This window comes from Phalacrocorax carbo, unplaced genomic scaffold (genome assembly GCF_963921805.1).
Source record: "Phalacrocorax carbo unplaced genomic scaffold, bPhaCar2.1 SCAFFOLD_129, whole genome shotgun sequence".
In the NCBI taxonomy this organism is placed as follows: domain Eukaryota; kingdom Metazoa; phylum Chordata; class Aves; order Suliformes; family Phalacrocoracidae; genus Phalacrocorax; species Phalacrocorax carbo.
The window spans coordinates 3,161-147,339 of record NW_026990425.1 but is presented as its reverse complement, the minus strand read 5'-3'; the positions used below and the strand labels follow the sequence as shown (position 1 = coordinate 147,339).

The 144,179-nt window shown below is 44.3% G+C and overlaps 1 protein-coding gene across 1 annotated transcript; it reads right to left on the bottom strand.

The window, feature by feature from the left end:
- Positions 1 to 30,655: 30,655 nt before the first annotated feature.
- Positions 30,656 to 133,741, bottom strand: UHRF2 (ubiquitin like with PHD and ring finger domains 2). Its single transcript, XM_064440330.1, has 13 exons — positions 133,523 to 133,741; positions 114,313 to 114,422; positions 112,110 to 112,296; positions 108,906 to 109,029; positions 108,452 to 108,559; positions 103,618 to 103,722; positions 44,340 to 44,446; positions 41,606 to 41,768; positions 36,947 to 37,084; positions 35,996 to 36,119; positions 35,453 to 35,613; positions 33,116 to 33,214; positions 30,656 to 31,776 (listed from the first exon to the last, which is right to left on the bottom strand). The coding sequence occupies exons 1-13, from the start codon at positions 133,714 to 133,716 to the stop codon at positions 31,630 to 31,632; spliced, it is 1,767 nt and encodes a 588-aa protein (XP_064296400.1). The 5' UTR covers positions 133,717 to 133,741; the 3' UTR covers positions 30,656 to 31,629.
- Positions 133,742 to 144,179: the final 10,438 nt, after the last annotated feature.

Here is a 144,179-nt window from a genome sequence, read left to right as displayed (position 1 = left end):
AGCAACAGCCTAAACATCTGTGTGTTATCTCAACAGGTTTTTTCCATGCTAATTTCAAAGCACAGCACTATACCAGCTAGAGTGAAGAATATTAACTCTATCGCAGCTGAAACCATGACAGTATCCACCCCTTATTCCATATCATTGACATCATGCTCAGGTCCCATACTATTCAGTACAACTTCAATAATCCTTATCCATCTTCTTATCCTTTAACAATATATATATATACAGATTTTTCATTTATCATTCCACTAGTTTATGGAACACCCCTGTAGAATGCCTGTGAAATGTCCATTGAGTTCATTTAGTCCATGACTTTGGATTTCATCTCTTGTAAGGGTCCTTCGGTGCGGCGGTGTGCGTGGGGTCAGGTTGTTGCATGTCAGTCCTTGTTCCATCACCGCTGCACTGGTAGTTTGTGTTCTCTCACTGCTGCACTTTGCTCGGTTCCATTGAAAGTTCATTTGCTATTATCATTAATTGGGAGATTCCCACCATGATAACATTCCACTGATGCAACCATAGTAGTGATGACATACAACATCATATTACAATTAACAGCATATTATTCAGTTCATTGGCTGTTTTCACCCAGAATTAAATCCCCCTGGGGTACACACCGAACTCCTCCATCCTCCCGCATCACCCACCAAGTGCACCCAGGTCCTCGAGCAAACGCAATCCCACGAGTGGGTTTGCCTCTGCTGGAAGCAGGAATAACCCAGACTGTCTTGCCCAGCATATTTTTTATGTGCACTACAGGGACTCTATCCCCTTCCACAGTACGTAAGGATTCTGATTGGGCCGGGCCAGCTCGCCTGGCAGATCCCCTTGTGTTGACTAACCAGGTGGCTTTTGCTAAATGTGTATCCCAGTGTTTAAATGTTCCACCCCCCATTGCTCTCAGTGTCATCTTTAATAGTCCATTGTATCTTTCGATTTTCCCAGAGGCTGGTGCGTGATAGGGGATGTGATACACCCATTCAATGCCGTGCTCTTTGGCCCAGGTGTCTATAAGGTTGTTTCGGAAATGAGTCCCATTATCTGACTCAATTCTCTCTGGGGTGCCATGTCGCCACAGGACTTGTTTTTCGAGACCCAGGATAGTGTTCCGGGCAGTGGCGTGGGGGACAGGATATGTTTCCAGCCAGCCGGTGGTTGCTTCTACCATGGTGAGAACATGGCGCTTGCCTTGGCGGGTCTGTGGGAGTGTGATATAGTCAATTTGCCAGGCCTCCCCATATTTATATTTCAGCCATCGTCCCCCATACCACAGAGGCTTTACCCGCTTCGCTTGCTTGATTGCAGCACATGTTTCACATTCGTGGATAACCTGCGCAATAACGTCCATGGTCAAGTCCACCCCTCGATCACGAGCCCACCTGTATGTTGCATCTCTCCCTTGATGGCCTGAGGTGTCATGGGCCCACCGAGCTAGAAATAGTTCACCCTTATGCTGCCAGTCCAGATCCACCTCAGCCACTTCAATCTTGGCAGCCTGATCCACCTGCTGGTTGTTTCGATGTTCTTCAGTGGCCCGACTCTTGGGGACGTGAGCATCCACATGACGTACCTTTACAACCAGGTTCTCTACCCGGGCAGCAATATCTTGCCACAGTGCGGCAGCCCAGATGGGTTTGCCTCTGCGCTGCCAGTTGCTTTGCTTCCACTGCTGTAGCCAGCCCCACAGGGCATTTGCCACCATCCAGGAATCAGTATAGAGATAGAGCACTGGCCACTTTTCCCGTTCAGCGATGTCTAAGGCCAGCTGGATGGCCTTTACTTCTGCAAACTGGCTCGATTCACCTTCTCCTTCAGCAGTTTCTGCTACTTGTCGTGTAGGACTCCATACAGCAGCCTTCCATCTCCGGTGCTTTCCCACAAGGCGACAGGACCCATCAGTAAACAGGGCATATTGCTTCTCATCTTCTGGCAGTGTGTTATACAGTGGGGCTTCTTCAGCACGTGCCACCTCCTCCTCTGGTGATATTCCAAAATCTTTGCCTTCTGGCCAGTCCATAATCACTTCCAAGATTCCTGGGCGACTGGGGTTTCCTACTCGAGCCCGCTGGGTGATCAGTGCAACCCATTTACTCCACGTAGCATCAGTTGCATGGTGTGTAGAGGGGACATTTCCTTTGAACATCCAGCCCAGCACTGGCAGTCGGGGTGCCAGGAGCAACTGTGCTTCAGTACCAACCACTTCTGAAGCAGCTCGAACCCCTTCATATGCTGCCAATATCTCTTTTTCAGTTGGAGTATAGCGGGCTTCGGACCCTCTGTATCCCCGACTCCAAAACCCTAGGGGTCGACCTCGGGTCTCCCCTGGTGCTTTCTGCCAGAGGCTCCAGGTAGGGCCATTCTCCCCGGCTGCGGTGTAGAGCACATTTTTAATATCTTGTCCTGCCCGGACTGGCCCAAGAGCTACTGCATGAACTATTTCCCGTTTAATCTGTTCAAAGGCTTGTTGTTGTTCAGGGCCCCATTTGAAATCATTCTTTTTCCGGGTCACTTGATGGAGGGGGCTTACGATCAGGCTGTAGTGTGGAATATGCATTCTCCAAAAACCCACAACGCCCAAGAAAGCTTGTGTTTCCTTTTTGCTGGTTGGTGGAGACATGGCTGTTATTTTGTTGATCACATCCATGGGGATCTGACGACGACCATCTTGCCATTTGATTCCTAAGAACTGGATTTCTCGTGCAGGTCCCTTAACTTTACTTTGTTTTATGGCGAAACCAGCTTTCAGGAGGATTTGAACTATTTCCTTCCCTTTCTCAAAAACTTCTTCTGCTGTATTGCCCCACACGATGATGTCATCAATGTATTGTAGGTGTTCGGGAGCTCCACCTTGTTCCAAAGCATTATGGATCAGTCCATGGCAAATGGTAGGGCTGTGTTTCCACCCCTGGGGCAGTCGATTCCAGGTGTACTGGACCCCCCTCCAAGTAAAAGCAAACTGTGGCCTGCACTCTGCTGCCAGAGGGATTGAGAAGAATGCATTAGCGATATCGATTGTGGCATACCACTTGGCTGCCTTGGACTCCAGTTCATATTGAAGTTCTAGCATGTCTGGCACAGCAGCACTCAACGGTGGAGTGACTTCATTCAGGCCACGATAGTCTACCGTTAGCCTCCACTCTCCATTAGACTTCCGGACTGGCCATATGGGACTGTTAAAGGGTGAGTGGGTTTTACTGATGACTCCTTGGCTCTCCAGTCGACGAATGAGCCCGTGGATAGGGATCAGAGAGTCTCTGTTGGTGCGATATTGCCGTCGGTGCACTGTTGTGGTGGCGATCGGCACCTGTTGTTCTTTGACCTTCAGCAACCCCACCACAGAAGGGTCCTTCGAGAGGCCAGGCAAAGTAGACAGCTGTTTAATTTCCGCCGTCTCCAAGGCAGCTACACCAAAAGCCCACTTGTAACCTTTTGGGTCCTTGAAATACCCTCTCCTGAGATAGTCTATGCCAAGGATGCACGGAGCCTCGGGGCCAGTCACAATGGGGTGCTTCTGCCACTCATTGCCAGTTAGGCTCACTTCGGCCTCCAATACAGTTAGCTCTTGGGATCCCCCTGTCACTCCAGCAATGCTGATGGGTTCCGCCCCTATATAGTTTGATGGCATTAAGGTACACTGTGCACCGGTGTCCACTAAAGCTCTATATTCCTGTGGGTCAGATGTGCCAGGCCATCGGATCCACACAGTCCAGTAAACCCGGTTATCCCTTTCCTCCACCTGGCTGGAGGCAGGGCCCCCCTAGTCCTGATCATAGTATTCATCACTCACTTCCGGTAGATATGAATCACGGGTGTCTCTGTTAAGATCAGTCAGGCCATCAGCACTTCTGCTCCTCTGTCTAGAGAATTGCTTACGGGAAACTGGGGCAGCAGCTCTCCTGGAGAAACTTCCCTGAGTAATTGTTCTCCCTTGCAGCTCACGTACCCGTGCCTCTAAGGCTGAGGTAGGTTTTCCATCCCACTTCTTCATGTCCTCTCCGTGATCACGCAGGTAAAACCATAGGGTGCCCCGTCGTGTGTATCCCTTCTCTTGAGCCAAGGGACGATTACTCCTAATGGCTGAGATACTGGTCCGTACTGGTGGGGAGTAGGACATATCTTCTTTGAGTTGCTGGAACTCTCGGGACAGTTTCTCAACAGCAGAGACGAGCGAGGAAGAGAGATTCGCTTCATATTCCCGGAGTCTATCAATCAACTCAGCCACCGTTGGTGTCTCGTCATCTTTCCAGGACATCACTGCCAATGAGTTTGCATACGAGGATGGTGCGCTCCGTACAAACTTCCGCCACATGGGTCGTGTGCACTCGGCTTCATCTGGATCTTTGGAGGACCGTTGATCGTCCAGGTCACCATAAACCACCTCAAGCACGGCTAATTCCCTTAGATGCTGAACGCCTTTCTCCATGGTCGTCCATTTTCCTAGGCGAAATACAATATCTTCTTTGAAGGGATACCTCTCTCTCACCGCGGCCAGGAGCCGCCTCCAGAGGCTGAGGGCTTGTGTTCCTTTTCCAATTGCTTTATCAATGCCCCCTTCCCTAGAGAGGGATCCCAGTTGTTTGGCTTCCTTCCCCTCTAATTCCAAACTACTGGCCCCATTATCCCAGCATCGGAGCAGCCAGGTGATAACGTGCTCACCTGAATGACGCCCGAAATCTTTCCGTATATCCCGCAACTCACTCAAGGATAGAGATCGGGTAGTTTCCGTTTCTTGTACACATGGTTCCTCCTCCTCCTCCTCTTCTCGTGACGGCCCTGGTTCATCGTAATCTCTTTCTAAACGAGTTGACTTTCTCTTCCATGATTTCTTCTTGCGTATAGGGGCGACTGATACTGGCACAGGTTGGTCCTCTGGTTCAGCTGCAACGCTTGGCACTGGGGTTTGAGTAGCTGCAGTGCCTGTCGTGGGGGTTTGAGTGGCCGCCGTGCTCATCACCGGGGTTGGAGCAGCTGCAGTATCTGTCGCAATGGGTTGGGTGGCCGCCGTGCTCATCACCGGGGTTGGAGCAGCTGCAGTATCTGTCGCAACGGGTTGGGTGGCCGCAGTGCTCGTCACCGGGGTTGGAGTAACTGCATTCTCTGTTGCGGCGGGTTGGGTGGCCGCCGTGCTCATCACCGGGGTTGGAGTAGCTGCAGTCTCTGTCGCGGCAGGTTGGGTGGCCACAGTGCTCATCACCGGGGTTGGAGTAACTGCAGTCTCTGTCACAGCGGTTTGGGTGGCCGCAGTGCTTGTCGCTGGGGTTGGAGTAGCTGCAGTGTCTGTCGTGAGGGTTTGGGTGGCCGCAGTACTTGTCACGGGGGTCGGAGTAGTTCCTTTCTCTTTCCCTTGGGGGTACTGAATAGTGTTAAATAGGGCTCGATAGGCATAAGCCAGACCCCAGCACATGGCAGTGATCTGTATGTCTCTGGAATTGCCAGGGTGACAACATATTTCCTCCAAATGTTCTACTAATTTTTCAGGATTCTGCACTTGTTCAGGGGTGAAGTCCCACACCATGGGGGGTGCCCACCGTCTTAGGCATTTGCCCATACTTTCCCACATACCCTGCCACGCATAGCTATCAAGCCTTGGGACAGATCTCTGGATTATATTCTTAACTTGCTTACTAACCTTAGACAGATCTGATACCACTTGCCAAAGCAATATCAACAGATGTATCTTAACTACACAAGGATGTTCAAGATACTGAAAAGTTGTTGTAAGGAGGGAGGAGACATCACATAAGATATTAGCTACGGTGCCATTCTGTATTTCCTCCATAAAAAACTCCTCAGAGGAGGAGGTATAATTGCTAATTGCCTCCATGAGGTGGTAGCTGTAGTACAGTAACGGCTTCCATGCAAAACCTAAATAACTGATAACAGTCAAGGCCAGTGTTTTAATAACAAGTCTCCTAGGCAGAATATCTCTAATCACTGCAGAGCACAGCCAGCTGACAGAACCAACAGCAAGTTTTAACATGTACTTTACAATCAGCATGGTAAAGACTGGACAAGCTAATACTGCGAGCAGATTAATCAATGCTGTGACCAGCAACTGTTATTATCTCAAACCCTTCTCGCCCCACGTTGGGCGCCAAAAATAGACTGTCGTGGTTCAGCCTCAGCTGGCAACTGAACACCACGCAGCCGCTCGCTCACCCCCCCCCCCACCCCTGTGGGATGGGGAAGAGAATCGGACGAGCAAAAGAACTTGTGGGTTGAGATAAGCACAGTTTAATAACTACAATAGAATGATGATGATAAATGATTATGATAATAATGACAGTAAGGTTAATATAATAAAAGGGAAAAGGGAGGAAAGGGAAAACAGGGAACAAAAACGCAGAAACACGAACGATACAACCGCTCACCACCCGCCGACCGACGCTGCCCGTCCCCGAGCCGCGATTGCCCCCTCCCTCCCCCGGCCAGCCCCTCCCAGGTAGCATACTGGGCATGACGTTACATGATATGGAATATCCCTTTGGTCAGTTTGAATCCACTCTCTTAGCTGTGCCCCCTCCCCTCCCGGCTTCTTGTGCACCCAGCAGAGCATGGGAAACTAGACGTGTCCTTGACTAGTATCAGCGCTGCCCAGCAACAGCCTAAACATCTGTGTGTTATCTCAACAGGTTTTTTCCATGCTAATTTCAAAGCACAGCACTATACCAGCTAGAGTGAAGAATATTAACTCTATCGCAGCTGAAACCATGACAGCATGACGTTACATGATATGGAATATCCCTTTGGTCAGTTTGAATCCGCTCTCTTAGCTGTGCCCCCTCCCCTCCCAGCTTCTTGTGCACCCAGCAGAGCATGGGAGGCTAGACATGTCCTTGACTAGTATAAGCGCTACCCAGCAACAGCCTAAACATCTGTGTGTTATCTCAAGAGGGTTTTTTTTTTCCATGCTAATTTCAAAGCACAGCACTATACCAGCTAGAGTGAAGAAAATTAACTCTATCCCAGCTAAAACCATGACACTGGGATAGAGTTAATTTTCTTCCTAGTAGCTGGTATAGTGCTGTGTTTTGGATTTAATATGAGAATAATGTTGATAACACACTGTTTTAGTTGTTGCTAAGTTTTGCTTACACTAGTCAAGGACTTTTCCAGCTTCCCATGGTCTGCCAGGTGCACAAGAAGCTGGGAGGGGACACAGCCAGAACAGCTGATCCAAACTGGCCAAAGGGATATTTCATAACATATGACGTCATGCGCAGTATATATACTAGGGAAAAGCTGGCTAGGGGGGCTGCTGCTTGGGGAAAGGCTGGCCATTGGTCAGTTGGTGGTGAGCAATTGTTTTTCATTTGCATCACTTGTCTTTCCTGGGGTTTATTTTGCTCTCTTTTCATTGTTTTCCTTTTCATTGCTACTATTATTTTTTTTTTTTTAATTTCAATTATCTCAACCCATAAGTGTTCTCACTTTTACTCTTCCGATTCCCTTCCCCCCCCACTGGGGTGAGGGTAGTGAGTGAGCAGCTGTGTGATGCTTAGTTGCTGGCTGGGGTTAAACCATGACTCTCCTGATGAGGAAACCCTTTCTAAATAGGCCCACAAAAAATCTGGGCACATGGGTATCGACGGCACACATAGATGGACTCAAAGCCAGGGAATCCCATGTACCCAGGAAGCCATTTGGTAACTAGTACAGTGGTGTGTAGTCTGTAAGGTATTGAAATGTAAAAAGTTGCCTCAGCAGCCTTATGGGAAGAGTCAATGAGGCCCTGTTCCTGGCCATACCTGGCAAATTACATTGGGCCCTTACCAAAGGCACAGTGGTTACATTACATACTGCAACAGTTGACACATATACCAGCTATGTTGCTGTTTTCCCCAACTACACATGCTGACCAGATGGGGAGACTGAACAATGATTCTTTGCGAGTCAGAGGCAAATACATATACCAGACTCCTCAGGGAAAATTCACCCCTGCAGAGATCCTGGCACATGGACCAGGAGCCACATACTTAATCTGAGAGGAGCAGGTAGAATTATAGAATCACAGACTCATAGAATGGTTTAGGTTGGAAGGGCCCTTTAGAGGTCATCTAGTCCAACCCGCCCTGCAGTGAGCAGGGACATCTTCAACTAGATCAGGTTGCTCAGAGCCCCATCCAACCTGACCTTGAATGTATCCAGGGATGGGGCATCTACCACCTCTCTGGGCAACCTGTTCCAGTGTTTCACCACCTTCATTGTAAACAATTTTTTCCTTATATCCAGTCTAAATCTACCCTCCTTTAGTTTAAAACCATTACCCCTTGTCCTGTCACAACAGGCCTTGCTAAAGAGGTTGCCCCCATCTTTCCTAGAGTCCCCCTTTAAGTACTGAAAGGCCGCAATAAGGTCTCCCCACAGCCTTCTCTTCTCCAGGCTCAACAACCCCAACTCTCTCAGCCTTTCTTCATAGGGGAGGTGCTCCAGTCCTCAGATCATTTTTGTGGCCCTCCTCTGGACCCGCTCCAACAGGTCCTTGTCCTTCCTGTGTTGAGGGCTCCAGAGCTGGATGCAGTACTTCAGGTGGGGTCTCACCAGAGCAGAGTAGAGGGGCAGAATCACCTCCCTCGACCTGCTGGCCATGCTGCTTTTGATGCAGCCCAGGATACAGTTGGCCTTCTGGGCTGCGAGTGCACATTGTTGACTCATGTCCAGCTTTTCCTCCACCAGTACCCCAAGTCCTTCTCTGCAGGGCTGCTCTCAATCCATTCATCCCCCAGCCTGTATTGATACCGGGGGTTGCCCTGACCCAGGTGCAGGACCTTGCACTTGGCCTTGTTGAACCTCATGAGGTTCTCACAGGCTCATCTCTCCAGCTTGTCCAGGCACCTCTGGATGACATCCTGTCCTTCTGGCGTGTCAACTGCACCACTCAGCTTGGTGTCATCCGCAAACTTGCTGAGGGTGCACTTGATCCCACTGTCTATGTCATTGATGAAGATATTAAACAGTACTGGTCCCAGTACAGACTCCTGAGGGACACCACTCGTCACTGGTCTTCATCTGGACATTGAGCCATTGACCACTACCCTCTGGATGTGACCATCTAACCAATACCTTATCCACCAAACAGTCCACCCATCAATTCCGTATCTCTCCAGTTTAGAGAGAAAGATGCTGGGGGGATTGTGTCAAAGGCCTTACAGAATTCCAGATAGATGACATCCATAGCTCTTCCCTTGTCCACTGATGTAGTCACTCCATCATAGAAGGCTGGTCAGGCAGGACTTGCCCTTGGTGAAGCCATGCTGGCTGCCTTGGGTCACCTCCCTGTCCTCCATGTGCCTTAGCATAGCTTCTGGGAGGATCTGCTCCATGATCTTCCCAGGCACAGAGGTGAGGCTGACAGGACGGTAGTTCCCTGGGTCCTCCTTTCTACCCTTTAGACACCTCTCATTATGTGCCTCAAACAAAACAAAATGAAAAAAAAAAAAAAACACCAGAAAACTGTACATAAAATAATGCCTTTGTTTTATCTCATGTGGAACCTCACACTACTGATTTCATGCTCTGTATCAACAAACGTGAAGTGTGGCGCACCTCTGCCTGCCAGCTGCACTGAAGCTCCTCCTTGTCTACTGCATCACACAAGCAGCTGGACTGTTTGGTGAAATTTGCACCACCATTTCTTACGAGACGTGGGATGAGAGATGGAGTCCAATGACGGGATAGCTTCAGTGGTCCTAGCTAGCCCTAATATCATTGCTGTTCTGCATTTATTTTCATAACCAGTACTTGTTTTACTTATCATTTTTCTTGTACTGTTGTTATTTGCAGTAGCCGCTTTATATAGAAGAAACTTTCTTAGCTGAATGGCTTACTAATATAATCTGTAACTTATAATATCTTTGGGAAAGGTAAACTGTATGTGAATCAAGGGGTGGAATGTAGTGATCTTGACCAGAAGACCATTGTACATTGAGGAGTTAGTGATCCACATAACAGTTAATCCAAGTAGGCCCAAACCTGTGCTGTGCTATGCTGCACATATAGCATGGCCTTCAGGCCTGTGTTGTGCTTCACGAATCCCTTGACAGTTTAGACTGTCGCAGTTTAAAGGATCTATCTTGAAGGCTGCTTCAGCATCCTACTCTGCTTATTTCAATTCTAGAGATAGTGTTCTGAAATTCAGATACTGCTCAATTCCACCATTGTCTTTATGCCATGCATTAATAGGGAAATAAATACTCTGTGGGATCTATGTTCATGTGGTTCTACCTTTGTAAATATAATGAGGTACAGGTACAGTGTAGTCTGTGGAACAGCAAGTAAAGTTTGAGCTGTTGATATAATCTAGGAGCACAGACAGGTAAATGGGGCAGCTCCCTGGGTTAATATTCCACTGGAGATAAGAATGGTGGCAAGTAACACTGTACAATTCTAGGAGTGCATTTGGCAGACGGCTCATAATTTTGCTCACTTTGTTCTATTCATTTTAAAGCTACTTTGAGGATATGCCTTCATTTTATTAAATAAGAGTAGTTGCTTAAAAAAAAAATTCTTATCACCTTTATGTACTCAGCCTACAAAAAAAAAAAACCAAACCACCTCTGTAGGACTATTTGGTGCTTTTCTGTATTGTGGTAAAAGAAAAGGTAAGTCCAAGGGCAGTGGGTTTTGTCTTAAATTTAGCTCCCAGCCAGATGAGGTAAGATGTTGTATTAAATTTTGCCATTACTAGAATGAACCTAGCTTGCTTAGGAATTTTTTCAGCTCTGTTTCTTAGAGTTGTTCCTCTCTCAGACAATGGGAGGCAAGGGTCTTAAACATGCTTCTGAGATTGCTATATTCACTGCAAACTGCATGGCAAAGAGGTTCAAGAAGCACTACAAAAACCTTTTTATAGGAATAAGAGGCAAGTACTGAACAAGTTCTTCTGTTTTATTCAATGCTTACTTTAACCTCTCCTGTTAAAATTTTGGATCATGATATATTGTGCTGATTTTGGCTGGGATAGAATTACTTTTCTTCATAGTAGCTAGTATGGGGCTATGTTTTTGATTTGTGCTGAAAACAGTGTTGATAACATAGGGATGGTTTAGTCACGGCTGAGCAGTGCTTACACAAGAGTCAAGGCCTTTTCCTGCTGGGGGTGCACAAACAGCTGTGAGGGGACACAGATGGGACAGCTGACCCCAACTGACCAAAGGGATATTCCATACCATATGTCGCGCCCAACAATAAAAGCTAAGAAAAAGGAGGAGGGAGCTGGCATTCTTTATTAAGGTGTTTTGTCTTCTGAAGCATCTGCTATGCGTACTGAGGCCCTGCTTCCTGGGAAGTGGCTGGACATCTCCTGCTGATGGGAAGTAGAGAATAAATCTCTTTTTCTTTTGTTTTGCTTTTGTGCGCAGCCTTTGCTTTTTTGTTTTTTTCATTAAACTACCTTTACCTCTGTGGTGAGTTAACCTTGGCTGACCACCAGGTGCCCATAAAGCCACTCTATCACTCCCTCTTCTCAACAGGACAGGGGAAGAAAAAGAAACTATGAAAAGCTCGTGGGTCCAGATAAGGGCAGGGAGATCACTTACCAATTACCATCATGGGCAAAACAGACTTGACTTAGGGAAATTAATTTAATTTTTTTTGCCAAATAAATGGAGTAGGATAATGAGAAATAAGAACAAATATAAAAATACCTTACCCCACCCCCACCCCTCCCTTCTTCGCAGGCTCAACTTCACTCCCAACTATTTTACCTCCTTTCCCCAGGCAGCACAGGGGGATTGGGAATGGGCTCGTGGTCGGTTCATAACACTTCTGTGCCGCTCCTTCCTCCTCATGCTCTTCCCCTGCTCCAGTGTGGGGTCCCTCCCACAGGAACTTCTCCAACATGAGTCCTTCCTCTGGGGTACAGTTCTCTAAGAACTGCTCCAGCATGGGTCCTTTCCACAAGGTGCAGTCCTTCAGGAACAGACTGCTCCAGCATGAGCCCCACCATGGGGTCACAGGTCCTGCCAGAAAACCTGCTCCAGCGTGGGCTCCTCTCCACGGGCTGAAGCTTCCTTCAGGGCATGGGGTCCTCCAGGGGCTGCAGGATGGATATCTGCTCCACCATGGACCTCCACGGGCTGCAGGGGGACAACCTGCATCACCACAGGCTGCAAGGGAATCTCTGCTCTGGCTCCTGGAGCACCTCCTCCCCTTCCTTCTTCACTGACCTTGGTGTCTGTATAGTTGTTTCTCTCACATATTCTCACTCCTCTTCTGGCTGCTGTTGTGTAGCATTTTTTTACCCTTTCTTAAATATGCTATCACAGAGGTAACACCAGCTTCGCTGACTGGCTCAGCTTTGGCCAGTGGTGGGTCTGTCTTGGAGACAGCTGGAACGGGCTCTGTCCAACATGGGGACAGCTCCTGGTGTCTTCTCACAGAAGCCAACCCTGCAGCCCCCCACTACCAAAACCTTGCCACGCAAACTCAATGCAACCTTGACCCACAGCTTTTTTCACCTTAGTTTTTCCCCGTCCTGCTGAGGAGGGAGAGTGACAGAGCAGCTTGGTGGGCACCTGGCATCCAGCCAAGGTTAACCCACCACAAGAGGTGAATAACTTGACAGACTAGTTCTGTAGAGGTGTTTCAATGAAAGAGGCATTTGGAAGTAGAAATGATACGAAACCATATAATGAACCTTCTCATCAGACTGTTTTCCTTAAAAATGATTTGGTAGTTTAATGAAACAATGGGAACAGGGGAAGCTGTAGTGTTGAGACCTCCAAATCTTGTGTCTTCGGTTACAGAAGACACTGAAAATATATTTTTGGTATATACTTTCCCTCATGCATTTTTTTCTCTAAAAGAGAAAAAATTCCTTCTCCTCCCTTAAAACCCCATTCTTCTTGGTGGTGGTGGTGAAGTAAATCCCCTTAACAATGCAAAACACTTCAGATGATTTCTAAGTTCCCCAAATCTGTGTAACCCTTTCTAGGAAGTGTTCCAACTATGATCATTCTGCTTTAAGGCAAACAAGTAGTAGTGAATAATAGTTACGCTTGTCAGAGAATACTATTTGTTTTCTTGCCAGTTTGAGCTGGATGGCACTTTAAAAAAAATAACCCTGAAAATACATCTTGAATAGCACACATATTGTATATACCTCTTTAACTTAAGAGAGTACACTGACTGCATTTTAAGACAGTACTATTTTCCCAAAAAAATAAAAGTAAATTGCAATTTTCGAAACATTCAGTAATGAAATGGAACTAGGGTCATATGGATCATGGATATAAATTTTAGATGAATTATATCTAGCCTGTCTCTATAACATCAGATTTGAGCTCTTTGTCTGCCTAGTTTGAACATGGTGTTCTTGGATACTGCTAGTCTGAGGAGCTTGAGATAAAGCCTAGGACCCAGTTTATACTGGAATGTTGGAAAACTGAATTACTCTCTAGAGCACTTGTAAATAGGCACCTCTCTGCTCATGGCACATCTAATGCCTTCTTTTGAGGTAATGGGGCTCAAGGAGGACCCATAGTCAAATACTCAGCTCTATTACCTGTTAGTTCCTCAAGTGTGTGGGTGTTGGTTTTTTGTTTCCTCAAATGGATATTCCTTGTGTGTCTTTATACTGTATTATTCACACACACACAAAAATAATACTATATTATAATTTAGGCTGTTTTGTAGATTTTTTCATTCTCCCATCAAATAAGCATGGTGCCTATTTTGTTCATTTAAAGGCTATGTAGCCCATGATGTAAGGGTATGTGGAAGGAAAGTGTCTGCTACTTTAAGGGCATCTGGTATCCAGGAAAGGAAGAGGTAGGTGCCCGAGGTGGATTGACCTTGTCTGGCTGCCAGATGCCTGCCTAACTGTTCTCACACTCCACCTCCTCAACAGGACAGGAGGAGAAAATAAGATGGAAGAGCTCGTGGATCGAGATAAGGACACAGAGATCACTTACTCATTGCTGTCATGAACAAAAAAGACTTGACTCGTGTAAAATTAATTTAATTTATTGCCAATTAAAAAAAGAGTAGGATGGTGAGAAACAAAGACAAATTAAAACAACATCTCCCCCCACCCCAGGATCAAATTCGCTCCTTCATTCCTGACTCCTCTACCTCCTCCCCTTGGCCCTGAGCAGTGCAGGGGGGATGGGGAATGGGGGGTGGCATGCGATCACTCCATAACAGTTGTCCTCTGCAGCTCCTTCCTCCTCACACTTTTCCCTTAATCCAGCGTGGGTCCTCTCCATGAGCTGCAGTCCTTGAGGACAAACCTGCTCCAGTGTGGGTTCTCCACAAGCTCCAGTTCCTGTCAGGAGAACCTGCTCCAGTTTGGGCTCCTCCATGGGTTGCAGTTCCTTCAGGAAATTACCACCTACTCCAGTGTGGGATCCTTCATGGGCTGCAGTGGGATACCTGCTCTGTCATGGTCCTCTTCACGAGCTGCAGGGAAAAACCTGCTCAACTGTGGTCTTCTTCACAGGCTGCAGAGGAATATCTGCTTTGGTGCCTGAAGCACCTCCTCCCCCTCCTTCTTCTCTGACCTTGGTGTCTGAAGGATTGTTTCTCACACTTTTTTTTCCTCACCCCTCACACTGCCTGTGCAGCATTCTTCCCTTTCTTAAATACATTTTCACAGAGGTGCCTCCAGCTTTGCTGACTGGTTCACCTTTGGCCAATGGTGGGTCTATTGCTGAGCCAGCTGGAACCAGTTGTGTCCTGCACAGGGTAGCCCCTGGCCTCTTCTCATATGGCTGCAGGCCACCCCTGCAGTGCAGCCCGCTCCCCCCGCCCCAAAACCTTGCCACTTAAACTCAGCACAATGGCATTCTTCATTCTCTCCAGAAAGTGATTCTCCCAGGAGAAAAGTGGGAAGGTGACTGTCTCCATTACATGGTTCTTGGAGTACTGGGACAGCAGCAATATAGGACCCAAATAACAAATTAGTCTCAAAGCCAGTGCTTTTATCATAGCTCTCCCAGGCTGTCATGGTTTTAGCTGGGATAGAGTTAATTTTCTTCACGCTAGCTGGCGTAGTGCTGTGCTTTGAACTTAGCATTAAAACAATGTTGAGATAACACACAGATGTTTGGGCTGTTGCTGGGTAGCGCTTGTACTAGTTAAGTACTTTTCTAGCTTCCCAAGCTCTGCCGGGTGCACAAGAAGCCGGAAGGGGAGGGGGCACAGCCAAGAGAGCGGATTCAAACTGACCAAAGGGATATTACGTACCACGTAACGTCATGCCCAGTATGTTAACTGGGAGGGGCTGGCCGGGGGAGGGAGGCAGCAATCGCGGCTCGGGGACGGGCAGCGTCGGTCGGCGGGTGGTGAGCGGTTGTATCGTTTGTGTTTCTGGTTCTTTTTTCCCTTTTCCCTTTTATTATATTAACATTATTGTCATTATTATCACAATCATTATTATAATTATTGTTTTATTGTAATTATTAAACTGTGCTTATCTCAACCCACAAGTTCTTTTGCTCTTCCGATTCTCTTCCCCATCCCACAGGGGTGGGGGGGAGTGAGCGTGCGGCTGCGTGGTGTTTAGTTGCCAACTGAGGGTGAACCACAACACAGGCAAAGTAAAACAAAGTGATAAATGAAGACCTCCAGGGATGGTGACTCCACCACCTCTCTGGGCAGCTTTTTCCAGCGTCTGACCACTCTTTCAATAAAGAAATTTTTCCTAATAGCCAATCTAAACTTCCCCTGATGCAGCTTGAGGCCATTTCCTCTCGTCCTATTGCTAGTAACTTGGGAAAAGAGACCAACACCCACCTTGCTAATATCCTCACTAGATTATATCAGAGGTTCAACGTCCTTTCCATTTCCCCCCTTCCACCAAATCAGTACCCCCGTTCTTCTTTGATATGATGAGGGCTCTGTTTAAGTTGCTCATCAGTCCTGTTTTCTTCCTATACCAGCAATTGTGTTGTCTTTCCCCATGACTATATTTTGTCTGATGTTTTGGCATGTGAAGTTCTTTTGAGAAGATGAACAGAAATGAGATAAGGGGTACTGATATACTAAAAAGTGCTAAGAGATGCCATCCTCTGGTTATTTGATCTGTAACGATTATCATAGGATCATAGAACCATTTAGGTTTCATCAAGTCCAACCGTTAACCTAATAATACGAAGTCCACCACTAAACCATGTCCCTAAGCACCACATCTACATGTCTTGAAATACCTCCAGGGACAGTGACTCAACCACTTCCCTGAGCAGCCTGTTCCAATGGCTGACAACCCTTTCAGGGTTGAGACCATTTCCTCTCACCATATCACTTGTTACTTGGGAAAAGAGACCAACACCCACCTTGCTACAACCTCCTTTCAGGTAGTTGTAGAGAGTGATAAGGTCTCCCCTCAGCCTCCTTTTCCTCCAGAGAAAACAGCCCCAGTTCCCTCAGCCGCTCCTCATAAGACCTGCTCTCCAGACCCTTCACCAGCTTCGTTACTCTTCTTTGGACATGCTCCAGCACCTCGATGTCCTTCTTGTAGTGAGGGGCCCAAAACTGAACACAGTATTCAAGGTGCGGCCTCAACAGTGCTGAGTACCAAGGGACAGTCAATTCCCTACTCCTGCTGGACACACTATTCCTGATACAATGATGCTATTGGCCTTCTTGGCCACCTGGGTACACTGCTGGCTCATATTCAGCCAGCTGTCAACCAGCACCACCAGGTCCTTCTCTGCCAGGCAGCTTCCAGCCACTCTTCCCCAAGCCTGTAGCATTGCATGGGGTTGCTATGACCCAAGGGCACCACCCGGCACTTAGTCTTGTTGAATCTCATACAGTTGACCTTGGCCCATCAATCCAGCCTGTCCAGATCCCCCTGTACAGCCTTTCTGCCCTCAAGCAGTTCTACACTCCCACCCAACTTGGTGTAGTCTGCAAACTTGCTGAGGGCATACTCAATCCCCTTGCCCAGGTCATTTATAAAGATATTGAACAGAACTGGCCCCAATACTGAGCCCTGGGGAACAACACTTGTGACTGGCTGCCAACTGGATTTAACTCCATTCACCACAAATCTTTGGGCCTGGCCATACAGCCAGTTTTTTTATCCAGCAGAGAGTATGCCCATCCAACCCATAAACAGCCAGTTTCTCTAGGAGAATGCTGTGGGAAACGGTGTCAAAGTCTTTACTAAAGTCCAGGTAAACAATATTCACAGCCTTTCCCTCATCCACTAAGTGGGTCACCTTGTCATAGAAGGAGATCAGGTTGGTCAGGCAGGACCTGCCATTCATAAACCCATGCTGACTGGGCCTGATCCCTGGGTTGTCCTGTATGTGCCACATGATGGCACTCAAGATAATCTGCTCCATAACCTTCTCTGGCACTGAAGTCAGGCTGACAGGCCTGTAGTTCCCTGGATCCTCCTTCTGGCCCTTCTTGTAGATGGGCGTCACATCTGCTAACCTCCAGTCATCTGGGACCTCCCCTGTTCGCCAGGACTGCTGATAAAGGGCTGAGAGTGTCTTGGTGAGCACTTCCACCAGCTCCCTCAGTACCCTTGGGCAGATCCCATCTGGCCCCGTAGACTCGTGTATGTCTAAGTGGCGTAGCAGGTCATTAACCATTTCCCCTTGGATTATGGGGGCTCCATGCTTCTCCTTGACCCTGTCTTCCAGCTCAGGGGGCTGGGTGCCCCAAAAATAACTGGTCTTGCTATTAAAGAAGACATTAAGCACCTCAGCCTTTTCCTCAGCCTTTTCCTCAGCCTTTGTCACTATGTTTCCCCCATGTCCAATAAAGGATGGAGATTCTCCTTAGCCCTCCTTTGGTTCCTAATGTATTTATAGAAACATTTTTTATTGTCTTTTATGGCAGTAGCCAGATTAAGTTCTTATTGGGCTTCGGCCCTTCTAATTTTCTCCCTGCATGACCTCACAACATCTTTATAGTCCTCCTGAGTTGCCTGGCCCTTCTTCCAAAGGTCATAAACTCTCTTTTTTTCCCTGTATTACAGCCAAAGCTGTCTGTTCAGCCAGGCTGGTCTTCTTTCCCGCCAGCTTGTCTTTTGGCACATGGGGACAGTCTGCTCCTGCAGCTTTAAGATTTTGTTCTTGAAGAATGTCCAGCCTTCCTGGACTCCTTTGCCATTCAGGACTGTCTCCCAAGGGACTCTGTCAGCCAGGTCCCTAAACAGGCCAAAGTCTGCCCTCCAGAAGTCCAAGGTAGCAGTTATGCTGACCTGCCTCCTTACTTCTCCGAGAATCGAAAACTATCATTTCATGATCACTATGCCCAAGACGGCCTCCAACCATCACATCACCCACAAGTCCTTCTCTGTTCACAAACAGGTCCAGCAGGGCACCTTCCCTAGTTGCCTCACTCACCAGCTGTGTGTGCTGGTTTTGGCTGGGATAGAGTTAATTCTCTATGCCAAGAGGTCCAGCAACTCAAAAAAGATATGTCCTACTCTCCACCTCTATGGACTAGTGCCTCAGCTGTTAGGAATAAGCGTCCTTTTGCTCAAAGGAAAGGTCCCCTCTACACATCATGCAACTGATGCTACATGGATTAAATGGGTTGCACTGATCAACCAATGGGCTCGAGTAGGGAACCCCAGTCACCCAGGAATATTGGAACTGATCATGGACTGGCCAGAAGGCAAAGACTTTGTAAGATCACCAGAGGAGGAGGTGACATGTGCTGAAGAAGCCCCACGTTGGGCACCAAAAAAGACTGTTGTGGTTTAGCTGGCAACTCAGCCCCACACACCCGCTTGCTCACTCCCCCACCGGTGGGCTGGGGGAGACAATCAGAAGGGTAAAGCTCATGGGTTGAGATAAGAACAGTTTAATAATTAAATAAATAATTTAAATAAAACAATAATAATGACAATAGCAACAATAATGCAGTGAAAAGGAAAACAATGAGAGAGGCGCAAAACCCAGGGGGGGAAGGAAGGGGGAACGAACAACCAAAACAAACAGCACGTGACACAACTGCCCGCCAACCTGACACCACCAGTCCCCAAGCTGCAACTGCCCCCCTGCATGCCAACTGCCCCGGTTAATATACTGGTCATGGCATCACATGGTATGGAATGAATATCCCATTGGCCAGCCCCGGTCAGCTGTCTTGGCTGTGGCCCCACCCCTCCCACGTGGCAGAGCATGGAAAGGTCCCTGACTGCTACAGGCACTACAGTGAAGAGAATTAACTCTATCTCAGCCAAAACCAGCACATTCTGTCAGGAAGTTATCTACCACACACTCCAGGAACCTCCTAGACTGTTTCCTCTCTGCTGTATTGTATTTCCAGTAGACATCTTCTAAGTTCAAGTCCCCCATGAGAACAAGGGCTAGTGATCATGAGACTTCTCCCAGCTGCCTCTTCATCCTGGTTGGGTGGTCTATAACAGACTTCCACCATGATACCTGCCTTGTTGGCCTTTCCCCTGATTCTTAGCCATAGACATTCCACCCTTTCATCACCATCATCAGGCTCCTGACTGTGAAAACACTCCCTAACATGCAGGCCTACCCATCTGCCTCTCCTTCCTTGCCTATCCCTTCTGAAGAGTTTGTAGCCATCCATTGCAGCACTCCAGTTGTGTGAGTCATCCCACCATGTTTCCGTGACAGCAATTACATCATCATTTTCCAGCTGCACAATGGCTTCCAACTCCTCCTGTTTGTTGTCCATGCTGCATGCATTGGTGTAGCTGCACTTCGGCTGGGATATTGATCCTGCCACCCTTTTTGGGGGATGTTGTGGTTTAGCCCCAGTCAGCAATTAAGCACCACACAGCTGCTCGCTCACTCCCCCCACCCCAGTGGGATGGGGGAGAGAATCAGAAGGGTAAAAGTGAGAAAACTCATGGGCTGAGATAAAGACAGTTTAATAGGGAAAGCAAAAGACGCACGTACAAGCAAAGCAAAGCAAGGAATTTGTTCACTACTTCCCATTGGCAGGCAGGTGTTCAGCCATCTCCAGGAAAGCAGGGCTCCATCATGCGTAATGGTTACTTGGAAAGACAAACACCATAACCCCTAACGTCCCCCTCTTTCCTTCTTCTCCCCCCAGCTCTGTATGCTGAGCAATGGCATCATATGGTATGGAATATCCCTTTGGTCAGTTGGGGTCAGCTGTTCTGGCTGTGTCCCCTCCCAGGTTCTTGTGCACCTGGCAGAGCACGGGAAGCTGAAAAAGTCCTTGACTAGTGTAAGTGCTACTTAGCAACAACTAAAACATCTCTGCATTATCAACACTGTTTCCAGCACAAATCCAAAACATAGCCCCATACTAGCTACTGGGAAGAAAATTAACTCTGTCCCAGCTGAAACCAGCACATTCTCCACCCCTTATTCCATACCATTTACGTCATGCTCAGGTCCCACGCTATCCAGTACAACCTCATTGACCTCCACCCCCCTTCCCATCCTTTGATAAAATACACAGATATCCTTTATCATTCCCTTAGTCTATGGACCACCCCTGTAAAATGTCCAGGAATGTCCACGGAATGTCCACTGAGTTCATTCAGTCCATGACTTTGGGTTCCATCTGTTATGGTGGTCACTCAGGACAGGAGAGGTGGTGTCTTGTGTGGACTTACTGGGCACCAAAGCCAGCTCAGGTCAGGTCACTGATGCACTCGCACTGCTTCTCGTAAGGCTTGTCCTCCATTGGTTCGGGTGGTTCCTGCTATAGTCATCTGTGTGGAAAGCGGCTCTGCTGAGAAGATCCTGGGAGTGCTGGTGGACAGCAAGCTGGCCATGAGCCAACAATGTGCCCTTGTGGCCAAGAAGGCCAACAGTATCCTGGGATGCATTAAAAGGAGTGTGGTCAGCAGGTTGAGAGGGGTTATCCTCCCCCTCTACTCCGCCCTAGTGAGACCGCATTTGGAGTACTGTGTCCAGTTTTGGGCCCCCCCAGTTTAAGAAGGATGTGGAACTGTTTGAGCAAGTCCCACAGAGAGCTACCAAGGTGATCAGGGGATTGGAGCATCTCTCTTAGGAGGAAAGGCTGAGAGTCTTGGGTTTGTTCAGCCTGGAGAAGAGAAGACTGAGGGGGGGATTTCATCAATACCTCTAAATATCTACCATTTTGTGATTCTGTGATTCTGTGTTTTACCTGCCAATCTTAATATTCCGATAAAGTCAGCCAGAATTAAGTATGTCATCTTTTGAACTCTGACTTTTAAACTTTAGCTAACAGAAGTATAAAATCTTGATGCCTTTATTGTTTGATACTTCATTTCTGATTAGTCAGAGCTGCCACAGTAGCAGTAGTTCCTACACAAAGTAAAATGCTAGCAGAATGTAATATTAAAGATCTGTGTTTCCCCCCCCCCCCCAAGCTACAATGCTGGGTTTTTGCTGAGCATTAAGCCTACCTTTTTCAGTATCACATTATTTTTCCTTATAGTTCCATATAAAACCTCTCCTTCTAAGCCAGGTGAAGTATGAAAGAGTTTTTGTACAAATATTGAAATTGAACTTCTTTGTGTTAAATCGCATCTAACAAAAGCACAACATTTTTCCCTGCATTTTTTCAGACCTCATAGTTTGAATAATGACTCTGGTTTAGACAGCATGCTTAACTTGCCTTGCTTCATTACGTAGACTATAGCTTGCTGTAAAATGGCTTCAAAACTTAAGCTCTGGCCCTCCAGGAATACTGAATGAGCACTTGAGATCAGAGTCCTATTGCTCCACATAATGCCATATAGAAGTAAAAAGTGGCCAGGACTGAAAGTTTGAACAGGAACATCTTCCCATTTGTTCCCATCAATCAGTTTATATAAAAACTTGGCTTCTAAGACTGTCCATACAGTTGGTGGGATAGACTTTACATGTGATAACTTTATGATGAAGACACCAGTGTAGTGTTTTTGAAATAAACACAAGAGCGTTTCTGGCATGCCTGCACAGATACTTGAGTTCAATCAAGTGAGTTCCTTTGTAGCTGAGTTAGTTTGTCACTACATAAAGTAGCAGTCCTGCAGATCAGGAAGTATGTACCGTAGTAATATTTAGAGTGGAGAAATGACTGCAGAATTTTACATCATCCAAACAGTAACCACTAGAACTTTATGGTATACAGGCCTGGGGGCTTTCTTTGAAGTGACAAAAATGAGGCTTGTATTAATAGAGCTATTTTAACTATTCTACTTTTGTGACCTTTATGGTAAAGGTTTTGGAGTTGCAATTCTTCATTACCCACTTAGTGACTTCCAGTGGGAATTTAATTTGACAGAGGTTGCACCATCATATAAAAGTAACAGGAAACAGACAAGCCATTGTTGTAAAACGAGAGAGGTTCGGCATTAGAAAATTTTAGACTTCTTCAGTAATAATGAAAAATATATTTAATAGATATTGGTATAGCACTAAGGGTTTATAAAATTGTGAAATGTTACTACAAACTGGACTTTTAATATAGGTGAGAGCAGTGGACATGTTTTCAGTTGCCACTAACTATGCAAAATCTTGTCAATCTATTCATTACAAGCAATTGTGGTTAAGTCATTAAAATGGTGTGAAAAAAATAGGAAAGTCAAAACCATTAAAAAAATATAGGAACTTCCTACAGTTGGCCTTAAACTTTGTGAAAAATGGTAGATTAAAAGTAAACTCACTGAAATAATATAAAGTGGGGGAAAAGCCAGGTTCTCTAGTAATCAAGAGTCACTAAGTCTTCTGAATGAGAAAAATAAAAGTTAATATTTGGAACAGTTTCTTGCTAAACACTTAACAGAAAAAATGAATAGTTCAGATTTATATTTTCTAGATATGTGTGTGTTTGGCTGAATGTTACCAACCTCAGTTTAAGACTCAGGTATATAGATTAAAAGCTGCCTTTTCCACAGCAGCATTTCCTCCTGAGAGAGATGCTCCAATCCCCTGATCACCTTGGCAGCTCTCTGTGGGACTTGCTCAAACAGTTCCACATCCTTCTTAAACTGGGGGGGCCCAAAACTGGACACAGTACTCCAAATGCAGTCTCACTAGGGTGGAGTAGAGGGGGAGGATAACCCCTCTCGACCTGCTGACCATACTCCTTTTAATGCATCCCAGGATACCGTTGGCCGCCTTGACCACAAGGGCACATTGTTGGCTCATGACCACCTTGCTGTCCACCAGCACTCCCAGGATCTTCTCAGCAGAGCCGCATTCCAGTAGGTCAGCCCCCAGTCTGTACTGGTGCATGGGGTTGTTCCTCCACAGGTTCAGGAGCCTACAACTTACTCTTGTTGAATTTCATCAGGATCCCCTCGGCCCAGCTCTCCAGCCTGTCCAGGTCTCACTGGATGGCAGCACAGCCTTCTGGTGTATCAGCCACTCCTCCCAGCTTGGTATCATCAGCGAACTTGCCGAGGTTACACTCTATCCCATCATCCAGGTCACTGATGAATATATTGAACAGGACTGGACCCAGTACAGACCCCTGGGGAACACCACTAGTTACGGGCCTCCATCCAGACTCTGCTCCGTTGATCATGACCCTGTGAGTTCTGTTGTTGAGCCAGTTCTCTATCCACCTCACCGTCCACTCATCCAACCCACACTTCCTTAGCTTGCCTGTGAGGATGCTATGGGAGACAGTGTCGAATGCCTTACTGAAGTCGAGACAGACAACATCCACTGCTCTCCCTTCATCGACCCAGCCAGTCACGCCATCACAGAATGCTATCAGGTTGGTCAAGCATGATCCTCCCTTGGTGAATCCATGTTGACTACTTCTGATAACCTTCTTTTCCTCTACATGCCTGGAGATGACCTCCAGGATGAACTGCTCCATCACCTTTCCTCGGGGATGGAGGTGAGGCTGACTGGCCTATTGTTTCCCAGGTCCTCCTTCTTGCCCTTTTTGAAGATTGGAGTGACATTTGCTGTCGTCCAGTCCTCGGGCACCTCTCCTGTCCTCCACGACCTTTCAAAGATGATGGAGAGTGGCTCGGCAAGAACATTCGCCAGCTCCCTCAGCACTCGCGGGTGCATCCCATCGGGGCCCATGGATTTGCGAGGATCCAGTTTGCATAGGTGATCTCTGACCCAATCCTCCTCAACCAAGAGGAAATCAGTCCTCCTTTCTCCAGATTTTCTCTCTCTCCTCTGGGGGCTGAGATGCCTGACGGCCAGCCTTAGCAGTAAAGACCGAGGCAAAGAAGGCATTCAGTAACTCCGCCTTCCCGGCATCCTGCATTACCAGGGCCCCTTCCTTGTTCAGCAGTGGGCCCACTGTATCCTCAGTCTTCCTTTTACTGCTGATGTATTTAAAGAAGCCCTTCTTGTTATCTTTGACATGCTAGATTTAATTCCAAGTGTGCCTTGGCCTTCCTCGTCACATCTCTGCATACCCTGACAACGTTCCTATATTCCTCCCAAGTGGCCAGTCCCTTTTTCCACATACTGTAAACCTCCCTCTTCCATTTGAGTTTCTCTAGAAGCTCTTTGCTCATCCATGCATGTCTCCTGGCTCCTCTGCCTGACTTCTTCCTCCTAGGGATGCACCGATCTTGAGCTCGGAGGAAGTGGTCCTTGAATACTGACCAGCTTTCTTGGCCTGCTCTGCCTTCCAGAGCCCTAGCCCATGGGATTCCTCCAAGCAGGTTTTTGAAGAGGCCAAAGTTGGCTCTCTTGAAGTCCAAGGTTGTAACCCAACTCATAGCCCTGCTTCTACCATGCAGTATCCTGAACTCTACCATCTCACGGTCACTGCAGCCAAGGCTACCCCCAACCCTCACATCCTCAACCAACCCTTCCTTGTTCGTTAGTATAAGGTCCAGCAGCTCATCTCGCCTCGTTGGCTCCTCCACCACTTGCATCAAAAAGTTGCCCTCGATGCTCTGCAGGAACCTTCTGGATCGTGCTTGGCGCGCTGTGTTGCTTTTCCAGCAAATATCAGGGCGGTTGAAGTCCCCCACGAGGACCAGGGCCTGCGACTGCGAGGTTACTTCCAGCTGTCTGTAGAAGGCTTCATCAACTACCTCTTCTTGAGCAGGTGGCCTGTAGCAAACGCCCACAACAGTGTCGCCCCTATTTGGCTGTCCCTTAATTTTTACCCACAAGCTCTCAACTTGTTCTCCTTCCACTCCAAGGCAGAGCTCGATGCATTCCAGTTGCTCCCTCACATAAAGGGCAACTCCCCCACCTCGCCTTGCTGGCCTGTCTTTCCTGAAAAGCATGTAGCCATCCATGACCTCAGTCCAGTCATGCGAGCTATCCCACCATGTCTCTGTGACTGCAATGAGATCATGGCCCTGTGACCGCACACAGACCTCTAGTTCCTCCTGTTTATTCCCCATGCTGCATGCGTTGGTGTACAGGCATTTCAGAAAGGTGCTTGAGCACACAGGTTTCCCTGGAGGGGTGTACGAGGACCCACTACAGCTATGCACACCCTTGAGGTGGTTGGTCTCCTGGTTGCCATCGCATGAGGCCGCTATGGCACCTTTATCAGTGCTCAGGTTGTCCTGTCTTACTCCCCCATTGTGTGTGATGACATTAGTATTGCCACTTTGGCCCCCTCCCCCCCAGGTTCCTCAGTTTAAAGCCCTCCTCACCAAGTTTGCCAGCCTGCTGCCAAAGATTCCCTTGCCCCTCCAGATAGGTGGATTCCACCCCTCCCTAGCAGCCGATGGTTGTTGAAGAACGTCCCATTGTCATAAAAGCCAAAACCCTCACGTTGACACCAGCCACGTAGCCAGGAGTCAATTTGTATTATTTATCTATTCCTAGTCGCCCATTTTTCTCCAACAGGTAGTATGGAGGAGAAGATAACTTGGGCACCAATATTTTTCACTTGCTTTCCCAGATCTTTATAGTCTTGCTTGGTTCTGCCCAGACTCTGGCTTGCAGCGTCATTTGTGCCCACATGGAAGAGTAGCAGAGGATAGTAATCAGTGCTTTTGACAAGTTGTGGCACCCTCTCAGTGACATCTCGGATCTTAGCTCCCAGAAGACAGCAGACCTCTCGTGGCTCCCTGTCAGGTCGGCAGATGGGTGCCTCAGTGCCTTTTAACAGAGAGTCACCCACTACGAGCACTCGTCTCTTCTTTTTGCGGTATCTACTCTGTGCTGCTGCTGGTACAGTTCTCAAGCTACATGGTTAATATTAACACAGTTGTTGCATAGTGCCTGAAACCTCATTTCCTAGTAAGTGTAGAAAAAGATCAAAAGCTGAAGCTTTAACGTCTTTCTGAGTTGTGCAGCAATGCATGTCTTCAATATTATGTGATTCAAGATGCTACCAATATTAAAGCATTACGCATTAGTACAGTGTAACTGAAATTCTTTAGCTAAAACTAACTGGGAAGAAAAAAAAGAGCAATTAAATTTGTCTGATTCATTATAGAGGTGAAGGAAAGGTTTTGAATCAGAGAATGTCATCATAAATGTGCGCATAATTCTCCAATATGAACGTACATGTAGACAAACACTCAAAAGGGGATTATCGTTTCACATAAAACTATTAACAAATCAAAGATAATACCTTACTGATATAATGCAGCCTCAAACAATATTTAACAGCAAACAATAAATAGTATTTCAAAGGTCTGAAATGAGAATTGACTCAAAAAATAATATCTAGTTTTTATTTCCCTCCAACGTATTGGCATATCGCCTTTGTAGACTATACACTGTTGGTACCACCCCATGACTACCTAGACAACCCTTTTACTGATCACTGTGCTGGGATCCCACAACATACAATGCTAACGGGAAGGAAAGGCTCTCTCCTGCAGCAGGTCCCAGGACTCCTGCTCTGATATATAGAGCTAGGGCTACTCGTGCTTTTCTCAAGCAGGGGCCTGAACACCTGCACCTGTAGAACAAGCACTGCTACAGGAGAAATATACACTGAGTTGCTGGAGCGTGTCCAAAGAAGGGCAATGAAGCTACTGAAGGGTCTGGAGCACAAGTCTTATGAGGAGAGGTTGAGGGAACTGGGGTGTTTTGGTCTGGAGAGGAGGAGGCTGAGGGGAGACCTTATTGCTCTCTACAACTACCTGAGAGGAGGTTGTAGTGAGGTGGGTGTTGGTCTCTTCTCCCAAGTAACTTGTGATAGGACGAGAGGAAATGGCTTGAAGCTGCATCAGGGGAGGTTTAGATTGGATATTAGGAAAAATTTCTTTATTGAAAGAGTGGTCAGACACTGGAACAAGATGCCCAGAGAGATGGTGGAGTCGCCATCCCTGGAGATATTTAAAAGACGTGTAGACGTGGCACTTCAGGGCATGGTTTAGGAGACATGGTAGTGTTGGGTTGACAGTTGGACTTGATGATCCTAGAGGTCTTTTCCAACCTTAATGAGTCTATGATTCTATTACTCTATTATATGTAAGACACTGAATCAGGTTAGGGTTTTTTCTTAAGGCATGGAGGGAGGGGTGTCATAGTGGTTTCAGCAAACATTCTTCTGTTTTCTTGATGAATGAATGTGCTTGTCTCAGCTGGGATAGAGTTAATTTTCTTCCCAGTAGCTAGTATGGGGCTATGTTTTGGATTTGTGCTGGAAACAGTGTTGATAATGCAGAGATGTTTTAGTTGTTGCTAAGTAGCACTTACACTAGTCAAGGACTTTTTCAGCTTCCCATGCTCTGCCAGGTGCACAAGAACCTGGGAGGGGAAACAGCCAGGACAGCTGACCCCGAATGACCAAAGGGATAACCCATACCATATGACGTCATGCTCAGCAACAAGATGGACCGATGGGGAAGACGACCAGCCTGGCTGAACAGGGAGCTTTTGCTGGCACTCAGGAAAAAAAGGAGAGTTTGCCACTTTTGGAAGAAGGGGCAGGCAACTCAGGAAGAGTACAGCAAGCAGCTGCGTGGTGCTTCGTTGCTGACTGGGGCTAAACCACGACAGTCCTTTTTGGCGCTCAACGTGGGGCTCGGCGGGTTTGAAATAAGGACAGGTTTGACTGGAATGCGCTACATTGAAATTCCAGCTGTTATTGCTGTTTAGCTATTAATTGGCAGGCTTCTGTGCTTGCTATGGGGCTTGCTTCCCTCACTGTATATACATACGCTGTATGCCTTAAAGTCTAGTGCTCACTAGTGGCTGCTTTTTGCTTTCTCTGCTTGCTGTACCGCTGTACCAATTATCACCTTACTCTGCTGTGCCTGGGAACATTCTGATAACAGCAATGGCCAAGTGCCTGGGCTGGCAGATGGCCAGGGCCCCGCTGCTGTTTCTGTGTTGCTGTGCTGGACAGGCTGGAACACCAGTGTGAACTCGAGTCAAAGGGACTATGACCTGTGGATGAGTCCACGTGGGAGCAGGACACCCCGAAGCATCTGTGGCCGTGGCTAAGGCCATGCCAGAGCAGGTATATCTCGAAGCGCCTCTGGCCTTGCTTATGTCTGTGCCACAGCAGTGTAAAATGTGTTCATTTGATTCGTGTCAATATGGAACAATGCTAGAGTCACACGGTGAAGTGTGACCCTCTAGCATTTGACCATTCTGTTTGTGCTTGTGTAACCGAGGGCCGTTCAATTGACTTGCTAACTGTCTTAATGGTTGGAATGTTGATTGGCGATTTAAGTTAACTGTTCAAGATAATAAATAATGCTTAGGCCAGTCAAGAGGGCATTAGCAATGAATGCTGCATTGACAAGAAGCCTCCTAAAAAGATACAATTCAGTAGAACTTCAAGGACTAACAGTGGAAACACCCTGCTACAAAGGAGAGTGACCAAAAAGACTTGCCCCCCCCACACCCGTAAAGAGCATGCGTGCGAATCTACATGGCAAGCGTGACTAATTTAACTACGGCTGACCAAGGGCAAGTGGGATGCTTATCACTGACCAATGAGTGTAAACTTAGGTGTGTTTTTACTAATTGTTATTAATTAAGTAACTGAATATAAACCCTGTAATTTTGTATGACGGGATGCACGTTAGGCGGAAGGATCCCCCGTGCATCCAGCGCTGCTTGCTTGTCTCTATTCAATAAATTGTAAACTTTGATTGAAATTCCGTTGAAGGCTAAATTAATTATAACAGCAGGTATACTTCTGAAGGAATTGTGGCCCAAGGATAAGTCCATGCTGGAGAAGGTGCACCTCAAAGTGTCTGTGGCTGTGGATGAGGCCGTGCTGCAGGAGGTGCACCTTGAAGCATCAGAGGCTGTGCATGAGGTCATGCTGGAGCACCTCAAAGTGTGTGGCCATGGATAAGCCCATAGCAGAGCAGGTTTACTTCTGGGGGCACTGCAGCCATGGGCAAGGCCATGTTGGAGCAGGTTCACTTCAGGAAGACCCTTCAGGACTGTGGCTGTCGGTAAGGCCACGCTGGAGCAGGTATTATTCTGAAGCCATTGTGGCCCATGGAGAAGGCCACGCTGGAACAGGTGCACCTCAGAGTGACTGTGGCTGTGGATGAGTCTATGCCACAGCAGGTGTACCCCTGGAGAGACTGTGGCTCCTGGGTAAGGCTCCACTTGGAGCAGGTGCAACCCTAAAGGACTGCAGTCCGTGGATAAGTCCAAGCCAGAGCAGGGGCAAGGGGAGGAGTTCATTACAATGTTAGACCCGATGGTCTGGCCCAAAGGGGCCAGGGGTGGAGATTGTAATGGTTCTACCTTTAAACTGTTGCAACCTGTGATTTGAGTTGCATGTTACAGGAATTACTATAGCAGGAACCACCCGAACCAATGGAGGACAAGCCTTACGAGAAGCAGTGCGAGTGCATCAGTGACCTGACCTGAGCTGGCTTTGGTGCCCAGTAAGTCCACACAACACACCACCTCTCCTGTCCTGAGTGACCACCATAACAGATGGAGCCCAAAGTCATGGACTGAATGAACTCAGTGGACATTCCATGGACATTCCTGGACATTTTACAGGGGTGGTCCATAGACTAAGGGAATGATAAAGGATATCTGTGTATTTTATCAAAGGATGGGAAGGGGGGTGGAGGTCAATGAGGTTGTACTGAATAGTGTGGGACCTGAGCATGACGTAAATGGTATGGAATAAGGGGTGGAGAATGTGCTGGTTTCAGCTGGGACAGAGTTAATTTTCTTCCCAGTAGCTAGTATGGGGCTATGTTTTGGATTTGTGCTGGAAACAGTGTTGATAATGCAGAGATGTTTTAGTTGTTGCTAAGTAGCACTTACACTAGTCAAGGACTTTTTCAGCTTCCCATGCTCTGCCAGGTGCACAAGAACCTGGGAGGGGACACAGCCAGAACAGCTGACCCCAACTGACCAAAGGGATATTCCATACCATATGACGTCATGCTCAGCAATAAAAAGCTGGGGTAGGAAGAAGGAAGGGGGGAAAATGTTCGGAGTGATGGTGTTTGTCTTCCCAAGTAATCGTTATGCGTGGTGGAGCCCTGCTTTCCTGGAGGCAGCTGAACACCTGCCTGCCGATGGGAATTAGTGAATGAGTTCCTTCTTTTGCCTTGCTTCCATGCGCAGCTTTTGCTTTCCCTATTAAACTGTTTTTATCTCAACCCACGAGTTTCCTCTCTTTTACTCTTCTGATTCTCTCCCCCATCCCGCTGGGGTGGGGGGAGTGAGCGAGTGGCTGTGTTGTGCTTGGTTGCTGGCTGGGGCTAAACCACAATAACGAATTAAGGTGTATGAAGACCCAAGTTTGAAGAATAAGAAGCCTGCCTAAAGGAAATATTCTGTAGTCTGAAAAAAGTATCTTAATCTTAAATGTCATAATTTGAGAAGTTTGGATAATACAAAACCGACAAAAATAGCAACAGTTCTCAATCATAAAATATTTAATAATGTATATTTTGGGGGAATATATTGTATATAAAATTTCAGGTCACCATATGAAGCAATTTAAACCCTTTTCAAGCTAGCACTGTCTTCAATGCTGTATAGATTTCTTGCCACTGATACAAGACCTACTAAAAGCGTACATTTTAAACTAATACAGAAGTGGTTTTTTTATATGAATTTTTCTTTTTGTACACAACTACTGTCTTGAATATCCGTCCGCTAAGTGCAAAAAACCACAGATCACTTTACACTACTGTAGCAACAATGCATTCATATTGTTCATTAGTCCTTAGTAGTCAGCTTGCATAAGATACAAGAAAAAGCACAGTGAAGCTCACAAAAATAGACTAAAAGTCAGCCTGTTCTTGCAAAAAAAATGCACCATAATGGAAGAAAGACCAAAAAAAAGGACTACGCACACCACAGATTTTGCTGTTCTGTAATCCAGCTGACTTAAGTGCTGTTTGTTTTTTGTTGTTTTGTTTTGGGTGTTTGGGTTTTTGTCTTTTTTTGTCGAATCAAATCACATAGACTAGACACAAGTAAAAATAAGAAAGCAGTGGGTAGCTAAAACTTTATGAACTATTTTTCCTCCCCACAATTTGTTTTCCTCTATCTGAGGTAGTTACAAAAAACAAATAATAACTTAAGCACCAGCTAGGACTCACCACTTAGACCTAAAGCTTCTGGTTTGGGTTTTTTTTTTTCCCCCTCCCTTTAAAAAATATTTGTCAGCTTACCAAAACTACCTTTGATGTTAAACATAGCAGAGATTTAGAGTCCTCACTACATGAACAAAGATGGTGACGGGGAGGAAGAGGATTAGCTGCTTCAAAATGTGACAATAGATGCAGTTCCATCAAGCTGGCTGGTTCACTGTTGACTTTTAGATGTTTATTCTCCTTTACTGTCTATAAAGTCAATGGGAGAAGCGTGAAAAGATTTGAACACATCATCGTCCTTTACTGTAACCAGGGAAGAACTGGTCAAGTAGTGTCTGCAATATCTTGTTAGGAACCATGGTGTAGCTCTTTCCAAGGTCATAGCGGCAGGCAGGACAGGTAAAGACTTCAGCTCGGAAAGAGCGCTGTAAACAGCTCTAGGGCATACAAAGAGAAAGAAGTAAAAGTGTTACAGCTTTTGCTTTACATTGAAAATTTAGCTAGCAAAAATTAAGCAATTACTAGGAACCAAAGATGCAATCTCCTGCATCTCCAGAAACAGCAGGTTCTTACTGAGTTTGCTTGCCATATTTCTGCCTTTACAACTGAAATGGTGTACTGGGTCTGGCTGGGATGGAGTCAATTTTCTTCATAGCAGCCTGTATGGTGGTGTGTTTTAGATCCATTACTAAACCAGAGTTGATAATACACCAATGTTTTAGCTATTGCTGAACAATGTTTGCACAGCGTCAAGGCTTTCTCTGTTTCTCATTCTGCCTCCTCAGCAAGTAGGCCGGGGATGGGCAAGAGGTTGGGAGGGGACACAGCTGGGACAGCTGACCCAAACTGACCAAAGGGATATTCCATGCCATATAACATGCTCAGCAATAAAAACTGGGGGGGGGGGGGAGATCTTTCCAAAGTAGCCATTGCTCGGAGAGTGGCTGGGCATCGGCCTACTTGTGGGAGGTGGTAAGCAAATACCTTTGCATCACTTTTCTTTTTTTCTCTTCACTTATTAAACTGTCTTTATCTTGACCCATGAGTTTTTCTCACTGTGGGGAGGATTGAGCGAGCGGCTGGTGGGTGGTTATTTGTAGAATAAAAGAGGTTTCAGACTACAGTATTTAAAAGATGATTAATGTTGCCTTCTTTTTTATGGTTTTCTCAGACTGCAGACAGTCCAAGCATATAAGTAAGTTAAATATGAAAATTTTATGAGGGCCAATCTTTGCCCAAACAACAACACTGTCTGTCAGTCTATACCTTAAAACAGTAATTGGATGTTACTTTATAATTGGTAGCTTCAGATTCTATGCTTTGAAGTTGTTGCCATTAAACATTCGCCATGTTTTTTCCACCACTCTATATATTAACCCCCTCATAATACCTCACCTCTGTGTAACAAGCAGCTCTTTGAAGGAGCAGTCTTGCTCTATTCTCATTTCTTAACTACATAAAATCAACTTAATCTTATTGTACCAACATCTAGCTCCTGGAACAAACCAATCCCTAGCATAGCTCCACTAATTACAGTGGAGTGGTAAACTTGATACATCATGTCTATAAAAAATTATGCTAAATACATTTCCACTAATTTTTACATAAAATTAAGATTGATTGTGTGGCAGCCACACAACTGGAAGCAAGCATGTTACATTTCTTGCTCAGACTGCTAGGCAATAATTATTGTCTTCCTAAAATATATGCTGGTTTTGGTGATTGGTGTCTTGGGGCCAAGAACACAGCCCAGAGCAATACAGGGAATATTCTTACTTTACAGACATTATGGAGGCACTCTGTTGTCACTGGCTGGTAAACCAGCTCCTGACAGCAGACACACATAAAAGATTGTTCCAGTTTCTTCAGGAAGTTCTAGTATAGGGCAAAAGAAGAGAAAAGTAAAGGTATTAGAGGCACATTCATAAATATGAAAAAAAAAAAAAAGGCATTTCTATTTAAAATTATTGAAGTTTTAAAAAAAACTAATTTGCCTAACTACTACAATTATTACCTATATTTAAAGTATAAATTCACAGACCTAAACTGAGTAAAAAATTTGGCCTTCATAGCATTTCGTAAATGCAGAGATACATTCATGAGATACTGGTTTAACATCCTTGCTACTCTTCCCAAACTCACAGTTTGCATGGTCTAATAATGTTACACAACTGCTAGTTGTTAAATCCAACATTCAGTGTGATAGGACAGATTGACATTGCAAAGATTGCTTACACTGAAATTTTTCTACTGCGATCTTCAGGTCTCAGTCCAAGTTACAGATTTCCTTCCAAAGCCTACCACCATTACTCCTGTATTCATGGACATTTGCATAAAGACATTCCCACACCCTCTGCTATTACCTCTACCTATCTTCTGCTGATTCCCTATATTATTACTGTTCACAGCTTCTTGTTCATTCTTATTTCCTCAGAAGTGAACCTCTATTGTCTTCAGTGCAAGGTATACATTTAATAAATTATGTTTATCACATTAAAAAATTTTGGAATGCTCATCTTATATCCTTCACATCCATGAGAAGTAGTGTGGCTAACAAAGTATTTAGAAAGCACGTCCGTGAGCAATTAATTTCCCTGCTTTTCCAGAAGTCAGAGAACTAAGGTTTTGAAGGTTATTTGGTTGTACATTATTATCATTAAAAACAAAACAGAGGGTCCATCAAGCCTGATTCTTAGCACAAGTCAGAGAATTTGGAAGCTAGTATCTGTATTTAGTGATCATCGCTAGTATTTTACACGTCCATGATAGATAAGTGATTGCTGCTGCTCTGCAAAGTAAAAGCAAAGTACTGTATACCTCTTTCACTAAGAAATTCACCTCTGCACCAGCTGGAGGTGTTTAAATGGTTTCTTGAGTCCTCACTCTGAAATACTCTGCAATAGGTAAAAGAACCTTCCTGTTTTTCAGTCTTCTCAGAGCAACTTTGAAGAATGTGGGATAAATTTTGTGAAGCATGCTTTCAGAGACCTTATTCTCTGCATTTTCAGTAGACTCAAGCATACCCACTCAGCTACAGTAGTGTAAAAAACATATCTAAAGTTACTCAAAATGCAGGTTTTTTCCAATAATTTTAATAATATCAGATTCATCTCAACCCAAAACTTATAATTAAAGTGGAAAGGTTGTTTCAAGCATTAACATTTATATTTTCATTGCAGCTATCTAATGGTAGTTGCGTGATTCCCACTGAAATTTCTATATGGCTATCACCAAGGGCAATCAAAATTATGGGCAGGAATCTATAGGAAAATAACTTTCTAGTAAGTGGATTTCTCTTAAGATACTGTTTTCTGTTGCTTTAGAAGCACATATCTACTGTATTTTGTCACATAACTAAGAGTTGAAAGTCTAATTATTTGCAAACGTTGGACGACCCACAGATAAAGAACTCATAACTTTACAGTATCAGCTTCTATACAAGTACAGTAGCATTATAGCAATAGTAGTACTGTAAGTGGAAGAACAAGGAGTTACCGGATGCTTTTTCTGTCAAAGAAGCAAAGTAAATAGCCCCTGGCAATTCCCAAATAAAGTGATTTTGTACATTCATTTTCAGGCATCCATTCTCCATCTAATATTTTGTTCTTTCAATGACTTGATAGTGACCTTTACCATTCTGATATCTTGATTTCTTTTTATTCTGCTAAACAGCTAAAATAACTATGAATTGGTACATCAGTAAAGCTAATTAATGTTCAAGGACATAATATTTTGGAGGATATTCCATCAGAGACTAATTTAAAAAAAAATCCACAAGTGTCTTCAAACTTGAACTATCCTTGCTATTTTCTTGACAGCTGGGGGAGGGAAGTATTTCCTCTTTTTTACTTAAGGTTCTCTCTATAGTGAGTGGAATAATATGCTAAACTTGAGTTAAAAATATTTTCATTTGGTATCTAAATCTCAATATGACAGTATTTCTTCTGTCTCCTTAAGTGAATGAAATTACATGCCCCGTCAACTGTTTCTAAACAGATAGTACATATTCAGCAATTTTAAGCAAGTAAATTAGGTTTTAACAAAGCCTCATTTGTCCTAATTCTATATAAAGAAAGGCTAAAATTGAATAATTTAAGCAAGCTGCAAGCATACTGGTCCTTCCTTAAGCGAAGCAAGTACTTCATCCCATAATTTCTGGTTCATACAGTCTTCTTTAATCAGCCACTGCTGTTGCTGGGTCAGTTGGAAAGCCTCTCCTTTCCCTCCATCTCCCATTCTCATGGCTTTGGATGTATTTTTAGTCTCCTCTATACCTGTTTAAAATTATGACAAGATACAGTAACAGTGGTAGTCTGAACTATTAAAAAGGGAAGACAAAATTATTTCTAGAAAGCTAAAACATGAATCACATCTATGTAATGATGCGATAAAGCTCCAATTCAAATTGCCCAGCTTTATTTTGAACTATAGATCAAAACTACATAGAAGACTGTTCATTTTTCTGTGAAGTTTAAGAAAAAGAAACCTTACAAGTATGGAACAGCACCATAAGATCCCCAGCTTCCCATTTTATTACTGAGCACTTAACACTTTACATTTGGATTTCAAATTACTTCCAACTTCCTTGTAGTTTTCATACTATTGGCTTATATATAACATCACAGAGCTCTAACACTAAGAAGGAAAAAGAAATACCATCATCAATTGTCCTTTTCTGGTTTCCATTACTCTGACCGGTTGGCTCCTGTTTCACAGTTTGCTTCTTAACCTTATCCTTTTTCTCTTTACGAGCCATGGCTTCCAAATAACCTTCTGGATACTAAAAAAAAACACCCAAAAACCAGATTTAAAACAAAATCCACTGGCATCTGGGAATTCCCAAATACTGACAAGTCTATTTTCTAAAAGAATGTAAGCCCCTATGACTACATATTGAAATAATATAAAAATACTTTTAAAACATTATATAAACAGGAAAGCTTTTACATTAATATTTTTTTAGAAAACTGTAGTTAAGTCAAAGGATTTGATCTAGAATAGATTTTATTAAAAGGCACCTTATATCCATATCTACAACTCCAACTACACAAATCTGAACGCTAAAGTTGAAGATGATGTCATGTAGCGAAACAACCCATCCAAAGGAAATGATTGGTTTGCTGAGGGAAAAAAATACTACTTTGATTCTTCCTGTCTGCCACAAATTTCACAGTGCCAAAGTCCCTGCCTGAAATATGTTATCTATAGTAGTTCCTCAATTATAGGTTACAATTAGAGAAAAATACATAAAAACATATCTATTTTTTAAATTCTAAGAAGAGGCTCAACTATTGCAAGAGTTACTTTTATAAATCTTATCCAGTGTAAGGATCACAAAACTGTATTCAAAGTCATAATTTTCTGATCCATATATACAGAGTAATTTCCTGTTAAGGCAGAAAGCTTCATCCACAGTTCTTTCTTCTTTGCCAATATCACAATTTTTCAAATTGCAGATGATCTAAAATATTTTTTATATTAGACCCTGTCTCATTGAAACATATGAAAAATGGGGCTTAAATTTAATTCAAATTCCAAATTTTAAAATTTAAGACTCCATTTACTTGAACAGAATATCAGAGCAACTTTGTGAACACTGATTCTGACCTGTACACTCAAACCCAGTTTCTTTGACCGTTCCATCCCTTCTGAAGTCCAAGGTGCAGGTTCAATATCATCTCTCCTCAGAAGATAGCGCCAAACTAAGAACCCACATTTCCCAATTTCTGGCCAATATTTTACCACCTAAGGATAAATAACAACAGGTTTATGGTTTTGCTATCACAGTAGATCCTCAAATCTAATTTAAAGGATGATATGTTACTATTTTAAAGTATCTCTTCTCTCATCTCATTTATGAAGATGTTTGTATTGGGTCTGGCTGGGATGGAGTTAACTTTCCCCATACCAGCCCTCATAGTGCTGTGCTTTGTATTTGTATCTAGAAGGGGCTTAAAAATAAACCAATGTTTTGGCTACTGCTGAGCAGTGCTCCCACAGCATCAAGGCTGTCTCTCCAACCACTCCCCACACTCTGGACCCAAAGGCCAGTAGGCTGGGAGTGGGCAAGATCTTGGGAGGGGACACAGCCAGGACAGCTGACCCAAACTGACAAAAGGGATATTCCATACTATGTGATGTCTGCTCAGCAAAAAAAAAACCCAACCTAAGACAAAGGAGAAAGGAGGCAGGGGTGTGTGTGTGTGGGGGTGTGTGTGTGTGTGGTATTTGTTCTTACAGCATTTGTCTTCCGGAGCAACTGCTATGTGTACTGAAGCCCTACTTCCTGGGAAGTGGCTGGACATCGCCTGCTGATGGGAAGTAGAGAATAAATCTTTTGTTTTCCATTGTTTCTGTCCATGGCCTTTTCTTTTCTTTATTAAGCTGCCTTTATCTTGGCCCATGAGTTTTTCATTCTTATTTTCTCCCCATGTCTCGCTGAGGTGGGGGAGTGATAGAACAGCTTGGTGGGCACCTGGCAGCCAGCCAAAGTCAACCCACCACAGTGTTGAACAGCGTGGGGTCTAGTATCAATCCTTGGGGGACCCCACATGTGACAGGCTGCCAGCCTGAGTAAAAACCATTGATCACCACCCTCTGAGGGGAGCCTGTTAGCCAATTTCCTACCCATCTCTCAGACCACCCGTCCAATCTGTATCTTGCCAGTTTGTCCAGGAGAAGGCTGTGGGAAACAGTGTCAAATGCTTTGCTCAAATCCAGGTAAACACCATCCACTGCTCTCCCCATGTCGACAGAAGATGTTATTTTGTTGTAGAAGTCAATCGGGTTAGTCTGGCAAGATTTGCCTTTGGTAAATCTGTGTTGGAGTTTCCCAATCACCTGCTTCATTAGGTTTGTGATAGTTTCTAGGAGGACTCATTCCATACTTTCCCAGGGATTGGAGCAAGACCTGGTAGCTTCCTGGGTCCTCTTTTGGGCCCTTCTTGTAGATGGGTATGACATTTGCCCTCTTCCAGTCATCAAGGACATCCCCTGAACTCCACGACTTTTCAAAGATTATAGACAGTGGCCTCATAACAATGTCAGCCACTTCTCCTAACACCTTGGGGTGGATTTCCATCCAGGCCCATAGATTTATGTGGGTTGAGCCCTTGCAAGAGGTCGCAGACCAGCCATTCCTCCACTACTGGAGGAATGTTGACACATGCGTTGTTGTAGCTACTTGAGCTTGTGATCTGGGGTCCAGTTGCACCGGTAAAGACAGTTGTGTGAGTTTTCTCACCAAGTTTCTGTGATTCCTATGCTATCATAGCTCTCAGGCTGGGCACGGAGCTCCAGTTCCTCCTGTTTGTTGCCCAGACTACTTGTGTTGGTATACATGCACTTGAGGTGTCTGGACTTAGGGTTCTTGCCTTTGGAGAAGGTTGGGGAGCATTCCTCACATCCTGGATCTTGGCTCCTGGCAAGCAGCAAACTTCCCTTGACTGTGTATCAGGCCAACAGATGGGTGTGCTTGGTGCCTCTCAGCAGAGTCACCCACTACTAGCACTCGCCGCTTCTTTTGCAGCTTTTAGTATGTGCTGCTGGTGCAGTTTCTCTCTGTGAATCTTGCTCATTGGTTTTGTCTGCTGCCAAGACTTCGTATCTGTTGCTGGTTGGTACATACGAGGAAATGGGTGGGGAGTGATATCCCGTTCCCACGAGTCACCAGGGGCTATGGCGCCTCCTCCTCCAAGGTGCTGTTTGCTTGCTGTTGAAGCTCTTTGGTAGTCCTTGGAGGTCATTGCCACGAAGCCCTAGTACTTCTTCTTGTAAAGTCTTGAATATACTCTGTTTCTTGTTCCCCCTCCCTTGTTCTAGTGGGGAATTTACAAGATGTCTGCTGGAAATACAACACAGCAGAGAAGAAACAGTCTAGGAGGTTCCTGGAGTGTGTGGAAGAGAACTTCCTCACACAGCTGGTATGTGAGCCTACCAGGGGAGGTGCCTCGCTTGACCTCCTGTTCACAAACAGAGAAGGACTGGCGGGAGATGTGGTGGTCAGAGGCCGTCTTGGACTTAGCGGCCATGATATGATTGAGTTCTCAATTCTTGGCAAAGTAAGGAGGGGGGTCAGCAGAACAACTACCATGGACTTCTGGAGGGCAGATTTTGGCCTGTTCAGGGCGCTGGTTGGGAGAGTCCCTTGGGAGGCAGTCCTGCAGGGCAAAGGAGTCCAGGAAGGCTGGGCACTCTTCAGGAAGGGAGCCTTGCAGGCAGAGGAGCAGGTTGTCCCCAAGTGCCACAAGATGGACCGATGGGGAAGACGACCAGCCTGGCTGAACAGGGAGCTTTTGCTGGCACTCAGGAAAAAAAGGAGAGTTTGCCACTTTTGGAAGAAGGGGCAGGCAACTCAGGAAGAGTACAGCAAGCAGCTGCGTGGTGCTTCGTTGCTGACTGGGGCTAAACCACGACAGTCCTTTTTGGCGCTCAACGTGGGGCTCGGCGGGTTTGAAATAAGGACAGGTTTGACTGGAATGCACTACATTGAAATTCCAGCTGTTATTGCTGTTTAGCTATTAATTGGCAGGCTTCTGTGCTTGCTATGGGGCTTGCTTCCCTCACTGTATATACATACGCTGTATGCCTTAAAGTCTAGTGCTCACTAGTGGCTGCTTTTTGCTTTCTCTGCTTGCTGTACCGCTGTACCAATTATCACCTTACTCTGCTGTGCCTGGGAACATTCTGATAACAGCAATGGCCAAGTGCCTGGGCTGGCAGATGGCCAGGGCCCCGCTGCTGTTTCTGTGTTGCTGTGCTGGACAGGCTGGAACACCAGTGTGAACTCGAGTCAAAGGGACTATGACCTGTGGATGAGTCCACGTGGGAGCAGGACACCCCGAAGCATCTGTGGCCGTGGCTAAGGCCATGCCAGAGCAGGTATATCTCGAAGCGTCTCTGGCCTTGCTTATGTCTGTGCCACAGCAGGTATACTTCTGAAGGAATTGTGGCCCAAGGATAAGTCCATGCTGGAGAAGGTGCACCTCAAAGTGTCTGTGGCTGTGGATGAGGCCGTGCTGCAGGAGGTGCACCTTGAAGCATCAGAGGCTGTGCATGAGGTCATGCTGGAGCACCTCAAAGTGTGTGGCCATGGATAAGCCCACAGCAGAGCAGGTTACTTCTGGGGGCACTGCAGCCATGGGCAAGGCCATGTTGGAGCAGGTTCACTTCAGGAAGACCCTTCAGGACTGTGGCTGTCGGTAAGGCCACGCTGGAGCAGGTATTATTCTGAAGCCATTGTGGCCCATGGAGAAGGCCACGCTGGAACAGGTGCACCTCAGAGTGACTGTGGCTGTGGATGAGTCTATGCCACAGCAGGTGTACCCCTGGAGAGACTGTGGCTCCTGGGTAAGGCTCCACTTGGAGCAGGTGCAACCCTAAAGGACTGCAGTCCGTGGATAAGTCCAAGCCAGAGCAGGGGCAAGGGGAGGAGTTCATTACAATGTTAGACCCGATGGTCTGGCCCAAAGGGGCCAGGGGTGGAGATTGTAATGGTTCTACCTTTAAACTGTTGCAACCTGTGATTTGAGTTGCATGTTACAGGAATTACTATAGCAGGAACCACCCGAACCAATGGAGGACAAGCCTTACGAGAAGCAGTGCGAGTGCATCAGTGACCTGACCTGAGCTGGCTTTGGTGCCCAGTAAGTCCACACAACACACCACCTCTCCTGTCCTGAGTGACCACCATAACAGATGGAGCCCAAAGTCATGGACTGAATGAACTCAGTGGACATTCCATGGACATTCCTGGACATTTTACAGGGGTGGTCCATAGACTAAGGGAATGATAAAGGATATCTGTGTATTTTATCAAAGGATGGGAAGGGGGGTGGAGGTCAATGAGGTTGTACTGAATAGTGTGGGACCTGAGCATGACGTAAATGGTATGGAATAAGGGGTGGAGAATGTGCTGCTGGGTAAGCTTGCATAGCCACCAGCTAGCTGGGGCAACCATTGGGGCTGCAACCTAAGCCTGCAGGTGAACAGAGCAGACAGCAGCCTGATAACTGGCAAAGTGCGCAGCCCTTCCCGCACGCACATCCATGTGAACTGCTGTGCAGTCTTTCAGTGCCACAGTTGGAATGGAATGGAATGCTTCCATTCCATTTCACTACAGAACAAGGTAGGCTAAACCATCCTCATGGTAACAAAAGAATTATTCTTTTAAAAGCAATAATGAAGTTTTCTATGTAGTACACAAAAGACTTAAAAAAAAGTCTTAAGAAAAATGTAATGCTATATATACAGTAAAAATCATAATACCTTGTAAATGCCATCATATCTGTTGCCTTCCTCTGGGGCATATTTGCTGATCCGTCGTCCTTTTGAACTGCGCACTACTCGGACTGGCTTGCCAGCTCTCCAATTCTTAGACTCTGCTCCATTTTTATCATCCAGTGGGGCATCACAGTTAAGGGCCAATGCCCTGAAAATCACATTAAATATCTTCATCAAAATAGATTGCTTTATAAAATGTAGTATTGAGAACCAGTGTGACAAGATCAAAATTGTTTGCTTTATCCAATTATGTTTACTAAGCAGAAGAAGAATTTGCAGTGAATTCTTCAGTAGACTGCAATTCCAATGGAAAAACTGAGATCAACTCTACCGTGTGTGAGAAGAGGAATTGGAATACAATATATATTTAGTTCCAAATGTTCACTATGAAAACTCAGCTAATATAGTTAAATAAAAGAAACCAATCCCTTTAGGTTTAATATTTTTGCATTTTTAAAAATAATTATTTATCAAGTAACATGGAAGGTTTTAAAAAAGTTGTAACAATGGCAAATTATCTCTCTGAGTCCATGTTACTGCATATTTTTAGGCTTTTAACGTGTGCATGAATTGTTAAACATTATGAAAAGTAACATATGGAAAAAAGTACATAGTGACTATCCAAAAATATATCTGTAACAAATATTACTCCTCTTAGTCTATTAACTACCTAAGTTTATGAGTTAAATGCTATGGACTAATTCAGAGACAAGCAAAACATCATGTTCTTCTTTTCTATGTATTTTGATCTGGAATAGTATAGATGGATCATCAAAGATTCAGAAAATAATAAATATCAGTAAACACCACAAAAATGTTTTTCCTTGTTTAGTTGCAGCGTCTCCCACATCACATGTTAGCTTTAAGAATGGATGAGAATAAGAATTTATATGCATGAGGGGGAAAAGTATTGGTTTTGGCAGAAAGTGAAAAATCTTTATGGATAAACCTTTATCCTTCCAGAAGGAACACAGGGGAATAAATCTCATGGAGAGAGCTGGCATTTCTTAGAGGAACATTATAATAATGTAGAGGAACATTAAGCAACAGTATTTATATTGTCTAAATTTAGCTATTTGGATCTCCATATAATCGATGAGCAGGAGTAGGCTCCAGCTTGCTCTGAGTCTCTCCTGAAGCACTCACTTTTATCCGCTATTTATATAGGTGTCCTATTCTAGACACTTGGAGTAAGATAGTATGAATCCCTCCCTGACTAAACAGTTTGAACATAAAAGTATTTTCATAGCCCTACATTGATTTTAGTGTGGATGAACAAAGGTTCAAATCCAACCATGGACCACAACAGAAACAATGGCGCTCAGAAAAATATGGCAAAACCTACAGCCTGCAATACACAGAAAAGTAAGGAGAGGTGAAGTAATGCAGGTTTTAAAAATATTTCTTTTGTACAGACAAAATAAGAAAACATTCTGGACAAACAAAAACCCAGTTCTGATTCTATTACATGCAACCATACTGTCCTCCTCCAGTCCTCACAAGGGTTAAGAACATTAGACCCAAAGCAAGGACTACCACCAGCCAGTCAAAACGGATAACTGGTAGCACCACATGATACTCCATGCACCTCAATTACTACAAAGCAACCAGACACACACTTTGCCAATGGCTTTCACAACCATTTGCTGAGAGCAGAGGAACGGTGAGACTAAGGAGCCTAGGTTTTGTTCCAGGTTCCAATAAAAAGTTTGCTTTAATGATTAAAAGCCATTATAAACCTGCTGCTCAAGTCTATTTTTTGTCTCTCTTCTTTCCATGCTCTTGTTTCTGTTACATCTATCTCCTCATCCTCCGTCAGTATCCCAGTCAGGCTTTTCTTCTTTCTCCTCTGAGAACCAGCACAGAGCCTGAAAGAATGCCTCCCCACTCAATTTTCATGCTTGACAGAAGCACAGCACATGCAGTGTCAGATCTGGTAGAGAAAGTCCCAGTCAACCTTAGCACCCCATAGCCACTGCATGGTTAGTTGCTTCATGCAGATGGCATACATTTAGAAATGTAAAGGTATTGAGAATTCCTAGAGTTTAGGCAGGCTATTTACAGAACATGAATATACTTTAAGCAAGTTTCTAATTTATTCTTTCAAACCTTCTTTTTTCCTCAGTCAGTTGGTTTTGCCTACAATTTGGCAAAAATTAGACCAACTTTTATCAGGTACATAAAAAAACACAACCTAAAGGCAAAGCAATACTAATTCCCTGTTCTTCATACAAAGTATGAAGGCACTAAAGGCTATCAAAAATATATAACATTTCTTTTAGGATGGGCAAATGAACATACTTTCTTCATACCTAACTTTCATAAATTGTTAAAGCATTTAAGATGAAACTTTATAAGAACAATCTGAGGCAAACACCCAGCAGAGAAAATTTCAGCTTAAGAGGTTTGTTTGTCAAACTTCTAATCAACCGAAAACCAAGTCTTTTCATAAGAAGTGTTAGACAATTTCAACTAGATACATAGCTACCAGCTGAACCTGTAATACAGCATAATATTTTAATCAGTTACAAATACTTCTTTAAAACAACGTAACACCATGTTTGACAAAATTCCTCTAAACAGCAGGAGGTATCACTGTTTACAGTAGCAGAAGATTTATAAGAGGGAAAAAAATTTGCAAAATATCATTTTTAAATTAAAGGAATAAAACTCAACTCTTCGGTCTGGAACATTTTAAAATTTAGTCTTAAAACCTTACCTGTTCATGTGTGTTAATGTTTGATCAAATGAATGTTCTCCAATTCTTTTATTTCCAGAAAGATCTCTACCTCCACTCCCAGTATAAGTGAATTCATCTCCTCGGTCCTGTGTAAGAAGATTATCCTCTGTTTTAGCATTCCATATTAAAGCATCTGAACTGAAAACCTTCTCCATCATTGTTTGTATTTACTCAAACAAGAACAATTGCCTGAGGCAAAGAAAAACATGTGCTCAGTTTTAACATCCTTTCAGAGTAACCATGACAGCAAAAAGCTACTGGTTCAGATGCAACATATTCATCAGAAAGTGATTATAAAAAAGTATACTTGCCTTAAAAAATTATTTTAACTCCTCAAGCATTACTTTTAGTCACACAAATATTTCTGATAGAGGGAAAGCATTCTAGCTAGTGTTTACTTATTCTCTTAACTTCACAGCTTACAAGAAAATACCATTTGGAAAATATGTAATACATCACTCAGAGGCCTCACTTCTGCTTGTTCATGGGACTGAGCATCAATATGGCAAAGCACTTTGTACTTAAGCACAAGACAAGTGCTTTACTTCAGTAACACTATACTCATTTACTATCAAGTAAAAAAATTCAGGAAAAAAATCCAAAGAAAAAGGAGGCGTCTAAGGTTTTTAGGGTGTTGTTGTTTTTTGGTTTTTCTTTTTTTGCATTTGCAGAGGTCACCCCCACCTCAATTTCAGTTTTTCTGAACTGCTAAGAGCTTAGAAGGCTCATTCAGATGCAAATTTTATAAACTGTCATAATTCTGTAGTAGTCTGTATTTACTAATGAGGAATTATGTGAAATTGAATGAAGGTTGATTAAATGTTCCTTTAAAACAAACTTTAAAAATAATGAAAATATATATATTGCTTAAGTGAAGCCACTATTAGTATTTTTTCTTTAACCTGTCACAAATTCACAATAGTTGTAACAAATCTAGTTATTTTAGAAAGGACACAGTGGGCATCTGCTACCGACCTCCTAACCATGGTGACAAAGCCGACGAAGCGATATTTGGGGCACTAAAGCAAGCTTCTGGCCAACAGAACCTGGTCCTGATGGGTGACTTCAACTACCCAGACATCTGCTGGAAGAACAATATGGCAGCTTGCATGTCATCCACCAAGTTCCTGCAATGTAGAGAGGACTGTTTCCTGATACAAATGCTAGATGTGCCAACCAGGAATGAGGCACTGCTGGACTTGCTATTCACAAACCGAGAAAGCCTGCTTTGTAATATCTCAGTTAGTGATAGCCTTGGCTGCAGTGACCACAATATTGTGGACTTCGGGATCCTGCTGAGTGTGCTGAAGGTCAGCTCTAAGACAAGGATTCTGGATTTTAGAAGAGCGAACTTCAGTGCACTCAGGGCTCAGTTGGGAGGGATTCGATGGGAAGCTTCCATGGAATACAAAGGAGCTAGTGAGAGCTGGGAATTCTTCAAGAACTCTCTCTTGGAAGCACAAAGCCAATTTATCCCCTACAAAGGAAAGGGAAGTAAGCGGAGCAAGAGGCCCCCATGGCTCCACCATGACCTCCTGGGTCTACTCAAATCCAAAAGGGAAGCACACCAGAAATGGAGAAGTGGAGGATTATCCACCGAGAACTACAAGGGCATAGCCAGAGCGTGCAGAGATGCAGTCAGAAAAGCAAAAGCCCAGCTCGAATTGAAAATGGCCGTAGATGTCAAAAATAACAAGAAAGTGTTCTTCAGGTATGTCAACCACAAGCAGAAAAAGAAGGAAAACATAGGCCCACTGTAAAACAGAAAAGGAGAATCAATCACCAATGATGCTGAAAAGGCAGAGGTCCTCAACACCTACTTCACCTCTGTCTTTACCAGCACTGTAGGGTCCCAGGCTTTGGGAAGAAAACTGCCAATTGAACCAAACACCGACCCACCATCGGTGAAGGAAGAGTTAGTATATGAATTACTACAGGAGCTTGACCCCCACAAATCAATGGGCCCTGACGCCATCCACCCGAGGGAGTTGAGAGAGCTGGCTGACATCATCGCAAGGCGGCTCTCCATAATCTTTGAGAAGTCATGGAGAACGGGGGATGCCCCAGAGGACTGGAGGAAAGCAAATGTTACCCCTAGCTACAAGAAGGGCTCGAGGGAGGATCCGGGTAACTATAGGCCCATCAGCCTTACTTCAATCCCCAGGAAAGTTATGGAACGAATCCTCCTGGGGGCCATCACAAGTCAATTGAAGCACCTGATTGGGAAAAGCCAACATGGCTTCACTAAAGGCAGATCGTGCTTGACAAACCTGGTGGCCTTCTATGACAAAGGGACTTGCCTGGTTGGCATGGGGAAGGCGGTGGACGTTGTCTACCTGGACTTCTCCAAGGCCTTTGATACGGTCCCCCACAGCCTCCTCCTGGAGGAATTAATGCGTTATGGCCTAGACAAGTGGTCTGTGCAGTGGGTGGGGAATTGGCTGACAGGCCGCACCCAAAGGGTGGTGGTAAATAGCTCCTCCTCAAACTGGCAACCTGTCACTAGTGGAGTCCCCCAGGGATCGATATTGGGCCCAATATTATTCAACATCTTCATAAGCAACCTGGATAATGGGATCAAGTGTAGTCTGATGAAGTTTGCGGATGACACCAAATTGAGTGGGGAAGTAGACACTCCAGAAGGGAGAGCTGCTCTGCAGAAAGATCTGGATATGCTGGAAGAGTGGGCCAGCAAGAACCTGAAGTTCAACAAGGAAAAGTGTCAGATCATGCACCTGGGAAAACATAATCCGGGAGTGCAGCACAGACTGGGATCCACGTGGCTGGAGAGCAGCTCTGTGGAAAGGGACCTGGGGGTCCTGGTGGACAGGAAGCTCAACATGAGCAAACAGTGTGCTGCTGCAGCCAAGAAGTCCAACAGGATGCTGGGTTGCATCAAAAAGGGCATCACCAGCAGAGAGAAAAAAGTCATTATCCCACTCTACTCAGCACTTGTCAGGCCACACCTGGAGTACTGTGTACAGTTCTGGTCCCCTCTATACAAAAAGGATGTGGACAGGCTGGAAGGGGTCCAGAGAAGGGCCACCAAGATGATCAAAGGACTGGGAAGCCTGCCATATGAGGATAGGCTGGGAGAACTAGGTTTGTTCAGCCTTGAGAAAAGGAGGCTTAGAGGGGATCTCATCACCGTGTACCGGTACTTAAGGGGTAGCTACAAAGAAGATGGAGACTCCCTTTTTACAAGGAGTCACATGGAGAGGACAAGGGGGAATGGACATAAATTGCTCTTGGGGAGATTCCGATTGGACACCAGAGGGAAATTTTTCACAGTGAGGACAGTCAACCATTGGAATAATCTCCCCAGGGAAGTGATTGACTTGGCCACGTTGGACACCTTCAAGAGTCGTCTGGACAGGGCGCTGGGCCATCTTGTTTAGACTCTGCTCTTCCCAGAAAGGTTGGACTAGATGATCCCTGAGGTCCCTTCCAACCTGTGATTCTGTGATTCTGTGATATTTATAATAATGTCTCTCTTTTAAAATGCAAAACTTTTACAAAGCATGAAGCACTAATATAAAATGAATACTTAGCAAATTAGTAATTTTCATATCAAGTTTCAGAGCAAAAAACCTGAACATACTGATATGCAGTAGTAAAATTCAATCAATTTCTAACCATTATTAAATGTTTGACATCTGCATGGAACCAATACCAATCCACTGCAAGATTATTACAGCTAATTTAAGACTGGCAATAACAGAACAAGAGAAATGTCATGACAGAGAAATGTTGGTTGTAAAGGGCCGTAAAGTAATTACAGAAATGCTGTTTCCTTTATATTGTGTAGAAAAATCTTAATAAATTCAGCAACAGAGCTACTGGAGCATTTACCTTTCCTTTTTATTTAGATACAACAAAAAGAAAATACTAGAAGGTAAAAAATTGGGGTTGGAAAAAATACTGAATATAGAATATTTAAGGAAGTGAGAGTAATCAGAAACTGGGAGGTGTTTTAACCTCTTTTACAGCATTGTTGAAACAAGTAATGGAATAGCATATTTAAAAGGATGTTAAAAAACCTGGAGGGGAAACCAGCAAATAAATGAACAAGACTGGAGAAACTCACAAGAGACAAAGGGTATAGTCTGTTTAGTTTAGCAAAAATAGCTTATGTACAAATACCTTCATGAAGGTACCTTCATGAATACTGAAAACAAAAACATATTTTATCTAACAGACAAACATAAATCAAGAAGAAATGGATAGAGGCTTAAGTCAGGCAAATTAAAATGAAAGGCACATATTTAAATATATTTATAATTAACCACTATAACCAGTTTCCATGGGAAGCAGGGAATTCTCAAACTTTTGAAGCCTTCAAAGTAAAATTAGATGACTCTGGAAGATATTATTTAGTCAAAGCTATATTTTAGCTATTGAGCTTAACAAAGAGATAAGATGTAAGGCCTGGGCATACATACTTACTTGTCCTATACCCCTTCAGTGTTCTACACGTGAATGGGCAAATTGCTACAGTTTTGGGGCAAACTGAAAATCCAGGAGAAGGAAAGTGAGGAACAAACAGAATGCTATCATTTTAGCAGAATAACATCTTTAAGCACTTGCACCTTAGCCATCTCAATGGGGGTAGGGGATGGAGATCCACATGGCAACAAAGATGCAAGGATTGTCAATGTGTTAGAAACCACAGAAGCATGTGAGAACAGTCACATAGGAATTAGGGATTCTCCGCTGTCCTGGTTTCAGCTGGGATAGAGTTAATTTTCTTCCCAGTAGCTAGTATGGGGCTATGTTTTGGATTTGTGCTGGAAACAGTGTTGATAATGCAGAGATGTTTTAGTTGTTGCTAAGTAGCACTTACACTAGTCAAGGACTTTTTCAGCTTCCCATGCTCTGCCAGGTGCACAAGAACCTGGGAGGGGACACAGCCAGAACAGCTGACCCCAACTGACCAAAGGGATAACCCATACCATATGACGTCATGCTCAGCAATAAAAAGCTGGGGTAGGAAGAAGGAAGGGGGGGAAATGTTCGGAGTGATGGTGTTTGTCTTCCCAAGTAATCGTTATGCGTGGTGGAGCCCTGCTTTCCTGGAGGCAGCTGAACACCTGCCTGCCGATGGGAATTAGTGAATGAGTTCCTTCTTTTGCCTTGCTTCCATGCGCAGCTTTTGCTTTCCCTATTAAACTGTTTTTATCTCAACCCACGAGTTTCCTCTCTTTTACTCTTCTGATTCTCTCCCCCATCCCGCTGGGGTGGGGGGAGTGAGCGAGTGGCTGTGTTGTGCTTGGTTGCTGGCTGGGGCTAAACCACAATAACGAATTAAGGTGTATGAAGACCCAAGTTTGAAGAATAAGAAGCCTGCCTAAAGGAAATATTCTGTAGTCTGAAAAAAGTATCTTAATCTTAAATGTCATTAATTGTAATGAACAGATTGACAAGATTTTGCATAGTTAGTGGCAACTGAAAACATGTCCACTGCTCTCACCTATATTAAAATTCCAGTTTGTAGTAACATTTCACAATTTTATAAACCCTTAGTGCTATACCAATATCTATTAAATATATTTTTCATTATTACTGAAGAAGTCTAAAATTTTCTAATGCCAAACCTCTCTCGTTTTACAACAATGGCTTGTCTGTTTCCTGTTACTTTTATATGATGGTGCAACCTCTGTCAAATTAAATTCCCACTGGAAGTCACTAAGTGGGTAATGAAGAATTGCAACTCCAAAACCTTTACCATAAAGGTCACAAAAGTAGAATAGTTAAAATAGCTCTATTAATACAAGCCTCATTTTTGTCACTTCAAAGAAAGCCCCCAGGCCTGTATACCATAAAGTTCTAGTGGTTACTGTTTGGATGATGTAAAATTCTGCAGTCATTTCTCCACTCTAAATATTACTACGGTACATACTTCCTGATCTGCAGGACTGCTACTTTATGTAGTGACAAACTAACTCAGCTACAAAGGAACTCACTTGATTGAACTCAAGTATCTGTGCAGGCATGCCAGAAACGCTCTTGTGTTTATTTCAAAAACACTACACTGGTGTCTTCATCATAAAGTTATCACATGTAAAGTCTATCCCACCAACTGTATGGACAGTCTTAGAAGCCAAGTTTTTATATAAACTGATTGATGGGAACAAATGGGAAGATGTTCCTGTTCAAACTTTCAGTCCTGGCCACTTTTTACTTCTATATGGCATTATGTGGAGCAATAGGACTCTGATCTCAAGTGCTCATTCAGTATTCCTGGAGGGCCAGAGCTTAAGTTTTGAAGCCATTTTACAGCAAGCTATAGTCTACGTAATGAAGCAAGGCAAGTTAAGCATGCTGTCTAAACCAGAGTCATTATTCAAACTATGAGGTCTGAAAAAATGCAGGGAAAAATGTTGTGCTTTTGTTAGATGCGATTTAACACAAAGAAGTTCAATTTCAATATTTGTACAAAAACTCTTTCATACTTCACCTGGCTTAGAAGGAGAGGTTTTATATGGAACTATAAGGAAAAATAATGTGATACTGAAAAAGGTAGGCTTAATGCTCAGCAAAAACCCAGCATTGTAGCTTGGGGGGGGGGGGGAAACACAGATCTTTAATATTACATTCTGCTAGCATTTTACTTTGTGTAGGAACTACTGCTACTGTGGCAGCTCTGACTAATCAGAAATGAAGTATCAAACAATAAAGGCATCAAGATTTTATACTTCTGTTAGCTAAAGTTTAAAAGTCAGAGTTCAAAAGATGACATACTTAATTCTGGCTGACTTTATCGGAATATTAAGATTGGCAGGTAAAACACAGAATCACAGAATCACAAAATGGTAGATATTTAGAGGTATTGATGAAATCCCCCCCTCAGTCTTCTCTTCTCCAGGCTGAACAAACCCAAGACTCTCAGCCTTTCCTCCTAAGAGAGATGCTCCAATCCCCTGATCACCTTGGTAGCTCTCTGTGGGACTTGCTCAAACAGTTCCACATCCTTCTTAAACTGGGGGGGCCCAAAACTGGACACAGTACTCCAAATGCGGTCTCACTAGGGCGGAGTAGAGGGGGAGGATAACCCCTCTCAACCTGCTGACCACACTCCTTTTAATGCATCCCAGGATACTGTTGGCCTTCTTGGCCACAAGGGCACATTGTTGGCTCATGGCCAGCTTGCTGTCCACCAGCACTCCCAGGATCTTCTCAGCAGAGCCGCTTTCCACACAGATGACTATAGCAGGAACCACCCGAACCAATGGAGGACAAGCCTTACGAGAAGCAGTGCGAGTGCATCAGTGACCTGACCTGAGCTGGCTTTGGTGCCCAGTAAGTCCACACAAGACACCACCTCTCCTGTCCTGAGTGACCACCATAACAGATGGAACCCAAAGTCATGGACTGAATGAACTCAGTGGACATTCCGTGGACATTCCTGGACATTTTACAGGGGTGGTCCATAGACTAAGGGAATGATAAAGGATATCTGTGTATTTTATCAAAGGATGGGAAGGGGGGTGGAGGTCAATGAGGTTGTACTGGATAGCGTGGGACCTGAGCATGACGTAAATGGTATGGAATAAGGGGTGGAGAATGTGCTGGTTTCAGCTGGGACAGAGTTAATTTTCTTCCCAGTAGCTAGTATGGGGCTATGTTTTGGATTTGTGCTGGAAACAGTGTTGATAATGCAGAGATGTTTTAGTTGTTGCTAAGTAGCACTTACACTAGTCAAGGACTTTTTCAGCTTCCCGTGCTCTGCCAGGTGCACAAGAACCTGGGAGGGGACACAGCCAGAACAGCTGACCCCAACTGACCAAAGGGATATTCCATACCATATGATGCCATTGCTCAGCATACAGAGCTGGGGGGAGAAGAAGGAAAGAGGGGGACGTTAGGGGTTATGGTGTTTGTCTTTCCAAGTAACCATTACGCATGATGGAGCCCTGCTTTCCTGGAGATGGCTGAACACCTGCCTGCCAATGGGAAGTAGTGAACAAATTCCTTGCTTTGCTTTGCTTGTACGTGCGTCTTTTGCTTTCCCTATTAAACTGTCTTTATCTCAGTCCATGAGTTTTCTCACTTTTACCCTTCTGATTCTCTCCCCCATCCCACTGGGGTGGGGGGAGTGAGCGAGCAGCTGTGTGGTGCTTAATTGCTGACTGGGGCTAAACCACAACATCCCCCAAAAAGGGTGGCAGGATCAATATCCCAGCCGAAGTGCAGCTACACCAATGCATGCAGCATGGACAACAAACAGGAGGAGTTGGAAGCCATTGTGCAGCTGGAAAATGATGATGTAATTGCTGTCACGGAAACATGGTGGGATGACTCACACAACTGGAGTGCTGCAATGGATGGCTACAAACTCTTCAGAAGGGATAGGCAAGGAAGGAGAGGCAGATGGGTAGGCCTGCATGTTAGGGAGTGTTTTCACAGTCAGGAGCCTGATGATGGTGATGAAAGGGTGGAATGTCTATGGCTAAGAATCAGGGGAAAGGCCAACAAGGCAGGTATCATGGTGGAAGTCTGTTATAGACCACCCAACCAGGATGAAGAGGCAGCTGGGAGAAGTCTCATGATCACTAGCCCTTGTTCTCATGGGGGACTTGAACTTAGAAGATGTCTACTGGAAATACAATACAGCAGAGAGGAAACAGTCTAGGAGGTTCCTGGAGTGTGTGGTAGATAACTTCCTGACAGAATGTGCTGGTTTTGGCTGAGATAGAGTTAATTCTCTTCACTGTAGTGCCTGTAGCAGTCAGGGACCTTTCCATGCTCTGCCACGTGGGAGGGGTGGGGCCACAGCCAAGACAGCTGACCGGGGCTGGCCAATGGGATATTCATTCCATACCATGTGATGCCATGACCAGTATATTAACCGGGGCAGTTGGCATGCAGGGGGGCAGTTGCAGCTTGGGGACTGGTGGTGTCAGGTTGGCGGGCAGTTGTGTCACGTGCTGTTTGTTTTGGTTGTTCGTTCCCCCTTCCTTCCCCCCCTGGGTTTTGCGCCTCTCTCATTGTTTTCCTTTTCACTGCATTATTGTTGCTATTGTCATTATTATTGTTTTATTTAAATTATTTATTTAATTATTAAACTGTTCTTATCTCAACCCATGAGCTTTACCCTTCTGATTGTCTCCCCCAGCCCACCGGTGGGGGAGTGAGCAAGCGGGTGTGTGGGGCTGAGTTGCCAGCTAAACCACAACAGTCTTTTTTGGTGCCCAACGTGGGGCTTCTTCAGCACATGTCACCTCCTCCTCTGGTGATCTTACAAAGTCTTTGCCTTCTGGCCAGTCCATGATCAGTTCCAATATTCCTGGGTGACTGGGGTTCCCTACTCGAGCCCATTGGTTGATCAGTGCAACCCATTTAATCCATGTAGCATCAGTTGCATGATGTGTAGAGGGGACCTTTCCTTTGAGCAAAAGGACGCTTATTCCTAACAGCTGAGGCACTAGTCCATAGAGGTGGAGAGTAGGACATATCTTTTTTGAGTTGCTGGACCTCTTGGCATAGAGAATTAACTCTATCCCAGCCAAAACCAGCACACACAGCTGGTGAGTGAGGCAACTAGGGAAGGTGCCCTGCTGGACCTGTTTGTGAACAGAGAAGGACTTGTGGGTGATGTGATGGTTGGAGGCCGTCTTGGGCATAGTGATCATGAAATGATAGTTTTCGATTCTCGGAGAAGTAAGGAGGCAGGTCAGCATAACTGCTACCTTGGACTTCTGGAGGGCAGACTTTGGCCTGTTTAGGGACCTGGCTGACAGAGTCCCTTGGGAGACAGTCCTGAATGGCAAAGGAGTCCAGGAAGGCTGGACATTCTTCAAGAACAAAATCTTAAAGCTGCAGGAGCAGACTGTCCCCATGTGCCAAAAGACAAGCTGGCGGGAAAGAAGACCAGCCTGGCTGAACAGACAGCTTTGGCTGTAATACAGGGAAAAAAAGAGAGTTTATGACCTTTGGAAGAAGGGCCAGGCAACTCAGGAGGACTATAAAGATGTTGTGAGGTCATGCAGGGAGAAAATTAGAAGGGCCGAAGCCCAATAAGAACTTAATCTGGCTACTGCCATAAAAGACAATAAAAAATGTTTCTATAAATACATTAGGAACCAAAGGAGGGCTAAGGAGAATCTCCATCCTTTATTGGACGCGGGGGAAACATAGTGACAAAGGCTGAGGAAAAGGCTGAGGAAAAGGCTGAGGTGCTTAATGTCTTCTTTAATAGCAAGACCAGTTATTTTTGGGGCACCCAGCCCCCTGAGCTGGAAGACAGGGTCAAGGAGAAGCATGGAGCCCCCATAATCCAAGGGGAAATGGTTAATGACCTGCTACGCCACTTAGACATACACGAGTCTACGGGGCCAGATGGGATCTGCCCAAGGGTACTGAGGGAGCTGGTGGAAGTGCTCACCAAGACACTCTCAGCCCTTTATCAGCAGTCCTGGCGAACAGGGGAGGTCCCAGATGACTGGAGGTTAGCAGATGTGACGCCCATCTACAAGAAGGGCCAGAAGGAGGATCCAGGGAACTACAGGCCTGTCAGCCTGACTTCAGTGCCAGAGAAGGTTATGGAGCAGATTATCTTGAGTGCCATCATGTGGCACATACAGGACAACCCAGGGATCAGGCCCAGTCAGCATGGGTTTATGAATGGCAGGTCCTGCCTGACCAACCTGATCTCCTTCTATGACAAGGTGACCCACTTAGTGGATGAGGGAAAGGCTGTGAATATTGTTTACCTGGACTTTAGTAAAGACTTTGACACCGTTTCCCACAGCATTCTCCTAGAGAAACTGGCTGTTTATGGGTTGGATGGGCATACTCTCTGCTGGATAAAAAAACTGGCTGTATGGCCAGGCCCAAAGATTTGTGGTGAATGGAGTTAAATCCAGTTGGCAGCCAGTCACAAGTGTTGTTCCCCAGGGCTCAGTATTGGGGCCAGTTCTGTTCAATATCTTTATAAATGACCTGGGCAAGGGGATTGAGTATGCCCTCAGCAAGTTTGCAGACTACACCAAGTTGGGTGGGAGTGTAGAACTGCTTGAGGGCAGAAAGGCTGTACAGGGGGATCTGGACAGGCTGGATTGATGGGCCAAGGTCAACTGTATGAGATTCAACAAGACTAAGTGCCGGGTGGTGCCCTTGGGTCATAGCAACCCCATGCAATGCTACAGGCTTGGGGAAGAGTGGCTGGAAGCTGCCTGGCAGAGAAGGACCTGGTGGTGCTGGTTGACAGCTGGCTGAATATGAGCCAGCAGTGTACCCAGGTGGCCAAGAAGGCCAATAGCATCATTGTATCAGGAATAGTGTGTCCAGCAGGAGTAGGGAATTGACTGTCCCTTGGTACTCAGCACTGTTGAGGCCGCACCTTGAATACTGTGTTCAGTTTTGGGCCCCTCACTACAAGAAGGACATCGAGGTGCTGGAGCATGTCCAAAGAAGAGTAACGAAGCTGGTGAAGGGTCTGGAGAGCAGGTCTTATGAGGAGCGGCTGAGGGAACTGGGGCTGTTTTCTCTGGAGGAAAAGGAGGCTGAGGGGAGACCTTATCGCTCTCTACAACTACCTGAAAGGAGGTTGTAGCAAGGTGGGTGTTGGTCTCTTTTCCCAAGTAACAAGTGATATGGTGAGAGGAAATGGTCTCAACCCTGAAAGGGTTGTCAGCCATTGGAACAGGCTGCTCAGGGAAGTGGTTGAGTCACTGTCCCTGGAGGTATTTCAAGACATGTAGATGTGGTGCTTAGGGACATGGTTTAGTGGTGGACTTCGTATTATTAGGTTAACGGTTGGACTTGATGAAACCTAAATGGTTCTATGATCCTATGATAATCGTTACAGATCAAATAACCAGAGGATGGCATCTCTTAGCACTTTTTAGTATATCAGTACCCCTTATCTCATTTCTGTTCATCTTCTCAAAAGAACTTCACATGCCAAAACATCAGACAAAATATAGTCATGGGGAAAGACAACACAATTGCTGGTATAGGAAGAAAACAGGACTGATGAGCAACTTAAACAGAGCCCTCATCATATCAAAGAAGAACGGGGGTACTGATTTGGTGGAAGGGGGGAAATGGAAAGGACGTTGAACCTCTGATATAATCTAGTGAGGATATTAGCAAGGTGGGTGTTGGTCTCTTTTCCCAAGTTACTAGCAATAGGACGAGAGGAAATGGCCTCAAGCTGCATCAGGGGAAGTTTAGATTGGCTATTAGGAAAAATTTCTTTATTGAAAGAGTGGTCAGACGCTGGAAAAAGCTGCCCAGAGAGGTGGTGGAGTCACCATCCCTGGAGGTCTTCATTTATCACTTTGTTTTACTTTGCCTGTGTTGTGGTTCACCCTCAGTTGGCAACTAAACACCACGCAGCCGCACGCTCACTCCCCCCCACCCCTGTGGGATGGGGAAGAGAATCGGAAGAGCAAAAGAACTTGTGGGTTGAGATAAGCACAGTTTAATAATTACAATAAAACAATAATTATAATAATGATTGTGATAATAATGACAATAATGTTAATATAATAAAAGGGAAAAGGGAAAAAAGAACCAGAAACACAAACGATACAACCGCTCACCACCCGCCGACCGACGCTGCCCGTCCCCGAGCCGCGATTGCTGCCTCCCTCCCCCGGCCAGCCCCTCCCAGTTAACATACTGGGCATGACGTTACGTGGTACGTAATATCCCTTTGGTCAGTTTGAATCCGCTCTCTTGGCTGTGCCCCCTCCCCTTCCGGCTTCTTGTGCACCCGGCAGAGCTTGGGAAGCTAGAAAAGTACTTAACTAGTACAAGCGCTACCCAGCAACAGCCCAAACATCTGTGTGTTATCTCAACATTGTTTTAATGCTAAGTTCAAAGCACAGCACTACGCCAGCTAGCGTGAAGAAAATTAACTCTATCCCAGCTAAAACCATGACAGCCTGGGAGAGCTATGATAAAAGCACTGGCTTTGAGACTAATTTGTTATTTGGGTCCTATATTGCTGCTGTCCCAGTACTCCAAGAACCATGTAATGGAGACAGTCACCTTCCCACTTTTCTCCTGGGAGAATCACTTTCTGGAGAGAATGAAGAATGCCATTGTGCTGAGTTTAAGTGGCAAGGTTTTGGGGCGGGGGGAGCGGGCTGCACTGCAGGGGTGGCCTGCAGCCATATGAGAAGAGGCCAGGGGCTACCCTGTGCAGGACACAACTGGTTCCAGCTGGCTCAGCAATAGACCCACCATTGGCCAAAGGTGAACCAGTCAGCAAAGCTGGAGGCACCTCTGTGAAAATGTATTTAAGAAAGGGAAGAATGCTGCACAGGCAGTGTGAGGGGTGAGGAAAAAAAAGTGTGAGAAACAATCCTTCAGACACCAAGGTCAGAGAAGAAGGAGGGGGAGGAGGTGCTTCAGGCACCAAAGCAGATATTCCTCTGCAGCCTGTGAAGAAGACCACAGTTGAGCAGGTTTTTCCCTGCAGCTCGTGAAGAGGACCATGACAGAGCAGGTATCCCACTGCAGCCCATGAAGGATCCCACACTGGAGTAGGTGGTAATTTCCTGAAGGAACTGCAACCCATGGAGGAGCCCAAACTGGAGCAGGTTCTCCTGACAGGAACTGGAGCTTGTGGAGAACCCACACTGGAGCAGGTTTGTCCTCAAGGACTGCAGCTCATGGAGAGGACCCACGCTGGATTAAGGGAAAAGTGTGAGGAGGAAGGAGCTGCAGAGGACAACTGTTATGGAGTGATCGCATGCCACCCCCCATTCCCCATCCCCCCTGCACTGCTCAGGGCCAAGGGGAGGAGGTAGAGGAGTCAGGAATGAAGGAGCGAATTTGATCCTGGGGTGGGGGGAGATGTTGTTTTAATTTGTCTTTGTTTCTCACCATCCTACTCTTTTTTTAATTGGCAATAAATTAAATTAATTTTACACGAGTCAAGTCTTTTTTGTTCATGACAGCAATGAGTAAGTGATCTCTGTGTCCTTATCTCGATCCACGAGCTCTTCCATCTTATTTTCTCCTCCTGTCCTGTTGAGGAGGTGGAGTGTGAGAACAGTTAGGCAGGCATCTGGCAGCCAGACAAGGTCAATCCACCTCGGGCACCTACCTCTTCCTTTCCTGGATACCAGATGCCCTTAAAGTAGCAGACACTTTCCTTCCACATACCCTTACATCATGGGCTACATAGCCTTTAAATGAACAAAATAGGCACCATGCTTATTTGATGGGAGAATGAAAAAATCTACAAAACAGCCTAAATTATAATATAGTATTATTTTTGTGTGTGTGTGAATAATACAGTATAAAGACACACAAGGAATATCCATTTGAGGAAACAAAAAACCAACACCCACACACTTGAGGAACTAACAGGTAATAGAGCTGAGTATTTGACTATGGGTCCTCCTTGAGCCCCATTACCTCAAAAGAAGGCATTAGATGTGCCATGAGCAGAGAGGTGCCTATTTACAAGTGCTCTAGAGAGTAATTCAGTTTTCCAACATTCCAGTATAAACTGGGTCCTAGGCTTTATCTCAAGCTCCTCAGACTAGCAGTATCCAAGAACACCATGTTCAAACTAGGCAGACAAAGAGCTCAAATCTGATGTTATAGAGACAGGCTAGATATAATTCATCTAAAATTTATATCCATGATCCATATGACCCTAGTTCCATTTCATTACTGAATGTTTCGAAAATTGCAATTTACTTTTATTTTTTTGGGAAAATAGTACTGTCTTAAAATGCAGTCAGTGTACTCTCTTAAGTTAAAGAGGTATATACAATATGTGTGCTATTCAAGATGTATTTTCAGGGTTATTTTTTTTAAAGTGCCATCCAGCTCAAACTGGCAAGAAAACAAATAGTATTCTCTGACAAGCGTAACTATTATTCACTACTACTTGTTTGCCTTAAAGCAGAATGATCATAGTTGGAACACTTCCTAGAAAGGGTTACACAGATTTGGGGAACTTAGAAATCATCTGAAGTGTTTTGCATTGTTAAGGGGATTTACTTCACCACCACCACCAAGAAGAATGGGGTTTTAAGGGAGGAGAAGGAATTTTTTCTCTTTTAGAGAAAAAAATGCATGAGGGAAAGTATATACCAAAAATATATTTTCAGTGTCTTCTGTAACCGAAGACACAAGATTTGGAGGTCTCAACACTACAGCTTCCCCTGTTCCCATTGTTTCATTAAACTACCAAATCATTTTTAAGGAAAACAGTCTGATGAGAAGGTTCATTATATGGTTTCGTATCATTTCTACTTCCAAATGCCTCTTTCATTGAAACACCTCTACAGAACTAGTCTGTCAAGTTATTCACCTCTTGTGGTGGGTTAACCTTGGCTGGATGCCAGGTGCCCACCAAGCTGCTCTGTCACTCTCCCTCCTCAGCAGGACGGGGAAAAACTAAGGTGAAAAAAGCTGTGGGTCAAGGTTGCATTGAGTTTGCGTGGCAAGGTTTTGGTAGTGGGGGGCTGCAGGGTTGGCTTCTGTGAGAAGACACCAGGAGCTGTCCCCATGTTGGACAGAGCCCGTTCCAGCTGTCTCCAAGACAGACCCACCACTGGCCAAAGCTGAGCCAGTCAGCGAAGCTGGTGTTACCTCTGTGATAGCATATTTAAGAAAGGGTAAAAAAATGCTACACAACAGCAGCCAGAAGAGGAGTGAGAATATGTGAGAGAAACAACTATACAGACACCAAGGTCAGTGAAGAAGGAAGGGGAGGAGGTGCTCCAGGAGCCAGAGCAGAGATTCCCTTGCAGCCTGTGGTGATGCAGGTTGTCCCCCTGCAGCCCGTGGAGGTCCATGGTGGAGCAGATATCCATCCTGCAGCCCCTGGAGGACCCCATGCCCTGAAGGAAGCTTCAGCCCGTGGAGAGGAGCCCACGCTGGAGCAGGTTTTCTGGCAGGACCTGTGACCCCATGGTGGGGCTCATGCTGGAGCAGTCTGTTCCTGAAGGACTGCACCTTGTGGAAAGGACCCATGCTGGAGCAGTTCTTAGAGAACTGTACCCCAGAGGAAGGACTCATGTTGGAGAAGTTCCTGTGGGAGGGACCCCACACTGGAGCAGGGGAAGAGCATGAGGAGGAAGGAGCGGCACAGAAGTGTTATGAACCGACCACGAGCCCATTCCCAATCCCCCTGTGCTGCCTGGGGAAAGGAGGTAAAATAGTTGGGAGTGAAGTTGAGCCTGCGAAGAAGGGAGGGGTGGGGGTGGGGTAAGGTATTTTTATATTTGTTCTTATTTCTCATTATCCTACTCCATTTATTTGGCAAAAAAAATTAAATTAATTTCCCTAAGTCAAGTCTGTTTTGCCCATGATGGTAATTGGTAAGTGATCTCCCTGCCCTTATCTGGACCCACGAGCTTTTCATAGTTTCTTTTTCTTCCCCTGTCCTGTTGAGAAGAGGGAGTGATAGAGTGGCTTTATGGGCACCTGGTGGTCAGCCAAGGTTAACTCACCACAGAGGTAAAGGTAGTTTAATGAAAAAAACAAAAAAGCAAAGGCTGCGCACAAAAGCAAAACAAAAGAAAAAGAGATTTATTCTCTACTTCCCATCAGCAGGAGATGTCCAGCCACTTCCCAGGAAGCAGGGCCTCAGTACGCATAGCAGATGCTTCAGAAGACAAAACACCTTAATAAAGAATGCCAGCTCCCTCCTCCTTTTTCTTAGCTTTTATTGTTGGGCGCGACATATGGTATGGAATATCCCTTTGGTCAGTTGGGGTCAGCTGTCCCATCTGTGTCCCCTCACAGCTGTTTGTGCACCCCCAGCAGGAAAAGGCCTTGACTCTGTGTAAGCACTGCTCAGCCGTGACTAAACCATCCCTATGTTATCAACACTGTTTTCAGCACAAATCAAAAACATAGCCCCATACTAGCTACTATGAAGAAAAGTAATTCTATCCCAGCCAAAATCAGCACAATATATCATGATCCAAAATTTTAACAGGAGAGGTTAAAGTAAGCATTGAATAAAACAGAAGAACTTGTTCAGTACTTGCCTCTTATTCCTATAAAAAGGTTTTTGTAGTGCTTCTTGAACCTCTTTGCCATGCAGTTTGCAGTGAATATAGCAATCTCAGAAGCATGTTTAAGACCCTTGCCTCCCATTGTCTGAGAGAGGAACAACTCTAAGAAACAGAGCTGAAAAAATTCCTAAGCAAGCTAGGTTCATTCTAGTAATGGCAAAATTTAATACAACATCTTACCTCATCTGGCTGGGAGCTAAATTTAAGACAAAACCCACTGCCCTTGGACTTACCTTTTCTTTTACCACAATACAGAAAAGCACCAAATAGTCCTACAGAGGTGGTTTGGTTTTTTTTTTTTTTGTAGGCTGAGTACATAAAGGTGATAAGAATTTTTTTTTTAAGCAACTACTCTTATTTAATAAAATGAAGGCATATCCTCAAAGTAGCTTTAAAATGAATAGAACAAAGTGAGCAAAATTATGAGCCGTCTGCCAAATGCACTCCTAGAATTGTACAGTGTTACTTGCCACCATTCTTATCTCCAGTGGAATATTAACCCAGGGAGCTGCCCCATTTACCTGTCTGTGCTCCTAGATTATATCAACAGCTCAAACTTTACTTGCTGTTCCACAGACTACACTGTACCTGTACCTCATTATATTTACAAAGGTAGAACCACATGAACATAGATCCCACAGAGTATTTATTTCCCTATTAATGCATGGCATAAAGACAATGGTGGAATTGAGCAGTATCTGAATTTCAGAACACTATCTCTAGAATTGAAATAAGCAGAGTAGGATGCTGAAGCAGCCTTCAAGATAGATCCTTTAAACTGCGACAGTCTAAACTGTCAAGGGATTCGTGAAGCACAACACAGGCCTGAAGGCCATGCTATATGTGCAGCATAGCACAGCACAGGTTTGGGCCTACTTGGATTAACTGTTATGTGGATCACTAACTCCTCAATGTACAATGGTCTTCTGGTCAAGATCACTACATTCCACCCCTTGATTCACATACAGTTTACCTTTCCCAAAGATATTATAAGTTACAGATTATATTAGTAAGCCATTCAGCTAAGAAAGTTTCTTCTATATAAAGCGGCTACTGCAAATAACAACAGTACAAGAAAAATGATAAGTAAAACAAGTACTGGTTATGAAAATAAATGCAGAACAGCAATGATATTAGGGCTAGCTAGGACCACTGAAGCTATCCCGTCATTGGACTCCATCTCTCATCCCACGTCTCGTAAGAAATGGTGGTGCAAATTTCACCAAACAGTCCAGCTGCTTGTGTGATGCAGTAGACAAGGAGGAGCTTCAGTGCAGCTGGCAGGCAGAGGTGCGCCACACTTTATGTTTGTTGATACAGAGCATGAAATCAGTAGTGTGAGGTTCCACATGAGATAAAACAAAGGCATTATTTTATGTACAGTTTTCTGGTGTTTTTTTTTTTTTTCATTTTGTTTTGTTTGAGGCACATAATGAGAGGTGTCTAAAGGGTAGAAAGGAGGACCCAGGGAACTACCGTCCTGTCAGCCTCACCTCTGTGCCTGGGAAGATCATGGAGCAGATCCTCCCAGAAGCTATGCTAAGGCACATGGAGGACAGGGAGGTGACCCAAGGCAGCCAGCATGGCTTCACCAAGGGCAAGTCCTGCCTGACCAGCCTTCTATGATGGAGTGACTACATCAGTGGACAAGGGAAGAGCTATGGATGTCATCTATCTGGAATTCTGTAAGGCCTTTGACACAATCCCCCCAGCATCTTTCTCTCTAAACTGGAGAGATACGGAATTGATGGGTGGACTGTTTGGTGGATAAGGTATTGGTTAGATGGTCACATCCAGAGGGTAGTGGTCAATGGCTCAATGTCCAGATGAAGACCAGTGACGAGTGGTGTCCCTCAGGAGTCTGTACTGGGACCAGTACTGTTTAATATCTCCATCAATGACATAGACAGTGGGATCAAGTGCACCCTCAGCAAGTTTGCGGATGACACCAAGCTGAGTGGTGCAGTTGACACGCCAGAAGGACAGGATGTCATCCAGAGGTGCCTGGACAAGCTGGAGAGATGAGCCTGTGAGAACCTCATGAGGTTCAACAAGGCCAAGTGCAAGGTCCTGCACCTGGGTCAGGGCAACCCCCGGTATCAATACAGGCTGGGGGATGAATGGATTGAGAGCAGCCCTGCAGAGAAGGACTTGGGGTACTGGTGGAGGAAAAGCTGGACATGAGTCAACAATGTGCACTCGCAGCCCAGAAGGCCAACTGTATCCTGGGCTGCATCAAAAGCAGCATGGCCAGCAGGTCGAGGGAGGTGATTCTGCCCCTCTACTCTGCTCTGGTGAGACCCCACCTGAAGTACTGCATCCAGCTCTGGAGCCCTCAACACAGGAAGGACAAGGACCTGTTGGAGCGGGTCCAGAGGAGGGCCACAAAAATGATCTGAGGACTGGAGCACCTCCCCTATGAAGAAAGGCTGAGAGAGTTGGGGTTGTTGAGCCTGGAGAAGAGAAGGCTGTGGGGAGACCTTATTGCGGCCTTTCAGTACTTAAAGGGGGACTCTAGGAAAGATGGGGGCAACCTCTTTAGCAAGGCCTGTTGTGACAGGACAAGGGGTAATGGTTTTAAACTAAAGGAGGGTAGATTTAGACTGGATATAAGGAAAAAATTGTTTACAATGAAGGTGGTGAAACACTGGAACAGGTTGCCCAGAGAGGTGGTAGATGCCCCATCCCTGGATACATTCAAGGTCAGGTTGGATGGGGCTCTGAGCAACCTGATCTAGTTGAAGATGTCCCTGCTCACTGCAGGGCGGGTTGGACTAGATGACCTCTAAAGGGCCCTTCCAACCTAAACCATTCTATGAGTCTGTGATTCTATAATTCTACCTGCTCCTCTCAGATTAAGTATGTGGCTCCTGGTCCATGTGCCAGGATCTCTGCAGGGGTGAATTTTCCCTGAGGAGTCTGGTATATGTATTTGCCTCTGACTCGCAAAGAATCATTGTTCAGTCTCCCCATCTGGTCAGCATGTGTAGTTGGGGAAAACAGCAACATAGCTGGTATATGTGTCAACTGTTGCAGTATGTAATGTAACCACTGTGCCTTTGGTAAGGGCCCAATGTAATTTGCCAGGTATGGCCAGGAACAGGGCCTCATTGACTCTTCCCATAAGGCTGCTGAGGCAACTTTTTACATTTCAATACCTTACAGACTACACACCACTGTACTAGTTACCAAATGGCTTCCTGGGTACATGGGATTCCCTGGCTTTGAGTCCATCTATGTGTGCCGTCGATACCCATGTGCCCAGATTTTTTGTGGGCCTATTTAGAAAGGGTTTCCTCATCAGGAGAGTCATGGTTTAACCCCAGCCAGCAACTAAGCATCACACAGCTGCTCACTCACTACCCTCACCCCAGTGGGGGGGGAAGGGAATCGGAAGAGTAAAAGTGAGAACACTTATGGGTTGAGATAATTGAAATTAAAAAAAAAAAAATAATAGTAGCAATGAAAAGGAAAACAATGAAAAGAGAGCAAAATAAACCCCAGGAAAGACAAGTGATGCAAATGAAAAACAATTGCTCACCACCAACTGACCAATGGCCAGCCTTTCCCCAAGCAGCAGCCCCCCTAGCCAGCTTTTCCCTAGTATATATACTGCGCATGACGTCATATGTTATGAAATATCCCTTTGGCCAGTTTGGATCAGCTGTTCTGGCTGTGTCCCCTCCCAGCTTCTTGTGCACCTGGCAGACCATGGGAAGCTGGAAAAGTCCTTGACTAGTGTAAGCAAAACTTAGCAACAACTAAAACAGTGTGTTATCAACATTATTCTCATATTAAATCCAAAACACAGCACTATACCAGCTACTAGGAAGAAAATTAACTCTATCCCAGTGTCATGGTTTTAGCTGGGATAGAGTTAATTTTCTTCACTCTAGCTGGTATAGTGCTGTGCTTTGAAATTAGCATGGAAAAAAAAAACCCTCTTGAGATAACACACAGATGTTTAGGCTGTTGCTGGGTAGCGCTTATACTAGTCAAGGACATGTCTAGCCTCCCATGCTCTGCTGGGTGCACAAGAAGCTGGGAGGGGAGGGGGCACAGCTAAGAGAGCGGATTCAAACTGACCAAAGGGATATTCCATATCATGTAACGTCATGCCCAGTATGCTACCTGGGAGGGGCTGGCCGGGGGAGGAGGGAGCAATCGCGGCTCGGGGACGGGCAGCATCGGTCGGCGGGTGGTGAGCGGTTGTATCGGTCGTGTTTCTGTGTTTTTTTGTCCTGTTTTCCCTTTCCCTTCCTTTTCCCTTTTATTATATTAACATTATTGTCATTATTCTCATAATCATTTATCATTATCATTTTATTGTAATCATTAAACTGTGCTTATCTCAACCCACAAGTTCTTTTGCTCGTCCGATTCTCTTGCCCATCCCACAGGGGTGGGGGGGTGGGTGAGCGAGCGGCTGCGTGGTGTTCAGTTGCCAGCTGAGGCTGAACCACGACAGTCTATTTTTGGCGCCCAACGTGGGGCACGAAGGGTTTGAGATAATAACAGTTGCTGGTCACAGCATTGATTCATCTGCTCGCAGTATTAGTTTGTCCAGTCTTTACCATGCTGATTGTAAAGTACATGTTAAAACTTGCTGTTGGTTTTGTCAGTTTGCTGTACTCTGCAGTGATTAGAGATATTTTGCCTAGGAGACTTGTTATTAAAACACTGGCCTTGACTGTTATCAGTTATTTAGGTCTTGCATGGAAGCCGTTACTGTACTACAGCTACCACCTCATGGAGGCAATTAGCAATTATACCTCCTCCTCTGAGAAGTTTTTTATGGAGGAAATACAGAACGGCACCGTAGCTACCATCTTATGTAATGTCTCCTCCTTCATTACAACAACTTTTCAGTATCTTGAACATCCTTATGTAGTTAAGATACATCTGTTGATATTGCTTTGGCAGGTGGTATCAGATCTGTCTAAGGTTAGTAAGCGAGTTAAGAATATAATCCAGAGATCTGTCCCAAGGCTCGATAGCTATGCGTGGCAGGGTATGTGGGAAAGTATGGGCAAATGCCTAAGACGGTGGGCACCCCCCGTGGTGTGGGACTTCACCCCTGAACAAGTGCAGAAACCTGAAAAATGAGTAGAACATTTGGAGGAAGTATGTTGTCACCCTGACAATTCCAGAGAGATACAAATCACTGCAATGTGCTGGGGTCTGGCTTATGCCTATCGAGCCCTATTTAACACTCTTCAGTACCCCCAAGGGAAAGAGAAGGGAGCTACTCCAACCCCTGTGACAAGCACTGCGGCCACTCAAACCCCCACGACAGATACTGCAGCTACTCCAACCCCAGTGACGAGCACTGCGGCCACCCAACCTGCCACGACAGAGACTGCAGCTACTCCAACCCCGGTGACGAGCACCGTGGCCACTCAAACCCCCACGACAGGCACTGCAGCTACTCAAACCCCAGTGCCAAGCGTTGCAGCTGAACCAGAGGACCAACCTGTGCCAGTATCAGTTGCCCCTATACGCAAGAAGAAATCATGGAAGAGAAGGTCAACTCGTTTAGAAAGAGATTACGAGGAACCAGGGCCATCACGAGAAGAAAAGGAGGAAGAGGAAGAATGTGTACAAGAAACGGAAACTACCCGATCTCTATCCTTGAGTGAGTTGCGGGATATACGGAAAGATTTCGGGCGTCATTCAGGTGAGCACGTTATCACCTGGCTGCTCCGATGCTGGGATAATGGGGCCAGTAGTTTGGAATTAGAGGGGAAGGAAGCCAAACAACTGGGATCCCTCTCTAGGGAAGGGGGCATTGATAAAGCAATTGGAAAAGGAACACAAGCCCTCAGCCTCTGGAGGCGGCTCCTGGCCGCGGTGAGAGAGAGGTATCCCTTCAAAGAAGATATGGTATTTCGCCTAGGAAAATGGATGACCATGGAGAAAGGCATTCAGCATCTAAGGGAATTAGCCGTGCTTGAGGTGGTTTATGGTGACCTGGACGATCAACGGTCCTCCAAAGATCCAGATGAAGCTGAGTGCACACGACCCATGTGGCGGAAGTTTGTACGGAGCGCACCATCCTCGTATGCAAACTCATTGGCAGTGATGTCCTGGAAAGATGACGAGACACCAACGGTGGCTGAGTTGATTGATAAACTCCGGGAATATGAAGCGAATCTCTCTTCCTCGCTTGTCTCTGCTGTTGAGAAACTGTCCCGAGAGGTCCAGCAACTCAAAGAAGATAGGTCCTACTCCCCACCAGTACGGACCAGTATCTCAGCCATTAGGAGTAATTGTCCCTTGGCTCAAGAGAAGGGATACACACGACGGGGCACCCTATGGTTTTACCTGCGTGATCACGGAGAGGACATGAAGAAGTGGGATGGAAAACCTACCTCAGCCTTAGAGGCACGGGTACGTGAGCTGCAAGGGAGAACAATTACTCAGGGGAGTTTCTCCAGGAGAGCTGCTGCTCCAGTTTCCCGTAAGCAATTCTCCAGACAGAGGATCAGAAGTGCTGATGTCCTGACTGATCTTAACAGAGACACCCGTGATTCATATTTACCAGAAGTGAGTGATGAATACTATAATCAGGACTAGGGGGGCCCTGCCTCCAGCCAGGTGGAGGAAAGGGATAACTGGGTTTACTGGACTGTGTGGATCCGATGGCCTGGCACATCTGACCCACAGGAATATAGAGCTTTAGTGGACACCGGCGCGCAGTGTACCTTAATGCCATCAAACTATATAGGGGCAGAACCCATTAGCATTGCTGGAGTGACAGGGGGATCCCAAGAGCTAACTCGTGGGAAACTATAGGTTTGAATCAGCATGTCTGTCTCATGATAAGTTGTTTGAGATAGAAAGCGGGCTGGAGGATTATGGGTATGCGATGGAATTAGCTTGACTACAGACCCGGCGTCAGACCCGCTGATGGAAAATTACAGAGAATCTGCAAGTCACTAAGAGGAGGAAGAAAGGCGAAGGACATTTCGACTTTGAGAGCAAACGATAAACAAGAACAAGGAACTTTGGTACGAAATGCAGAACTAGACTGCTTGTTAAGGAAGAATCGCAACCCGTGACATTAACTAAGCAATTATTGAAGCTTGTTTACAAGGGCATATAAAAGCGCTGTGACTTAAAAATAAAGCTGAAGCTTGCTCTATCACTCACATTGAGTTGGCTGCTTGCTTTCCTCGCTCGCCGCAAATGGCGCCTGAACAGGGACCTGAAAAGGACTATTTCTGATACGGCAGCGAGAGACGGAGATGCACTGGCAGACGGCAGCCAGGGGGCAAAAGAGGAGTCGATTTATGCATCATTTCTGATATGTCCCGACCCTCCGGCCTGGATCCAACCTCGGAATTCAAGAGGGGATCCGCTTTCCGCAGTTGAAGCTAACCCGGGAGCGAGAGCCGTACAAAGACGCTGATTTTCCTCACATCGGGCGATGGAGGTCGAGGTAGCTTTCGAATTATTAAAGCGCTTTTTAGAAAAGCAGGGAGTAAGTCAGTTAAAAGACTTGTCAGGATTAGTTGCAGTGGGTAAGGCGAAAGGGTTTTTTAAAGAACCGGAGTCGATTTTTGAGGTAGAGGAGTGGAGAGCCTATGGTGATTGTTTGTGGGACTTGGTGATAGATGACAATAAGACAGCGAAAAAGCTAATGAAACCTTGGCGGGAAGTGATTAACTGTATGAAAAAATATAAAACTGAAAAAAGATTAGCAACAGCCGCCTCTGATCGGCTAGACAACTGTGACCCCAATGCTGGAAAGATTGGAATTGGCTTAGACAATCTCTCACCTCCCTTCTTGGGGATCCCAGTTGTCGTACCTCGAAAGCCCCTTATTCCCCCCCCCTCCCGCCCCTGATAAATCTACATCTGTAGGAACTAGCGGAGGAGGAATGAGCTTGGGAAAGGGAGGTGAAGATATTGAAAATTTATGTGATGTAGTCTCTCCGGTGGAGGAAAATAAGCCGAGCACGCTGTCTAGTCACCGTTCTGTGCCTGCTGCGCGCAGCCAGGTTGACTGGCGGAAAATCGCGTTAGAGGCATTACAGAACGGGGACCTAGAGACCGCCGATTTCTTAGCTCAGGCTTTCCCTGTCATCTATCAACCGGACCCTGCTAACAATCAAAATTTATTCGCACACCATAATCCTCTTGATTGGAAAATTTTGAACCAGCTAAGAAGTACTGTCAGCGAGTTGGGTATACACAGTGAACTGACCAGACAGATGCTAAATTACATTTGGGGAAGCAACCTGCTTTGTCCCGAGGATATTAAAAACATTATGAAGTTCATATTGAAACAGTCACAGCAGCTTTTATGGCAGGCTCACTGGCATACCCTATGTGATAGATCAGCAAACACCCAGCGCCAGCAAAACGATCCGCTAGCAGGAGTAATAGTAGAACAACTTATGGGAATGGGACCCTTCTCGTCCCTAGACATGCAAATGCAGACGGGTCCTGATGTATTAAGAGAATCAATGAAGCTAGCAAGGGACGCCTTACAGCGTGTCAAAACAGCACCAATCACCCCTTCTTACATGTCGATTAAACAAGGGAGGGAAGAGCCTTTTGCCATATTTGTAGATCGAGTTACAGATGCGTTAGATCATGCCGATTTACCTGATTTTATGAAGGGCCCATTGCTGCGTCAATGTGTTATGGAAAACTCCAACCATGCTACTAAAAATATTTTAAATACACTTCCCCTAGACGCAGGCATTGAGGTGATGCTTGAACGCATGAGTCGAGTACCTACCGGCCCCCAAGCTATGTTAGTTGAAGCATTGAGGGAAGTTGGGCAGGGAATGGTACAGGTTCAGCAACAAGTTTGTGCCGCTCTTGCCCCATTGGGTCCAGCTAAAAACCCTAACAGTAACCAAAGAGGGCCAGCTAATTTTAGATGCTTCCACTGCGGAAAAGCAGGACACATGAAGAGACAGTGCACCGAAGCTAACTTATGGTGCAAACACTGTCACGCTCCAACCCACAATACAGTTGCCTGCCGGCGTTCGGGAAACGGGAAGCTGAGCGCCCGGGGTCGCAGCGCGCAGACACCAATAGCGGCTCCAGTGACTTATCAGCACCCCGTCACCACGCCACCAGTCATGCCGAGCAACTCCAGCCAGCTTCCAATTTGCGACCCGCCACCCGAGGAAGCCTTGGCTTGGACTTGGCAACAGCGGTAGATGTCACTTTGATAGACACTCGTCCACGGAAGATCAGGACGGGAATAAAGGGCCCATTGATAATCGATGGGCAAGCGTGTGGAGCATTATTATTTGGACGGTCATCAACCGGCTTGCAAGGACTGTTTGTTCTGCCTGGAGTTATAGACTGTGATTATGAAGGAGAAATTTGTATCATGGCACAGACTGCCTTTCCCCCTATATGTATACCAAAAGGCAGCAAACTTGCACAACTTGTACCGATACAACAGCTGGCACAGCCGTTAGTATCAGATGATACCAGCGCCAGAGGAACAGAAGGCTTTGGCTCCACTGGGGGGCTTGCTTTACTGACTCTGTCTCTGAATGAAAGACCCCTCGCCAGTGTAGTGATTACCCATGGTGATGAGAGCCAAAGGCTTTCTGCCTTGCTAGACACAGGAGCTGACATCACCATTGTTGCACGAAACCAGTGGCCTCCTCAATGGCCACTAAGGAGTGCAGTCGACGGAGTAGCAGGGGTAGGAGGCACTACACCAGTTCAACGCAGCCAACAACGAGTTAAAATAACTATCGACGGCCGAGTCGCCTCTTTATACATCACAGTCATGCTGTTGCCAGCAGGAGTCCATGCTTTGATTGGGCGAGATGTGCTGAATCAATTAGGCGTGATACTTACCACTGACTCCCCTGCATCAGCTGGCGCCCCTTTTCGGGTGCGGTCACTGCCGCATGGACTTTCCCAATCCCACTGACATGGCTCACAGAAGAGCCAGTATGGGTCGGGCAGTGGCCGCTCAAACGGGAAAGTCTACAACAAGCCCACATATTAATAAAAGAACAATTAGATCAAGGACATCTCTGACTGTCGACAAGCCCCTGGAACACCCCTATTTTTGTTATCAAGAAAAAGTCAGGGAAATACAGGCTGTTACATGATCTACGGGCAGTAAATCAGCAAATGCAAGCGATGGGGGCTTTACAGCCTGGCCTTCCAAATCCAGCCATGCTACCAACTGGCTGGCATTTACTAATTATCGACTTAAAGGACTGCTTTTTTACTATAAAGCTGCATCCTCAGGATACCCAGCGATTTGCATTTACTTTACCAGCAATTAACAGAGAGGGTCCTGACTTACGCTTCGAATGGACAGTATTGCCACAAGGCATGAAGAATAGCCCTACTCTGTGTCAACTCTTCGTAGATGCTGCATTAAAAGACGTGAGGCAGCAATGGCCGGACACTGTAATTTACCATTACATGGATGACATTTTGTTTGCGCAAGAACAACCTTTCTCAGCACAGCAAGAATTATATTTACAGCAACAGCTCCAGCTACACGGCCTAGTAATAGCAGCAGAGAAGGTTCAACGTTCACCAGTATGGAAATACCTCGGGTGGCACATCAGTGACTCTCAAGTAAGTCCACAGAAACTTACGTTACACACAGCAATCAAAACCCTTAATGATGCTCAACAGCTGTTAGGAGACCTACAATGGCTACGGCCAGTAGCCGGAATCACTAATGCTGACTTGGAAGTTCTTTGCCCAATGTTAAAGGGCACTGACCCTGCCGCGCCGGTCCGACCGACTGCTGAACAAACCTCTATGATACAACGTCTTAGCTCCGAGATCGTCCAGAGAGCAGTAGACCGCCTGGACCCCGATCTCCCCATCGATCTCACCATACTCCATGGTTCTACTCACATTTTGGGTGCACTTACTCAGTGCAAAAAGAAAAAGGGGGAGAAGATAAGGGTGTTGGAATGGCAAAAGTTTTGTTTGTGCAAAAGTTTTGTTTGTATTAAATCACTTATGCATATTTGCAGAACACGATAACCCTCCTGCGTGGGTGCATGGAAATGACGATAGGAAAGAGTCAAGAGAGGCGGTAATGGTGAAGTATCGAGACCCTTCCACTGGTCTATGGCAAGGGCCCGTAGAAGTCAAATATTTTGGTCGAGGTTACATGTGTGTGCTTACCCCCACAGGTCCAAGGTGGATACCCAGTAAGTGGGTAAAGGCTATGCCTAGTGAACAGAAGAACGAAATCTGCGAAGTAGACGGTGAAGACGTATGACTACACCGGTAGAGGTAGACAGGATACGGATAGAATGTCCCCAATGCAATAAGTGCCGACCCTGGGTACTAAGAGAGTGTCATAGCTGTCAACAGCGCAGGTGAGTAAGAGCCCATCGGGCTAGGAGGTGGTGTGACAGTTGTTACTATCACCAATTACAGACACATAAGGTTTTAATCGTCACAGGCCACGAAGTAGAGGGTTCTAGACGATATGAATTGCACACCCTTGACTGGGTCAGACAAATCAATAGTGCTTCTTTGCTAGTGCTGCGCCAGGAGTGTGCTGTAAAGAACCAGGTACCTGAAATATGGGAAGTAACCCCAAAGCACTGGGAAAAGACAAAGAAAAAATGTACACGAGAGTACTCCCATTAGTCATCGTAAGTATCGTGATAAGAATCACCGAGGGCATATACATACCACCCCAGCCAAAACAGAATGTATGGGTTACCCTGGCAAATCTAACAGGCCAAGATTCCATCTGCCTATCATTGTCATCACCAGGAAATCCCTTCTCCACCTGTTTGGTTGGAGTGCCAGTTGATAATTGGACGCTAGTGATACCACAAAATACACCACACTTAGGAAGCCTTTGTGATACTCCCCAGAATTGTGTGAATAATTGGGACAGTTGGGCAGTCCATCGCCCTCAAACTAATCTTGAGCCACAAGAGCTTGAGCTATTGGGTTCTTTGTCAATGGATGCTTGTTTATACTTCAATTATACGGGACAAAACCAGTCTCTTTCTTGGTCTGTGAATGCCACCCTAAGTATATATAAAAATGCTACTGCTTGGTGTAACTATACCTCTGTAAATATATCACGCTCTAACAATATGCCTATTGCGCTACCTGCAGGTTTGTTTTTAATTTGTGGAGATCGGGCTTGGCCTGGCATCCCGTCACATATAAAGGGAGGGCCTTGCTCTATAGGTCGCCTAATGTTTCTTACCCCTAACACTTCAATGATTTATCAACATTATAGAAAGATGAGAAGCAAAAGGAGCACTCATAAGTTTGAGGATAACCGTGACTCTACAGCTGAATTTTGGAATCCTACGAAAATCATAGCTGTTTCCTTCTTGGCTCCTGGAGTTGGTGTTGCTCAAAGCCTCACGACATTAAACAAGCTAGGGTGTTGGCTAGCTAAGCAAACAAATGCCACATCAAAGGCATTATCTGACTTATTACTAGATGTAGACTCTGTAAGACACGCTACGCTGCAAAACTGCGCAGCCATAGATTTTTTGCTTTTAGCCCAAGGACATGGGTGTGCTGAATTTGAAGGGATGTGTTGCATGAATCTATCAGATCACTCGGAATCAATACATGCAAGTATTGAGAGCTTAAGAAGGAGGGTCTCAGAACTTAGGGAGGATGATCCATGGCATTGGTTTAACAGCTTGTTTAATGGATGGGGCATTGGCAATTGGATCAAGAGTATTTTGCAGATGGGATTAATGATATTTATAATGTTTATCATTATATTAATGTGTGTCCCTTGTATATTGCAATGTATGCAACAAATGGTGGAAAGAAGTATGAATGCCGTGTTCCTTTCTCAAGGAACAAAAGAAAAAGGGGGAAATGTGGGAAACTATAGGTTTGAATCAGCATGTGTGTCTCATGATAAGTTGTTTGAGATAGAAAGCGGGCTGGAGGATTATGGGTATGCGATGGAATTAGCTTGACTACAGACCCGGCGTCAGACCCGCTGATGGAAAATTACAGAGAATCTGCAAGTCACTAAGAGGAGGAAGAAAGGCGAAGGACATTTCGACTTTGAGAGCAAACGATAAACAAGAACAAGGAACTTTGGTACGACATGCAGAACTAGACTGCTTGTTAAGGAAGAATCGCAACCCGTGACATTAACTAAGCAATTATTGAAGCTTGTTTACAAGAGCATATAAAAGCACTGTGACTTAAAAATAAAGCTGAAGCTTGCACTATCACTCACATTGAGTTGGCTGCTTGCTTTCCTCGCTCGCCGCACTAACTGTATTGGAGGCCGAAGTGAGCCTCACTGGGAATGAGTGGCAAAAGCACCCTATTGTGACTGACTCAGAGGCTCCGTGCATACTTGGCATAGACTATCTCAGGAGAGGGTATTTCAAGGACCCAAAAGGTTACAAGTGGGCTTTTGGTGTAGCCGCCTTGGAGACGGTGGAAATTAAACAGCTGTCTACCTTGCCCGGCCTCTTGAAGGACCCTTCTGTGGTGGGGTTGCTGAAGGTCAAAGAACAACAGGTGCCGATCGCCACCACAACAGTGCACTGGCGGCAATATCGCACCAACAGAGACTCTCTGATCCCCATCCATAAACTCATTCACCAACTGAGGAGCCAAGGAGTCATCAGTAAAACCCACTCACCCTTTAACAGTCCCATATGGCCAGTCCGGAAGTCTAACGGAGAGTGGAGACTAACAGTAGACTACCGTGGCCTGAACGAAGTCACTCCACCGTTGAGTGCTGCTGTGCCAGACATGCTAGAACTTCAATACGAACTGGAGTCCAAGGCAGCCAAGTGGTATGCCACAATTGATATCGCTAATGCATTCCTCTCAATCCCTCTGGCAGCAGAGTGCAGGCCACAGTTTGCTTTTACTTGGAGGGGGGGTCCAGTACACCTGGAATCGACTGCCCCAGGGGTGGAAACACAGTCCTACCATTTGCCATGGACTGATCCATAATGCTTTGGAACAAGGTGGAGCTCCCAAACACCTACAGTACACTGATGACATCATTGTGTGGGGCAATACAGCAGAAGAAGTTTTTGAGAAAGGAAAGGAAATAGTCCAAATCCTCCTGAAAGCTGGTTTTGACATAAAACAAAGTAAAGTTAAGGGACCCGCACGAGAAATCCAGTTCTTGGGAATAAAATGGCAAGATGGTCATCGTCAGATCCCCATGGATGTGATCAACAAAATAGCAGCCATGTCTCCACCAACCAGCAAAAAGGAAACACAAGCTTTCTTGGGCGTTGTGGGTTTTTGGAGAATGCATATTCCACACTACAGTCTGATCGTAAGCCCTCTCTATCAAGTGACCCGGAAAAAGAATGATTTCAAATGGGGCCATGAGCAACAACAAGCCTTTGAACAGATTAAACGAGAAATAGTTCATGCAGTAGCTCTTGGGCCAGTCCGGGCAGGACAAGATATAAAAAATGTGCTCTACACCGCAGCCGGGGAAAATGGCCCTACCTGGAGCCTCTGGCAGAAAGCGCCAGGGGAGACCCGAGGTCGACCCCTAGGGTTTTGGAGTCGGGGATACAGAGGGTCCGAAGCCCGCTATACTCCAACTGAAAAAAGAGATATTGGCAGCATATGAAGGGGTCTGAGCTGCTTCAGAAGTGGTTGGTACTGAAGCACAGTTGCTCCTGGCACCCTGACTGCCTGTGCTGGGCTGGATGTTCAGAGGGAATGTCCCCTCCACACACCATGCAACTGATGCTACGTGGAGTAAATGGGTTGCACTGATCACCCAGCGGGCTCGAGTAGGAAACCCCAGTCGCCCAGGAATCTTGGAAGTGATCATGGACTGGCCAGAAAGCAAAGACTTTGGAATATCACCAGAGGAGGAGGGGACACGTGCTGAAGAAGCCCCACTGTATAACACACTGCCAGAAGATGAGAAGCAATATGCCCTGTTCACTGATGGTTCCTGTCGCCTTGTGGGGAAGCACCGGAGATGGAAGGCTGCTGTATGGAGTCCTACACGACAAGTCGCAGAAACTGCTGAAGGAGAAGGTGAATCGAGCCAATTTGCAGAGGTAAAGGCCATCCAGCTGGCCTTAGACATTGCTGAACGGGAAAAGTGGCCAGGGCTCTATCTCTATACTGACTCCTGGATGGTGGCAAATGCCTTGTGGGGCTGGCTGCAGCAGTGGAAGCAGAGCAACTGGCAGCGCAGAGGCAAACCCATCTGGGCTGCCACATTGTGGCAAGATATTGCTGCCCGGGTAGAGAACCTGGTTGTAAAGGTACGGCATGTGGATGCTCACGTCCCCAAGAGTCGGGCCACTGAAGAACATCGAAACAACCAGCAGGTAAATCAGGCTGCCAAGATTGAAGTGGCTGAGGTGGATCTGGTCTGGCAGCATAAGGGTGAACTATTTCTAGCTCGATGGGCCCATGACACCTCAGGCCATCAAGGGAGAGATGCAACATACAGGTGGGCTCATGATCGAGGGGTGGACTTGACCATGGACGTTATTGCGCAGGTTATCCACGAATGTGAAACATGTGCTGCAATCAAGCAAGCGAAGCGGGTAAAGCCTCTGTGGTATGGGGGACGATGGCTGAAATATAAATATGGGGAGGCCTGGCAAATTGACTATATCACACTCCCACAGACCCGCCAAGGCAAGCGCCATGTTCTCACCATGGTAGAAGCAACCACCGGCTGGCTGGAAACATATCCTGTCCCCCACGCCACTGCCCGGAACACTATCCTGGGTCTTGAGAAACAAGTCCTGTGGCGACATGGCACCCCAGAGAGAATTGAGTCAGACAACGGGACTCATTTCCGAAATAACCTCATAGACACCTGGGCCAAAGAGCACGGCATTGAGTGGGTGTATCACATCCCCTATCACGCACCAGCCTCTGGGAAAATTGAAAGATACAATGGACTATTAAAGACGACACTGAGAGCAATGAGGGGTGGAACATTTAAACACTGGGATACACATTTAGCAAAAGTCACGTGGTTAGTCAACACGAAGGGATCTGCCAGGCGAGCTGGCCCTGCCCAATCAAAATCCTTACGTACTGTGGAAGGGGATGGAGTCCCTGTAGTGCACATAAAAAATATGTTGGGCAAGACAGTCTGGGTTATTCCTGCTTCAGGCAGAGGCAAACCCACTCGTGGGATTGCGTTTGCTCGAGGACCTGGGTGCACTTGGTGGGTGATGCGGGAGGATGAAGGAGTCCGGTGTGTACCTCAGGGGGATTTAATTTTGGGTGAAAACAGCCAATGAACTGAATAATATGCTGTTAATTGTTAATTTAGCTAGTGGTCACTGTCCCCTTCCAGGAGAGGCCCTAGCCATGGTCTCCACTTGCCTGAGAACCACTGCTAGAAGGAATGTGGCAACTCTGATGGAGACCCCACAAAAACACGCAGCTGTCCAGGTCTCTGGCTGCAGGGAGTGCCTGAGCCTGGCACTCGTACCCAAGGGCAGCAGAGACAACAGCTGCTTGTGGTGTGACCAGGTGGATGATCTACTCTGCCTGGTGGCAGAGCTGAAGGAGAAAGTGGAAAGGTTAAGGAGCATCAGGGAGTGTGAGAGGGAGATAGATTGACGGGGCTGTACTTTATCATCCCTGGGGTCAAGTCAGTGGATGGGGGCTCCACAAGAAGCAGAGAATCCCCTACCCTCTTGCCACCAAGCAGAAGGACGGAACCTAAGAGATGCGGGGGGGGAATGGAAACAGGTCCCTGCTCGGGGTGGCAGGTGAATCCCTTCCTGGCCTCCCTCACCTTCCCAGCTGCCCTTACACAAGATACGGGGCTCTGGAACTTGAGGGTCAGGCAAATGAGGATCTAGGTGAAGGTCTGTCTGGGGGGGTTGCCTAGGGAGAGTCAGTCAGCCCCATGCATTATGACCACCTCTGTTAAGAAGAAAAGAAGTGTAGCTGTTGTAGGCAATTCCTTTCTGAGGGGGACAGAGGGCCCAATATGCTGACCAGACCCATCCCACGGGGAAGTCTGCTGCCTCCCTGGGGCTCGGGTCAGAGCTGTTACTAGGAAACTACCTGGTCTGGTACGGCCCTCTGATTACTACCTGCTATTAGTTGTGCAGGTGGGCAGTGATGAGGTTGCAGAGAGAAGCCCAAGAGCAATCAAAAGGGACTTGAGGGCACTGGGGCGACTGGTTGAAGGATCGGGACAGCAGGTAGTGTTTTCCTCAGTCCTGTCAGTGGCAGGGAAGAACAATACTGAAAGAAACAGGAAGGATTAACACATGGCTCAGAGGCTGGTGCCATCAGTTGAATTTTGGGTTTTTTGATCATGGGGAGGTTTACATGGCACCAGGCCTGCTGGCGGCAGATGGAGTTCACCTATCTCAAAGGGGGAAAAGGATTCTTGCACATGAGTTGGTGGGGCTCATTGAGAGGGCTTTAAACTAGGCTCACAGGGGGAGGGGGATGTAGCCAGGCCCACCAGAGAGGAGCCTAGGGGTGGCATACCAGGGTTGGGGGTGAAACCAATAGCCCATCTCAAGTGCATCTACACCAATGCACGTGGCATGGGCAACAAACAGGAGGAGCTGGAAGCCATTCTGCAGTGGGATAGCTATGACTTAGTCACCATCACAGAGACATGGTGGGATGACTCTTATGACTGGAGTGCTGCAATGGTGTGCTGGTTTTGGCTGAGAAGGGGTTAATTCTCCTCACTGTGGGGGTCGGCTACCTTTCCAGCTTCCCACGCTCTGCCGCGTGGCGGGGGGTGGGGGCTGGGAGGGGCAGGGCCATGGTGGGAACGGCTGACCCTGATTGGAGGAAGTATGTTGTTACACTGGGAACTCCAGAGAGACACAGATAACTGCAACATGCTCCCAAACACCTACAGTACATTGATGACATCATTGTGTGGGGCAATACAGCAGAAGAAGTTTTTGAGAAAGGAAAGGAAATAGTCCAAATCCTTCTGAAAGCTGGTTTTGCCATAAAACAAAGTAAGGTGAAGGGACCTGCACGAGAAATCCAGTTCTTAGGAATCAAATGGCAAGATGGTCGTCGTCAGATTCCAATGGATGTGATCAACAAAATAGCAGCCATGTCTCCACCAACCAGCAAAAAGGAAACACAAGCTTTCTTGGGCGTTGTGGGTTTTTGGAGAATGCATATTCCAAATTACAGTCTGATCGTAAGCCCTCTCTATCAAGTGACCCGGAAAAAGAATGATTTCAAATGGGGCCCTGAGCAACAACAAGCCTTTGAACAGATTAAACGAGAAATAGTCCATGCAGTAGCTCTTGAGCCAGTCTGGGCAGGACAAGATGTAAAAAATGTGCTCTACACTGCAGCCGGGGAGAATGGCCCTACCTGGAGCCTCTGGCAGAAAGCACATGGGGAGACCCGAGGTCGACCCCTAGGGTTTTGGAGTCGGGGATACAGAGGGTCCGAAGCCCGCTATACTCCAACTGAAAAAGAGATATTGGCAGCATATGAAGGGGTTCGAGCTGCTTCAGAAGTGGTTGGTACTGAAGTACAGTTGCTTCTGGCACCCCGACTACCTGTGCTGGGCTGGATGTTCAAAGGAAACATCCCCTCTACACACCATGCAACTGATGCTACGTGGAGTAAATGGGTTGCACTGATTACCCAGCGGGCTCGAGTAGGAAACCCCAGTCGCCCAGGAATCTTGGAAGTGATTATGGACTGGCCAGAAGGCAAAGATTTTGGATTATCACCAGAGGAGGAGGTGACACGTGCTGAAGAAGCCCCACTGTATAACACACTGCCAGAAGATGAGAAGCAATATGCCCTGTTCACTGATGGGTCCTGTCGCCTTGTGGGGAAGCACCGGAGATGGAAGGCTGCTGTATGGAGTCCTACACGACAAGCTGCAGAAACTGCTGAAGGAGAAGGTGAATCGAGCCAGTTTGCAGAGGTAAAGGCCATCCAGCTGGCCTTAGACATTGCTGAACGGGAAAAGTGGCCAGGGCTCTATCTCTATACTGACTCCTGGATGGTGGCAAATGCCTTGTGGGGCTGGCTGCAGCAATGGAAGCAAAGCAACTGGCAGCGCAGAGGCAAACCCATCTGGGCTGCCACATTGTGGCAAGATATTGCTGCCCGGGTAGAGAACCTGGTTGTAAAGGTACGGCATGTGGATGCTCACGTCCCCAAGAGTCGGGCCACTGAAGAACATCGAAACAACCAGCAGGTAAATCAGGCTGCCAAGATTGAAGTGGCTGAGGTGGATCTGGTCTGGCAGCATAAGGGTGAACTATTTCTAGCTCGGTGGGCCCATGACACCTCAGGCCATCAAGGGAGAGATGCAACATACAGGTGGGCTCGTGATCGAGGGGTGGACTTGACCATGGATATTATTGCACAGGTTATCCACGAATGTGAAACATGTGCTGCAATCAAGCAAGCGAAGCGGGTAAAGCCTCTATGGTATGGGGGACGATGGCTGAAATATAAATATGGGGAGGCCTGGCAAATTAACTATATCACACTCCCACAGACCCGCCAAGGCAAGCGCCATGTTCTCACCATGGTAGAAGCAACCACCGGCTGGCTGGAAACATATCCTGTCCCCCACGCCACTGCCCGGAACACTATCCTGGGTCTTGAGAAACAAGTCCTGTGGCGACATGGCACCCCAGAGAGAATTGAGTCAGACAACGGGACTCATTTCCGAAATAACCTCATAGACACCTGGGCCAAAGAGCACGGCATTGAGTGGGTGTATCACATCCCCTATCACGCACCAGCCTCTGGGAAAATCGAAAGATACAATGGACTGTTAAAAACTACACTGAGAGCAATGGGGGGGTGGAACATTTAAACACTGGGATACACATTTAGCAAAAGCCACGTGGTTAGTCAACACGAGGGGATCTGCCAACCGAGCTGGCCCTGCCCAGTCAGAAATCCTACATACTGTGGAATGGGATCGAGTCCCTGTAGTGCACACAAAAAGTATGCTGGGCAAAACAGTCTGGGTTCTTCCTGCCTCCGGCAAAGGCAAACCCATTCGTGGGATTGCTTTTGCTCGAGGACCTGGGTGCACTTGGTGGGTGATGCGGGAGGATGGAGAAATCCGATGTGTGCCTCAAGGGGATTTGATTTTGGGTGAAAACAGTCAATGAACTGAATGGCACAATGTGAACTGCTATATAATACTGTGTGTTACCTCTGTATTGTATCAATGATATCAGAGTACGAGCCTCCCAACCCATGGAAGATCAACTATGAAACAAGCCGTGCAGCAGTGATGGAACGATGACTGACTCGGTATGCAGCAACCCAACGCCACACACCATCTCTCCCACCCGGAAAGACTGATACGACAGATGGAGCCCAGAGTCATGGGCTGGGTGAACTCAATGGACATTTTAATGGACATTTTACAGGGAAGGTCCATGAACTAAGGGAATGATGTCTGTGTATTATGTTAAAGGATGGGAAGGGGAGGGGTGGTGGTTGGTATGGTTGTATTGCATCATATGGGACCTGGGCATGGTGTAAATGGTATGGAATAAGGAGTGGAGAATGTGCTGGTTTTGGCTGAGAAGGGGTTAATTCTCCTCACTGTGGGGGTCGGCTACCTTTCCAGCTTCCCACGCTCTGCCGCGTGGCGCGGGGGGGGCTGGGAGGGGCAGGGCCATGGTGGGAACGGCTGACCCTGATTGGCCAATGGCAGGTTCATTCCATACCATGTGACACCATGACCAATATACTGAGGGGGGGGGGGCAGTGGCAGCGCGGCGTCGGCGCGGCGTCGGGTCGGCGGGCGGTGGTCGGCGAGCGGCTGCGGCGCGGGCGGTTTGTTTCGGCGCTTCGTTCCCCCCCTCCCCCCCCTTCCCCCTCCCCCGGGGCTTTGCGCCTCTCGTTGTTCTCCTTTACATTGCATTTCTACTGTTGTTTCCTTTTAATTTTAATTATTAAACTGTTCTTATCCCAACCCAGGAGCGTTACCCTTCTGATTCTCTCCCCCATCTACCGGTGGGGGAGTGAGCAAGCGACTGTGTGGGGCTGAGCTGCTGCTAAACCACGACAAATGGATGGCTATAAGCACTTTAGAAGGAACAGGCAAGGAAGGAGAGGTGGTGGGGTGGCTCTGTATGTTAGGGAGTGCTTTGATTGTGTAGAGCTTAGCGACTTTGATGATAAGGTCGAGTGCTTATGGGTAAGGATAAGGGGGAAGGCCAACAAGGCAGATATCCTGCTGGGGGTCTGTTATAGACCACTCAACCAGGATGAAGAGGTAGATGAAGCGTTTCTACAAGCAGCTGGCGGAAGTATCACAATCGGTTGCCCTTGTTCTCGTGGGAGACTTCAATTTACCAGATGTCTGCTGGAAATACAACACAGCAGAGAAGAAACAGTCTAGGAGGGTCATAGAGTGTGTGGACGATAACTTCCTGACGCAGCTGGTAAGTGAGCCTATCAGGGGAGGTGCCTTGCTTGACCTGCTGTTTGCAAACAGAGAAGGACTGGTGGGAGATATGGTCGGAGGCTGTCTTAGGCTTAGCAACCATATGATTGAATTCTCGATTCTTGGCGAAGAAGAGGGGTCAGAAGAAGCACCTCTATGGACTTCCAGAGGGCAGACTTTGGCCCATTCAGGGCGCTGGTTGGGAGAGTCCCTTGGGAGGCAGTCCTGCAGGGCAAAGGAGTCCAGGAAGGCTGGGCACTCTTCAAGAAGGGAGCCTTGCAGGTGCAGGAGCAGGCTGTCCCCAAGTGCCACAAGATGGACTACTGGGGAAGACAACAAGCCTGGCTGAACAGGGAGCTTTTGCTGGCACTCAGGAGAAAAAGGAAAGTCTACCGCTTTAGGAAGAAGGAGCAGGCAACACAAGAAGAGTACAGAGATCTTGTTAGGTCTTGCAGAGAGAAAATTAGGCAAGCAAAAGTCCAGCTAGAACTCAACCGGGCCACTGTTGTAAGGGATAACAAAAAATGTTTTTACAAATATATCAACAACAAAAAGAGAACCAAAGAGAATCTCCATCCTCTATTGGACACAGAGGGGAACATTGCAACTGAGGATGAGGAAAATGCTGAGGTACTAAATGCCTTCTTTGCCTCAATCTTTAACCATCAGACCAGTTATCCCCAGGGTATTCAGCCCCCTGAGCTGGAAGGCAGGGATGGATGGCAGAATAAACCCCCCATAATCCAGGAGGAAGGAGTTTATGACCTGCTGAGCCACCTGGACGCTCACAAGTCTATGGGGCCAGGTGGGATCCACCCGAGAGTAGTGAGGGAGCTGGTGGAGGAGCTCGCCAAGCCACTCTCCATCATTTACCAGCAGTCCTGGTTAACAGGGGAGGTCCCAGATAACTGGAGGCTTGCCTATGTGATGCCCATCTACAAGGAACAGAAGGAGGCTCTGGGGAACTACAGGCCTGTCAGCCTGACCTTGGTACTGGGGAAGATTATGGAGCGGTTCATCTTGAGTGAGCTCACCAGGCATGTGCAGGACAACCAGGGGATCAGGACCATCCACATCCAACATGGGTTCATGAAAGGCAGGTCCTGCCTGACCAACCTGATCTCCTTCTATGACAAGGTGACACGCCTAGTGGATGAGGGAAAGGCTGTGGATGTTGTCTACCTGGACTTTAGCAAAGCCTTTGATACTGTCACCTACAGTATCCTCCTAGAGAAGCTGGCGGCTCATGGCTTGGATGGGTGTACTCTTCGCTGGGTAAAAATCTGGCTGGATGGCCAAGCCCAGAGAGTTGTGGTGAACAGAGATAAATCCAGTTGGCGTCTGGTCACGAGTGGGGTTCCCCAGGTCTCAGTGTTGGGGACACTCTCATTTACTATCTTTATCAATGATCTGGATGAGGGGATCGGGTGTGCCCTCAGTAAGTATGCAGACTACACCAAATTGGGCAGGAGTGTCGATCTGCTTGATGGCAGAAAGGCTCTACAGAGGGATCTGGCCAGGCTGGATCGATGGGCCGAGGCCAACTGTATGAGCTTTAACAAGGCCAAGTGCCGGGTCCTGCGCTTGGGTCACAAGAACCCCATGCAATGCTACAGGCTTGGGGAAGAGTGGCTGGAAAGCTGCCTGGCGGAGATGGACCTGGGGGTGCTGGTTGACAGCCAGCTGAACATGAGCCAGCAGTGTGCCCAGGTGGCCAAGAAGGCCAATGGCATCCTGGCTTGTATCAGGAACACTGTGGCCAGCAAGAGTAGGCAAGTGATTGTGCCCCTGTACTCGGCACTGTTGAGGCCGCACCTTGAATACTGTGTTCAGTTTTGGGCCCCTCACTACAAGAAGGACAGCGAGGTGCTGGAGCGTGTCCAGAGAAGGGCAACGAAGCTGGTGAAGGGTCTAGAGAACAAGTCTTATGAGGAGAGGTTGAAGGAACTGGGGTTGTTTAGTCTGGAGAAGAGGAGGCTGAGGGGAGACCTTATCGCTCTCTACAACTACCTGAAAGGAGGTTGTAGCGAGGTGGGTGTTTGGTCTCTTCTCCCAAGTTACTAGCGATAGAACAAGAGGAAACAGCTTCAAGCTGCATCAGGGGAGGTTTAGATTGGATATTAGGAAAAATGTCTTTACTGAAAGAGTGGTCAGACACTGGAACAAGATGCCCAGAGAGATGGTGGAGTCGCCGTCCCTGGAGGTATTTAAAAGATGTAATCGTGGCACTTCAGGGCATGGTTTAGGAGACATGGTAGTGTTGGGTTGACGGTTGGACTGGATGATCCTAGAGGTCTTTTCCAACCATAATGATTCTATGATTCTATGGTGCCTAAAAATTTTACCTTAGTTTCTGGCCCTTGTACTTTTTGTGGATTAATATCCCAACCATGCCCTCATATGGTCTCCACAACCCTGCTCAGTGCCTCCCCGTCATCCTGCTCAGTAGGTGTGGTCAGCAGGATGTCATCAATGTGATGGAATAGTTTGCACTTTGTTGACAGGCTGCACTCCCCCCAAGTGCTGAGCTACAATCCTATGACATATCATGGGGCTGTGCAGGTATCCCTGAGGCAGCACCATAAATGTGTACTGCTGGCCTTCCCAGGAAAAGGCAAACTGTTCTTGCAACTCTTCAGCAATAGGTATTCTGAAGGCAGCATTCACCAAGTTGGTAACAGCATGCCCGGCATTTGCCCCGGCTTCCAGCTGCTCTAATAGAGTGACAATGTCCAGCAGGACTGCAGCCATGGGAGCAGCGACTTTGTTCAAAAGCCAGAAATCCACAGTCATACACCATGAGCCATACGGCTTCTTTACAGGCCAAATAGGGTTATTAAAAGGTGAATGTGTCCATCAGGTAACCCCTGCTTCTAACAACTGCTTGAGAGAGCTCAGAATTCCCCCGAGGCAGTCAGTATTGCTTTAAGGCTATAGGCTTGAAGGGAGGGAGGAGGGGTGTCTGGTCAGCACACCGGAAGTATGAGAAGACACAGTCCTCCCTACCATAAGTGCCCACATCCAAGGTGATCAGGTACCAAAAGAATATTTTCCCCCAGTGGTATGAAAAGTGTTGCCTGCTAACAAATTATATATTCAGGCACTCTCATTGTCCATACTTGAGCCGAAAACAGTGGGTATCCTTCCAGCTGCAGGATTAGAGAAATTTCTCAAGATGGCTCCTTCCTTCCCTCAAATACATCAATATTTATCAGTTTATTGTTAGGGTATGTTGAGAATTCTTAGGATTAATAGATTTGCTTAGCACTAGAAGCTAAAGGAATTGAAGCCTTAGGACGCAATAGCTGACCAAGAATAAATGCTTTGATAAAATCAATGCTGCAAACACAGAACTAGCTGAAATCGGCAGATGCAAGCAGAATGAAGAACATAAGAACAAAGGAAACAAGTCCAAGAGAATGAGGCAACTTCAAAAGGAAAGAAGGAAGGAAGGAAAGAAGGAATGGGAACTACGGGAGAAAATGGAAGGAAGGAAGGAAATGGAAGGTAGGAAATGGAAGGAAGGGAGGGAGGGAGAAACGCAGGAAGGAAGGAGGGAAAGAGAAGTAAGGGATAAAATGGAAGGAATGAATGAAGGAAATGGAAGGTAGGAAATGGAAGGAAGGGAGGAACGAAATGGAAGGAAGGGAGGAACGAAATGGAAGGAAGGAAATGGAAGGAAGGAAGGAAGGAAATGGAAGGAAGGAAATGGAAGGAAGGAAATGGAAGGAAGGAAGGAAGGAAGGAAGGAAGGAAGGAAGGAAGGAAGGAAGGAAGGAAGGAAGGAAGGAAGGAAGGAAGGAAGGAAGGAAGGAAGGAAGGAAGGAAGGAAGGAAGGAAATGAAAGGAAGGAAAGAATGCAATGTAAGGCAGGAAATGGAAAAAAAAGGAAGGAACTGGAAGAATGGAAATCGAAGGAATGAAATGGAAGGAAGTAAATAGAAAAAAGGGAGTAAGGACATGGAAGGAAGGAAGGAAATGGAAGGAAGGAAGGAAGGAAATGGAAAGAGGGAAATGGAAGGAAGGAAGGAAGGAAGGAAGGAAGGAAGGAAGGAAGGAAGGAAGGAAGGAAGGAAGGAAGGAAGGAAGGAAGGAAGGAAGGAAGGAAGGAAGGAAGGAAATGGCTGTAAGGGTGTAAATGGAAAAAAGGAAGGAAGGAAATGGAAGGCAGGAAGGAAGGAAATGGATGTAAGGGAGGAAATGGAAGGAAGGAAATGGAAAAAAGGAAGGAAGGAAGTGGAAAAAAGGATATAGAATGAATGAAATGCAAGGAAGGAAATGGAAGGAAGGAAGGAAGGAAGGAAATAGAAGGAACCTCTGATATAAGCTGATATAAGCTGAAATGGGCTATACATCTAGCAGTCCCTAGAACAGGGAGTGAGAAAGTGGAAATGTAACCAGGGTGATGAAGTTAACCGAACATGGCTGCTGCTCTATCATCCAACTGAACATTAAGTTAGGGGACAATCAGTGTATTCTTTAATCATTAATGCAATAGATAATGTGTTTCTGTCAGAACCCCTCTCCTATCAGAGTGAAAGCCTAATTTTTAGATCCCAAAACCCTCACTCCTAGTGCTCAGGGTCCAAACCTCTGTTTTAGGGTTTAAATTAAAGCCTCACTTTTAGGTAGTAATGATTCAGGGTATAAATGGTTGGGAGTTAGTAATACAGTCTAGTGTAGCTCAACTAAGGTTGGGACCTGGAGCCGAAACTTAGCCAAGATAAGGAGGTAGCCGAAACAAGAACAGCCTGCACAATGACAAGACCTAGTTGCTTTAGGGAGTCAAAGAGGCCTCAAGATTCCAGGTACCTAAACAAAGTCACGATGACATTTGGCCTTAAGAAAAGCAGACATACAGAGCCATAAAGATAAGGAACTGAAGAGCAGACACTAAACCAGAACAGACCACCCCTCAAGGGCAGTATATATGTAATCTCAGAACTGTGTTTGCGCGAACACAAGGGTTAACTAGCAGACACAGGGAGGAAGAGTATGTCCTTCATCCAGAGACCCCTGAGGACCACCTGGAGGCACCAATAGGCATGTGCAAATAACATCTGAATATGTATATCTTTTATCAGAAAGCTAATGAATATGTATATGAAGCACGTACTTAACTGGCACAAAGAGATCTGATGGTATGCACTTTAGGAGGAGCGATCCCCCTGTGCATCCGGAGCCACAAATAAATAATGCCTGCCTTCTAACACTACATTGGTGTTATTAGGTTTATTCCTGATTTTGGTGACAGAAGAATATGGAATTGCTAGCAGGGAAAAAGGAAATCTAGACTGGCAAGAAATGGGGCCACATAGTCATTAATTAATGGGCATAAATAGAGCTTCTGGCATGTAGGAGTGATGCTGGCAGAGTAGGGGAGAAGAATGAAAGATGTACAGAACCTACTCCCACAGGAGTTATTGCATTTTACTTTGAAATTGTAATATGCCAGAAATATACACGCAGCCAACCACTAAGGACCTGCTGATGGGTAGTGACTCATTAAACCATGATTACTCAATAACTTTAAGTTATGATCCTACCTACAGACAATTCAGGATCTTTCTGTCAACTTTTGCAATGTTCAACTCACGGCCTGTGTGTGACAGGCAAGGGTTTAAAGCTTCTTAAATTTCAACAGGACCTAAGAGCAGAGCTCAATATACTGATACTGCCATAAATTCTGGACTGGACAAGCAAATAAAAGATTGAAAAAGGTGACAATCAACAAAGGGAATTTGTTAGTGGTATCTGCATTCCAGCTGTTTATGAGAAGCCTCAAATCCCTCTTTAGAAACAATCTAACTGGTAAAAAAAACCAAAACAAAACAACAAACCAACCAGGCTGCTAGAACACATTATCTTTCCTTTCTTCCTTCTACCATTTTCCCAATCTTTCCTACCTTAAAATAAGTAATTTTATCCTATTCTCCTTTCCAAAGCCTGATTTTGCTTCCTTGCACCAAAATTTTATGTCAGCATCTAACAAGACTTTTTGGTATTCTCTATTCTCTTGATGTTTTGTGTCTTTCTCCCTCTTTCTCCTTGTTGTTTCCATAAAATTATTTCTTAACTGTCCTGTTCGTAAAGTACATCATGTTTTAGATCAAATGAGCTTCTGCTCTGCATAAATTTTCTATTATCTCAGTGGAAGCACTAACCTTGGTGATATTAGAACTATGGGTACATTTTTCATAGGAGTGCCTCAACAAGCTACTCAGCCTCAGAGAATGACAGACACAAAAAAAGATTACATTAAATCACATTCCTCTGTTGCAATATTGGTTCCTCTGTTGCATACCTGGTTTTGAATCTAACTAACAAGTAATGAAGAACAGAATAAGACTTTAAATTCTACCAATGTCAAGCATAATGTTCCTATTGGCTAGGCTCAACTCTGAAGTCATGCAGTAGTTCACAAGGATATTAGCTACTACAATTCATGTGAATCTATTTTTTTTCCATTTAATATTTATCTTCTGTAGTATGCTCAGATTTCAACATCTTTAACATTGTCCTGGTTTCAGCTGGGATAGGGTTAAATTTCTTCCCAGTAGCTAGTATGGGGCTATTTTTTGGATTTGTGCTGGAAACAGTGTTGATAATGCAGAGATGTTTTAGTTGTTGCTAAGTAGTGCTTACACTAGTCGAGGTCTATTTCAGCTTCCCATGCTCTGCCAGGTGCACAAGAACCTGGGAGAGGACACAGCCAGGACAGCTGACCCCAACTGACCAATGGGATATTCCATACCATATGATGTCATGCTCAGTATATAAAGCTGGGGAAGAAGGAGGGGACATTTGGAGTGATGGCATTTGTCTTCCCAAGTAACTGTTACATGTGATGGAGCCCTGCTTTCCTGAGGATTTCTGAACACCTGCCTGCCAATGGGAAGTAGTGAATGAATTCCTTGTTTTGCTTTGCTTCCGTGCTCAGCTTTTGCTTTCCCTATTAAACTGTCTTTATCTCAACCCACGAGTTTGCTCTTTTTTGCTCTTCTGATTCTCTCCCCCATCCCACTGGGGTGGGGGGAGTGAGCGAGCGGCTGCGTGGTGCTTGGTTGTTGAGTGGGGCTAAACCATGACAAACATTTTCATTAATGATCTGGATAATGAACTGAGAGGAGTGGCTGATACTCCAGAGGGTTGTGCTGCCTTCCAGATGGACCTTGTGATTCAGGGAATAAATATTTAAATGTTACTAATGCAATCTAGTGTAGCTCAACAAATGTTGGGGCCCAGCCCTAAAACTTAGCAGGATAATGAGGTAGCCTTGGGCTGTAAGATAACAGGAACAGCCTGCAGGATGACTAAAACTTGTTGCTTTGGGGGAGCCAGAAAGGCTTCAAGATAAGAAGTACCTAAACAAAGTTACTTTAACATTTGACCTTAAGAAAAGCAGATGTACAGAACCATAAAGATAAGGAACTGCAGAGCAAGCACTAAACCAGACCACGCCATCCCTCAAGGACAGTATATATATGATCTCAGAACTGAGTTTGTGCAAAAGCAAAAGTTAACTAGCGGACACAGTGAGGAAGAGTATATCCTTCATCCAGAGCCCCCTGATGACCACCTGGAGACACCAACAGGCATGCACAAATAACATTTGCATATGATAATGTAAAATGTGTTCATCTGATTCGTGTCAATATGGAATTGTTTGTGCTTGTGTAACCGAGGGCCGTGCAATTGACTTGCTAACTGTCTTGGTGGTTGGAATGTTGATTGGCGATTTGTTGCTAAGGCAACAGATTGGCCAGTGGTGATGGCGGGAAACTTCTTGGCTCAGAAGACGCTGAAGCATGAAAAGTGGGGGAAAGGTCATTCCAGCAGGGGGAGAGTGCGACTACCGACCCAATTCAGGACCAAAAAGACTTGCCCCCCCACACACACCTGTAAAGAGCATGCATGCTAATCTACATGGCAAGCGTGGCTAATTTAAATACGGCTGACCAACGGCAAGTGAGATGCTTATCACTGACCAATGAGTGTAAACTTAGGCGTGTTGTTACTAATTGTTAATATAAACCCTGTATTCTTGTATGACGGTATGCACGTTAGGCGGAAGGATCCCCCGTGCATCCAGCGCTGCTTGCTTGTCTCTATTCAATAAATTGTAAATTTTAATTGAAATTCCATTTAAGGCTAAATTAATTATAACAATTGGGGGCTCATCCGGGAGGGTCTTGGTTCCTGAATTCTGACTTGATCTAGGAGTGCCGCCCCACCATTTGGTGGCTCCAGGTCAGGTTGGGTCAGGGCTAACGCCATCCTGAACCCGAATAGGGACAAGCAAAGAATTTAATTTTTATAAGGTCCCTTGCCGGCTGCAGCAGTTTGTTTTGCCCGTAATTCTGTGCGCGAAGATCCAAACGAAGACGACAGAGTCGTAAGTATTTATGCTGTATACCGTTTGGTTGGGTGGGATTTGGTTGCCTGTGTGTGTAAGAGTGTGACTGAGCCGGAACCTAGTTCCGAAGTGATTGTGGAGGTCTTCTAACCGCGGTTCCAATCTCCCGCGAGGGACTTGGCCGGTGAAGGACTGAAGTGATTCCTATAGGATTCGTGGGAGGGTGATAGGTCCTAAACCCCCTGCAAGATACTCTTACCAGTAACCAAGGGCTGTAGGAATTGCCACAGTAAAATTCCTTGATGGGTCAGACAGAATCGAGGACCCAGGACCAGAAGAAAGGGAGCAAACTACCAGACATACCATCAGAAAGTCCATTAGGAATAATGATTAGAAATTGGAATGAAAGGGGCCCCAGAAAAGGAAAAAGTAAATTAAAATTGGTTCAATATTGTATGGCTGAATGGCCGAAGGAACCTTTAAGACCACTTGTCTTTTGGCCTGTTTTTGGATCTTTTGAAGACTGGATTTGCCAGGCCTTGAATATATATGTTAATTCAAAGGAAGAAGAAGGAGATAAAAATGAACAAGAAAGGGAAGATTTGAGAATGTTAATCATACAGAGAATAAGGGAAGCGGTTCCCCGAGGGCAAAACAATAATAAAGCATTTAATGAACAACAAGGGAAAGATGAATCTCCAACAGAATGGTTGGAGAGGTTGAGGAAAAGCTTACAAATGTATTCTGGAATTGATCTGAATACAGTGGCTGGGACCGCACTCCTTAAAACACAATTCGTAGCCAAATCTTGGGGGGATATAAGAAGGAAATTAGAAAAACTGGAAGACTGGCAAGAAAGAGGATTAGAGGAGTTACTTAGAGAAGCCCAGAAAGTCTATGTTAGGAGGGACGAAGAAAAGCAGAAAGCAAAAGCAAAAATGTTTGTAGCAGCAGTAAGAGAAAGTCAGAAAAATAAGACTCCATCTGGAGAGAAAAGGGAAAAAAGAATAGAGCAGACACCCCAGGGACAGCCTTACCAAGAGAGAGTCACAACTCCCGTCTGTTACTACTGTAACAAGAGGGGACATGTTCGGAAGAACTGCCGTAAACGGGAACAAGATGAGAGAATGTTTAAAGAAGAATAGGGGTGTCAGGGGCTATATCTTCTGGGGACTTCAACATCAACAGAGCCCTTGATAAAATTATTAATTGGTCCCCATAAAGAGGAAGTTTTATTTTTAGTAGATACAGGAGCCGAGAAATCAACCATTCAAAAACTTCCAAAAGGAATAGAAGAAGGGAAGAGCTATATGTCTGTAGTTGGGGCAAAAGGAGAACCTTTTAAAGTACCTATTTTGAAAGATGTAGAAATAGAGACAGAAAAGAAAACTTACCTTAATGATTTACTTTTGCTCCCTGAAGCGGAGTACAATTTATTAGGAAGGGATTTGATTTTGAAGTTAAATTTGGGCATTCAGAGTAAAGGGGATAAATTGCAGATTAAATTATACACTTTAACACAAAAAGACGAAGAAGCTATTAACCCCTCAGTGTGGTATAAAGAAGGGGAAATTGGAAAGATAGAAATGGACCCCATAAGTGTTCAAATAATAGATCCTTATTGCCCAATTAGAATCAAGCAATATCCTATACCCAGGGAGGGCTGAAAAGGAACTTTGGAACCATGTATGTCACCCCATAATACACCCATCCTTCCTATAAAGAAACCGGATGGGTCATACAGGATAGTACAGGATTTAAGAGCTGTAAATCAGCGAACGATCACCAAGTTCCCTGTGGTGGCAAATCCTTACACTTTACTGAGTCTTATTTCTCCTAGATGTACTTGGTATAGTGTAATAGATTTGAAGGATGCTTTTTGGGCCTGTCCTCTGGATGAGGAATCCAGAGATTATTTTGCCTTTGAGTGGGAGGACCCCGAAACAGGACGAAAACAACAATTAAGATGGACTGTACTACCACAGGGGTTTACAGAGTCACCAAATCTATTTGGACAAACTTTAGAGAAAATCTTACTAGATTTTACATTACCCAAGGAGGTAAAATTATTACAATATGTGGATGATTTATTAGTAGCAGGAGAAACTGAAGAGGGGACCCGAGAGGCCACCATTAAATTGTTAAATTTTCTGGGGGAGAAGGGATTGAAGGTGTCCCGATCAAAGCTACAGTTTGTAGAACAGGAAGTAAAATACTTAGGACATTGGCTGAGTAAAGGAAGGAAGAAGCTAGATCCTGATAGGATATCTGGGATTCTATCCTTGAGACCCCCACAAACTAAAAAGGAAATTCGACAAATATTGGGATTATTAGGATACTGTAGACCGTGGCTTGAAAATTATAGTGAAAAGGTAAAATTCCTATGTGAGAAATTAACTAATAACCAACTCAAGTGGTTCATAGAAGATGAGCAGAGATTCGAGGAAATAAAAAAGGCATTAATACAAGCACCTGTATTGAGCCTCCCAGATTTAGAAAAACCTTTCTATCTTTTTGTAAATACATCAAACCAGACAGCATATGGAGTTCTTACTCAAGACTGGGCAGGAATCAAAAAACCTGTAGGGTATTGCTCCAAGTTACTTGATCCAGTAAGCAGAGGATGGCCTGCTTGCCTCCAAGCTCTGGTTGCTACAGCCTTATTAATAGAGGAAGTTCGAAAAATCACTTTTAGTTCTCCTTTAAAGGTGTATACCCCACACAATGTCAGAAATGTTTTACAGCAGAAGGCAGAAAAATGGTTAACAGACAGCTGGATCCTAAAGTATGAAGCAATACTAGTAGACTCCCCTGACTTAGAATTGAGGGTGACTTCTGCCCAGAATCCAGCACAATTTTTGTTTGGAGAGCCATCAGAGGAGGAATTACATCATAATTGTTTAGAGGTAATTGAGGCCCAGACTAAGGTGAGGCCAGATTTAAGGGATACTGAGTTGGAAGATGGGAAGGTGCTGTTTATAGATGGTTCCTCCCGAGTGGTGGAAGGGAAAAGAAAATCAGGATATGCAATAATTAATGAGGACCTAGAACTTATGGAGTCAGGACCTCTGAGTCCATCATGGTCAGCTCAAGCTTGTGAGCTGTATGCCCTCTGTAGGGCCCTGGAATTATTAAAAGGCAAAAGCAGGACCATATTTATGGATTCTAAATACGCATATGGGGTGGTCCATACTTTTGGGAAAATTTGGGAAGAAAGAGGTTTAATTAATACTCAAGGGAGAAATCTAATACATCAAGAATTAATAGTAAAAATTTTAAAAGCATTAAGAGAACCAAAGGAAATAGCAGTGGTACATGTGAGAGGACACCAAAAGGGATTAGATTACCGAACTCGAGGGAATAATTTAGCGGATAAAGAGGCCCAGGAAGCAGCCCTGAGGACTCAGGTCGCTAAAATTAATGCAGTACAAACACAGGAGGACATCAGCAAAAAACACACAGGAGGAGAAAGAGAAGAAGTTTGCCCCTGAAGAAAAGATAAAATTGGAAAAATTAGGGGCTAAGTTAGAACAAGGAAAATGGATATTGCCCGACCGGAGAGAAATGCTGCTGAAAGCCTATGCCAGACAAATATTGGAATGTTTGCATGCGCAAACACATTGGGGTACAAAGGCGTTAAGTGATCATTTCCTTAAACAATTTGGCTGTATTGGGATTTTTGAAATAGCAAAGCAGATTACACAAGGATGCTTAACTTGTCAAAAGGTAAATAAGTGTTTTGACAAGTGGCAATAGGAGGGAAAAAAACAGCTTACAGACCATTCGAGAAAGTACAAATAGATTTTACGAAACTTCCTAAAGTAGGGAGAATAAAATATTTATTGGTAATAGTAGATCATTTGACACAATGGGTAGAGGCTTACCCTGTAGCACGGGCTACAGCACAGATGGTGGTAAAAATTTTATTGGAACATTTGATACCTAGATATGGGATAATCCAGTACATTGATTCTGACCAGGGCACACACTTTACTTCCAGAATAATAAAGCTATTATGTCAATCATTAGGCATTCAGTGGGAATACCATACTCCATGGCACCCACAAAGTTCGGGGAAAGTAGAAAGAATGAATCAAACAATAAAACAACAATTGGCTAAATTAATGATTGAGACATAAATGCCTTGGACCATTGGCAATGTTAAATATAAGAACTAAACCATACAGTGAGACTGGATTATCACCATATGAGATGTTATATGGCATGCCCTACTTTCAAGGGATGCCTTTGGGGAATAGTGTAATTGAAGACAGAAACGGCTGTGAGAACTGCTGAAAAAGGGTGGACACATGTGTCGTGAGTGAAAGCTCCAGTGAAGGAGTGGAGAGTCACATCTGAACCCGGAGAAACTAAGCTAACCATCAGAAGAACCTGAAGAGGCCATCATCAAAGAACATAAGCTAAGTTGCTGTGGGAATTTTATTGTGACTACTCCTGTAGAATTTGTAAACTGAGAAGCTCCTAAATGAATACCCATTAGGGAAGACAATTTGTCAATAACAAGGAAATATTGGTTCCTGGGAATAGCAATAGGCTATCCATGGTATACACTGGATTTTTTTGAGACATAGCATACGAATTGGAAAAAGCCAATCCTTAAATACTCAGGAAAGGACACCCCTTAAGATTAAGGAAGAGGGCAAGACTGGATAGGGAACCGGTGCTACGGTTTGAAAAGGTCTGCCAAGGGCTGCAACCCCTTTGGGCCGCGACCGCCAATCACTATGGCCCTTACCGGACCTCTTCTAGTCCTACTTGGGGTGAGTTCCTTAACCCTGGCTATGACAAACAACTGCAGTCAATGTGTAATATGACTGTAAAGGCCAGTGTCATGGTTTAGCCGGCAGCTCAGCCCCATACAGTCGCTCGCTCACTCCCCCACCGGTAGATGGGGGAGAGAATCAGAAGGGTAACGCTCGTGGGTTGGGATAAGAACAGTTTAATAATTAAAATTAAAAGAAACAACAACAGAAATGCAATGTGAAGGAGAACAACGAGAGGTGCAAAGCCCCGGGGGGAGGGGAGGGGAGAGGGGGAACGAACCGCTGAAACAAACCGCACGCGCCGCAGCCGCTCGCTGCCCGCCAACCCAACGCCGCGCCGCTTCTGCGCTGCCACTGCCCCCCCCCCCCAAAATACTGGTCATGGTGTCACATGGTATGGAATGAACCTGCCATTGGCCAGTCGGGGTCAGCCGCCCCCACCATGGCCCTGCCCCTCCCAGCACCCACCCACCCCACCCCCCACCCCCCCCCCCGCCCCCGCCACGCAGCAGAGCGCCGGAAGCTGGAAAGGTAGCCGACCCCCACAGTGAGGAGAATTAACCCCTTCTCAGCCAAAACCAGCACAGCCAGGAAATAGGAAGCTGCATTATGCTTTATGCAGAGAAGGTAACAGGACCATATGCTATGATCCAAAAGAACTCACAAATTCGGAAGTAGGAAGACTAATTGTCAGCATAGACTGTTCATGAAATAGAAAAAGGAGTAAAATATGAAATTCCCACAGTTGCTAAAAATCTATTTGTAAATCTTGCTGAAAACATTGCTAAGTCATTGAATGTAACCAATTGTTATGTTTGTCGTGGAACAAACCAAGGTGAAAAGAAATTAAGAAAATCGCATACGTCCCAGTTCAAACTTGGAATGGAATCAATCTAGGAGAATTAGGGGGGAACTTTATGGACGGTCTGTATTGGGGATATGTGGAGGACTGTTAATAATTCCATGTTTAATACCTTGTTTTACTAGACTAATACACTCGGTTATACAAGGAATGCAGAAAACTGCAACAAAAGAAGCGATTGGAAACAAAAACACGAATCAATGCCATAAAAAAAGAAGATGAGGGACTGTAAAATGTGTTCATCTGATTCGTGTCAATATGGAATTGTTTGTGCTTGTGTAACCGAGGGCCGTGCAATTGACTTGCTAACCGTCTTGGTGGTTGGAATGTTTATTGGCGACTTGTTGCTGTCATGGTTTCAGCTGGGATAGAGTTAATTTTCTTCACTCTAGCTGGTATAGTGCTGTGCTTTGAAATTAGCATGGAAAAAAAACCCTGTTGAGATAACACACAGATGTTTAGGCTGTTGCTGGGTAGCGCTTATACTAGTCAAGGACATGTCTAGCCTCCCATGCTCTGCTGGGTGCACAAGAAGCTGGGAGGGGAGGGGGCACAGCTAAGAGAGCGGATTCAAACTGACCAAAGGGATATTCCATATCATGTAACGTCATGCCCAGTATGCTAGCTGGGAGGGGCTGGCCAGGGGAGGGAGGAAGCAATCACGGCTTGGGGACGGGCAGCATCGGTCGGCAGGTGGTGAGCGGTTGTATTGTTCGTGTTTCTGTGGTTTTTTTCCCTGTTTTCCCTTTCCCTTCCTTTTCCCTTTTATTATATTAACATTATTGTCATTATTCTCATAATCGTTTATCATTATCATTTTATTGTAATCATTAAACTGTGCTTATCTCAACCCACAAGTTCTTTTGCTCATCCGATTCTCTTCCCCATCCCACAGGGGTGGGGGGGTGGGTGAGCGAGCGGCTGCGTGGTGTTCAGTTGCCAGCTGAGGCTGAACCACGACAGTTGCTAAGGCAACAGATTGGCCAGTGGTGATGGCGGGAAACTTCTTGGCTCAGAAGACGCTGAAGCATGAAAAGTGGGGGAAAGGTCATTCCGGCAGGGGGAGAGTGGGACCACCGACCCAATTCAGGACCAAAAAGACTTGCCCCCCACACACACACCTGTAAAGAGCATGCATGCTAATCTACATGACAAGCGTGGCTAATTTAAATACGGCTGACCAACGGCAAGTGAGATGCTTATCACTGACCAATGAGTGTAAACTTAGGCGTGTTGTTACTAATTGTTAATATAAACCCTGTATTCTTGTATGACGGTATGCACGTTAGGCGGAAGGATCCCCCGTGCATCCAGCGCTGCTTGCTTGTCTCTATTCAATAAATTGTAAACTTTAATTGAAATTCCGTTTAAGGCTAAATTAATTATAACAATTATGAATATGTGTATCTTTTATCGGAAAAGTAATGTACTTAACCTGCACATTTAGATCTGATGGTGTGCAAGTTAGGAGAAGCGATCCTCCTTGCACCCAGCACTGCAACAAACATACCTGCTTTATAACTCTCTGTGAGTTGTAGAGTTTGTTTCCATGCCTCACTTGAAGACTGGAGAAATGGGCTGAGAGGACAACAAAGGGAAGTGCAAAGTCCTGCACCTGAGGAGGAACAACCTCATGCACCAGTATATGCTGGGGGCCACCCAACTGGAAAGCAGATTTGCAGAAAAGGACCTGGGGGGCCTGGTGGACACCAAGTTGAACATGAGCCAGCAAGGAAGATATAGTGAACCTGACAGGAAGACCACTGTACATCTAAGAGTTAGTGATCCACATAACAGCCTGAGTAGGACCAGGCCTGTGCTGTGCTATGCTGCATGTACAGCATGGCCTTCAGGCTTGTGTTGTTTTGCACAAATCTCTTGGCCACAGGATAAACTGGTATAAACTTGGTACTGGTGATTACACCACCTGCGTGGCCTTGCCTTTATCTAACAGTGCAGCAAGACATTCTCATGAGAACACAGTTTCTGTTTTAACAGTAAAAATCACGGAGTTGTTTCCTCATAAGAAAAGCCTATAATGGCTTGAATGACCAATATGGGAGAATCTCTGCTATGGACTGTGTCTGTATGGTATGCTACATGTGGATTGGAGGTCTGTTCAATGCTACGCTGCTCATGGTTCCCAGCATCTAAAGAGATGTAAGATTATCTATGCTACTGTCTCTATTATGAAGGGACTGAAGCATCTCTCCTATGAAGAAAGGCTGAGAGAGCTGGGACTGTTCAGCCTAGAGAAGGCACAGGTGGGATCTTTTCAATGTATATAAATACCTGAAGGGAGGGTGCAAAGATGACGAAACCAGGCTCTTTTCAGTGATGTCCAGTGACAGGACAAGAGGCAATGGGCACAAATGGAAAAACAGGAGGTTTCCTCTGAACATACAGAAAAACTTTTTTACTGTGAGGGTGGCTGAACACTGGAACAGGTTGCCCAGGGACATGGTCCTGGGCAACCAGCTCTAGGTCACCCTGCTTGAGCAGAGGGGTTGGACTAGATGACCTCCAGAGGTCCCTTCCAACCTCAACCATTCTGTGATTCTATGACTTCTGTAGTCTCATATATGCAAAAAACCCTGTACCTGTCAATATATAAAATATTATATGATTAAAGGTTAAAACTTTCTTAACTATCACAAAAACAGAATAAAAGCCTTTTTGAAAAAAGAAGCTATTAAATCCAAGACAAGGTTTAAATATAGGACTCTTGTTTGTTTGAAAGAATAAAATAGAGTTTTTCAGGCTGCAAAAGTAATCCTCAACACAGTGCAAGTACAGACAAGGAGACAATAAGAGGTTTGAAGATCAGGAGGTGGAGAGATTTCACAGAATGATACAACAAAGATAATTTTTTCTGTATTAGCATTTTGTATAAACTGAAAGGTAACAACAATATGGAACAACATGTAAAGGAAAGTGGAGAGGAGGATATTGCAGAACAGAAAATAATAGTCTGCCTAAGAATCTGAAATACCAGTAACAAGAAAGTATAAATTTTAAAAATACCATAAAACAAAATAATGTAAAATATGCCCTTAATATCATAGGTGGGAAGAGGAAACCGATAACAAATCTGAATGAATGGGAAGATCCTTGCTAGCTATTCCTATAGTAGAGAGATCACTCAAAATGTCTCCCATTGAAACACTAGTTCCAAACTAATAGGTGCCAACTCAGCATGGCAATTAAAAGATGTTGGAACCATGACAGCATATATAAAAATGGATAGCAAGTATCAGGTTTTCAGCTCCATAATCAGTTCATATGACTCACACTAGACAGATTCTCAGTGTAATGACTGTAATGAGTTTCTGATATTGGATTCTCAGCAATATAAACAGAAATTAGAACATCTCAAAGGACCTGTGCCCTTAGAAACAGAGTCAGCAGGGCATATTTAAAGACATTTATATGTGATACGGCATTTCCTTTGTACCTAGCTTATCAGTAACAGTTCTCACACTGGATCCGGATGATGTAGGTATCTAGCTAGCATAGATACAGATCATACATACCATTTTGACTAGCAGTTTACCCAGACCTTTGGATATAAAAAGTGTTGACTCAAATCTGAAGCTCTTATTGCCACTTCATTTGTATCTAAAATCATTTCAATGAGCAAGTAATCAGTCTTGGCAAAGACTCTTTGGCACTGGTAAAACTGATCTAGCATTTTCATTAGGGAATAAACATTAAGCAATGGTTCAGAGATTCTGGATCTTCATCATAAGCTCCAGACAAATCTAGAAATCTAAATATTATTTAATGCTGTAACTGTACAATTTCAAGGAAATAGAACACAACCACACTGACACCTTGGAACTGATTACCCAAACACAAGACTGATGGTGATACAAAGACTATCCAAAATGGACAGTGGACTGGTTCATAAAGCAGTTTATTAATGCCACATTAGAGGCACTAGATTTGATTGACCCACATTAAAGAAAGAACCTAAGCAACAAGTATATTAGCTTGGAGTCGCATTTGAGTCACTAGAACTACCCTATAAAATATGTGTGTATACATATACCCTCAGAATCTTCTGCAAGAGTATGTGAGTGATCACAGCAGATTCTGTTCTCCAAGACATTCTAAACCTCAATGTTAAGAGGCACCATACGATTCTATATGCAAAAGCCACTTAGTGAAGAAACAAACTTTGTTAATCTGAACAACACTGAATGAAAACTTACATCTTAATAACTACCTCAATCCAGCAGAAGTATGGATCTCAAAATTTATACACAAAGAAAGTAAACATAGTTTTTGACCCCAACTCAAAACCAGTGACAACTAGGATATCGATTTTGCAACTCAAGGAAAAAGTAAAGTATCTTCAGCTACTTCATTTGATGAATAAATACTTAAAAATCATTTAACCATGCAGTTTGTGATCATATCTTTCGCAGTAGCTCAAAGTAACTAATATCTGGGTTACAAATGTTCATTCTGAAAAAAATCCTTACTTTCAAATTCACAAAATAATTCTTGCTATTTCTCAGCTAATATGCCCATTATAGTTATTAAGTATCAACAACAGGACCACCAGAAGGTTTGCAGTTTTAACAAAACCAACACTGAATCTAAGCACTATAGTTAATGCATTTTAAATCAGGTAATGGAAGTAATTCAAGTCCTTGTCACTAAAATCCTAGGTTAAAAATTAACAAGAGAAATATTAACATATAAAAATATGTATGTAAGAATATTTTACATATGAAGCTAAATTTTATTTGGCCTAATGTTAATTTTGCAAAGTACAACCTTATTCCTTTGCAATTTTGAGGCTCAATCCTGTATTGAGGCAACTTGTTATTACCAAGCATTCCAAACCCTCAGGTGAGCAAAGTCCCTCACAAGTCTGTTTGCAGGATCATGAGCTTCCAAATGTGAATAATAAAAAAGACAAGACCTGAAAGTCAAACAGTGAATTCTCTTTCCTGCAGTATATTTTTGAAACTACTCTTACCCCAATGGTAAACTGTTCATTCAGAGCCAGAAAGAGAACATTAAAGAGGTAGCATGTTGGCAGTGAGTATAAAAAGTTTGAAAGAGATTATAAATATACAGTAAAATGTCCTCCAAAATGTATTTATTTCATAGAGTTATCAATGATTTAGGTTGGAAGGGGCGTCTCAAGGTCTCTGAGTCCAACCCTCACTCAAAACAGATCCAGTTAGAGTAGATTGCTCAGGGCTTTGTCCAGTCAAGGTTTGGATATCTCCAGGGATGGAGAGCCCATAACTTCTTTGGGCCCCTGTTACTGGAACAGTTTGATTAACTGTATGAGGATTTTTTTATTCTTATACCTAACTGGAATATCCCATGTTCCAACTTGTCTCCATTGCCTCTCATTCTTCCACTGTGCACCTCTAAGAGCCTGGCTCTTTTTTTTTTCTACGTGCTCCCATTACATAGCTGAAGACAGTAGTAAGAGCTCCCTGAGCCTTCTCATCTTACAGCTGAACAAACCCAGTTCTCTCCAAGTACATCATGTGTTCCATCCCCTTGATCATCTTGGTGACCCTCCACTGGACTTGCTCTATTATGTGTGTCTTGTATGTCCAAGTCACAGGCATTATTTTGACTCACTAAAATCAAAATGTGATGTATTTAACTTTAGAGGTATAATGACTCCAGAAGAGGAGGCATCTATCTGTTTAACTTGACAACAGTAAAAGCAATGACCAGGACAGAACTTGAAGTATATCACTTGTACATCACTTGATATATCAGAGGGTTGTGCTGCCATTCAGAGGGATCTCAACAGGCTTGAGAAATGGGCTGAGAGAAATCTCACGCAGTTCAACAAAAGGAAATGTCAATTATTGCACCTGGAGCAAAATAACTCCAGGCATCAGTACACACTGGGGGCCCACCAGCTGGAAAGCAGCTTGTCAGGAAAGGCCCTTGGAGTCCTGGTGGATACACTGAGCATGAGCCAGCAATGTGCCCTTGTGGCAAGAAAGGCTAACAATATCCTGGGCTGCATAGTGTTGCCAGCAGGTGTAGGGAGGTGATCCTTTCCCTCTACTCAGCACTGGTGAGGCCACACCTGGAGCCCTGTGTCCAGTTCTGGGCTCCCCAGTAAAAGAGACATGGACATACTGGAGGGAGTCCAACGAAGGGCCACTAAGATGATTAAGGGACTAGAGTGTCTGTCCTATGAGGAAAGGCTGAGAGAGCTGGGACTGTTTAGCCTAGAGAAGAGAAGGCTCGGGGGGGATCTTATCAATGTGTACAAATATCTGAAGGGAGGGTGCAAAGAGGACCAGAGCCAGGCTCTTTTCAGTGGTGTCCAGCGACAGGACAAGAGGCAATGGGCACAAACTGAAACACAGGTGGTTCTGTCTGAACATAAGGAAACACTTTTTACTGCGAGGGTGGTTTCAACCCAGTTTTCAAACTGGAACAGGCTGCCCAGAGAGACTGTGGAGGCTCTATACATAGATATATTCAAAAGCTGACTGGACACAGTCCTGCTCTAGGTGACTCCACTTGAGCAGGGATGCCGGAATAGACCCTCTCAAATGGTCCCTTCCATCCTCAATGACTGTTATTCTGTGACTTGTAAAATATAAGATTTTAAATGATAATAAATTCAGACTATATAAGCACATTGAAACTTGACTTCCATAAACATTCTAAAATTCAGATGTAATTAATATGAGATAAGAATATTCTTTAAGAAAAATTTATTTTAAAATTTATTCTAAAAACAGTAACACATAGCAAATTAGATATTGGAAAGTAGTAATTTTTGCTTACTCATATTTTCATAAGTACTAATTTTAGGATCAGAAACAGAAACCACTTTTCATCTTTATAAATGTTAAAATAAGATATTAGTGATTTGACTAAATGACATACCACTTCATCTTCAAATCCTCCAGCTAATACAAGCGAATAAGCTCCATCATTACTGCGTCCATGAATTCCACCAACATGGGGTCTGTGAACACCTGCTTCACTCACCTTGAGTATTAAAAAAGAACAAATTTTAAAATAACTTTTTGAAACAACTAGCCTTATGCAACAATTTTTTCTGGTTAAAAATTATTTACATAAGTATCTTTGTGTAATAGTTTTGCCATTGAAGGAAATAATTTTATGATTTTCAAAGATTTTTTAAAAGGAAAAAAAACACAAAAGAAAGGACATCCAATGAAAAGAAAGGACAATATAAAACAGTGCTGACACAAAGATGAATAGGTACACTTTGCCCCTTAGAAAAAATCTTCATGATTCTTGCCGTAAGCAACATTTCAGACCAGATTCACGGTTCCTTAGACCAACACAAAGAAGATATAGATTATCTTTCTAATTCAGTAGTATTTTAAAACTTAAAAGTTAACCAGCTCAGGAAAATGCAATCACATTTACAGCCTTCCTTCATCTCTGAAGATTTTTTCTTTTTCCAGTTCTGCCCAACCCCTGTACTCCCCCCCTTTACATATGTTATAAAATTTTGCATTGCTTTGCTATTGTCATAAGGACATCAAAAAGGATGTAGACAGGCTGGAAGGGGTCCAGAGAAGGGCCACCAAGATGATCAAAGGACTGGGAAGCCTGCCATATGAGGATAGGCTGGGAGAACTAGGTTTGTTCAGCCTTGAGAAAAGGAGGCTTAGAGGGGATCTCATCACCGTGTACCAGTACTTAAGGGGTAGCTACAAAGAAGATGGGGACTCCCTTTTTACAAGGAGTCACATGGAGAGGACAAGGGGGAATGGACATAAATTGCTCTTGGGGAGATTCCGATTGGACACCAGAGGGAAATTTTTCACATTGAGGACAGTCAACCATTGGAATAATCTCCCCAGGGAAGTGACTGACTCGGCCACGTTGGGCACCTTCAAGAGTCGTCTGGACAGGGTGCTGGGCCATCTTGTTTAGACTCTGCTCTTCCCAGAAAGGTTGGACTAGATGATCCCTGAGGTCCCTTCCAACCTGTGATTCTGTGATTCTGTGATATAATAGTCATCAAACTGCATCAAACCAGAGTTCCAGCTAGCCAAATATCCAGTCTCTGACAACAAATAAAACCAGATAGCTGGTCAGTGTGAAAATTGACTGTGCAAATGCACAATGATATTTACATGTAAATTTGCTGTTTCCAGCTATGTGTGGCTGTCATGGTTTCGACTGGGACAGAGATAATTTTCTTCACTCTAGCTGGTATAGTGCTGTGTTTCGGACTTAGTATGAGAATAATGTTGATAACCACAGATGTTTTAGTTGTTGCCAAGTAATGCTTATACTAGTCAAGGACTTTTCCAGCTTCCCATGCTCTGCCGGGTGCACAAGAAGCCGGGAGAGGAGGGGGCACAGCCAAGAGAGCTGATCCAAACTGGCCAAAGGGATATTCCATATCATATGACGTCATGCCCAGTATATTAACTGGGGGGAGTTGGCCGGGGCGGGCAGTGGTTGAGGCTCGGGTACTGGTGGCATTGGCCAGTGAGTGGTGAGCGGTGAGCGGTTGTATCACTTCTTTTTTTCCCCCAGGTTTCATTTCTCTCTCGTTATATTTATATTATATTATTATTATCATCATCATCATCATTATAATTGCCGTTATTACTATTACTATTTTATTTTAATTATTAAACTGTGCTTATCTCAACCCACAATTTTTCTTGCTTTTGCCCTTCTGATTCTCTCCCCCATCCCACTGGGGTGGGGGGAGTGAGCGAGTGGCTGTGTGGTGCTTAGTTGCTGACTGGGGCTAAATCACAACAGTGGCTTAGATTTCCTTAGCCAAAGGCATAGTCTTTGCATCTCATCAAAGAGAAGTCAACCAATGGTTATTAATTTATCTACTTGAATTCTGAACTCTTGTACACTCTTAGCTTTCACAATATCCTACAGGAAAGAGTTTATAGTATTGCTGCATATTGATTGAATTAGTACTGCTTCCATTCGTTCTTAATCTAGCACCTGATCATTTCATTTGTTGCCCTTTCCTTTTGCGTCAAAAAAGAACATACATTTGTTCCCTATTCACCTTCAATTTTAATAGACCTCTGTAGCATACAATCCTTCATACAATTTTTGTATGGAAGCCATTCTATACCTTTAACCATCCTTGTTCTTCATAATTATATTGTTTTTCCACCTTTCTTAATAATTCCTAACATTTGATTTATGTTTCTGACCACTACTGAGCACAAAGATGACATATTTAGAAAATTATCTATTACAAGTTATCTTTCTTAAGTGATAATAATTAGCTGCAAGCCCTTTATCAGCTGTGAAAAGTTATGATTTTTTCCCCCTCGTCTTTACTATCCATGACAACTTAGCATTGTCACTTAACTGTCAGTTATTCGTCAACTTTTCCACACCATTTATGAACATGTTGAACAGCACAGGTCTCAGTACCATTCTGTTCTCTCCCATTCCATTAAATGTCATTTCATTAATTCCTCTCTCCCTTCTTTCATTTTCATGAGATATCCAGAATTTGACTTAAAATTTAGATTTCTGCCATTTGGATGCTGTATCCAGAAACAGTTCTAAGTCAATTTCCTTCTAGGAAAAAGAGAGTTGTAAGCCTTCGAACTACATAACCACTCATAATATATAATACCTCACATTTAAATAGTCTTAAGAAGCTTGTTGCATGAAAAAAGGAAGAAAACCATGAGACAGAATTTACAGCATTTTCCTTCTAAATTATCATAAGTCTGCTAAGAACTCTTTTTCATACAAAAGAACAATCGAATCAGAAATAAAAGTGTAACTTTTTACACAGAAAAATGTTGATCTTATTTAAAAGTATGTAGTTAATATGTAGCCATTATTAAATAATTATGTACAAATTATAACTCTTCTTTCGAACATCTGTGCCCTACATTATAAGTCTTATCTGCTTAATTTTCTGGGAAAAACAAACCTCTTTACTTATATTCCTGTTTGCAATCAGCACTTGGAAGTCCTGGGATGTATGTGAGCTTATATGTCACCAATGGAATTCTTAAAGAGATGAAATCCTAACTTTTATTCCTGCTGATCTGGTAACAACAAAATTTGATTCAGAGATCTTGAGTTTGCAGAACTGATTTTTAAAACTTCCCCTATCTAAAAGAATATAATTTACCTGGAAACTAATTTAAAGATTAATAATTACAGAGATACTTTTTCAGAATATAAATATATTTTGAAGTATTTATTTTAATTTGCTTCACAGAAAAGTTCTTCAAATATGGTAGGGATAAATCAAAATATCACAAAAAACCACAAGAATAGACATTATTTTTCTCAAATGAGTAGTTGTGTGTAAAAAGAATTAATAATTGACATTTACACTGCAATTTTACATTAGCAAATTAATTTGCTTTGCTGTTCTCTAATGTCTGTATTTATAGTAGTGCTCACATTAGCACCAAAGTGAGACAAGTTTCAAGGAACTTTTTTAGTAGTCAGCTGTCTCACTGTGAATTCTGTTAGGGGGAGAAACTGAAAACTGTTGCTAAGGGGTAAAACCTCTGCTGTTGACCATTTTAGCCTGAAGACTTGCATGTCATACCAAACCCAGAATTATTCAGACACCCATTTTCCAATAAGAAAACCAGTTTTTTTTAATAAGTGCACTCTCTGGAGGCAATGGGTGGGATGAAGACTTCAGAAAACATATTAAAAGAGGCTTTTGGTTCTTGCCATGCCCCTCCTCCCCAAGAGGAAGAAAAAGTCTCTGTCTGTTCCTCTGGTTATGGTGGGAATACTCCTGAAATATGTTGTTGTTCTCCATGCTGCTCATTCCTGCCCCCTTTGCGCTGACACCGTATTTGTATAACCACAAAGTGAAATGGATTGGGTAAATTACCTTCCCCCACAAAGGACTGTTTTTCTGCCAGATTACTTTCCAATATAGTTTATCATATGACCTGAGAAACATTTGTGACAGAAAACAGAAGGGACAGTACAAGAAGTGGACATGGCTGGGTGGACTACTTCTTTCAGTAGTCAATACTGGCTTGTATTAGTTTGAAACATTCATTAGCCTAAAGTAAGGTGCTGATGCCAGTTGTGTATGACCCAAAAGGAACAGGTAATCGATTTATAGTGATACAATCAGAGGTGGCTCTTGCCTTGGGGACAGTGGGTTTTATCCCCACCAGAATTTTAGAACCCTCAGTAAAATCTTATTTCTTTCCTGTACTAAGTATGGATAGCATGCACACTAGCACTAAGCCTGGCACCACAACATATTGGAAGAGAAGTATGCACTGAAACAGGAACTATATTGCACCTGCACAGTAGCCTTCAGTGTGGATCCCGACCAGCTAATAAGCATTAGAGACACCACTGGATACAGACAAATATTTTCTGAATTCTATAATCTATATCCATAAGTGGGATGGATTGGTTCATGTTCCATAGCAGTAGACTTCATAAAATATTAAACTTCCTCTTATTATTTCAGTTGGGAGTTTAACATGCAAGATATAAGTCCATCCTAATTATAGCAGGTTCCCCTTTAAAAATAGTAAGAACTATTTTTACAATTGTAATTAAGTTGTATTTTCAAATCAGTATACTTCAAATTCCACAATAGTTGGCAGTTTTGAATATTAGAATTAAAACATACTCTCTACACTTATTCCTAGTGAACAAGACAATTACCAATACAAAAATAATTTTTGTGCCCAAACTATACCTATTACTCAGGTTTATTTCAATTACAAATTTAAAAACATACCTGAACTCTGAATTTCCAGGTTGTCCCAACAGGGACACCAGGTATAGGACCATAGTGATTAGAAGGGACAATAGTGCATTCCTTAGTGCGACCAACACAAGCCATGCCCTAAAAAACACATCAGAGAGAATTATTTTTATCATATCTAAAATAATGTATAAATGCTGATGCAGGTACCAAGACATCCAACCATTATAGTAAATACTTCAAAATATATTAATATAAAAATTGTCAACAGCTGTTTTAATGAATTAATTTTCATTTCTTTATTTATCTCTAGTCATCTTAATAATTCTTCAGATGTTTTAAATTTCAGTAGACAGTGTACAGGATTCAACATTGCTTTACAGTCTGTTCAATCCTGTACTGAATTTTGTGTAATGCATATATAAACATAGTTAAATACGTAACACATACATGAATGGTGAGCTATTTTTAAATTAAAATACACTACCTTGCCCCAGTCTCTCTGGCTTTCAGTACTGGCAGATGGCATCTTTGCTTTCTTTTTACTCTGTTTGAGTTTTTCTCCAGCCTTTACAACTTCATTAGAATCATTTTTGCATGAAGGACAATACCTAAATTAAAAGTTTCAGTAAATTCTTTATTACTTAGTAATAATGGCAATACATTTCTTGTAAGCAAAATAGTGTCAAATTTGTTCATCCTAAATATTTTGAAGCTAGCAAATATATGACAGTTTTTAAAAGCTGAGGACTCAGGTTGAAAAAATAAACTCAACAAGAACAAATACTGTCCACTTCTAAAACAAGACTTTTTTAAAAGTAGGGTGATAGAGGTGAAACATTTTGCTCTTCTCATGTGATGTATGAGAGGTCCCCACATTTCCTGTATTCCCTCCTCATTTTCTCTTCCTTTCCTTGCTTGTTCAGATCACATAGGGGAGAGGAGAAATGAGATTAGAGTATGCTGCTAATGCTCATGGTTAATTTCCACATCCTGCCCACTCATCATCTGCTTTTACTGCACCAAATCTCACTTCAGACTGGATGTGGGGTACCACAGAACATGCATACATGTACACATGCATCCTTATCCTACCCCACCATGCCTAAGGCATCAGGAATGTGACTGAGCACTCAACAAATGGGAAGAGTAGTAAGCTCCATTTCTATATATTTCTTTGCCTCATATGACAGTGGGACTCATTCCAGCCACCATAAAACCACTACAGTAGAAAAAGGATAGGAGACTGCAGGAAACACTGGTTAAGGGAAAGGGAGGAAGGGAGCACTCAGATCCTTTTATTGCTACTAACAGCACTTTTTTCCCACTCCAGGAGTGCCAAGGCAAAGGCAACTGCCATTGTTTCTGGCTTCTATGGGCTGAGTTTGGTCCAAAAGTCACTAGTGGAAGAAGTCTGATCTATAATAACAACAATATATTTAGATTACTACTAATGCCTTAATTTTACTTTATACTTTTTATCTTTGAGTACAAACAGAAGAACTAGTTACCATAGGGCCACAAGTCACTATGTACAGATATTTAACAAGAATTGCCTGTGTACATGCTCTAAACCCTCTAAGAAGATGGGAGCTACCTCAAATCATGTTTTTATTTGCAACCTAGAATTCATACAGATACTTATTGCAGAACACAGTCACAATTCACAGTTCAGTTTAACACCTGGGGTCTTGGTACTCTTAAAGCAGCTTATTACACCAAAACCAAGAAATAATGTAAAAGTATTCTAAATTTCTAAAAATTGAAAAATATAGACTAAACCAATCATTTCTAAATCACACCTGTTCAATTTAAAGGTAAACAAGAAATTTTCCATAATTTTCCACTAGGCAAACTCCACCTGGACATTGACCTTCAGGCTATGTTCATTCTTGCTCAAACACGTTTTGAGGGTTTTTCTTTTGTAAAAAATTAAACTTGGAGCATGTATATTTTCTTTATTGTATAACCTTCTTGTGATTAATATTGAAACATAAAATTACTTTTTGCTGCTGGGGTACTGGTATAGAATCTTTCAGGAGTAAGGGGACCTGAAGAAGAATGGATGCACTGTCAGAGGACAGATCCTAAATAATATTCCCTTTAATATTCTGGATGACTCTAGTCAAAATACTTCTCAGTTGTTATACCCAGAAGTCAAGCACAGTCACAAAAGAACACTGTTTGACTGTGACCAACTCTGAAGCGCTATAGCAGAGAACGCTTTCCAACACATGGTTTGGAAGCACTAAGATCTTCAGCTCAGTTCCATAAGCAATTAGTAGGAAGTGAATGGATGTTGGGGCAGATTAGTCTTCTGTGCACAAAAGTAGAAAACTTGGGGATAGGCTGGGATTCACATGCTTCCCAACAAAGACTGCTGAATAAAGTTTTTATATACCTGTTTACACAATCATTTTGCATATACAAGAAATGGGAAGCACACAGACAATAATTGCTATATTTAGTCCCAACAACTCATACATATTTGAAATATGTATTGAAAATCTTTTCTAGATAGTGTTCAAATTCAGCAGTTTCTCCAAACAGAGCAAATATTAGTAAAATTTTTTTTCAGTTCAGGATATTCAAAAGGAAATGTCTATTTCCTTTTAAATCAGCAGAAGCATCCCAGTGTGCACGTATACACAATGAAAAAACCCTCACCAAATGTCATAATTGAAGTTGTGCATAGGTATAAATATAAATGGAGTCTGAGGAAAATTAAATATATTAGCCCAGGAAAAAAGGTAGAGCATTAGATGCTGAACTATAAACAAACTTACTCAGTATGAGGCAGATGATGTAATATAATACACTAAGTTATTTACTTCCATAGAATGTTAAAACTTCTAAAGTACTTAAAATATTTTATTTGAAGTGTGTAGTTCCACTAAAATGTATCACAAAGCACAGTTCAAAGTTTTTCTTTAAAACATGTCCATAGACATCTATTGATGTATTCATAATGGAAAGCCTAGTTCTAAAGTTCTATTTAGAAGTCACTTATAAAAGATTAGCATTTAATATATTTTACAAGCAGGTTATAAGTACAAATAGTATGAGTTGCACATAACTGATACAGGTGAGATGTGGCATGGAGCTCAAGATGATAAGCTTCAATGGGTTGATGCTGGCTCCATGCAGAGTCAGCTCAGAATGGAGTTAGCTGAGTCCACCAAGGCCTACTAGTTTGGCTTTCTTGCTGATGGTGCTAGAGTTACTGGAAATGGGGAGGAGTAAGGTAGTGGTTTTCTCACAGCAGAAAAAATGAATGAGGCAGATATAGGATAAGGGAAGGGCAAGGAGGCAGCAACAAGGGCTGAGATTGAGGGGAAAGTAAAGGATTAAAGGAGAAGCAACAATGAAGCCCAAATAAAACAAACAAAAGGTTGGGGAAGCACCACTGTAGGTGGTGCTAATTAAGTCTAATAACATCAATTAATGTCACAGGTCATAAACTGAACAAGCTAATTTCTGAAAATCCGTAATGCTCAATATCAATAGTTTATGAATTATATTTATAAATAGAATCTTAACATAAAATGTAAATATGTCTACATACAGTGCAAGGATGAAAAACATACCAGAAATATAAAAGCTCTTCAGTAATTCCTCTAGTTGCAAATAACAAAGAGGTACCTTGTGTAGAATGGGAATATACATAAGTAAATCATCCTTGTATATTTACCAATCCTCATCTTCTGGTATGTTGCTTAAGGGAGGGTTCAGGCAGTATATATGATAAGCCATATTACATTCATCACAAAGGAGTTGCATGTGAGCATCCTGTTTTCCACCACACAAGTAACAGGAGCAAAAGCGACATTCCTTATCTGGGTCAGCCCTGCAGTGCTTGCATTCAGGGCCACTCTTTCCTATCGAAAGAGATAAAAAGCCACAGGTCTTAGAAAACTGATTTCAGATTTATAAATACAATGGCAGAATAATATATATATGTGTGCCCACATGAACATGCCACGGATACAGTAGCTTTGCTATTACAATGAAGTCTGGGTTTAAAAAGATCAAGGCAACAGGAACAGTTTATACCTAGACTTATGTATTACTACATGACTAAGTAGCTACTGTCAATATCAACTTGTGTTCTTCAGCCTAACATTTATGAAAGAGTCATTGTAATTTTCCAGGTTAGGTTGCAACCTAGCCTATTGCTCTGCTATCCTGATATGGGGGCATGTGGGTTGTAAAAAAGAAAGAAAATAGCTCTACACACTCAAAAAGTGGCAACATAATTCACTGTCAGCTTGACTGCACTGAGTCCATTATAATAATTGACTAATTTTATGAAGATGTAGCACTTATTAATGTGAATGGATAGACTCATTTTGATAGACTAGGTCATGAGAAGATATTGTTCTGCAAGTTGCCTTGGCAGGACTGTCTGTAGAAGGACTTGAACAGAACTGTGAAATTACAGTCCTTTATAGTGTTGCAATTAAAAAAAATGCACAGGGTTGATGAATAAAGAGTAATACAGTTTTATTCTAATTTCATCAATTCAAGACAATATTTAAATCTGAAAAAATAGACAAGTTCCATCTTTATTCTTAGTAGTAAATATTTTTTTCCTCTTAATTCAAACAGCCAAATGAAAGAATACGTTTAATTATGTTGGTTTACTGAAACTTAAGCCCTTGTAAAATGACCAGATTACTACTTTTATGCATTACTACATCAATAGGGCTCAATTCTTTACGCACATGAGCACTGTCCCTATTTGAAAATGGTGCTTTTATAATGAGGCAAAGCTGATGTAACTTGGGTTTACACTATCTCTAAATTTCTCAAACTGACAGTTTATCTCAAAAATATTACTTTAAAATGTTGAGAATCACCCTTAAAGTGACCAAGAGAACATAAATGGAATAGATGATTAGTTTTCATTGACTAATCTAAGAAAAGTAAATAAATAAAGAATGAAAAAATAAATTGCTTCATTTATTGAAAATTACATTTCTAATTTTATATATACATTTGCAAATGGAATTTGCTTTCTTAAAAAACACTGGTTTTAATATGACATCATTTCTTTAATAGTACGTTGCAAATAAAGTCTTGTGTATTAATGACACCTACATACAATGGCACAAATATTAGCCTTAGATTATAAATGAAAACTAAACTGTGATAAATTTGCTGCTTTTAAAATTCAGTAATATCTATCAATAATGCCACAGATCAGCCTCTCAGTGTTCCCATTATAAACACTGTCTTATAACTCCTAGTCTCTAATTTCACATATTTTTAAACTTAGGATACAATGTTAAACTGCTTTTTAGAGAAGTGCCCTTTGAGGGGGGCAGGGAGGAGACATGGTGTATTTAGTGTTCAGAAGGACATAAGTGGTCAAATAATAAACTAAAATAAAATATATCTGTTTTTTTCATAGTTCTAGCAAGCTTGACACTTTCTTGTGCTACACAGCTAATGATTTTTTCATTCTTATATAAAGCCAGGGTTAAAGATAGCGGTAATGACTCTTTCAGTCTTTTGCATTTGTTGAGAACTCAAATGAGATGTCAATTATTATAGTAAATTTTGTGATTTGGATACCTGCTTAGGAACTTATCTCAGACTATGAACTCACTCCATACAGCTAATCTAAAATATCAGCCATTTACCTGCTTATGAGATCATATTCATAGCACTAACATGTTGACATATTACATCAAAATTTTATTCTCAATATGCCATGTAATAAAGTTACATTATAGTAAAAAACTTTCAAACCAAGAATCTGTGTAATAACAATTCTTTTATTACACACAAAAGAAACCTTAATTCAATTAATTCTGTGCTCTGATCCCTTAATTTTTTAATGCCATTCAAATATTTAACTAAGTCTTAATCATACAATAAAAAAAGCATACTTTTGAAATCTCCATCTCCAAATGTCAGTGGATAAGCTCCTGGCTTTTCAATCTTGTACATTTCCTCTATAAAAAGGATTCTGCAGTCATTTATTGCATCTTCTGGGCCTCTGAAAAATAAAAATTTAATAAAGTACATTGAACTCTGTTTCTCAGTCTTAGCCTCTATAATTGGCAAACCCTAAGCAAAGTAATACAGTTAACTGGCATCTGTTTTATCAGTGAAAAAAATATTTTTATTGACTTCACAAACAAAATTCAATGCAGTGCTCTAACATGTAGCAAAACCAAAACACAGTGTACAGTCTAGTTAGTGGCACAGATGAAGAACATCCCAACACAATGTTTCATTGTCCAGCTTGATTCTTCTAAGAATACTTCTAATATAATACACACAACAGTGATTTTATCTTAAAACAACACACAGTTATGCCTCATTTTCCTTCTAAATAACAGGAAATTTTGAATTGAAAATGTATTGAACTGAAAGTATATATGTATACATGCATATTTGTGTGTGTGGGTGCACATGTGTTTGTGTGTATAATGCAAAATATATAAATATAAATATTCCTTAAACTTTAGGCAGATATATATGGAAAAGTCAAAATAGACAAAAATTCAATATATTGTTGGCTATTAATAAGCATCTATTTAAATTCTGAAGCATACTGTATTAAACTAGTAACATAATATTTTGGTGAGAAATAAACTATTTTGACATTTTCAGCATAAATGAGGCATTGCAGCTACAAATGAGATTTTCCTAGTAGCTAGTAAAATGGAATTTTTGGCTGTATGAGAGGGGAAAGAAGAAAGAGGGGGACAAGAAAAGGATGTCTTTAGTAACAGGTTAGACAAATGTAGTGGAGGAGCTAGAATGCATGGAGCTTGCAGTTGTGATGGCACAGTTGAGAGCCACTGGGTAAGGATTAAGGGACAGACAAATAAAGCAGATGTTGTCGTGGGAGTCTACTATAGGCCACCCAGCCAGGAGGATGACATTGATGAGTTAGTCTTTAAGGAACTAAGGGATGCCTCTAAGTCATCTGCCCTTGTCCTTATGGGGGACTTCAACTTGCAGGTGTCAACTGTGCATACCACACAGCTGGGACAATCAGGTCCAGAAGGTTCCTAAACCATGTGGACAACAATGTCTTGGTACAGGTACTAAGGGAATGGACCAGGAAGGGTGCCTTCCTTGACTTGCTGCTTATTAACAGAGAGGGCCTCGTGGGTGAAGTGGAGATTGGGGGCCGCCTTGGCCACAGTGACCATGAAACAGTCAAGTTTAAAACCTATGGTGACAGGAGGAAAGCTGCCAGCAAAACCTCAACTCTGGACATGAGGAGAACAGATTTCAGGTTGCTCAGGGAACTACTTAGTAAGGTCCCCTGGGAAAAAGCTTTCGAAGGTGCTGGGGTCCATCAGTGCTGGTTGCTTTTTAAGTACCAACTCCTAAAAGCACAGGAGCAGGCCATCCCAAAGTGTAGGAAGTCAAGCAGGTGAGGCAAAAGGCTTGCTTGGCTGACCAGGGATATTCTTGAAATAAGGAGAAAAAAAAGAAAGTATATGGCCAGTGGAAGCAAGGTCAGGCAACATGGGAGGAGGACTATAGGGAAGTTGTTCACCACTGCAGGGAGGAAATACATGCAGCCAAAGCTCAATTAGAGTTGAAACTGGCCAGTACTATGCAGGACAATAAAAAAGGGCTTTTTAAAAATACATTAATGTCAAAAGGCAAGCCAGAAATAACATTGGCCTGTTGCTTGATGAGAATGGTCACCTCACAAGCAGGGACATAGAGAAGGCAGAGATGTTTAATGCTTTCTTCGCCTCGGTCTTCAACGCTGATGGTGGGCTCAGGGACCCCCAGAGCCCTGGGCTAGTGAACCATGACTGCGGGAGTGACAAACTCCTAATAAACCCTGAACTTGTGGGGGACTTGCTGCTCCAGCTAGATCCCTATAAGTTGATGGGGCCTGATGGGATTCATCCAAGGGTACTTAAAGAGCTGGCTGATGTCATAGCGAGACCTCTCTCAATGATTTTTCAATGCTCTTGGGAATCTGGAGAGGTCCCAGTTGACTGGAAGCTGGCAAATGTTATCCCAATATTCATGAAGGGCAACAGGGATGACCCCGGTAACTACAGGCCCGTCAGTCTCACTTCTGTACATGGTAAAATTATAGAGAAGATTATTCTGGGAGTTATTGAAAAACACCTGAAAGACAATGCAGTCATTGGTCCTAGCCAGCTCAGGTTCACGAGGGGAAAGTCCTGCCTAACAAATTTGATTTCCTTCTATGACAAGGTCACCCACCTAGTTGACCAAGGAAAGCCAGTTGATGTGATCTTTTTGGATTTCAGGAAAGCTTTCGATACTGTCTCTCACAGTATCCTCCTGGACAAAATGTCCAGCATACAGATGAATAAACACATAATGCAGTGGTTGAGCAGTTGGCTGATGGGCCGGGCTCAAAAGGTCATAGTAAATGGGGTTAAATCGGGCTGGTGGCCAGTCACTAGTGGGGTTCCACGGGGATCCATCTTGGGGCCGGTACTATTTAATCTCTTTGTAAATAACTTGGGTGCAGGACTTGAAAGAATACTAATTGAGTTTGCTGGTGACACAAAACTGGGAGGAGCTGTTGACACTCTTGAGGGCCTGGACAGGTCCAGAGGGACCTGGACAGACTGGAGAGCTGGGGAATCACCAACCGTATGAAATTTAACAAGAGCAAGTGCCAGATTTTACACCTGGGGCACGGCAACCCTGGATATACATACAGACTGGGGAACGAGAGGCTGGAGAGCAGCTCTGCAGAGAGGGACCTGGGGTTTCTGGTCAACAGCAAGTTGAACATGAGCCAACAGTGCGTCCTGGCAGCCAAGATGGCCAACTGTGTCCTGGGGTGCATCAAGCGCTGCATTGCTAGCCAGTCGAGGGAGGTGATTGTCCCACTCTACTCTGCACTGGTGCAGCCGCACCTTGAGTACTGTGTGCAGTTTTGGGTGCCACAGTACATTAAGGATATAAAGCTACTAGAAAGTGTCCAGAGAAGGGCCGTGAAGTTGGTGAAGGGTTTAGAGCAGAAACTGTATGAGGAGCCGCTAAAGTCACTTGGTTTGTTCAGCCTAGAGAAGAGGAGGCTGAGGGCAGACCTCATCACAGTCTACAGCTTCCTCACAAGGGGAGAAGGCGGGGCAGGCACTGATCTCTTCTCTCTAGTGACCAATTATAGGACCCGAGGGAATGGCAGGAAGATGTGCCAGGGGAGGTTTAGGTTGGATATTAAGAAAAGGTTATTCACCCAGAGGGTTGTGGAGCACTGGAACAGGCTCCCCAGGGAGGTAGTCACGGCGCCAAGCCTGATGCTATTCAAGAAGCACTTGGACAATGCCCTCAGAGATATGGTTTAAATTTGGGGTTGTCCTGTGCAGGGACAGGAGTTGGAGTTGATGATCCTTGTGGGTTCCTTCCAACTCAGGACATTCTATGATTCTATGAAATGCCTTTCAGAAGTAACAACAGGTACAGTTTAGCTTAAAGGATGCTCTAAGAGGAACTCATTCAGTCCCTTCCAACCTTGCTGTTTATGATTACTTAGATACTGAATTTAGCTGCTATATCTCAACTAGGACCTTGGGACAGGGGATAATCACAATGAGTGGCTCTAAATCACATCAGTCAAGGATTCCCTTTAAGAAGCTTTGCTACCTACAGGGAAATAAGCTACATGTATGTGCAAGAAGTCTATAGACAGGTGTTTTTTTTTGATAAGTGAACTTTAATAGAGTTGTTCAAGAATGTTTCAGAAAATTGTTAGACCACATGCCACTATTTTATGAGAGCTATTTTGAGAAATGAACCAGAAGTAATGTTCTGCATCTCAACAAAACATGTCTTCAGAGCTGAAGCAGCAAGTAACAAAGGTGTTGTTAGATAAAAAAAGATATTATCTTGGATATGGAATTATACCACATGAATATATATGAACATTTGACTTGGTCAACTGTGCAAGACTTGGTTCATTGCATTATTCCATTGCTCTGTAATGATGTGCTTAAATTCAATATCTTTGCAAGAGCAAGAAAAGCCAAGTTACATTCTGTTTCAAAAAGGAAAATTAAATAGAAAAAATAAAAGCTTCCTCAAAAACATAATTGAGTAAAATCTGTACAGGCAGTGTGAAGACTACTTAGACAATATATTGGACACTGAGAACAAATGTACACCGCCTATCAAAATATCAAGAGTGAGTAAAAAGAATCCAAGCAAGGCTAAACAGCAGGGAAATGGAAATTACAAGAAGCAAGAAAGCATCCTACAAAAATCAGGAGTTGTGTCTAAATGAGGAAGATAGGCTCAAAATCCATCAGGTTAAATGTAAAAACACAATAAAAAGACAGCGATCTACGAAAAGCAAAAATGCTTGGAAAAGCACTGTTGGCTGAAAGCCCAACACAATCTGTAGAACTAACAGATGATTAAAGTATAAAACTATGACATATTTCAAGATCCTTACTGCTACCTTCCATTATTGCTGCTCTAATGAATTTCTCAAATTCATAATATATTTGCTTGGAGAAAGATGTATAATGAATCTGTAGTGAACTGATTTTACTGTTAGCCTTGAATTAATTCAAGGATTTAAATAAGACAACTCATGGTATTGAGAGAGGCCCTTGCTAAATTCAAACCTTCATATACCTTAGTATGTTAACTGAGTGAAGAAAACGTGAGAGTTCATTAACCTTGAAGTCTAGCAAACAAAAAAGACAAAGCAGCATTTGAACTTTTTTGGTATTGTGGCTCTCATAGTCAGCCAGCTACCAAAGTCTGGTTAAAATATGAGGTTTGTCTCACAGTGACCTTCCACCAACAGGCACATATATCCTTCCTTGAAAGTTCAAAGATAAAAATAATAATACCCTAATTACTAATAATTGCTTTCACCATGAAAGAAATACTTCCCAAAGAAAGGAAGAATAGATGAATTGCAGAGATACTGTAAACTGAGTTGGCAAGTTCTCTGGGGTATCAGAGAAACAGGAGTGACAACTCTGAACTGAAAATAATCAAGTATCATCAGAGTCATAAGAGTTCTAGTCTTGGGCAGACGTGAAGTCTGCTTATAGCATCGCAGCTTTGCTGATATTTATATTTGAGCTGCATTAAGTCCAGTTTGGATAGGCTTTAGGAACAGTATGATGACAGCCTTTAATTGCAGTGCAGGCACAGAACAAATGAGAATTATTAATATATGGTTAGATCTACTGTTGCAATGATTTTTGGGAGTCTTTGTTCAGTTTCACTCTTCTCTCTTATAATATTCTCTAATTTATATTGGTTTCCCAAAAATGAAGTAATGATGACAATTTTTTTCAAGAATTTTTCCACTAGTTTGAGAAATGAGTAAAGAAATACCACATAACATATATGCACATCAAAAATACAATAAAAATATATTTTCCTCATCACAAGTTTTATTGACCCCACACCATCACTATATACAGTGTAAACATACATGCCCTTGTTATTTCCTGTCATTATGCCAGCAACTCAATGACACCTTTGTCAAAAGTAATAAAGAGCAATAAAAAGTTGTATTAATTTGAATCAAATATTCAAACCCTCTTAAACTTAATATTGAAGACGGAAAGAGTTAGTGAATGGAACAACTGCAAGTGTTCCGCCTCCCTAACAAATAATTAATCACCTAAAAATGTGTCTCTCATGATAGATTAGTTTTTATTGAAAAGTATTAATAACTAACACTAACAGTAAAGGATTGATTTTATAAACCCAAATACCTGAAATCAAGTAATTCCCACTGAAGCATATTCTTTACACAAGTTTATCAATTCCAGGAAGTTTATCTTGTAATTTTAATATCAATTGAGATCAATGACTGGGGTAACTCAGGTGACTCAGAATTTTAACTGGATGAATCATAAGAAACACCAGGGCTAAGAAAATTTTACTTTCTGCATACTGTCATAGTTGATTTGCTATATGTATAAGCTATTAACATATCAGTGAAGCCTGAACACTTAGTTAGGCAGAATGCTCATTGAAATAAATAAGATTCTACGTAGAAAATGGACTTCATTTTGCCAAATAAATTCACTATCCTGGAATACAGTATTTCTTTATTGTGGCTTTTTCAAATTTCTTGCAGAGGATAGTGAAGTAAGAATACTATGGGGAGGCATACCTACCTACCATCCTCAAAATTTAAATATAAATATCACGTTACTTAGGTTTAAAAAAAAATTAAAAACTGACCTATAAATCTAACTGAAATAAAGACACCACCTGAAATATCTAACTGGTTTTGCCAATATAAAGCATATTTTGTTTAACCCATTTTTATGGGGACACACACACACACACACAAAAGAACCTTTGCCACAAAAAACCCTACCCCAAAAAGCAGCTTTAAAAACCTTATCAGTAATCAGAGGTTCATACCTGAGGTTCATATAAATCAACCTCTGAACAGTTTTGTTTTGCAGAAGGTCGTAAAGTCCATTTCTGCAGTTCACCAAATGTCATACACATATTAAATGCATTACAATAAATATCATGGAAAAACCATAAGGACAGTCAAGCAGTGGAGCAGGCATCCAGAGAGGCTGTGCAGTCTCAGTTCTTGGAGGTTCTCAAGACCAGACTGAATAAAGCCCTGAGCAACCTGGTCTGACATCATAGCTGACCCTACTTTGAAAAGGAAGTTGGACTAGAGACCTCTTGAGGCTCCTTCCAACCTGAATTATCCTATGATGTTGAGATCTCAGGACTGTTTTTCTTTTAAAAAATACTTCCGACTTGCGAAGTTTGTGGTTATTAATTAAAACGTTCTATTCAACATCTTGGTTTAGATTTGATGGTGTTTTTTCTTATATGATAATTGTCTCCAAAATGAATTCATATGCCTCCTCTACATTTTGAATCACAGGAAGCCATAATACACTGAAATATTTAATCTAAATCTCTCCTGTTAAACTAAATTTAAAAGCAATACTCAAAACAGATTTGCATATGCTTGCAAAAGCTACCAACTCAACATCTTTCACATTTAAAAAAATGCAACTATTTCTGGTACATAAGCAAAATATTAAATTGCGGCTCATCATAAAAATATTCTGCCATTCTCTCCCAATCAATCATGTCCTACATTATAAATGTTCATAAAAATTCATAATTCTTCCATTCTTACAATAAAAAACATTCTAAAATCTGAATGGTTAAATAATTTTAAGGAAAATATTTTTAGAATTAGGTTACTGTTTGTTGTGGTGAAATTTAGGAGGTGCCACCACTAAAGAAAACTTTTTCTTAGATAAAAAGAAATGTTCACTTCAAGTTACACTGTAACGTCGGTTTCACTCTTGATAACACATGCATCCCCATGTCTCCATCGTCCTACAGAGCTGGAGACAACAGACTGAATCCAACTGTCTTCAGTTCCTTTGTGAATATGATATGTTAAGAAAAGAACTCTGTGTCAAAAGGACAAAGAAAACTAGCAAGAGAGGAGAAGGCTAGCAGTGAAATCTTCAAGGAAACTGTAAAGACTGCATTCTTTAAGATGGGGAAAATAAGCAATGTCACAGCCTATTTAAAGTTGTCATGTAGATTTCTGCAAAAAACTACTGAATTACTGAAGAACTATACTCAAGTTCCTAAAATTAAACAGGTGTACTGGGTCTGGCTGGGGTGGAGTTAATTTTCTTCAAAGCAGTCCATATGGTGCTGTGCTTTGGAGCTGTGACTAAAACAGCATTGATAACAGAGTGTGTGGCTACTGCTGAGCAGTGCTTATACAGCATCAAGGCTTTCTCTTTTTCCTACTCCACATAGATAGGTTCGTTATCAATTGCAATTTAGATGTAGCCCCCATGGTAAAGGAAGACCTATGGGGGTGTCCCACTGAGGCCCAGTGGCACCCACTAGTCAAAAAGGGTTCTGATCTACTCAGAGTCCATTTATTGTCAATAGGCACTTGCTTTACAGGTGCAGCACCCAGGTATTATAAGAGCACAATGCCAGTTCTGTTATCTTCCCATCTCCCCAAAGATGCAGCTATGGTTACCACCAAATCCCCTTGTGTCCGGGCAGTTAAAAATCCCCTTGAAGCATGGAAAGACTATTTGACCCTGGGCATTCCTGAAAAGGCAATCCTCATTTTGGTAGCAAGGGGTGGCAAGGTGTGCAAGCATCATATCGGGAATGGGAGCATGCTTTTTTTAGGGCCAGTTCTGTTAAACATTTATCAAAGATCTGGATGCAGGAATTAAATGCACCATTAGCAAGTTTGCTGATGATATTAAACTGGGAGGTGTTGTTGACTCTCTTGAGGGACAAGAGGCCTTTCAGAGGGATCTAGATAGATTGGAGCATTGGACAAACATTAATGGCATGAAATTTGACAAGTCCAAATGCCAGATTCTGCACTTGGGATGGAGTAACGCTAGGCACAAGTATAGACTGGGGGAGGAGTGACTGGAGAGCAGCCCTGCAGAAAGGGATCTGGGGGTGCTGGTTGACAGCAGGCTCAATATGAGTCAGCAGTGTGCCCTGGCAGCCAAGAGGGCAAACCGCATTCTGGGATGCATCAAACACAGTACAACCAGCTGGTCAAAAGAGGTGATTATGCCACTGTATTTAACATTGGTGCAGCCTCACCTTGAGTACTGTGTGCAGTTCTGGGCACCACATTTTAAGATGGATGTGAAGGTCCTTGAACGCATCCAGAGGAGGGCAACAAAGCTAGTGAAAGGGCTGGAAGGCATGTCCTATGAGGAGTGGCTAAGGACTTCAGGTTTGTCTAGTTTGGAGAAAAGGAGGCCGAGGGGCAACCTCATTGCTCTCTACGTCTTCCTGAAGAGGGGAAGTAGAGAGGGAAGTGCTGAGCTCTCCTCACTGGTATCCAGTGGGAATGGGTCAAACCTGTTTCAGGTTAGGTTCAAACCTCACATTAAGAAGCATTTCTTTACTGGGAGGATGGTCAAACAGTGGAAAAGACTTCCTAGAGAGGTGGTCGATGCCCCATGCCTGTCAGTGTTTAAGAGTCATTTGGGCAATGCCCTTAGTAATATGTTTTAACTTTTGGTCAGCCCTGAAGTGGTCAGGCAGATGGACTAGATGATTGTTGCAGATCCCTTCCAACTGAAATGTTCTGTTCTGTTCTGTTCTATTCTTTTCTATTCTACTCTACTCAACTCTATCCTACCACTTTCCTTGCCCTTTCTGATATTTACGAACACCTTGGGGATCACCCCCTGTGCTGTTTCTGGCTGAGAAAGAGTTAATTCTCTTCACTGTAGTGCCTATAGTAGTCAGGGACCTTTCCAGCTTCCCATGCTCTGCCATGTGGGCAAGAGGCCGGGAGAGGCGGGGCCACAGCCAAGACAGCTGACTCCAACTGGCCAATGGGATGTTCATTCCATACCATGTGATGCCATGACCAGTATATTGACCAGTATATTAATTTGTTGTTTTGTGGGAAAGCACTGGAGATGGAAGGCTGCTGTATGGAGTCCTATATGACAAGTAGCAGAAACTGCTGAAGGAGAAGGTGAATTGAGTCGGTTTGCAGAGGTAAAGGCCATCCAGCTGGCCTTAGACATTGCTGAATGGGGAAAGTGGCTGGTGCTCTATCTCTCTAATGACTCCTGGATGGTGGTAAACACCCTGTGGGGCTGGCTGCAGCAGTGGAAGCAAAGCAACTGGCAGCACAGAGGCAAACCCATCTGGGCTGCTGCAATATGGCAAGATACTGCTGCCCGGGTAGGGAACCTGGTTGCAAAGGTACGTCACATGGATGCTCACATCCCCAAGAGTCGGGCCACTGGAGAACATCAAAACAACCAGCAGGTAGATCAGGCTGCTAAGACTGAAGTGGCTGAGGTGGATCTGGACTGGCAACATAAGGGTAAATTGAAGCTCGCTGGGCCCATGACACCTCAGGCCATCAAGGAAGAGATGCAACATACAGATGGGCTCGTGATCGAGGGGTGGACTTGACCATGGACGTTATTGCATAGGCTATCCACGAATGTGAAACGTGTGCTGCAATCAAGCAAGCGAAGCGGGTAAAGCCTCTGTGGTATGGGGGTCGATAGGTGAACTATAAATATGGGGAGGCCTGGCAGATTGACTATATCACACTCCCACAAACCCACCAAGGCAAGCGCCATGTGCTTACAATGGTGGAAGCAACCACCAGCTGCCTGGAGACGTGTCCCGTGCCCCATGCCACTGCCCGGAATGCTATGCTGGGGTCTCGAAAAACAAGTCCTGTGGCGAAATGGCACCCCAGAGAGAACTGAGTCAGACAATGGGACTCATTTCCGAAATAACCTCATAGACACCTAGGCCAAAGAAGACAGCACTGAGTGGGTATATCACATCCCTTATCATGCACCAGCCTCTGGAAAAATTGAATGGTACAATGGACTGTTAAAAACTACACTGAGAGCGATGGGGGGTGGAATATTTAAACATTGGGATACACATTTAGTAAAAGCCACCTGGTTGGTCAACACGAGGGGATCTGCCAATTGAGCTGGCCCTGCCCAATCAGAGCTCTTACGTACTGTGGAAGGGGATAGAGTCCCTGTCGTGCACATGAAAAATATGCTGGGGAAAACAGTCTGGGTTCTTCCTGCCTCGGACAAAGGGAAACCCATTCATGGGATTGCTTTTGCTCGAGGACCTGCGTGCAGTTGGTGGGTGAATGCAGAAAGATGGAGAAGTCCAGTGTGTGTGTCAGGGGGATTTGATTTTGGGTGAAAACAGCCAAAAAACTGAATGGCATAATGCAAACTGCTATATAATATTGTGTGTCATCTGTTCTGTGGTTGGTATATGCCATATCAATGATATCATAGTACAGACCTCCCAATCCATGGAAGATGAACTTTGATGAAACAAGCAAAGTGCAGCAGTGATGGAACGAAGACTCATTTCGGTATGCAGCAACCCAACACCACACACACCACCTCTCCTGCCCTGAAAGATTGATATGACAGATGGAGCCCGGACTCATGGACTGGGTGAACTCAATGGACATTTCTATGGACATTTTACAGGAAAGGTCCATAGACTAAGGTAATGATGTCTGTATTATGTCAAAGGATGGGAAGGGGAGGGGTGCTGGTTGGTAAGGTTGTATTGGATAGTATGGAACCTGGGCATGGCATAAATGGTATGGAATAAGGGGTGGAGATTGTGCTAGTTTCGGCTGAGAAAGAAATAATTCTCTTCACTGTAGTGCCTGTAGTAGTCAGAGACCTTTCCAGCTTCACATGCTCTGCCACGTGGGCAAGAGGCTGGGAGAGGTGGGGCCACAGCCAAGACAGCTGACCCCAACTGGCCAATAGGATATTCATTCCATACCATGTGACATCATGACCAGTATATTAACCGGGGCAGTTGGTGTGTGGGGGTCAGTTGTGGCTCAGGGACTGGTGGTGTTGGGTGGGTGGTGAGCGGCTGCATCATGTGCTGTTTGTTTTGGTTATTCATTCCCCCTTCCCCCCATGCCACCCCAGGTTTTGCACCTCGCTCATTGTTTTCCTTTTCATTGCAATATTGTTGCTGTTTTGTTGTTATAATTTTATTTTAATTATTAAACTGATCTTATCTTAAGGCATGAGCTTTACCCTTCTGATTCTCTCCCTCATCCTGCTGGTGGGGGAGTGAGCGAGCGGCTCTATGGGGCTGAGTTGCCGGCTGGGGCTAAACCACAACACCCCCTTATACTTAATGTTTTACATCCGATTCTTCACTATATCCTTTGCAATGTTCCTTTCCAGAAGGATGTGCACAATGCATTACTGTTTAGCATTGAGTTTTTAGTATGTCCGCTATCATCGACAGAGTCTGACCTTGAGGTCCCAACTGTTTTCTTCTCACCCCGCTCCTTTACCAATTCTATAGCTATTGATGATCACTAAGTCTCACCTATTGCTGAAGACCCTCCTTTGACCACCTTCACAAGCTCTCTTGCAGACTAGAGTGCGAGCATGTATTCACCCTACCAAAACCATCACCACAGCTCTAATTGCACTAGGACCAGATTTGTACAAAGGAATTCTGACAAGAGTAACTCAAATAACTATCTATCTGTTGCTTTGCCTATAGCCTAGAGAACCTGCATTTTGTTCTTTTCTTACAGATTGCCTCCTTTTACATCCTGCTACTCTGAAGAAGAAATCCCAATTCCCAGTGGCTCTAGGTTAACTATATTTACAGGACAAATCTAACTCATGAAATCCACTATTTTAATACTGACAGATCCATGATCTATCCCACTTATCATCGACAGTGGGCCCAGCAATGAACAAAAGGATGGCAATCGGTAGATATTGAAGCTTGCAACCCTGAGCTAGGTCTGTGTCGTGGTTCAGCCTCAGCTGGCAACTGAACACCACGCAGCCACTCGCTCATTCCCCCCACCCCACCCCGTGGGATGGGGAAGAGAATCGGATGAGCAAAAGAACTTGTGGGTTGAGATAAGCACAGTTTAATGATTACAATAAAATGATAATAATAATAGTAATGATTATGATAATAATGACAATAATGATAATATAATAAAATGGAAAAGGAAGGGAAAGGAAAAAAGGGAAAAAACCCCATGGAAACACGAATGATGCAATTGCTCACTACCTGCTGACCGACGCTGTCCGTCCCTGAGCCGCGATTGCTACCTCCCTCCCCTGGCCAGCTCCTCCCAGTTAACATACTGGGCATGATGTTACATGATATGGAATATCCCTTTGGTCATTTTGAATCCACTCTCTTAGCTGTGCCCCCTCCCCTCCCGGCTTCTTGTGCACCCAGCAGAGCATGGGAAGCTAGAAATGTCCTTGACTAGTACAAGCACTACCCAGCAACAGCTCAAAACATCTGTGTGCTATCTCAACATTTTTTTTTCCATGCTAATTTCAAAGCACAGCACTATACCAGCTAGCGTGAAGAAAATTAACTCTATCCCAGCTAAAACCATGACAGTCTGGAATTTGTGTGTAAAGGAAATTCCTTTAGAACCTTTGATACATGCCTTAATTCCCTTAGCAGAGTCTCTCGTTTCTCAATAGACCCCAAGGAACTGAGATGATAATCATTGTCCTGGTTGAGCCCCAGTCAGTAACTAAAAACCACAGAGGCGCTCGCTCACTCTCCCCACCCCAGTGGGATGGGGGAGAGAATCGGAAGGGCAAAAGTAAAAAAACAAAAGCAAACCAGTGAAAAGAAACCAAAGAAGAGATGCAACTGCTCACCACCCACTAACAGGGGTGTATCCTGCAGCCCAGGATAGTGTTCCGTGTGGTGGCATGGTGCACGGAATATGATTCCAGCCATCTGGTGGATGCTTCCACCATTTCTAAGCACATGGTGCTTGCCTTGGCAGGTTTGTGGGAGTGTGATATAAACAGTCTGCCAGACCTCCCCATATTTATATTTCACTCATCGTCCTCCCAATCATCCGCCCATACCATCATCCTCCATACCACAGAGGCTTTACCCGCTTCGCTTGCTTGATTGCAGCACACGTTTCACATTCGTGGATAGCCTATGCAATAACGTCCATGGTCAAGTCCACCCCTCGATCACGAGCCCATCTGTATGTTGCATCTCTTCCTTGATGGCCTGAGGTGTCATGGGCCCAGCGAGCTTCAATTTACCCTTATGTTGCCAGTCCAGATCCACCTCAGCCACTTCAGTCTTAGCAGCCTGATCTACCTGCTGGTTGTTTTGATGTTCTCCAGTGGCCCGACTCTTGGGGATGTGAGCATCCATGTGACATACCTTTGCAACCAGGTTCTCTACCCGGGCAGCAGTATCTTGCCATATTGCAGCAGCCCAGATGGGTTTGCCTCTGTGCTGCCAGTTGCTCTGCTTCCATTGCTGTAACCACCCCCACAGGGCATTTGCCACCATCCATGACTCAGTATAGAGATAGCACACTGGCCACTTTCCCCATTCAGCAATGTCTAAAGCCAGCAGGATGGCCTTTACTTGTGCAAACTAGCTTGATTCACCTTCTCCTTCAGCAGTTTCTACGACTTGTCGTATAGGACTCCATACAGCAGCAGACTTCCATCTCTGATCATTTCCCACAAGAAGACAGGACCCATCAGTGAACAGGGCATATTGCTACTCATTTTCATATTCTGGCAGTTTGTTATACAGTGGGGCCTCTTCAGCATGTGTCACCTCCTCCTCTGGCGATATTCCAAAGTCTTTGCCTTCTGGCCAGTCCATGATCACTTCCAAGATTCCTGGGTGACTGGGGTTTCCTACTCGAGCCCATTGGGTGATCAGTGTGGCCCATTTACTCCATGTAGCATCAGTTGCATGGTGTGTGGAGGGGACGTTCCCTCTGAACATCCAGCCCAGCACCGGCAGTCGGGGTGCCAGGAGCAACTGTGCTTCACTACCAACCACTTCTGAAGCAGCTTGCTGCCAATATATTTTTTTCAGTTGGAGTATAGAGTGCTTCGGACCCTCTGTATCCATGACTCCAAAACACTAGGGGTTAACCTCGGGTCTCTCTGGTGCTTTCTGCCGGAGGCTCCAGGTAGGGCCATTCTCCCCGGCTGCGGTGTAGAGCACATTCTTTACATCTTGTCCTGCCCGGACTGGCCCAAGGGCTACTGCATGAACTCTCCTGTTTAATTTGTACAAGGACCTGTTGTTGCTCAGGGCCCCATTTGAAATCATTCTCCTTCCAGGTCACTTGATGGAGAGGGCTTACGATCAGACTGTAATTTGGAATACGCATTCTCCAAAAACCCACAACGCCCAAGAAGGCTTGTGTTTCGTTTTTGCTAGTTGGTGGAGATATGGCTGCTATTTTGTTGATCACCTCCCTTGGAATCTGACGACATCAATCTTACCATTTTATTTCTAAAATCTGGATCTCTTGTGCAGGTTCCTTCACCTTACTTTGTTTTATGGCAAAACCGGCTTTCAGAAGGATTTGGACTATTTTCTTCCCTTTCTCAAAAACAACTTCTGCTGTATTGCCCACACAATGATGTTATCAATGTATTGTAGGTGTTTGGGAGCTTCTCCCTGTTCCAGTGCAGTCTGAATCAGTCCACGACAAATGGTAGGGCTGTGTTTCCACCCCTGGGGCAGTCGATTCCAGGTGTACTGGATGCCCCTCCAAGTAAAAGCAAACTGTGGCCTACACTCTACTGCCAGAGGGATTGAGAAGAATGCATTAGCGCTATCTGCTGTGGAATACCACTTGGCTGCCTTTGATTCCAGTTTGTATTGAACTTCTAGCACATCCGGCACAGAAGCACTAGGCAGCAGTGTGACTTCATTCAGGCCACGATCGTCTACTGTTAGCCTCCACTCTCCATTGGACTTCGGTACTGGCCATATGGGACTGTTAAAGGGTGAGCGAGTCTTGCTGATCACGCCAGTCACTGCGGTGTGATTTTGCCACTCATTCCTCGTTAGGCTCACTTTGGCCTCCAATGCTTTTAGGTGTTGGGATCCCCCGTCACTCCAGCAATATAGATGGGTTCTGTCCCTTTATAGCTTGATGGTGTTAGGGTGCACTGTGCACCCGTGTCCAGTAAAGCCTTATACTCCTGTGGGTCTGATGTGCCAGGCTATCGAATCCACACAGTCCAGTAAACCCAGTTATCCCTTTCCTCCACCTGGCTGGAGGCAGGGCCCCTCTAGTCCTGGTCATATCATCCGTTACTCACTTCTTGTAAATGCGAATCAGAAGTCCCTTCATAGAATCATGGAATCATCGATTCATTAAGGTTGGAAAAGACCTCTAAGATCATCAAGTCCAACCGTCAACCCAACACCACCATGCTGCCTAAACCATGTCCCAAATTTCCACGACTACACGCTTTTTTAATATCTACAGGGATGGTGACTCCACCACTTCCCTGGGCAGCCTGTTCCAATGCCTGACCACACTTTCAGTAAAGAAATTTTTCCTAATAGCCAATCTAAACCTCCCCTGACACAACTGGAGGCCATTTCCTCTCGTCCTATCACAAGTTACTTGGGAGAAGAGACCAACACCCACCTCACTACAACCTCCTCTCAGGTAGGTGTAGAGAGCGATATGGTCTCCCCTCAGCCTCCTCTTCTCCAGACTAAACAACCCCAGCTCCTTCAACCTCCCCTCATAAGACTTGTTCTCCAGACCAACTTGGTGTCATCTGCGAACTTACTGAGGGTGCACTCAATCCCCTCATCCAAGGATTTATTAAGATCAGAAATAAAATCAGCGCTTCTACTCTGTCTGGGGAACTGCTCACTGGAAACTGGAGCAGCAATTTTCCTGGAAGAACCCCCCTGAGTGACTGGTTTTCTTTGCAGCTCACGTACCCGTGCCTCTAGGGTCGAGGTAGATTTTCCATCCCACTTCCTTGTGTCCTCTCCGTGGTCACGCAGGTAAAACCATAGGGTGGCCCGTGGTGTGTATCCTCTCTCTTGAGCAAAAGGATGCTTACTCCTAATGGCTGAGATACTGGTCTGTACAGGCGGGGAGTAGGACATATCCTCTTAGAGTTGCTGAACCTCCAGGGACAGTTTCTCCACAGCTGAGATGAGGGAGGAAGAGAGATTTGCTTTGTAATCCCAGAGTCTGTTCGCCACATCCCCCACTGTTGGTGCCTCTTCATCTTTCCAGGCCAGTACTGCCAATGAGTTTGCATGCGATGATGGTGCTCTCCGTACAAACTTCTGCCACATGGGTCGTGTGCACTGGGCTTCATCTGGATCTTTTGGTGACTGTTCATCGTCCAGGTCACCATAAATCACCTCCAGCATGGCTAATTCCCTCAGGTACTGGATACCTCTCTCTACAGTCGTCCATTTTCCTGGGCGATATATACCATCTTCCTTGAAGGGATGCCTGCCTTTCACACCAGACAGGAGTCGCCTCCAGAGGCTGAGGGCTTGTGCCCCTTTGCCGATCGCTTTGTCAATGCCCCCTTCCCCAGAAAGGGATCCCAGTTGTTTGGCTTCCTTCCCCTCTAATTCCAGACTGCTGGCCCCATTATCCCAGCATCGGAGCAGCCAGGTGACAATGTGCTCACCTAAATAACGGCCAAAACTTCTTCTCATATCTCACAGCTCACTCAAGGATAGGGATCGGGTAGTTTCCATTTCTTGTACGATTTCTTCCTCTTCCTCCTCCTCTCCTCGTGATGGCCCTGCTCTTCCATCAACTCTGTCTAAATGATCTGACTTTTGCTTCCAGTATTTCTTCTTGTGTATAGGGGTGACTGATACTGGCATGGGTTGATTCTCTGGTTCAGCTGCAGCTATTGTTGTGAGGGTTTGAGTGGCCACAGTGCCTCTTGTCAGGGTTGGAGTGGCCGCAGTGTCTGTTGTTTTGTGTTCAGATCCAGAGACCTTCTCTTCCCCTTGGGAGTACTGAATGGTGTTGAACAGGGCTCAGTAGGCATCGGCCAGGCCCCAGCACATTGCAGTGATTTGTATGTCTTTGGAGTTTTCAGGGTAAGAACATACTTTCTCCACACAGCTGCTCGCTCACTGCCCCCTGGTGTAATGGGGGAGAGAATCAGAAGAGTGAAAGTAAGAAAACTCGTGGGTTTAGATAATTTCAGTTTAAAATAAAATAGTAACAGAAATAGTAATTGTAGTAGTAGTAGTAATGATGATGATGATGATGAAAAGGAAAATGAGAGAGAGGCGCGAAACCCAGGGATAAAACCAACCAACCAACCAAGTGATGCAACCACTCACCACCCACTGACCAACACCACCAGTCCCCGAGCAGCGATCACTGCTTTCCCCGGCCAACTTCCCCCAGTTTATATACTGAGCACGACATCATATGGTATGGAATATCCCTTTGGCCAGTTTGGATCAGCTGTCTTGGCTGTGCCCCCTTCCCTCCCAGCTTCTTGTGCACCTGGCAGAGCATGGGAAGCTGGAAAAATCCTTGACTTGTGTAAGTACTACCCAGCAACAACTAAAACATCTGTGTGTTATCAACATTATTCTCCTACTAAATCCAAAACACAACATTATACCAGCTACTAGAAAGAAAAATAACTCTGTCCCAGTCGAAACCAGGATGCTTGTCTATATCTGGAACAGCTATGTGTCTTTACAATCTTCATGTCCTTCTGTATGTATTGACTCTACCTCTAACCATACTTCCTGTTAGTTAATCTATGTACCTGTTATTTTACAACCCTAGCCGGATGTGATTTTATCTATACTGCCCCAATTATCACTTATCAAGTGCTGTCAACTAACTATACCCTCTACCACCACATCACCCCTACCCCTATTGATTGAACAGGTTTTGCCACATGAAGACTTACATCAACTGTTGAATCAGGCAAAGGGGCAGGCACAACAAACTTTAACAGCTGTCCACCGGGATATCACAGAGATCAAACAAATACTAGAATGTGTTCAAAAAATAGTCAAATATAGTTGGTGGGAGTCCCTTCTAGGATGGTCTGCCACAGCTATGGGTATGTCCCACTTCATTCCCCTATTTTTTATGCTTATTTTGAGCAGTCACTTACTTGTTCTAGTCATCATATTATATATTCATACTTGGCTTCTGGCTCACATTATTCTGATGGTTTCTTGACGCACCACCTTATTGACTGCCTTGATTCTAAGCCTTCATCACTCCATGACCAAACACCCCTCTGCACCTGACACCCTTGGGGAGGTGGGAGGCATTGACATTGGTCTTGGCCTTATGCTGCCATGACAAGATGGCCACCCTTTCCCCCACTGAGTTGCATAAGCAAGGGTGGAAATGGGGGGCTAGTATTGCCTTATATGGTATTTCTGGGTCCCATGCACACCAAGGATGGAACCAGCATAGAGGGGGAAGCAGACATGGGATGTGATGATTAGTTAACAAGTCCAGATAGTGCTTCGATGACTCAACAATAAAAGAGGACAGTCTGATCAGGCAAGTATCTCAGCATGTTCATTGTGGTCTACTGAGAAATGACAGACTCTGCTAGGGGAGTTAAGGTACATATCAAAGGTTCTAAAGGAATTTCCTTCACACATGAACCCCAGACCTGGTTCAGCTGTGGAAATACAGTATTTTAATGTTAACCTATTGATGAGTAGCAAACAAAAACTTTAGGTTTTGTTTGCTTAAGAATGCAAATAGACTTTCCATGTTAGCCAAAGAAATCTTACCCAAGCAGAATTTTAGCATGAACCTCTTTGTTAGTCCTTGAAATTTCTCTCAGAGATGTAATTTCTGCATCAAACCAAAATCCTCTTTCTTCTGGAGCCTCAACATTGTAGTTAACCATCACCACATCACCCACTTTTAGTTCACTCCACTTCAGAATGGTTCTTGCTCGTGGCCGAAGATTTTTGGTGTCCATTTCTACTATGCCATTCTCTGGATACCTTGAAAGGCAAAACCAAACAGAAGTGACAATTAGTACTTCCAAAGTAGTAAGAAGTAAGTTACAGACAATGTTTTTCAGAAGCACAATTTTCAAAATAATTTTTGGGAGTGTTAATGCTTAACTCTGTTTAAAAATTTGATCTAGTATGCTTTTTTTAAATTATATATCTATTAGTCTAAATGCAGACTAGTGACTTGACTAATCTCATAGCAGAAAAAGCATCCAGCAATCCAAAGGAAAAAAATAAATCCAAGAGCATTTGATGATTTCTTTTTATAAGTTTAAGTTTCCACATAGGCACAGATCAAATTTGTTCTCAGTAAAGTCAAAGGACCCAATTAAGCTAACAGTGACAAAACAACAAAGATAAAAACTTGAATCTTCAATGTTCTATGAACCTTGAATGTTCAGTGCTAGTTTAACTTGGCTTTCATACAGTTGTTACATTTCCACCAATTTCAATGAAAACATAGCTAAGACAATGTTAGCTCATTTAAAAAAAAATCAACCCTACAAACACAGCATCATGATGAAGATTGCATGAGTCCACATTCCATTTAACAAAAAATGTTTAAAAAATGGCTAACTGCAGAAACCCATAACCAAAACCAGGACTATTTCTAAGACTTTCTAATAGAAATGGCAGCTATCGGTTTTAAAGTGTTTTCTCTCTTCAGTTATGAAATAAAACTCTATTATGTTAAATCAGAGAAGAACTACTTCAAGATTTCCCTTAATGAGATACAGTAAGGGTTGCAAAATTATAAGAAATAAAGAATAGGCAGAAAGGAAAAAGACAGAGCACTGAACGACATTTATGGGATTTTGGGTTCTTTTTTTTTTTTTAAACTAGAAACCTGATTATCCTCCCCTGCCATCCCAGATATATTATGGATAATTTCTAGTGCAATCTATTCCTTTTTCAAGTTGAAAGACATTCATTTAGAATAACTAAAGTAGGACTCTTTGAATGGGATTGAACTATAATTAAAGAGCACAAATTAATAAAAAAGAGGTGCTTAAGGTTTTGGAGGTGCCAATTCTGTTTAACACCACAGTCTTAAATTCTCTGTGTAAAGCCATTTTGCAGTTACTGTAACTTTTGGTTACAGTTTGTTTACAGTATGGTTACAGTATGGTTGCATAGCCTCCCAATGTGCTGGAAAAAATGTGCAATCTGGACACTGAAAATAAACACAAGAAAAGGAAGTTGAACTGCTATAAAGACATAGAACTATAACCTCTCAAACTAAAACGGGTGGAATGGAAGAGAAAGAGAAAGAGAAAGAAAGAGAAAGAGAAAGAGAAAGAGAAAGAGAAAGAGAAAGAGAAAGAGAAAGAGAAAGAGAAAGAGAAAGAGAAAGAGAAAGAGAAAGAGAAAGAGAAAGAGAAAGAGAAAGAGAAAAAGAAAAGGTTATCAGAAGTAGTCAACATGGATTCACCAAGATCATGCTTGACCAACCTGATAGCGTTCAACGATGGCGTGACTGGCTGGGTCGACAAAGGGAGAGCAGTGGATTTTGTCTGTCTCGACTTCAGCAAGGCATTCGACACTGTCTCCCACAGAATTCTCACAGGCAAGCTAAGGAAGTGTGGGCTGGATGAGTGGATGGTGAGGTGGATAGACAACTGGCTCAACAACAGAACTCACAGGGTCCTGATCAATGGGGCAGAGTCTGGATGGAGGCCCGTAACTAGTGGTGTTCCCCAGGGGTCTGTGCTGGGTCCAGTCCTGTTCAACATAGTCATCAGTGACCTGGATGATGGGATAGAGGGCAACCTCAGCAAGTTCGCTGATGATACCAAGCTGGGAGGAGTGGCTGATACACCAGAAGGCTGTGCTGCCATCCAGCGAGACCTGGACAGGCTGGAGAGCTGGGCCGAGGGGAACCTGATGAAATTCAACAACAGTAAGTTGTAGGCTCCTGCATCTGTGGAGGAACAACCCCATGCACCGGTACAGATTCAGGGCTGAACTACTAGAAAGCGGCTCTGCTGAGAAGGACGTGGGGGTGCTGGTGGACAACAAGCTCACCATGAGCCAGCCATGTGCCCTTGTGGCCAAGGCAGCCAACAGTATCCTGGGCTGCATTAAAAGGAGTGTGGCCAGCAGATCGAGAGAGGTTATCCTCCCCCTCTACTCTGCCCTAGTGAGACCGCATTTGGAGTACTGTGCCCAGTTTTGGGCCCCCCAGTTTAAGAATGATGTGGAACTGTTTGAGCAAGTCCAGTGGAGAGCTACGAAGATGATCAGGGGACTAAAGCATCTCCCTTATGAGGAAAGGCTGAGAGACTTGTGTTTGTTTAGCCTGGAGAAGAGAAGACTGAGGGGGGATTTCATCAGTACCTATAAATATCTAAAGGGTGGGTGTTAGGATGATGGGACCAGGCTCTTTTCAATAGTGCCCAATGACAGGACAAGGGGCAATGGGCACAAGTTGGAACACAGGAAGTTCCACCTCAATATGAGAAAAAATCTTCTTTACACTGAGGGTGATAGAGCAGTGGAACAGGCTGCCCAGGGAGGTTGTGGAGTCTCCTTCCCTGGAGACATTCAAAACCTGCCTAGATGTGTTCCTGTGCCCCCTGCTCTAGGTGTGCCTGCTCAAGCAGTGGGGGTTGGACAAGATGATCTCCAGAGGTCCCTTCCAACCCCTACCATTCTGTGATTCTGTGACACACCCCAGAATGCGGTTTGTCCTCTTGGCTGCCAGGGCACACTGCTGTCTCATACTGAGCCTGCTGTCAACCAGCACCCCCAGATCCCTTTCTGCAGGGCTCCTCTCCAGTCACTCCTCCCCCAGTCTATTCTTGTGCCTAGCGTTACTCCATCCCAAGTGCAGAATCCAGCACTTGGACTTGTCAAATTTCATGCCATTAATGGTTGTCCAATGCTCCAATCTATCTAGATCCCTCTGAAAGTCCTCTTGTCCCTCAAGAGAGTCAACAACACCTCCCAGTTTAATATCATCAGCAAACTTGCTAATGGTGCATTTAACTCCTGACCAGATCTTTAATAAAAGTATTAAAGAGAACTGGCCCTAGAATTCAGCCCTGAGGAACACTGCTAGTGACCAGTCACCAGCCAGATGTAGCCCCATTCACTACAACCCTTTGAGCCCTGCCGTTCAGCCAGTTCTTCACCCAACACACCCTGAACACACTCATCTCGCAGTTGGACAACTCATCCAGAAGGATGCTCTTGAGGGACAGTATCAGAAGCCTTACTGAAATCCAGAAAGACTACATCTACCACCTTCCCTTCATCCACTTGGCAGGTGACCTTATCATGGAAGGATATCAAGTTAGTTAGACAGGACTTTCCCTTTGTGAACCCATGTTGACTGTGCCTGATGATTGCGTTGTTCTTTAAATGCCTTTCAATAGCACCCAGTATGATCATCTCCATAATTTTTCCAGGAACTGAGGTTAGACTAACAGGTCTGTAGCTTCCTGGATCTTCCCTCATGCCCTTCTTGTAAATTGGAATAACATTGGCTACCTTCCTGTCAGCAGGGACCTCCCCAGACTCCCAAGACCTTTGGTAGATGATCAAGAGGGGTCCTACCATAACATCCACTAACTCCTTCAGTACTATGGGATGAATCCCATCAGGCCCCATGGACTTGTGAACGTTCAGCGGATACAACTGGTCCTTTACAATTTCAGTGTCCACAAGTGGAAAGTCATGGTTCCCGCACTCATGGTCCTCCAGCTCAGGGAACTGGGCAGCCCAAGGTCTATCAGTATTATTAAAGATGGAGGCAAAAAAAGCATTGAATGCCTCTGCTTTTTCTTCATCCCTATTAGTCAGGTGACCATCTTCAACAAGTATTGGTCCAATGTTTTCCTTAGACCTCCTCTTGCTATTAACGTACTTAAAAAAGCCTTTCTTTTTGTCTGACACACCACCAGCCAGTTTCAACTCTAGTTGAGCTTTGGCCTTTCATGTCTTCTCCCTGCATATACAAACCACAGTTCTGCAATCTTCCTGCAAAGCCTGACCTTGCTTCCAGAGATCATTCAATTTCTTTTTTATCTTGAGCTCCTTGAGTTCTCCACTCAGCCAAGCTGGTCTTCTGCCCTGCTTGACTTTTGACACAACGGGATTGCCTGCTCCTGTGCTTCTAAAAGGTGGTTCCTAAAGACTGACCAGCACTTGTGGACTCCTAAGCCCTCAAAAGCAGATCCCCAGAGTACTCTGCTGTCATGGTTTTAGCTGGGATAGAGTTAATTTTCTTCACTCTAGCTGGTATAGTGCTGTGCTTTGAAATTAGCATGGAAAAAAAAAAAACCTGTTGAGATAACACACAGATGTTTGGGCTGTTGCTGGGTAGCGCTTATACTAGTCAAGGACATGTCTAGCTTCCCATGCTCTGCTGGGTGCACAAGAAGCTGGGAGGGGAGGGGGCACAGCTAAGAGAGCGGATTCAAACTGACCAAAGGGATATTCCATATCATGTAATGTCATGCCCAGTATGTTACCTGGGAGGGGCTGGCCGGGGGAGGAGGAAGCAATCGCGGCTCAGGGACAGGCAGCATCGGTCAGCAGGTGGTGAGCAGTTGTATCGTTCATGTTTCTGTGGTTTTTTTCCCTGTTTTCCCTTTCCCTTCCTTTTCCCTTTTATTATATTAACATTATTGTCATTATTATCATAATCATTTATCATTATCATTTTATTGTAATCATTAAACTGTGCTTATCTCAACCCACAAGTTCTTTTGCTCGTCCGATTCTCTTCCCCATCCCACAGGAGTGGGAGGGAGCGAGCGGCTGCGTGGTGTTCAGTTGCCAGCTGAGGCTGAACCACGACATCTGCTAAGTAGCTCCCTGAATAGCTTCAAGTTTTCTCTCTTGAAGTCCAGGGTAGCAGCCTTGCTGCCCTTTTTTCTCATTACACTGGAAGTTTTAAACTCAAGCATTTCATGACCACTGTGGCCAAGACAGCCACCTACCATCACATCTCCCACGAGTCCTTCTCTATTCACAAACAACAAGCCTAGGAGGGCATCTTTCCTAGTTGGCTCACAGAGTATTTGTGACAAGAAGTTATCTCCCACAAACTTCAGGAATTTCCAAGACCTGCTCGTCACAGCAGTATGATATTCCCAGTTGATGCCTGGGAAGTTGGAATCTCCCATAAGGACAAGGGCTACCAATCCAGAGATTTCTCCTAATTGCCTATAGAATAACTCATCGGTGCTATCATCCTGGCTGGGCGATCAGTAGTAGACACCCACTACAACATCTCCTTTGTTTGCCACCCCCGTAATCCCCACCCAGAGTCTCTCCACCACATCACCGCTAACTGTAAAGGCTGTACAATCAAACCTCTCCCTTACATACAGTGTGACACCTCCACTTCACCTGCCCCGCCTGTCATAGCACTCCAAATGTGGGACTCATTCCACCAAGTCTCACTGATACCAATGATATCATGGCTCTGGGAGCTAACCAGCACTTCCAGTTCATCCTGTTTGTTTCTCATACTGTGTGCGTCGGGTGTACAAGCATTTCAGATGTGCTCCTGAGCCTTCCATGCTCCCAGGAGCAGCATAAATATTCCCACTAGCAGTGCCACCCTCAGGCGATGTCATGCCAACCCTTGCCTTACCTTCAGCTCTCCTGTTGGTATCCCCTTTTCCCATCAATTCCAGTTAAGTTCATTTCTGATGCTGCACAGTAAAAAGAGGCTTCCACCATAAAAATAGTACTAGCTTTTAAAACTAGATATTTTAATCAGGTCACAGCCCAGGTTTAAAAGATGAAAAGAAAGCACCTACTACCTGGAGACAACTGCTGTTAAAAACAGTTTCTTTTTAAGAAATATTAATACGAATTATAAATCTTAAATTAATTCCCCATCATTTATTTATTTCTGGGAATTTTAACAAGCACACACATGCTTTATAGTATTAAAGTCCTATAACAAATTGCATAGTTTGTTAGACCATAATGGCAAAATTCTAATCTTATTAAGGCAAGTATGACTCAGTGACTTTCCAACATGCCTACCAGTAGTGAACAAGAGAATTCAAAGGTCTTCGAAAAAATATACATTGTAGCTTACTTCACTGCTGCATAAGGAAATTTGTGCTGCTGATAGCAGCTTAAATGTGAGGGTTCTGACAGAGTCATATATCTACTCTTAAACAGTTGATTCAAGGTCCACTGACGTGAATTGAAACATTCTCTTTTAACTAAATGGGTTTTAGCTTTAGACATCTATTAAATCTTACACCCTGGTTTGTTACTGCATAGATGAGTTAGGGAAAAAAGTGAAAACAAATACTCTGCCTCTAGTATTGTTTGCCTTCTACTGGACAGCTATATAGAATTTGGCTTGAATTTGTTGAAACATTATTCAACTTTATTTTGTGGGGTGGGAACCCCACCACACCACACCAGGAACCACGACAATTTAAATGTGTCTGTATCTTTATATAAACCAATGGCCCAGTAATAAACACATCTATCCTTAACAAAGCTAAAACAAAAAAGTGGTTTTCTCCACCATTTATTGTTCCTTTCTAAGTTATCAAACTGCACGATACAAATAATAATGTCGTGAGAGGTATTTGTGATAGAGCTGCTATTCAAATGACAGTCGCATGGGACATAACTCTTCATGGCTCGTAAAACTTTTTTTTTTTTACTTGATTTTTGTGTTTACCTTTTGTCTTGCAGTTTTCCTTCAAAAGAACAACTATTCTACAGCTATGTGGTAATCAAAATGATTACTGTCAATTAAAATATGCACAGCAGCAATAAAAAGATTAATCTACAGGTAATAAAAATGTTGCATAAAGCAACTGTAAGATAATTTCTTTTTTATTGCAGAGCCTTGATAATGACATAGCATTATAGTCCAACAGACTTCCAAAAACTAAAACACATGAGTTTAGTATACTGACTGAACTCAGCCCCTGTCTTGCAATAAAACTTTTTGCAGAATTATTCGAAGAATCATGGAAATAGAGAAAGTAGCATATAGTGGATTGACAACCAGTTTACTTCAACTCAAAAATTGAAACGGGACTTAAACTTCAGAATACTAAAGAAGACAGATAAAAACAAAGTAAAAATATAGTTTATGCACACAGTAGAAAAATCTACTGAAAACTAACTGTAAACAATAAATATAAGTGTGGCTAGAAAGATAACCAATATACATTGAGAAGATTATGACATCATTATCAAGCAAATTATTTAAACAACTGTGATTTATAGCATTTCTGGTACATAAGAGTTACTCAACACTAAGAGTTGTGTTGTCCCAGATTCAATTCTGTGCCATCTTTCTTATCCCAGTAAGAACTAGATAAGTCGTAGTGGGTGACTCTGTTAAAAGGCACTGAGGCACCCATCTGCCGACCTGACAGGGAGTCATGAGAGGTTTACCGTCTTCTGGGAGCTAAGATCCGAGATCTCACTGAGAGGGTGCCACAACTTGTCAAAAGCACTGATTACTATCCTCTGCTACTCTCCCATGTGGGCACAAATGATGCTTTGTCCTGGTTTCACCTGGGATAGAGTTAAATTTCTTCGTAGTAACTAGTATGAGACTATGTTTTGGATTTTTGCTGGAAACAGTGGTTATAATGTGGAGATGTTTTAGTTGTTGCTAAGTAGTGCTTACACTAGTCAAGGACTTTTTCAGCTACCCGTGCTCTTCCAGATGCACAAGAAACGGGGAGGGGACACAGCCAGGACAGCTGACCCAAACTGACCAATGGGATATTCCATAAGATATGACGTCATGCTCAGTATATAAAGATGGGGGAAGAGGAAGGGGGGACATTTGAAGTGATGGCATTTCTCTTCCCAAGTAACCATTACATGTGATGGAGCCCTGCTTTCCTGGAGATGGCTGAACACCTGCCTGCCCATGGGAAGTAGTGAAAGAATTCCTTGTTTTTCTTTGCTTGTGCGTGCGGCTTTTGCTTTCCCTATTAAACTGTCTTTATCTCAACCCATGAGTTTTCTCACTTTTACCCTTCCAATTCTCTCCCCTGTCCCACCAGTGGGGAGTGAGCGAGTGGCTGCGTGGTGCTTGGTTGTTGACTGGGGCTAAACCACAACACGCTGCAAGCCAGAGCCTGGGCAGAACTAAGGAAGACTCTAAAGCCCTGGGGAAGCTAGTGAAAAATACTGGTGCCCAAGTCATCTTCTCCTCCATATTACCTGTTGGAGAAAAACGGGTGACTGGGAATAGTCAAATAATGCATATCAACTCCTGGTTACGTGGCTGGTGTTGACGTGAGGGTTTTGGCTTTTATGACAATGGGACATTCTTCAGCAACCATGGCCTGCTAGGAAGGGATGGAATCCACCTGTCTGGAAGGGGTAAGGGAATCTTTGGAAGCAGGCTGGCCAACTTGGTGAGGAGGGCTTTAAACTGAGGGACTCAGGGGGGTGGGGGCCAAAGTGGCAATGCTAATGCCATCACATCCAACAGGGGAATAAGACAGGTCGACCAGAGCAGCGACAAAGGTGCCTTAGCTGCCTCATGAGATGACAACCAGGAGACCAACCACCTCAAGGGTGTGCATGGCTATAGTGGATCCTCGTGCACCCCTCCAGGGAATCTTCCACGCTCAAGCACCTTTCTGAAATGCCTGTACACCAACGCATGCAGCATGGGGAATAAACAGGAGGAACTAGAGGTCTGTGTGCGGTCACAGGGCCATGATCTCATTGCAGTCACAGAGACATGGTGGGATAGCTCGCATGACTGGACTGAGGTCATGGATGGCTACATGCTTTTCAGGAAAGACAGGCCAGCAAGGCGAGGTGGGGGAGTTGCCCTTTATGTGAGGGAGCAACTGGAATGCATCGAGCTCTGCCTTGGAGTGGAAGGAGAACAAGTTGAGAGCTTGTGGGTAAAAATTAAGGGACAGCCAAATAGGGGCGACACTGTTGTGGGCGTTTGCTACAGGCCACCTGCTCAAGAAGAGGTAGTTGATGAAGCCTTCTACAGACAGCTGGAAGTAACCTCGCAGTCGCAGGCCCTGGTCCTCGTGGGGGACTTCAACCGCCCTGATATTTGCTGGAAAAGCAACACGGCGCGCCAAGCACGATCCAGAAGGTTCCTGCAGAGCATCGAGGGCAACTTTTTGATGCAAGTGGTGGAGGAGCCAACGAGGCGAGATGAGCTGCTGGACCTTATACTAATGAACAAGGAAGGGTTGGTTGAGGATGTGAGGGTTGGGGGTAGCCTTGGCTGCAGTGACCGTGAGATGATGGAGTTCAGGATACTGCATGGTAGAAGCAGGGCAACAAGTAGGATTACAGCCTTGGACTTCAGGAGGGCCAACTTTGGCCTCTTCAAAGACCTGCTTGGAGGAATCCCATGGGCTAGGGCTCTAGAAGGCAGAGGGGTCCAAGAGAGCTGGTCGGTATTCAAGGACCACTTCCTCCGAGCTCAAGATCGGTGCATCCCTAGGAGGAAGAAGTCAGGCAGAGGAGCCAGGAGACATGCATGGATGAGCAAAGAGCTTCTAGAGAAACTCAAATGGAAGAGGGAGGTTTACAGTATGTGGAAAAAGGGACTGGCCACTTGGGAGGAATATAGGAACGTTGTCAGGGTATGCAGAGATGTGACGAGGAAGGCCAAGGCCCACTTGGAGTGAAATTTGGCAACGCATGTCAAAGATAACAAGAAGGGCTTCTTCAAATACATCAGCAGCAAAAGGAAGACTGAGGATACAGTGGGCCCACTGCTGAACAAGGAAGGGGCCCTGGTGATGCAGGATGCAGAGAAGGCGGAGTTACTGAATGCCTTCTTTGCTTCAGTCTTTACTGCTAAGGCTGGCCCTCAGGCATCTCAGCCCCCAGAGGAGAGAGAGGCAATCTGGAGAAAGGAGGACTGATTTCCTCTTGGTTGAGGAGGATTGGGTCAGAGATCACCTAGGTAAGCTGGATCCTCACAAATCCACGGGCCCCGATGGGATGCACCCGCGAGTGCTGAGGGAGCTGGCGAATGTTCTTGCCGAGCCACTCTCCATCATCTTTGAAAGGTCGTGGAGGACAGGAGAGGTGCCCGAGGACTGGACGACAGCAAATGTCACTCCAATCTTCAAAAAGGGCAAGAAGGAGGACCTGGGAAACAATAGGCCAGTCAGCCTCACCTCCATCCCCGAGGAAAGGTGATGGAGCAGTTCATCCTGGAGGTCATCTCCAGGCATGTAGAGGAAAAGAAGGTTATCAGAAGTAGTCAACATGGATTCACCAGGGGAAGATCACGCTTGACCAACCTGATAGCTTTCTGTGATGGCATGACTGGTTGGGTCAGCGAAGGGAGAACAGTGGATGTTGTCTGTCTCGACTTCAGCAAGGCATTCGACACTGTCTCCCATAGCATCCTCATAGACAAGTTAAGGAAGTGTGGGTTGGATGAGCGGACAGTGAGATGGATAGAGAACTGGCTCAACAA

Bases quoted from the DNA above. Each gene is read 5' to 3' on its own strand.
- UHRF2 (XM_064440330.1), bottom strand. From the start codon at position 133,716: ATGGACACCAAAAATCTTCGGCCACGAGCAAGAACCATTCTGAAGTGG. The intron at 44,447-103,617 runs GTATGTCATTTA...CTTCTTACACAG, and splicing joins GAGGATTTGAAGATGAAGTG to GACCGAGGAGATGAATTCAC. The intron at 35,614-35,995 runs GTATTTCTTTTT...AATTTTAAACAG, and splicing joins GAAAAGGACAATTGATGATG to GTATAGAGGAGACTAAAAAT.